This window comes from Chlorocebus sabaeus, chromosome 24 (assembly GCF_047675955.1).
Source record: "Chlorocebus sabaeus isolate Y175 chromosome 24, mChlSab1.0.hap1, whole genome shotgun sequence".
In the NCBI taxonomy this organism is placed as follows: Eukaryota; Metazoa; Chordata; class Mammalia; order Primates; family Cercopithecidae; genus Chlorocebus; species Chlorocebus sabaeus.
Window position 1 is genome coordinate 28,450,545 of NC_132927.1, and position 144,179 is coordinate 28,594,723.

The window sequence follows — 144,179 nt, forward strand, 5'->3', positions numbered from 1 at the left end:
GGCTGTATTTTCCTCTGTGTTGTTTTCACTGTTCGGCAAGCGTTTCCTCTGCAGTATTAGATGTGGAAGGTGAATGCTTTATGCTGTTTGTATGACTACATAAATTCCTATTCATTCCTATTCCTTTTCTACCAATAAAATTGAGTTCTACTGCCCTGCCATTTTGCTTTTAATGCTAAATCATGAAATTCCAGAGCCTGACCTTAAAAAGAAGCAAGTTTTCATATTTAACATAAAGAGTCTTAGAAAGAGATGAAGGACATGTTCTCTCATCGGGAGGCTCCCCCAGGGAGAGAGCCCTTTCTGCATTATACAACTTGTTTCAAAAATTCTGGTTTCATGGGGTGTTCAATTGATAACATTCATTAGAATATAAAACCCGTTTTTCTGTGCACTGTAGAGACTTTTGTGGCTATTCCTGATTATTACCAACTTGTTCTGTTCACTGTTTTTGGAAGACCAATTTGAACAAAGGCTTCTAGTAAAACTGCTAAGACTTTAAAAGATGTTACAAGTTGTGAAACTGTCCTTCAAAGAGCAACTTGTACCTCTGACTGGTTGCCTTTCTTGATAATGTGTTGCCCTGGCAATACCATTGAAATGGCCACCTCTACATTTCTGAAACCATATATTTCCTTGCAAATATTTTAGGTTTTCTGATTCATGTGGTCTATGTTGCATTTATTCAACTCTGCCTTGTAGCACCAAAGCAGTCAGTTAGCAAATGGGCATGGCTGTGTTCCAATACAACTTTATTTATGGACACTGAAATCTGAATTTTATGTAGCTTTCACATGTCATAAAATATTATTCTTCTTTTGATGTTTCAACCATTTAAAAATATAAAAACCATTCTTATCTTGCTTTTTTTTTTTGAGTACTCTATCTAGAAATCTCTTTCCCCATATATTTGTGTGGCTAATTTCCTTACCTCCTTTTAGCACTTCCTTATACTTTGCTGTCTCAATGAGGCCCAACCTGACCATCTTGTCTAAAACTGCAACACCTATTATATCCTACTTTCTCCACTATCCTTACCCCTATTTCTTACCCCCCTTACCTTGTTGTAATTTTCCTACAGTACTTAGAACCTTCTGAATAGTAAATAATGTATTTATTTATTATTGTACTGTTTGTCTTCCTTTGCCCAATGATAAGCTCCCTGAGGTCAAGGATTGGTGTGTTTAAGTTCTCAGATGCCTCCAAAATCCCTACAAGATTGCCTGGCATATAACTGACACTCTAAACACTTTATTGAACAATTCAACAGATGAATTAATGGCCTATCAAACCTATGATCAACTATTAGATTGGAGTTCAGGTCATTTGATAATAAAAGTTGGTTTCCAAATCCTTCTACCAAAAAGACGCATGCATTCTCATGTTCATCGAGACATGGAGTCAACCTAGATGCCCATCAAAGGCTGACTGGATAAAGAAAATATGGTACATATACCCCACGGAATACTATGCAGCCATAAAAAGAACAAATATTATGTCCAAATTTGCAGCAATATGGATGCAGCTGGAGGCCATTATCCTAAGCAAATTAACACAGGAACAGACTACCAAATACCACAAGTTCTCACTTATAAGTAGGAGCTAAACACTGGGTACTCATGAAAACACACACACACAAAAGTTGCTTTCCTTTTCTTGAAGTATACAGAGGGCTTTGTCTTCAGAAATGGAATTATGTAAGATTCACTTACTGTTGGACACTCCATTCAGCATAGGCCAAAGAACTCCTTCAAATTCAGGGGAAAAAAAAGATAACTGGGTTTTAACATAAAAAATGGATTAATATTTGTAATATGTTATACTTCTTTTCCAAAATTTGCTTTATTCTCTGTTCAAGTCTGATGGGTCCCTTTGGCATTCTGCATTGTCAGAATCTTCCTCTGACCTCCCCATTCCTCGTGATGGCCAGGGCTGATGACCAGGGACAGTCTTAAGTTGCTGACAATGGGGACCCTGAAGTAGAAAGACTAGGCCAGGAGTAAACAACTTCATTTTTTGCATTGAAAGGTCAATTTCAGAAAACAAATGGTAAGAGACTTTTTCCTTATTTTTTTTTAAAGAAATTCATTGTCTGCAATTGTGTTTTTCCCCCTTTTTAATTTATTATTTGTATGTAAGTACTTATTATTTTCCCTTCCTTGATTGGTTCATTTTTTTTGATTTTTTGGTTAGTATTTCATTAATTATACAATTAGCATGCACCACAATATGAGACCTGCATCGTTGATCAAATTTTGTTGGAACTGAGACACTCTTGAACTGGTTTTCTTGATTCACTCTGTAAGTATCTTAATTGAAAAATATAGACTATCTTACAGTGCCCCCTTAAAACTAAAGCTGTATTCTGGCCTCTGTACTTCTTTTTATTACTATTATTTTTGAGATGGGGTCTTGCATGTTGCCCAGGTTGGCACCATCATGCCTCAACCTTGCAGGCTCAAGTGATCCTCCCACCTCAGCCTCCCAAGTAGCCGGGTCCACAGCACGCACTAGCATGCCCAGCTAATTTTTCCTTTTTTCTTTCTTTCTTTCTTTCTTTTTTTTTTTTTTTTTTTTTTTAAGTTTTAGTTTTAGTAGAGACAAAGTCTCACTATGTTGCCTAGGCTGGTCTCAAACTCTTGGGCTTGAACTATCCTCCCACCTCAGCCTCCCAAAATGCTGGGACTATAGGCATGAGCCTCTGCACCCGGCCTGCACTTCTTTGTAGTACATTTTATACTTCTTGTAATTCACTTACCCTTTCTAACTCTAGATTATAAGTATTTATTTACACATCTATGTTTGTCATTATACTTAAATTTCCTGAAAATAGAGACTGTAGTTTACTCATTTGTATACTCCACAGATCCTAAGTGTTTAATTAAAATCTGTTGAAATGAAATGAAACATACATAGTTGGCTTACCCTCAAGAATTTCAATAGCTTCCCTTAGCTTGCCATGAGAGGCTTGTCCTAATCAGACCCCTGCCTTTGTCTATAGTCTTATTAGCTGTCATTCCCTCTCACCCTCAGCCCCTACAAGCTCTAGTCCCTCTGGGCCATGCTGTTGCTCATTTCCTGCTTTATACATCCTCTTCCCTCAAACTAGGTTACCCTTTTGACTGCATGGTGAATGCCTCACCATCCTCAAGCCTTAGTTTATACTTATCTATTTATTGTTTCCCTCATTAGCCTTTTAAACTCCATGAAAGTAGGGGCCTGGTCTGTCTTGTTCACTGCCCTCTCTCCACTGTCTGAAAAGCAAGTAGAGACTGGATCAGGAAAGATCTTAAATACAATATAGAGTTTTGATTATTTCTAGGAGGTAACCAGGAATCACTAAAACATAAGCAGAGAAAGTTATGGACAGGTTTTTGCTTTAGAAAAATCTCTGTCATTGCTGTGTAGGGGAATGGTGTGGAGAAAGCAGGACTGGCCCTAAGAAATCAATCAGATAATTAGAGTAAGCAAAAGTGATGAGGGTCTGATTTGTGGCTGTATCAGTGGGGTCCGGAAGGAGGTGAGGGATTTGAGAGTTAGGAGAGAATGGCAGGAATTGGTGACCTAGTGGATGCTGTGACCGAGGGTGAAGGGGAGTGAGGGACGGGAGTGAGGGACGATCTCGGCTTCAGATTTCACTCTGGCTGAGGATATCTGGAACGATCGCATCGTATTAACAGTTGTATGTGTACCTGTGGATCACTCCCAACTAGTCTGAGAGCATCTTACTACAGGGACTTTGCTTTGTCGTCTTTGTATTAGAAGAGCACCTATTATGTAGGAGGAGTAATGAATGAATGCACTCAAAACACTAAACAGTAATTCTGTAATCCAACGGGAGGTACAGCGAATACTAAAAGCCTACATATACTATTCTCTGCATGCTATAGCAAGAAAGGAAGGAAAGTGGCTTCCCAGTGGTTTTCTGCCTAGTGTACAACCAGGAAGCTGACAATAAAGTTTATTTGAGCGTCGACGTGCGCCGACGTGGCCCCGCCTCCCCAGTCGGAGTCTCGATTGGTGGGCATTTGCCGGCGGCCACCGCTTTTAAGCTACGATTGGCGGAAGCCGCCGTCATTTCGGAGCGTCCAAGCGCCAGCCCGCCCTCTCGCCGCGTCGCCGGTGCCTGCGCCGCCCGCTCCACCTCGCTTCTTCTCTCCCGGCCGAGGCCCGGGGGACCAGAGCGAGAAGCGGGGACCATGTTCCGACGCAAGTTGACGGCTCTCGACTACCACAACCCCGCCGGCTTCAACTGCAAAGGTGAGGCGACGGCCGCGGGCCGGCCGGGTGTCCCTGACCTGGGCGGCGGTCCCAGCCTCAGTGCCCCTACCCCTCCTCCCCGTCGGGACCCTCGGCGGCCTGGTTTCCGCCGCCGGCCTTCGGGCCCCTCTCCTCTGGGTCGCCACGCACCTCGGCTCTTCGCCGCCCCTTCCCGGCTTCAAAGCCCTCTCACCTACTCCTGTCTCAGCATGTTACTTTCTGCACTTGCTTAACTCCAAACACTATGTAACTAGCTTCTCAGCACATAAAAGGAAGAGCATTCGTCTTTCTCACTCACTATTCAACTCCATGGTTCCCTGGGTAATTAGGCAATACCTTGAGCACCTGCTAATAATGGGCCAGCGCGGTGCTGGATGCTGAGGAAGGTGCTAACTTGAAGACTAGCTCACTGCCTGCCAGGAGCTAAAGGGTCGAGGGGTGGAAGCAGTCAGAACCCACTGAGCAGTTTGAGACAGTACACAATGAAGTCAGGACAGATCACAGTGGGAGGGTAAGCGCGTGTAGTAACAGGCTAGTTGTGTTGTGTGGTCTTGCAAAAAAAAGTTAACAGCAGATGAATGGGAAGGTTGAATTGTAAATACAAAGGTATTTGGGATTTTACAGCATTAGAATTTTAAAAAGTAATAACGTTGCTACTCACTGTACAAAACTACTGCCCACCACTACTCATTTGCTTTGTATAGTTCTGGCCTGTGATAGACTGGTAAGTTTGAAAGTGATCAAGTGTAACTTGTGATACTCAGACCATTGTATAATTCTCAAGACCTTATAATGGAAGCTTGAATTTGACTCACAAATTGAAAATAATATCTAAGCAGGATGTCAGTGTTTTGTTGATCTCTTGTAGAAGCATATCAAATTATAATCTGTTGTTTTTCTACTTTAACAAAGTAACGGTGAAAATAGAGCCTTGTTCTGAATTGGAATCTTTGAGTCTCAATGTTCTTTTCTGTAAAATGGGATATTACCTACCTCAAAAGAGGTATGGGGAGGATTAAACAAAACAATGTATGCATTTAATGTGCAGTTAACATTACATGACAACAGTAGTCACAGTTTTTTGTCATTTAATTTCTTTTACTTTTGTTGTTTATTTTACCTTATTACTTTGCTATAAATTTAACCTTGCCCTGTCTCCCCTTTCTGTCTGCAAAGGAACTGGAATATTAATATTTAACACTTAAATAGCAAAACTATGTGCCAGGCACTGTTTTTATCCGTATTTATTTTATTTAAGAAACTTCTTAAATAAAACAACTTCTTTTAATCTTCATAATTCTATAGGTAAGTTCTGTTAGCAGCCTCATTTTGTAGCTGAAGAATCTGAGGCACAGAAAATGTGGGTGATTATCCCAAGTTCACACAACCAGTAAGTATCTGGACCCAGAATTTGAATTCAGGCCAGGATTTGAACAGATCATTGTTAATCTGTACTTTCAACTCCAGAATCTGTACTTTCAACTCCCTCTTTTGGTTTAATTAATGTAGTATTTTGAGGTTAAGAAAATTCCACAAGAACATATATCTGAACATATACTTGAGAAGGAGGTATTTTATATAGTGCTTCTAGTTATTTTATGTGATGTTTTTTTATTGCAGATGAAACAGAATTTAGAAACTTCATTGTTTGGCTTGAAGACCAGAAAATCAGACACTACAAGATTGAAGACAGAGGTAATTTAAGAAACATCCACAGCAGTGACTGGCCCAAGTTCTTTGAAAAGGTAATGAATTAGGAAGTAAAGTAAAAGTACAGAGACCTTGTCTGAAAATCATATGAAGATGAGTGTCAAATTACTTTCTTCTTTTAAGATAAAAGTGATAATGATCAGTGTTAGGAAAGCTGGATTTCAGGGATTTCGCTTTTTTATTAGATGCATCTTTTGCTTTTAGAGCAAATCATTTTATGTCTTCCTACCAGGCTTTCATTATTAGATAGAAATAGTTTTCTCTAGAAACATGAAGTTTCTTAAATAAATAATGATGTAAATATTTCACTTTCCCTTTATGGCCCAAATCAGAATGTTTGTCAAACTGAAAACGTAGCAATAATACAGTGCTATTTCTTATATTAAAAGAAGACATTGGCCAGGTGTGGTGGCTAACACCTATAATTCCAGCACTTTGGGAGGCTGAGGTGGCAGATCATTGGAGCCCAGGAGTTCTGACACCAGCCTGGGCAACCTGAGGAAACCCTGTCTCTACAGGAAAGTAGAAAGTTAACTGGGTGTGCTGGCACACACTTGTAATGTTAGCTAATTGGGAGGCTGAGGCACTCCACCACTGTGCTCCAGCCTGGGCGACAGAGTGACACCTTGTCTCAAAAAAAGATACCATTGACATGCTTGAAAACTAAGACTGTCATGTTTATGCTTATATTTAATGTAAACAGATATCCCTTGTTGTATACTAGAGAAATAGTCCTTAAAAGATCTCTGGTATATCATATTTTTGTTCCTCAAATCATTTTCCCATTGATTTCGTTTTAGTAACACTTTTGCATAAAAAAGAATTATCAGAATAAAAATCGGTTTACAGTGTCATTACTTACATTAAACATTTTTATCAGTTATATTTGATGAGTGAGATATTTTTCTTGAAAAAGGCTGTTTTTCATTTGCTAGAGCAGTGTGATTAGGTACTTTCTTCGTGGAATCAGTGATTTTATAAATTAGGGATTGTATAAATTACATCAGTGTTGTTAACCTTTCCATGTCTCAATTTTCTCACCAATAAGTGAGGGTAACAGTGGTACCTATCTCACAAGTGTGGCTTTGTTTTTAATGAGTAACTGTTCACAGAAGTCCCTGGCGCATAGCAAGTGTCATAAACTTATTACTACCAAGCCTCTATACTGCTACTATTAATACTACTGTATTCCTTTGCTCTTAGGAAATATTTTTAAATTTTTCAGTGAACTTAAAACTTCGAAATATATTTTTAGGATTTTATGTTTGTTTATATTACATTTTATAGTCTATTCATGTGTACAAGACAATACAGAATTCTACATGTAGAAAGGTATTTAGAGAATATAAAAAATTTTCCAGGCTGGGCATGGTGGCTCATGCCTATAATCCCAGCAGTTTGGGAAGCCAAGACGGGTGGATCACCTGAGGTCAGAAGTTCGAGACCAGGCTGGCCAACATGGCGAAACCCCGTCTCTACTAAAAACACAAAATTACCCAGGCGTGGTGGCTCATGTGTGTAATCCCAGCTGCTCAGGAGGCTGAGCCAGGAGAATCATTTGAACCCGCGAGGCAGAGGTTGCAGTGAGCCAAGATTGTGCCATTGCAATGTTGTATTACATATAATTAATGTTGCCTATAATACTATTATATGCAACATTTATTTGAATATACAGCTTCTGACATTTATTTAAATTACTTGGTTACAAAACCCTACATGTATGTTACATGGCTACTCTTTTGAGTGGCATTTCCATAATATGAAAGTTAAGATTTAGATAATGATTTATTGCATATCCTTTTTAAAGTTATCTTTTTTAGTTAATTGCTGTATGTATATTGAGACTAGGAATCAGAAAGCTTTGATTCTAGTCCCGGTTATAAGTTCTGTAACCCTTGGCAAGTGTCAATCTCTAGGCCTCAGCTTTCTCATCTATAAATGAGGAAGTTCTCATATTCTATTTTTTTTCTTTTTAAGATGGTACACTTAAATGTTCCCTTCTGTTGGGTTATATAATTGCATCAAAAGTGTAGTAATATAAATGTTATTTAAAAATTGTTAGGGATCCAAACTAAAGGTCTCTTTCAACTCTCCCATTCTTTTTTCTATGACTTTATGGTAATAATGAAACTGGTGATTTTTTTTTTCTTCTCCCTCACAGTATCTCAGAGATGTTAACTGTCCTTTCAAGATTCAAGATCGACAAGAAGCTATTGACTGGCTTCTTGGTTTAGCTGTTAGACTTGAATATGGAGATAATGGTACGTTTTGTGGGGAATGTGTCTTTTAAAGAGAGAGGAAAGATGGGAAAGGGAGTGTGAAAATGTAGGGAATTTAGCAGTTTGTTTTGTCTGATACTATTTTACCTTTGGATCATTCTTGTCACAAGTTAAAAGCACTTTTATTGTCTTTCATTGGTGTTTATATATTTCTTTTAGAATCTGGAAATGGTGCCCTCTGGAGAAGGCTAATTGTCTTCTCACAGAGTAACACTACTTTGATAATATGGTCTGCACCGTAGCCTTTCAAATTAAATTGTTAGTGTCCCCGAATTGATGGGACTTTGAAGCATTGTTGCAGCAGGTAATTTCTCAAAAGTCTGAAACATGTCTAATGCCAATATACGTTAATACTCTATAGGCCAGAATATGTTACTTATGTCTACTGTCTTATCATAGATACTCCTATGGTTGGAAGCTTCTGAATATTAGTACCTGTAGTAAAAACAATTTTTCTTTACACTTGCCTTTTCTCTTATTAGACCATTTCATTTTAGACCATTTCATTTTGAAAGGCCTGCCAGCATCTGAATGCAAGATTTGATTATCTTATCTGCATCCTCTGCATTTTGTGTTTTTTGGTTAGTTATAGTCCTCTTAATTATTTACTTTGGAAGCCTTTTTATATCTTGGCTTATCCCTTTCATCCTGCCTACACTGACCTTTTCTTATGTTTGTTGTATCTTCATTTCCATTGGCATAATCCTAATTCTGACTCTTGTCACTTTCTGCCAGGAGTATTGTAATATCTCCCATTAGTGTCACCTTCTGTTCTTAACTGCATAGCCAAGCAAGCTAACTTTCTGAAACGTAAATCTATTTTAGGATGCCACTTGCTCCTTGTTTCCAAAGAACAGTTCTAGTTACTTATTCATATTAATAAACATCATACATATTCATAAACACTAATTTCCCATTTTCTATAAAAAGAATTTTAAGCTCCTTAGCCTGGTAGTTATTGATGACTGATATCCAGCCAGTATTCACATCTTGATATCCCAGCTAAATTAGAATACTGTTTCCTGTTTATATCCCTTTTCCCCTTCCGTTTCTTTGTTCAAACTTATCACTTGGCTAATATACTGTTTCATTCTATCTCTACACATCTAAATCCTACCCATCTTTTTAAGATCCCTCTCATATGCTGTCGTATGTCTTAGCAGCAGTATAATTGCCCTCTGAACTTCCATAGCTTTTAACTCTATACCTTTTAAGTCATTAACCACTTTCCATTTTGCTTCTATGTCTTATTCGTCCCAGTAATTTGTAAGCTGATATTCAGCTTTGATTCCTGCATAGTACCTCTGTTAGCTTCCAATTGATGCTGTAGCAAATTACTACAAATTCAGTGACTAAAAACACAATTTATTATTTTAGAATGAGAAGGCTAACATTAGTCCCACTTGGTTCATGTCAAGTTGTCAGCAAGGTGGGTTCCTTTTGGAGGCTCTTAGGGGAATCAGTTTCTTTGCTTTTTTACCTTCTAGAGGCTGCCTGAATTCCTTGACTCTGGCCTCCTCTTCCGTCTTCAAGTCTAGCAGCATAGCATTTTCCAGTCTGACTCTGCTTCCATTTTCATAACTTTGTCTCTGACTCTGATCCTCCTGAGCCTACCTGGATAATCCAGGATAATCCCCCATCTCAAGATTCTTAATTTTATCATATTTGCAAATCTTGCCATGTAAGGTAACACATACACAGGTTCCGGATAGGGACATGGACATCTTGGGGGGTACAGGTCAATATTGTGTCTGTCACAGTACCTGATGTAGTTTCTTGCACACAACAAGTGCTTATCAATTTCAGTAATTATGTGGCAAATGCAATATATGTGAGTGTTTACATACACTGATTTGGAGCGTCAGCTAGTTTTTTGCTGGTGCCTCATACTTAAATTTCAGAAGCCTTATGGCAAAAATCTTAAGGAAAGCTCAATTTGAGACTTCATTTACTTTTCCATTTAGTAACAAGTTTTCCATTAAAAAAAACTTGTTTTTCTTATTTTGGAAAATATATGTATTCATAAGCCTTGTGGCTTTAGTGTAGTATACATTTTAGGGCGTTTAACAAGGTCTTTTTATCTACCCTGCTCTGGATTGGTAGGAACTGTATATGAGCCGATTTGTAGCTTATCAAAAGTGTTTTTCAGTTATTCCCAAATTCTTACATCTGAGATTATGTTCTATTTGTTCCATTTTTATAAACTGTTAACCTTCAATGGTAGATGCATATGGTCATGTATACCTACAGTTGACTTAAGTACATGTATTTCTCAGTAATAGCATGTTCTTTTAGTGAATAAAAGAAGCTTGTGTGTGAAATGTAAATTTTTCAATATTGAAAAAGGCAGTCAACATATAGTTGAAGGTGAATGGTATCAAAGTGTATTAAAAGTCTAAGCTAGAAAACAAGTTTCATTTATTAAAATTCAGAATTGCAAAAACAGACTTGAAAATTTGTCATATAATACTGTCTCCAATCAGTAGGAGGTGCTGATGTTCTTTTGTGGTTTTACATTGATATGTTGCCTCCTTGACTTTCAAGTTACTTATTTTAAAATTTGCTGAAACCATTGTGAGTTTTTATTGTTTGTGCTCTACTACTTTTTGAAGCCTTCTGGTAGCTTGTCAACATGATTAATAACTGAAATTTTTTAAATATATAATTTCAGATGTATAGAAAAATTACAAAATAGTACAAAGATTTTCATATACCTCAAGTCCACAAATGTAACATTTTACCTCATTTGCTTCATCTTTCTGTCTACACAGAGACACACACATCATTTTTTTCTAAACCATTTGATAGTAAGTTGTAGATGATTCCTTTTTACTCTTAAACACTTTAAAACACATTTCCTAAAAACAACTTTGTCTTATATAACCACAGTACAGTGATCAAAATCAGGAAGCTATCTTTGATACACTACTATTATTTATTCACGTTTTACCAAACCCCCACTTCTCTCAACAGAAAAAAACAACCCAGAACAATCCTGGATTATGCACTGCATTTAGTTTTTACATCTCTCTTAGTATATTAAAATCTGGAACAGTTCCTGTCTTTATTTGTGCTTCATGACCCTGACATTTATTTTGTAGAGTGTCCCTCATTTGGATTTATATGATGTTTCCTCATTAGATCTGGGGTTTATACTTTTGTTAGGAATAATACAGAAGTGATGTGTTCTTTTTAGTGCATCATATTAGGAGATATGTGGTAGTGATATGTGCCTTTACTAGTTATGTTACTTTGATCACTGGGTTACGGTTTCTCCAGTGTAAAGTTACTGTTTTCCTCTTTGTAATAAATATATCTTGTGGGGAGGTACTTTGAGACTATATCAATTATGTTTTTGCTCCTCAAATTTCCCCTAGTTTTAGCAACCATATGATGATTCTTGCCTGCATCATTTATTATGTTGATCATCGACAAAGAGGTGTTTTTCTAATTTCATCATTTTTTTCTACATTTATTTGTTGGCTTTCTCCTGTAAGTTTTCCCATCTCTAATTTACTTGTTTGTTTAAATCAGTGTAGATACATAGATTCTTATTTTACTCAATGGATTATAATCCTTTCTGTCATCATGTACTTTGCTGTTTATATACTGCTCCAGATTTGGCCAGTGGAAGCCTTTTTAACTCTCACTTAAATTGTATACTTTTATTTTTTCCTCATTTCATTAACAGATCACGTAAGCACTCTATAGCCTAAGATGCCATTTTGAACATTAAGTTTAGTGAATTATTAATAAGTGTTATTTTTGAATTCCTTTTAAGTATTTTTCAAATGAAAATAATAAAATCTACCTTTGGAATTCTGAATATCAAGTTTCCATGAAATAAGTTGGAGGTTTGTATATGATGGTGTATTTGATGTATTTGTTTTTGGAAAGCAAGGTTTTTGGATTTTATATACAGCATTCAAAAGAAGATGGGGGGAAGCATACTTTTTAATGAGTTTCTATTTAATCTTACATAACCTATACTTAACCCTTCTCCCATTCTTCTACCCCAGATTTCAGAGGAAGCTGTAAAAGCAGATTTTTACCTTCCTAAAATTTACATGTTTGAAATGATTGCCTTTAGGAATGTGAATGAAAAGATATTTGTGTCACATAGTCCAGTAATTGCTTTAGCTTAATCACAAAGATAGTTACATTGTCTTTTTACATTTTCTATAGCAAAAATTAAGTTTGAATGAGTTGTTTTATACTTATACAGGTTAAGCATCCCTAATCCGAAAATCTGAAATCCTAAATGCTCCAAAATCTAAAACTTTTTGAGCACCGACGTGAGGACACAAGTAGAAATTTCCACACATAAGCACTTAACACAAACTTTGTTTCATGCACAAAATTATTAAAAATATTGTATGAAATTACCTTCAGGCTATGTGTATAGGTTGCACATTGAACATAAAAATGAATTTTGTGTTTAGACTTCGGTCCTATCCCCAGGAAAACCCATTTTATGTATGCAGATAATCCAAAGTCTGAAAAAATTAAAAATTGGAAATTATTGGCATTTCCAATAAGGGATACTCAAATCCAAAGTCTGAAAAAATTAAAAATTGGAAATTACTCAACCTGTAATCAGTTTGGCTCAGTTAAATTTGGTAAATAGCAGTAGTCATTTTACCTTGAGTTGCAGTTCTACAAGTTATATTTTTGCCTTTTTTATAGCTGAAAAATACAAGGATTTAGTACCTGATAATTCAAAAACTGCTGACAATGCAACTAAAAATGCAGAACCATTGATCAATTTGGATGGTGAGTATATAAATGCATAACATTGAACATCAACATTTTTGATTTCTTAAATGTTTTTTACTTTGAAGAATGAAGTCCACGTTTACCTGGTTTTAGTAAATTAGGAAGGATCCATGCAGACAGCATTTATGTTGACATTTTATTCTCTATAATGTTTTTATAATGTGCTTTCTCCTTTCCCTTGCATTTGAATATCTGAATGTTAATTTGATTTGCTTCTAGTAATTTGGAGTTTTGATTTGTATAATCATGGGGGTCATTGTTTGCCTTTTTGAATGTATAAATTTCTTTTAATCCAATGACTATGAGACAAGTGGTAAAATTTTCCATTGTTTTAAGTCCCGGATGTCTTTTAGTAATTTCCCTTTTTAAAAGTATGAAGAATCTAATTACCTAAATTAGGATATGTAAAATATTCGTTCACTGCCTTATTCATTGTGACCTATAATTTAAGAGTTAACCCTTTCGAATGAGTGAGCCTCTTAGACACTCCAGAGCCGCTGCTTAGAGAGAAGGTTTTGGGAAAACTATCCATTGAAGGGATCTATGTACTAAAATTAATGGCCTTGGGAATAAATGTTAATTAAAAATGCTGCATAATTTAGCCTTGCAGAAAAAGTTACAGGACAAATATAATGTGAGTTAAATTACTCATTTATTGGATTATTCAGTTTGGCTGATGCAATACAGATACTTCTTGACTTAGGATGAGATCATGTCGCAAAGTCGAAAATACCGTAAGTCAAAAATGCATTTAATACCCCAAAAGACCCATTGTAAAGTTGAAAAATTGTAGCTGGAACCACTGTAAGTTCAGATTTTCCTCATCTTGCACTAGGGTTACATCCCATCCCACTGAACTCATTGTAAGGTCAAAAAATTACAAGTCTAACCATCCTAAGTTGGGGACCATCTCATATAGTAATAGGAAAACCGTTTTATCCTACCAATTTAATTGTTGATAGTCTACAGGGCTTTGTTTTTTCTCTTGTGAGTAGCAGTTTTAAAAACTAAGAGATTTGTTGTTACCGAAAAGTTAAAACTGTTTTTGTATGTTCACAAATACGTCTTTAATTATACGTTTGCAGAGTTGTAAGTTTTTGTTTGTTTTTAATCTTTTATAGTAAATAATCCTGACTTTAAGGCTGGTGTGATGGCTTTGGCTAACCTGCTTCAGATTCAGCGTCATGATGATTACCTGGTAATGCTTAAGGTCAGCTTCATGTTCTTGATTCTTGACAGAAACTGTGCACAGAGAAAAATATATTTTCTAAATATTAACTCGATATTAAAATTATGGTTGAAAGACTAAAATACACAGAAGAATATGAGACATAAAGCAGATTTCATGGTTTTATCTGATTTGGATTGTCTGTTTTCTGCCTGCACTATGCTAAATCCTTTGCAAAGATGTTCTCATTCAATCCTGTCAGCAATCCTAGAGACAGCTGCGAATATCTTTTTAAAAATGTGTATCATATGAAGAAACTGAGACTCAATGTCTAAGATGACACAAAAAATGACAGAGCCAGGATTTTAAGCACTGTAACCCTGTGGTCCATTGTTTTTCCCACATTATCCTACTTCCATTTAGTTAGTCTTTTTAATGATTCATGGTCCGCATTTGTTAAGATGGTAGAAAATGCCAAATGAGTAATGGTGAATTTGGTCAAAAATATATAACCCCAAAATCTCTTTGAGAAATGAATCTTTCTGTCCCCAGTGCTAGATAGGCCACTCAGTTCATAACTATACTTCAGGGATCCCAGTAATCTGAAAGAGGTCTCTTGTTTCTGAGAGAAATCATAAACTTCAGAAGATTTATTCCTAGTAATCGTGAAAGTACAGTGGTGTGGATCAAGGGAGTGGTACTTAAGATGCCAGACCTGGAAATTATTTTAGAAATTATTATTGATTTTACAAGAGATTAAAAGCTTTTAGACGTTGTGCATGTAAACTACTTTGTGATAAGTTGAATAATTACATTTCACTCTACCCAAGAGATTAAGCCATAACTTACCATGCTTTTTAGATTTTTATGTATTAAATGTCAGTTTTAACAAGACTATTTTATTCCTAAGTTATTAAAATTTTCTATACTGAATCTGAATGTTAATTTGGATTTTCTCAATCCAGATTGCATGTCAAAAGACAAAAATGTTTTTAGTGAAATTTAGCTATTTCAAAGGCTTGTTCTTTATTCTGACAATTATGTAAATTGCCTTGGAACTGTTCTATAGTGATCATGTCAGTTTTAATCATAAAGTGAGAGGAGAGTCAGACAATGCATAGCTTATTTGGGGTGCTTTTGTTAGACTTCAAAACCCAAGGGGATAAAGTATAAATCAACTACAATAAAATGCTATAAAATTCTAGTCCTAGCTGCACATTTGTCCCTTTTGAGTTACTTTAAGAGGCACTGAAACAGTAACATAATATAGAAAACATCTTAGTACATTTGCCAAGTACAAGAATCAGTATATTAACTGGCCCCAGACTATTTAATAACGTCTGCAGTCACTGTTAAACATTGTTTGAGTTCTCTTTTTCAAAGATAACATTTGGTTTTTTATTTAAAAATTATAGTTTGTTTTCACACTGATTTTTGAGTTGTAATTGTCATCTCCCTAATTAAGATTCCATTTTTTTTAAATTTGATTTTTAAGTGTGTATGGATGCTTGCATGCATGCCTACCATAATGAAGTGCCTTGGTGATGAAAACCACCAATGGTGTCCTTTGAAAGGTATGAAAATATTTTACTAGAGTGAAGTGATAAAAGCAAAGTGTAAGACAGTATGTATGATTTGCTACCCTTTGTGCCAAAAATGTGTATTCGTGCTAAGCATGCTTGTCATTTCACACTTTTGGCGAGGGTAAGGAATGTGTAGGGGATCGCAAGGCTCAGGAGTAGGAAGGAGACCTACTTTTTACCATGTATCTTGCTGTATTTAAAGTTGTTTTTTACCAGGCATGTGAATTACCTATTCAAAAAATGGTTTTAATTGTTGCAGGCACCACTCAACATTATTAAAATACTAGAAGCGTGAAAGGTTACATTATATTAGTGGTTGATTTTTTTTTTTTTATTTTTAATTTATTGGAGAGTTTATTAATGAACTTAGGTAATTCTAACTTCATGAAACTTAGCATCCTTATTCTCTGGGCTCATAGAAGTAAAGGATGACAGGCACACAGCCTATAAAAAGTAAAAATATTTTTGGGTTTCTTAGGCAATTCGAATTTTGGTTCAGGAGCGCCTGACACAGGATGCAGTTGCTAAGGCAAATCAAACAAAAGAGGTATGTTTCTATAAATCCTAAATAAGTTGTTAATGAACATTTCTTCTGGTATTGCCATGATTTAAACTTTGCATGTATCTGTTTAAGATATCCATTCTACATTGGAACAACTTAAAGGATAGCTTACTTCAGTGCTTCCTAAAGCAAATGGAATGTATTCAGTGCCTAGGGGGTCATTTTTGAGTGAAAAATCAAACTTCGCTGAAGTTCCTCTCACTTTGTATCTTAAAAAAGCTACAAGTAGCTCATTCACAGTCCACAAATTATGTCTGTGGCCTGTTGAAGTTAAATTAAAAGGATTTACCCGTATGAAACTTACTGGATTATTTTGACTCATGCTGGAGAAGAAGGAACACACCTCACTACAAATTACTTTTCTTTTTCCATATAAATTCTATCCTTGCTTTTATTTCTTCAGAGTAAATTGTTTTATTCAATTTCCTGGCATAAAACATGATAAAGTAATTTGGCTAAGGTCACCTAGTTGGTAAGTGATTGAGCTCAGGCAGTCTGATGTGAGAGCCTGTGCTCTTATGGTAGGTGGGGAGAAGGGTCCATGTGTGGATGTCTGCATGAGCTTGTCAGTCTGCCCAAGTGAAGGGACAGGGGGTTCTGTTGGAGTATAAGGTTCAAGGTACAGGAGACTGAAATAGTATCTTTCAGTCCTACCTTGTAGGCTGAGAAAGCTATATCCCATGACTACCTTCCCGTTCAAGAGAAAATATGGAATGTTTTTATATTATATCAGAAATCCATGTATGCCTAAAGTTTCACTGGCTGTGCAGCGGTAGAGAGACTGTCCTCAGGTCAGCAGCAGCATCTGATAACACCTCCCTCCTGCAGCAGTGATTGTAGTTGTAGTGAATGCCTTGGGCACAACTATGTTGTTTGTCTTCCCTGCACCCCTCCCCCATCTCCCAATGTCTTTTGTCCTCCAGCCCCTTTAGGCAGGCCCAGCAGTGTTAAAAGGTTACTAATGCCAGGGCAGCATCTCTGAAAGACACAATTTTCTTTTAAAAGTTCTTATTAGCTCGTTATATATGAATCGGGCCACTGGAAGTTGGATTAAAGATCAGCTCATTTCACCACATTATAGAACAGACAGTAAATTGTTCTGGCGTAATAAAGTCATTCATTCATTCATTCAACAAAACTATGTCTGCTTTGGAAGGCAGCATAAGGCTTAGCCAAATCTCTTTGCTCTTGTTTGTAAAGTAAAATTTAGTTTTATTTTTAATGCTCCACATTTTAATTTTGGTGTCATCTCAAAAGATACCAACCTATAACAATTTAGTGGAGTTCCTATAGTTTAGTGTACTTGTAACCATTTATAACTAGTATTTGAGGCATCTGGTAGTTTTCAGGGGTAGCGTGGTGGCCTGTTGGCAGACAAAGGAGAAAAAATGGAGCCTCTGGTACTAGATGAACATATAAAGCCATTCAGTACAATTCTGCTCTTTAATTTTGTTCACTTGTGCTTTCATACCCATTGGTTTCTTCACAATCTGTTAGCTGTTTTAAAGCAGATAGAGCCTAGGTAGATTTACATTACTAGATAAGGCAAGAATTGAGCAGCAACTAAAGCATTTGAATAGTAACAGGTTGTAACATTGAAAGTATAGGTAGTGTGTGTGTTTCTTGGCAATGATTTTATATAATCAGCAGGAAGTACAGACTGCCTGTCCTCATTTTAGAGATTTGTTTCTGTGAAGTTTGGCAGCACAGAATGGCATCATCATAGTCACCATCTTTAGTATGTCCATAGGTGCTGAGTGGTTTAGTTTTTCATTTTCCTAGACTGTTTCAAAGTAACTTTCAAGTCAACTCTTGAAAGTTAAATTATACCTAAATCTTGGTAAACACCATGCTGGCTGAAAAAATACATATTTTAGATATGTTTGTACAATTTGTAAAGACAAATTAATGTGCTCAGAAATGGAATATAAGGTACTATTTTTGCCCTTCATACTGTTGCTTACAGTTACCAAAATAAGACAGTAACAGCCCTGCTCAACTCACCTTCCACAGCAGTAATGACAAGGCACTGCTGCAATAAGGATATATTATTTTGTATGCCTGGTCTAAAGGATTGGATGAGCTATAGAGCTTCCTGGTACATTTAAAGCTAATTTTTATCCCCTAACCGGTTGAAATAGGGAAAACTCGCTAATCACAAGGCAAATATAAACAAAATTCTTAGTTCCCTTACCCATGCAGCTAAAAGAGTTAAGACACCAGAATAGCTAGGTGGTTTTCAGTTTCAGATGAGAAAAGGATGCTGTTCTTAACCATAAATACTCTCATTTTGTCTTTTTTTTTAAAAGGGCTTGCCTGTTGCTTTAGACAAACATATTCTTGGTTTTGATACAGGAGGTAAGTGATTTTAAATTCAAACTATATTTTAGAGACCTAATACTTGGGGGGGAAGTAAATGGCCTTAAATACAAAAATTAAGTATTGAAGCAGTGTTCTTTTCTCATAAAACAGATGCAGTTCTTAATGAAGCTGCTCAAATTCTGCGATTGCTGCACATAGAAGAGCTCAGAGAGCTACAGACAAAAATCAATGAAGCCATAGTAGCTGTTCAGGCAATTATTGCTGATCCAAAGACAGACCACAGACTGGGAAAAGTTGGAAGATGAACACTTTAGGACTTCAGCTTCTCACCAACTTAGTACAATTGGGAACCATACACTTCTGGCATGTTTGGAAATCAAAATGTCACATTCTCGGGGGAGGAAGCCCAGAAAATTGGGTATGTTCTAGAGATTTACCACCATTGCTTTTTTTCTTTAATAAAGTTTAGGAAAGTAGAATTTTTATTATGTGCTGTATGTTTGCATAAATCACCTTTCTCCTTTGTGGTTAAGGGCATATATGTCAACCCCCAACTTTGTCCTAGAGACAATATAGATCCTTAAGTCATAGGAAAACTTAAAACACTTTATTGGAGTAATCTAGAAAATTTTAAAACTGTTACATCTTTGGTATTTATAAATGTGATACTTTCTGTGGGTACTTCTATAGAGGCACTACAGGATCAGAAAATGCAAACTGAATCATTTTAGCACCTTTTGATATAAATAGAAATGCACTGATGCAGAGGTAAAAAATTTTAGAACTTTTGTTGGGAAACTATAAATAATTGGTCCTTTCCCATCAGTTCTGCATTGGCTTCTCCAACTGTCAAGGTTTAGGATTGATTTTTATATTGATCACATGTGCTTTAATTTCTTGGCCAGAAGGAATCCATAGCAAAAATCACATTTAGAGTCTTAAACTCTTAGTTGAATGAATTTGACCTTTTAAATATTAATGATGTGTTTACAAGAAGTTGCTTTAAAGCAACAGTTAAAATTCTATTACCTTTTTAAACTTGCAATAACCTTCGTTTTTAAAAATACAGTAGTAAAGATTGAGGTATCAACTTTTCACAAAAGTCTTTTTGCACTAAATAATGTTCATCTTGTATGTTCAGGAACATCTAATGGCCAATTCCTTTTTTACTTTCTTTGCCTTTGCAGTCACTGTTCTTCAGGGTCCAGGTTCTGATTGTAAACTCCAAGTCTTCCTTTACATTACTGTATTTACTTTCTTCCTGTGAGAGAAGAGCGGGGGTGGGAGAGGGTGGTGGGTGAGTATATTGTAGCCAAGTTGCAACAGCAAGTCTTTGCATTTTGTGTATAAACTAGGTAGATTTAAGGTAGTAAAGACTGGCCCTCAGGGCAGGAAGAAGGCAATGGTGGCAGTGTCACAGGCAGCAGGGGTAATCAAATACCATATATATCCCCCTTCTCTACCCTGCTAATTTAAAGGAGCATCCTAAAGCATATTTTTTACCTGTTGGGCAGTAGGGGTAGACTGCAGTTATCCCGTAGAGGTGAGATCGTTGTTCTGGGAGATACTCATCAGTAAACTGGCCACTATGTTTATTTACTGATACAACACCATCCCTGGTGACAGAAAGGAAGAGTGAATTCAGGGAGAGTCATTTACAAGATTAAGAAGTTAGCTACAAAAAGTGAGTTGCAATAGAGGAAAATTTCTGGCAGTTTTCTCTGTCCAAGGGCTGATGCTAAAGCCACACTGAAGTTTGAGGGACCATTGCTCTAAATCCGTTGGTCATCTCTAGCTGCATGTTAGAATCACATGATGAGCTATCAAATCAGATTTGTAGGGCATGGGGTAAAGGGCCTAGACTTTAATGTTCCACAGTTCCTCATTTGAGAGCTCGTCTAAATAGTATTTTTTTGCTCTCTCAGGCAATATGTCCACAGTGTTAGTCAAAAACCAACTTAAGCCCTATATTCAATATAGTTCATGGTATCAAGGGTAGTCTTACTCTCTAAAGAACATATTTAGATTAATATGCTTCCTTTTGAGATAGTTCATTATCAAATAGCTTTGCTAGTTTTTAAGCTATATGTGATCAATACCATTCAATTTCTGGGTGAAGTAAAAGGATGATTTCAAAAACATGAAAGGATGAAAAGAAACATCCTTGAAGGATCTTATCTGCCAATGAGGAGGTGACAAAACAAAAGCCTCAGAGGTCTTACTGAGTAAAGTCACGTACTGACTTTTCGTAAAACAAGTGGCGTGTCCTCTGGAACAGTTGGCCTTTTCAGGCTTGTCCAGAATGTGTGGGGCTCACCTCCTCCAGTCTGTGTGGTAGAAGTGATCTGCATAGCTTACGATGCTGAAGGGGTACTTGAGGTTGTTGTGAATGACACGCCGTCCAGTTCCATCAGGTAGTGTGCACTCCAGTTTTTTGGTTCCTTTTAAAACAAAGGGGGAAAATGAGGTCCTTTTACACCACGGAGTAATAAGTTGCTTTGCCAAAAATGAATGACAGATTCCTTCTCCAAGAAAACAATGGAAGAACGGGGAAATAAGATATTTTACTTCCATTGCAGTCATAGATTAACAACTGTAATATTACCTGTCCTATTACTCGTCTCCAGTTTGTTGGATAGCATTCCAGTTTTTAGTAGAGATTCAAACTTTCAATCCTTTTTTGGAAGACAGGATTGCATTTACTGAAATCTGGTAAGTTTCTGCCTAAGTAGGGCATTAGACGTAATTATTTTTATAATTTGTGTGATTTCAAGCCTTAGCTTATAAATTATAATATCTGGATAAATACTTGTCCTTTGTAAGCTATGTGTATAATTACGGAGGCAGCCTTTTAACCAAAATCCTTAGTATTTTTAAAATATTTTCTAGGTAGGAAAAAAGTGACTAAAATGGTAACATATTTCAGTGTAAAGGAATCAGTCTTAAAAATTTTTATAATAACTAAACCAAGAATTTCCAAGTTTCACATTTCTCATGGAGCCCTGATTTAAATTTCAAATACTTTTAAGAAATGTAACTTGTTTTAAACAACTGGGTTATAAAAGTGACCTATGTGCATTATAGGCCCTTTTATTAGATTACAAATTCAAGAACAGTCTTTTTCATATTCTTTAGTATAGAACTAGACACAGTATTTTTTCAGTTGTGCTGATGAAAGCAAACAAATTTGGGTTGCTAATACCCATGCTATTACTGAAGGAAGCCACCCTGCTACAACACTTTTCAAAGAATGTCTTTAGCATTATAACAGATGTTTACAGGTAAGTTATAGTGACCCACTCTCCCTGCACCAGAATAACTTCAATTCAGTTTGTCAGTTCAACAGTGGCTAATATTTCTTTTAACCGTTAAAAATATGCCAAGCACTCATGGTCAGGCAAGCAGTACAAACTTATGCTTGATATAGCCTTCCCTCCACCCAAACCCCAGAAAGTTCATTTTAAGACTCATTTAATAGTATTTAAAAGTTTACAGAAGAAAGGAGATTATGTGCTGTACTGTTAGAAATGTGTTTAAACCAAAAGAGCTAAGTGATGGGATTTGATTTTGTAGTACAATCTATTAGTGCTCACACTCACTCTAATGAGGGGTTATCTGTTTGCATTCCATCAGTAGTATTACCTGCATCTGCCCAGCAGAGCAGTTTAGAGAAAGGGTCAAAGGTTAAGCCATTGGGCAATCCAATGTCTGTATTGATCAGAATTCTTCTGTTTTCTCCATCTAAAGATGATGTTTCAATTTTAGGAGCTTCTCTATTCCAGTCTGTCCAGTACAAGTTGCTGTAAGTTAAAAATCAAGATTGTAAAAGAATAGCTATGTAGCCTGTGGTAGGCAGCATCTAAGCAGCCCGCAGTGATCTCCATCTCCTCGTGTATTATAGTCTTAAGCAATCCCTTTGAGTTTGGGCTGCATTATTTAGTATCTTGCTTCTTCTAGTGAGTAGAGTATAGCAGAAGTGATAGGCCAATATTAGGTCTCAAAAACTGGTTTCTGCCTTAGGTGCTGTCTCTCGCTCCCTTTGAGGGAAGTTGGATGCCATGTTGCAACCTACCCTATAAAGAGGAACATGTGCCAAGGAACTGATGTTCTTGAGGGCTGTTGGCCAGAGACATTAGTCCTGCCTACAACCCATGTGAGCATGCTTGGACTGTATCTTCCCCAAGCTGAGCCTTGAGATCACTGCAGTTTGGCCATTACCTGATTGTAGCCTTGTGAGAGACTCCATGCCTGAGGAGCTCAGTGAAGACACACTTGGATTCCTGACTCACAGAAACTGTGAGACTAAATGTTGTCTTAAACTGCTGAGGGTTTGGGCAATTTGTTACACAGCTCTAGAGGTAACACAGCCATATTCCACTTTTACCTGTGTCACACGGTTTTCTGATTATTGTAACTATGCGGAAGAAGTCATTACTAAACTACTATCAGAATCCCTGCCTCCAAGATACCCCCGTTGACTCAACTGCCCCAAAACCCTCTGTTTGTTGAAATCTTGAATTGAATCTTGGGTTTTGAATAGAAACAAAGGCAGCTGTTAGGAATGGCTTCGATATAAACTGTGGAACTTGAAGAGACGTGGACCAGGGATTTTAGAGGGAAACTGTTCTTTTTCTGCCAAAAATACAATTTGGTACTTGAAGGGGAATCTCGATTGTCCTGTACCTGGCACCCAGGGATGGAAGCCTTTTAAGTTAAGCACTTTACCTTTTAAATGCCACGTTAAAAATGAAAGATATTCATAACAGATACTAACTAGGAAATAATATGGTCCTATTAAGTGGAAATAGATTATTATAAGGAAACAGGTTTATAGAGCAGAAATAATGTTGAAAGCACTTTTTATAAAATACTGTTTTATAAAACCTATAGAAGCTTTGAATAAATCAGTTGAGCTATAGAGAACCTCAGAGAGAGAAGAAACCATAGGTTACCCACCCCGGTTGTGAATTTCATCCCTTATGCCTAGATGAAGCAGAGAGAAGCTGAGAGCAAAAGCCAGAAAGCAGTTTCCACTTTGTGCTAAGGTGGAGGTGGCCAGAAGGTAAAGCATGCATATCACTCCTTCATCCCTTCTGATCAGTCTCCTCCCCAAAATGATTTAATATCATCAAAAACGTCTGAAATAAGCTCACACAGGTATCTGGTATAGATGATTTGGGGATTGCCAGAGGAAGAACGTTGTCAAGGTGAAATCTATAGAAAGCAAATGAGAAATATGCAGGAAGGCTTGGCAGCCATTCTGTTAAGCAGTTCAGGGAGATGTCATACATGTGTTTTATTGAAACCTGGTTCAAGGTGGGTTTTCTTTTCATCAAAAATTAAGTCCTTTAGCATTTCTATTTGCTGTCTGGATAAGAAAATTCTACTTTCATCTTGGCTGTGTTGTGGATTGCAGCTTAAAAGTATGCTTTTTACCCAGACTCCAGAGACATGGCCAAGGTATCACTGCTTACAAGATGGCAGCTCTCCCCAGTTTTCAGGTCAAGTACCAAGAAGGAATGAGGGGCCAGACACAGTGTCTCATGCCTGTAATCCCAGCCACTTTGGGAACCCAAGGCGGGTGGATCACCCAGGGTCAGGAGTTGGAGACCAAAATGGCAAAACCCTGTCTCGACTAAAAATACAAAAATTAGCTGGACATGGTGGCACATGCCTGTAATCCCAGTTACTCAGGAGGCAGAGTTTGCAGTTAGCCAAGATTGTGCCACTGCACTCCAGCCTCGGCAACAAAGCAAGACCTTGTTTCAAAACAAAACAAACAAAAAAAAACACCTTCCAAATGTCAGAAAGGCAAGCCTATGGAAAGAGTTTTTAAGAGGGCTATTAATTCATGTTGTTAAGTCAACTGGAATAGGAGACACCTTTTCCTGTGTGTAGAACCCAAAGTTTGAAACCACCTTTGAGGCTCTGCACTAAGTATTTCATAGTCAAAAAGCACTTACCACCTGAAAATTAAAGCTGAAGGTTTTCTTTACTGATTCGAAGGGCATCAGGGAATTTCATTTCACAGAAACTCCACTTAAACATGGCAAGAGTTTCTCAAGATATAAAAATTCACCCTGGTTCTAACAAGTACTGAGACACTGAACAAATCCTGTATGTCACATTTGATGACCTTAGCAATTATCACAGACAGGGAAAATGTTTATCTTGATTTCTGCTACAGCAACACTGAGGCCAGAGGTGCTGCCTGAGCTTTGGTTAATGTCACTTGATGTAGGTCAGCCCTACCATGGGCTTCAACCCTGGTTTCTAAATGTGCTGCTGGAGGAGTCCCACTTCACTTCCAGTTTAAGTGTCCTCTGACACCTTGCCTGATCATTTGATTCAGAGTAGCCCTAATTCTCACAACACGATCTGAATTTTCTACATATCACATCACAGACTAATACTGTTTATACAGTCTTGTTTCCTCCTCATAGAATATGTGCCATGAAAGAACAGACCTTGTCTTTTCCTAGAGCAAGTCCTGACACCTAGTAGATCCTCAGTAAATCTTTGTTACAGGAATGCATTTGAGCTTTCACACACTCTTGTGTTCTGACCTTCCTCACACCATTTAAAACCCAAGGGCTTCACATTAGGATCTACAGGTAAGAGGAGAATTAGGGAAGCCCAGCTGACCCTCGGATTGGATCCACAGCGATGGCGCGGGGATTCACCAGATCTGTGTGGAAGAGGACCTTGCGCTCAGAGCCATCCAGCAGGGCGCTCTCTATCTTATCCATGACACTGTCCGTCCAGTACATTGTTCTGCGGATGTGGTCGATGGCAAGTCCTTCAGGGCTTATCAGACCTGGAAATAAAGCAAAGTCAGGACTGGAATGTTCGCAGGATATGGAGGGCAAACCTGAAGCCCTCCAGGAGTGGGGTGGGGCAGGGGGTCAGCAGGGGAAAACAAAGCCCAAGTGGCTCTAAGTCCCCAAGAACCAGGTTAATAGAGAAACGAGTACTTTTGTTACATATTCTACTACCTCTAGCTTCTAGACCAGCAGACCTACCAGTTTGATGACAGCCGGCATCCACAGTGCCAGAGCCAGACTGAATAACCGAGGCCTCACCCTGAATTCTTACCATGAGAGTTCTGTTCTTTTGAGAAGCGCTCACAGTAGGAATCACCTATTTCATTCCTTATGTAATGAAGGTGTTTGCTTACAGAGGGGCTAGTCTTATACAGCTCAATAAAATGACTTGCCTAGAACTTAACCTCCCCTAGTAGAGAAAAATCGACGGGAGACTTCAGCGTAAAGTAGACAAGTGACTTTGTAGAATCAAATGAAATGCAGACTCTGCTGAGTGAAGCTGCTGACCTGAATTCACGATTGTCTCAGGCTCTGCTCCCAGTTCCAGACTGGCACGGCTGATTGTCCGTCCAGCGACATCTGTCCAGTACACCATCCTCTCCCGGCAGTCGTAATCAATCCCCACGATTATGGAGCCCTTTGTACACCAAATCATAGAAGAATTAGGTTACATTTCCCCTTTGTTCACACTCAGCTGCCTTGCTCATGTACGGCTGCAGTGAGCAACACTGCACTGTGATCCTGCAGGCAGCAGAGCAGAGTAGCTGGACATGTGGGCACTCTGGGGTGATATCCAGGCTCAGCCACTTACTAGCCGTGTGGCTTTGGGCATTTAACCTCTCTCTGCCTTTGTCTCATTTGCAAAATGAGGCCAATAGTGTACCTGCTTCATATGGTTTCTATAAAAATACTGTAAATGCTTGTAAAGTCTCCTAATTAGTAATTGTTATACAGTAAGCCCTTCAATAAGTGCTATTATGACTGATTAAAAAAAAAGCTCCTTCAGTAATTAGAGGACATGGCCTTAAGCAAAATAAGTTTTTAATATTTTACTGGGTAAAAACTGAATCCTTTCCCAATGTCATCAGCACTTTTCCAAGAGCCTTAATAAAATTTGCCACTATATGCCAACAAAATCTACTCTCCCCTCCTCTGTGAATATGAGATCTTTCCTCTACCTGAAGTGCAATCACCTATACTCTTGCCCCTGACTCTTAGAAGGAGACACGACATTGGTTATATCCTGTATTAAAGTACAGCCAGGCACAGTGACACGCCTGTAATTCCTGTCCGTTGGGAGGCCAAAGCAGGAGGATTGCTTGAGCCCAGGAGTTTGAGACAGCAACATAGTGAGACCCCCCTCTAAAAAAAAGAAAAAAATTGACTGGGCATGGTGGCACGCACCTGTAGTCCCAGCTACTCAGGAGGCTGAGGTGGGAGGATCGCTTGAGCCCAGGAGATCAAGGCTGCAGCAAGCTGAGATGGTGCCACTGAACTCCAGCCTGGGCAACAGAGCTACACCCTGTCTCAAAAGAAGGAAAAAGTCTATAATTTGTTGGGTTAAGGAACTAGGGAGTAGTGGTCATCCAACCTTTGGCTAGTGAGGTCTCTCCTCATTGCTAAATAAATGAGTCTTTAAAAAAAAAATGCTGAGTCTGACATTTTTCTACAACTCCATGCAGAACTTGCTTCGTTCAGTGTTCAATCCAGGCTCCTGCTCTGAGAAGCCAACATTCAGGGATTATCTGGCTGTCCCTGAGGTCATACAAGTTCCTGCCTTGCCTAACAGCCTCCTGAGGCTTGGCTTCACTTACGCCCCCTGGGAGCATAGTCAGCACAAGAAAGATTGTACAAAACGGGATTTGGCTCCAGTGGGGGGTTGGGAGGGGAGGGCTAAGGTCAACTACACTTTTATTTGAAAATTAAAAGGTCATTTGTCCCAGGCAAGAGTACACATTGAAATGAGCTTCCATTAACCCAGGGAATCATGGGATTCATAAACCCATGTCGTAACCTCAGGTTAGAGAAAACGTCCCAGTTTTTTCCTTTAAGTAAATTTCCTTAAAATGTGCAAATAACCCATGTCCCATATCTTTCATTTCCACTACCACTACCATCACCACCCTGTCCTGCTCAGGGACATGTTCAGAAAGGCAATCAAGCTCTGTGACTTGACTAGAATAAAAGAGGGTTAGCTTAAAGTGATGTCAACTTCTTAGTCTCTACCTCTTCCAGAGAAAGTTTTACAAAACAATGTGAAAGTTTTCTTGGGGGAGGGGATAGGACCCAAAAACTCGAATCCTAAAAAGAACACATCTCTTCCTAAACACTGGCTGTTTCTAAGCTTTTCTGGAACCAAATAAGTCATTCATTTACAGAAGTAAATGTAAACATGAATGCCGTACTGTTCTTTCTTACAGATGAGCAAGTGCCTGGAGTGTGAAGTTCAACAATGGAATTAGATGATTTTCCACTGTGTCGATGCCGTTCTAGAGAGCTACCCTTGTTTTTCCCCCATTTTAGAGAAAACCCTCTCCCCAGAATGGGGTGCCTTGCATTAGGGAGGCTGCTGGCTCAGGAAGCATCAAGCATCCCCTGGGGAAGGCGCCATCCACTCCTCTCCCAGCGTCACACACCCCTCAAGTTTTTATCTAGAGTCAGGGAAGCTTAGGAAAGAAGTGGGTCAAAGGGACAGAACCAAAGTGAAAGGGAAGGGCTGCAATGGCAAGACAGTCATTAACTGACTTCCACTTGGGAGTCCCCAACAAATCGCAGACACCACACCTTGTGGCTAGTCCTTCTGTCACTTTGATTTCCAGGATTTCTATGGAGATGGTATGACATACAGAGAACCCTGAGGACTTAGGGTAAGAGTCTGTCCGTTTTCCCTTGGATCACCATACAGCCTCCATATGCTGACAACTCTACAGTTCCCTTTCCATATATCTGAAACCCCATGAACAAACCAGAGAGTACAGCCTTGGTCAGTGACAGGTGACCCCCAGCAACAGAGAGCCCTGGTTCTGTGGTGGTGGCATCAGGCCCATGCGAATGGGCTGCAGCTCAGAAACCCTCCAGGACTTCCCTGCCCCAGTCCACTGCACCGCAACAGGGCCTGTGAGGTGGCTCCCACTGGGAAAGCCACGCAGCCCCCGCCCCCCACAGCAGAAATCCACTTTACATGCAGAGACAGCAGGGTCTTGGCTGCATCCTTCTGAAGCCTGGTGCCATTGAGGGGCAAGTAGCCAATCTGCTGGCCCTGGGTATAGAGCAGGAAGGTGCCCACAGATGGAGGGGTCACATCTGGCCGGGGCGTGGGCCGGACCATGGGTGGAGCGACGGTGGGTATACCTGTGGGAGAGGGTGGGAGAGGAGGAAGGGGAACAAGGGCAGGCAGGGAGATGGGAAGAAAAGTTACTTTACCACATACCAGAGCCTCCAAAAATATCAAAAGTTCTTTGCCCAACGCAGATGTGCTCCAGATGTTCTTCAAAAGAAATTTTAATTTCTAGGGTTTTTTTAAGGATCAATTATGTAAATCTGCCATTTACTAGGGAAGAAGGCAGCAAAACACTTCCTTCAGAACAAAGCAGAACAGGTTTTTTGTTTTTCAAGAAAGAAAAAAAAACAGAGCCAGCACTGTGTCAGCTTCCTTTTAGGACTCCAGAGTGACATGTGTCCCCTGTCGCCCTGGGCTTGGGAGGGGGAGTAACTGCCTGCTGAACTGAGTTGCAGATGTTCCAATTATGGAAACTGTTAATGACAAAAACCAGACACCAAAAGCAAATTGGGATCTTGCGTGGACCAGATTATAAATCAACATAGCACGTAGTGACTTCTTTCATTAGACCTGGTGACCCCAACACGTCCCCCTACTTCACCACAGCAGACAGCATCCCTAGCAAAGGCCTTAAGTTCAGCTGAGGGGAGCGGGGGCGGCCCGGTGCTTACACGCAGGGGTGGTGCCTGGCTGGGAGCGGGTGCCCTGCACCTCTCTGCCATCTTTGTCCACACACCAGCAGAAGTCGCTCTTTCCATGGCACTGCAGGGGGGTGAAGTGGCCCAGGTCATCGCACTGGGGCACGTACTGGTCATCCCGGGGGGTACCGCCGTAGTGCTCCAGCAGGTTTTCCCTCCAGCGCTCACAGATGGTCGGGGGCCTCTGGGTGGGCTCTGAGCAGATGGGGAAGAGGGAAGAAGAAAAGCCTTTGATTGTGAGCCAAAGACAGAATGCAAAATGTAGCTCGAGACCCCATGCCTGGCCTCCTGGCCTTCCTTCTCCTACTGTCCAGGTCTCAGCCAAGCCCGTAGACACCAAACTTGGGAAGCAAATGTGTTCTAAGTACTCTACCATGGGAATCAGAAAGAGATCATCTGATGCTTCTTTCTTGCCAGGAGGGTCTGTCATCAAGGCCCAGCCACATCAAGAATAAGAGGAGGTAAGGTCAGCAGTGCAGCTCACTCAGCCTGGGAAGGGGCATGATCTCCCTCTGGCCAGGAGAGGCCCACAAGGCCCATCCTGCCTGCACCTTGGGCACCTCTGCTGATGGAGCATTTGTGCAGGTGATCCTTGGGGACTCAGTGGCCGAGGTGATGCTTAAAGCCAATTTGTATTCATTCCCCACTTGCTTCAAGCTTCAAGCTCCAGGACCTGCTGAGGAGAGGGCCATCTTGCACCTGGCCAGTGTGCGCCTTAGAAAGTATTACCAAAAGCCCAACTATGCCACGGCGCCCTCTGTCTACCCACTGGAAAACTACATGGAATAAAGGTAAAACTGAGTGGAATTAGTAGTGAAGTATAGCAGAGGTGGTGGCAAACAGCTTAAAAATGGTTCTTACAGAGCCCAGTTTCCAGAAGTGCTTTACCCACCCTGCGCCTGGGATTATCTCAAAGCTGAATCTTTTCCTGCAGGCTCTAGCTTCCTGCCATGTTGCCCTTTCTCCCCCTTTCTCCAGCATCCTCCTCTTATCCCCTCCCCTCACAGCTCTCTCTGTGGTTAAAGTCCTTCTGGCTTCGGCTGCAAAGCAGTTTCCTCCCAGGCTGCTTCCACAGTGCCATTGAGGCTTTGTTCAAAATACAGGTGGTTCTGAGCAGACTCTGCTGCGGCAGGTTATTGAGATAACTTATTCATTTATGTTAGGACTACCCAAAGGAACTTAAACAAGAGGAGGTACTTCTCCTTCCTTTTTAATTCCTGCAACTTAAAGCGTACAGTCTGCAGAATCACATAGCCAATAATCCTACTTGCTGCCACCATTTAGATGTATAATAGAAATCAGAAACTGATAGAAACTGAGCCCCTGCCTTCACCATCAAACCAGATGCTCCCCTAGTCTTTCCCATAGGAGTAAATGGCACCTCCATTTTTCCACTGCTCAGACCTGATTATCCTTGACCCTCCTTTCTTCCACCATCCACATCTGATTCATCAAAAACTCTTTTTAGTGGTACCTTCAGAATCCACTTAGAATATCTTTACTTCTCACTACTGTACCCCCCCCTTCACCCTGGTCAAAAAGCCTCATCCTCTCCCTGGGATTTCTGCAACAGCCTTCCCACTGGTTTTCCCGCTTCCACCCTTCTATGCCCTCACTCTCTGCAAAACCAATGTAAACTCAATTAGCAGCAGCCAGAATGGTCCATTTAAAATATAAAGGCATTTCATGTCACTCTGCTCAAAACCCTCCAATGACTCCAACGAACAAAGTTGGGAACATTATGATCAGGCTCCAGCACCTACAGTTCCTCTTGGAACACAAAAGGCTGCGAATGAAGTTGTCAGAGCTCAAACCCAACTAGCTCAACTGCACGACTCACCAGAGTTGGGGGAAGCGAATGCCATTTAGTTGTCACTGTAGCTTATGACCCATGGGAGGCAAAGCTCTTTTTAAGACCCTGTGGAGAAGGTTAAGACTCTGACTTCTTCACCCAAATGTGTCTCAATGGAACACAGAGAGGGAAATGCTACTTCCTCAAACACTGCAGGATTCCCTGGAGAAGTTCCCAACTCCACCCCTGCTCCACATTCAGACCTCCAAGGATCCTTTTTTGCTTTAAGGGACCACCCTGTGCTGTGTGTCTGCCTTCCAAACAAAGAGACGCACCTAACCCCTGGGAAATGGGTGTCTCAAATCACTCATACATGGGCATCCCTTTCATTCGTTACTATTTGCTACTTTTCAACCCAACCATGAATGTCTTTCTCTTGTGCTTCTGGTTGGCAGGGGTTTAAGTATTTTGAAATCAGAGGCACAGAGCATCCTTACCCTCCCTGAAGCTGACCCCATCAAAGATGAGACCAGTCAGAGAGAGCAGCCGGGTCCAAACCAGTGCCGAGAGAGTGTGTGGGCAGCAGAAAGTCCGCACAAGGGAACACGGCCCTATTTTCGTCCTTCACTTCTCAGTCTCTTGGTTCCCCCTTAAAATCATTGTCCTGAACACATGCTTGTCTTAATAAATTTAATTGAATTCTGAACCATTCCCCAAAGGCACCTCCCAACCATCTGATTTCTTCAAATCCCAGACAGAGTTAGAACGACATTTTCAAAGAGAAGGCATGAGGGAAATAGAATTTCTCTGTACCTTTTTTGGACCTTTAAAATCTTTTCCTAAAAATAGAAACAAAGAGGGACTATGGATCAAGCCATTACCAATTTTTACCTATATGAATCTGGGAACCACCAAGACCTGGCTTAAAAAATTTTTTTTTTATTTTTAAGCAGCCTTACTCTGTCACCAGGCTGGAGTGCAGTGGCACGATCTCAGCCTACTGCAACCTCCGCCTCCTGGGTTCAAGTGATTCTCCTGCCTCAGCCTCCTGAGTAGCTGGGACTACAGGTGCATGTCACCGCGCCCAGCTAATTTTTGTATTTTTAGTAGAGACAGGGTTTCACCATGTTGGCCAGGATGGTCTCAATCTCTTGACCTCATGATCCATCCGCCTCAGCCTCCCAAAGTGCTGGGATTACAGGCATGATCCACCATACCCGGGCAACAATTAACACCATTAAAAGGGGAAAAAACTATTGGGGTAATTCTCCAGTTCTTCTTACTTTCACACATTAAAAGCCAAGACTAGTATTTATGGAACCCTTCTCGATAGTAAAAATGGATCTTTGGATAGCAAGCTGTATAGGAATCATTTTGGCTAAAACTGTATCAAACCAATCCTATGTTCTTCATTAAATAAAGTTTTTCTGTAATGATTAAGGAAAAAAGTTTTACCCATCCCTGAATAATGCAGCAAGGAACAGAAAGTTGCCTTATCCGCCTGCTGTTGTAATCGACTGTGAACACTTGATCACCGTGCCCCACACAGATGCAGCATGCTCAGATGGTAGCAGGCATGTTCTCAGATTGTATATGGGCTAACCGAAACCAGATGCCTGTGCCTCCTCTGAGATGTTGGGCTACGTTACAGAGGGCTGGGATTATCAGTTTAGAGAAAACTAGCTGGATCCACCAGCAGGTGTCATTTTTCTTATTTTTCCTATTGATATTAACACAGCCTTCATACTGTTTCCTGTCATTCAGAAGGCAGAGGTAAGTGAGATAGTTACATAGGAAGGCAGTTTTCCTTCTCGTCAAAACGCCAGTCTGGCCATATCTTCTAACTGTCAGATCTCTCTAAGATGGTGTAACAGGTCTAAGGTAGTGGGTCTCAGTCTGACCTACATACACAATCTCAACTTCCAGTTTGTACTGGACAAGGGTCTAAGAGGCCAATGTGTAACAGATCATGTGTCATGTATTTTATATCTCTATGTCCTTATGACACAAACATGAATATATGTACGCACTATTATTCAAGTCTTCTCAGGAGGAAAGGGGCTATGAAGGATGGTGACTGGCCCTGTGCCTGCATGGTCTGGGCAGGAATTATGATCTACCCGCCACCAGTGCCATTCTGCTTCTTTAGCCCCAGGCCTAAGCTCACCTGGTGGTGGTCCACAGTGAGGCGGTGTGGAGCCAGGTGGAGTCTGGGTACCAGGAACTTCATGACCATCAGGGTCTACGCACCAGCAGAAGCCAGTGCTGCCGTGACACTGTAGGGGCAGGAAGTTGCCCTGTTCGTCGCATTGGGGGATGTGGAACCGGGCCCCAGGGTGGGCATACTGGGCCTGGGCATGGCGCTGCTGTTGTTCACAATGCGTCAGGCTTGAGGTGGAGTCTCCCAGGATCAAGGCAGAGGAAGACACAGAAGAGAAATAGAAGGCATTGCAACCCATCCAATTCACCAGCCCACAGCATGGCATGGAAAGGCACTGGGATTTTGGAGCCCTAGATTCTTACGTTATAATACCTTGCCACTATTTATCTCGTCTCTCCCGGGTTCTTCCAGTTCATCCTGTAGGTCCCTAGCTGGCTCTAAGTGTAAAGCAGCCCAGCCCCTCCCTATTGTCATCTGGGGAAAATGAGGGGCAGCCGTGGCATCTGCCCAACATCCCAAGAGACTCTGGAGAAAACAAGCCAAAGCTCATTCATCCTGAGGCCCAGAGGTTAAGTCTGAGAAGCTGCAGGCCAACGGCAGTCACCAGACTGCACCAAGCTGGCCAAGCTCCTCTAACACTGTCGCCATGGGCTTAACCCTGGCTACCGGTGCATATGGCTCCTGTTTAATAAGCTTGATCTCAACACTTCATCCAAATTGCACTCATCAAGGTCAAGCGGATCACTAGGGCAGTTAACCAGAGCTGCTATGAGATGGGACAATGGATGGGTCATCTCCTGCAGGCCTCCAGGAATGTCACGAATCAGTGAACTATCAGTAAACTAGGCAGCAGGAGGTAACTGAGGAAAAAAAATCCACAGCCTGGAAAATCCAGCAAGGCTTCAGATCAGGCTAAATCAAGAGTGGGCTGTCATAGAAAAATACCCTTGAAGGAGCTAAGAGATTCACGTGCCTAATCTGGCCCTCTAAAACTTACCAGGTATGCACTGAAATCCATCCCCATAATATCCAGGTTGACAACGGCAGGAGAAGGAACCAGGAGTATTGTAGCAGGTAGCTGCGGGGTGACATCTGTTTTCTGAGCATTCGTCTATATCTGCAGAGGTGAGAAACAGAAGAGAGAAGCAAAGAACACTATGACTTCACTCACACAATCTGTGCAACTGCATGGGCTTTGGACACGTGGATCATCATCCAGTGAGGTGTCAGCTTCAGAAGACCTTTGAGTATGAGCAGAAAAATGCTGACACCTAAAGGTAGGCTTAATAGAAAGGAAAAAAAAAATCAAGGAGCATGTGAGTTAACACATCAGACTAAACATGTTCAGTGTAGAAATCAAATGGGTAGTCACTCACAGAAAAGAAAAAAAAATACATCCTACAGCATGTTTCATTGACAGTGAATTCAAGGAAGTTAATTACCTTTGAACTAACCTTTAGACTACAAGTCATTAACTTCCTTTCAGCAATGCTGCAACAAAGACAAATACATCCAACAATGGTTTTTTTTTTTCTTTCGTTGTTGGCACCATCTCCATGTAACTAACATTCGTCTATAGATGCAAAGGAGCCAGATGAGGCCCCAAATATTTTTCAGCTAAGAAGCACATTCCATCTTGCCTAATCAGAATCTTACTATCTAGAACCACACCCCCATTAGCCAGGTATTTTCTTTACTTTCCACTTTTAGAAGAAATAAGAATATTATCTAGGGTTTTAAAATAATACTTAGAAAATGGAAATCTAATTTTGCTGGGCATATCAGTACAAACAATTCAGGCCCCTACACTCTCCACATGGCACCACGAGGATTAATTTTCACCATCATATTTCTCAAAACTACAAAATCCTGACACTTCAAAGAAAAGCCAACTTACATTCCTTTTATTTAATGAAATCCACATATGCCAACAATGTCGATGTGACAAAGTCACCCCCCCACCCCCCATCCCCAGCAGAAAAAAAGCAGCTCTGAGAATTGAATGGTTAAAGGGATGAGATAAGCTATCTTAAGAGACAGGAAGTCTTTCAGAGTAAAAGGAGGATAAACAAAGGGTGTAGGTCCAATTAAGGCTTGGCTGAAAATAAAACAAAGCAGTGGTTCCATCCATCGCAATAACCAAGTTTCTTTAAAATGTGTGAATAGAAAAAAAAAAATGTGGGATGGTGTGATCAGTGTGAAACCTAGAAAATGAGTGTGTGTTGCATCAGTATGGTGCAGCCCACGGTAGAGACACATAGGCCTGGGAAGACAGAGATTTGAAGCCCTAGATTTGATGTGAGTGGGTTGGGAACAGGGCTAGCTCCTCACCCAGCCTCCCATGACCCACATGGAACCTCTTTCTAGGGTTACCTGCACCACCCTTTGTCCAGACCACACTGTCACTGGCTTATCCTCTAGTAACTCATGTTCTTTCTCGAGTACCACTAAGTACACACACTGGGCATTAAGCATAAGGTGTTCTGTTCACTGGAGAGGAATCTTTTATGCTATAATTAGAAAGTAAGCATTCTGCTTCTCTTCTGTCTCTGGGGAGTTTAGTCAGCATATATCAGTTCCTTGGAGTCCTCCCCACAAAAAGTTCTGAATACTCAATGCAACCCACAGAGTCTCCACCCAGGTGAGTGACTGGCCTCCTTGGATACCATCATTTCACCTACAAAGGCAAGAAAGCGGATATTAATTCATCTGCAAGGGTAGAAATAAACCAAGTGTTCTGGTTGGCTCCTCAGTTGCCCAAAAATCAACCAATGTTGTCATAATTATCCTTGAGCTTGGCTCTGTCTCTTCAACAGGGCAACTCAAATGCCCAGCTGGGCAAAACCGATGACCTGACCGTCCAACACCTTGGACCTGGAAGAGGCTGTAAAACTGGCTGTAAAACTAAAGCTGTAAAAATTAACATCCAGCCAAATGCAGGAAATTAAAGCTATTCACAATACACATGCTAAAAGGACTTCTAATGGTAACAGGAACCCCAAGAAATGACAGGAAGCAGGAATTCCTGAGACACAGGGCCTATTTCTGGAGCCCATGGAGCAGTTTCTTATTGTTATTTTTGAACTAAAGAGAGAGGGGATTCCCCAGAGCTACCAAATAAATCACTGATGTGCTTAGAACCTTCAGCCTAAGAATTCTGACTAAATCTGAAAAACCAGCCTTCCTCCCCAAAGATACTGTTGGCATCATCAAAGATACTAAAGTTTTGGGTAGATAGAAGCTATTAGAAATGACCAACAAGGAGGAGAAAGTCCCCAAAGAGACTGAAGATATCACAAGTGAGAAATTCCTGCCCCAAAGATCAAGACTCCCTGACCTGCAGTCCTGACTCCTCCTCGGAGGGCCTCTCACACCATGATAGGGACGAGAGTCCAGCTAGTCCCTCCAGGCCCTAAGCATGCATGCACACGACTTCAGACATCAACAAAGAAAACATGGAAAGACTTTCAGCCCCCTGGCAAGAGAGGAACTTTATTGCACTATTGGAGAAGGAGGCCACTACTTATGCTTAGTCATTACTATCAGAGGTCTATAGGGACTGCTATAAAGACAAAAACATTCAAGAAGTAGTAGAGCCCCTTTCTCAGGTAATGAAAGGTAGCTTAATCTCAATGCAATCCTCCACTCTATCATCTGTTAAGCTGGTAAAGAAACTGTTTGGAAGATGTGTTAAAAATCCTTTGAGTTCATGCTTTTGTGCTTCAACACCCTTCTCACCGCCCCAATACTGAGCAAAACCACTAGGAACTGCTTGATGATAAACCTAACCACTGGCCTCGAGTTCCCCCAGGCTCCCGCTCCTTCACCACCGCCCACTTGCCTTTGAGCCCAGTGAAATTTCCTGGCATCAATTAACCTCAAACCCACCCCAGATCCCAATAAAGGCTTCAGCCCACAGGTCCCACTCTCTTTCTACTCCATAATCTGTTCAGTTGGGCACCCTGCTGATTGCACCCCTGCGTGGCATGTGGTGAACCCACTGCAGACCTGTGAGTGTAATAAACTACTTCCTTTCAAGTTTCATCCTTGCCTCCTCCTGTAACCACACTGATTTTACCATACTATACCCAACATCTACCTACATTCTTGGAACAGGAAACCTGGCCAGGCACACAATGGAGATAACGCTTTTGTTATCAAAAAAGAGAGAAGCTAGGCCGGGTGTGGTGGCTCACGCCTGTAATCCCAGCACTTTGGGAGGCTGAGGGGAGTAGATGGATTGAGCTCAGGAGTTTGAGACCAGCCTGGGCAACATGATGAAACCCCCTCTCTACAAGAGATACCAAAATTAGCTGGGCATGGTGGTATGCACCTGTAGTCCCAGCTACTTGGGGGGCTGAGGTGAGAGGATCACTTGAGCCTGGAAGGTTGAGGCTGCAGTGAGCTATAATCACACCATTGCCCTCCAGCCTGGGTGATAAAGTAAGACCCTGCCTCAAAAAAAATAAAAATAAAAAAAAAAGAAAGAAAAGAAAAGAAAAAGAAAAACACCAGGAAACCCAAGAAAGAATAATGTCAGTATCTACCCTTAGGCTCCTCCTGAGTAATGATGACTCTGGGTAATGGGCCATTTGTAACCCAGCTTCCTCCACTCACACTTGCTCCTCCTGGGAAGGTCCCAACTCAAGACAATCTGCTTTTGCACCTGGCCAAGTCACAACAATCCAAAAGGACAAACATGTCTGAGAAATATCCAGCTCACACCAACACAAGTTTGAAATCACTCCAGATTGAGGGAAGCTGCAGAGGATTTAACTCTACTTGGATAAAAGCCTCCTGGCTAGTGACTCAGACCAGACTTGAGAACCCAAATCCAAGTGCAGCCTCTCCAGGGAGCCGGGTTTTTAACAAACTGTGGCTGGAGAAAAACTCCCACACCCCCTTATTGTTAGTTTGATGGAGTAAAAGAGCACATGTGCTTTAACAATGCATAGCTCCCACAAAATACAGCCTCTATTCTTTGTCACTGAGACACATGTGTACTATGGAATGCCTTTAAATATGCACACATACACATATATTTCTATATTTATTCTTCAAGTTCCTTTCATGATTAGCCTAGCCTGATTTATGCACGGGTCTTTAGGAAAATGACCATTCATTCTCTACTACTCCACAATCTGGAAGTTTAGAAGGCAGCCACATGGTAAGTGGCTGTGGTAGGCAGCCTCTAAGATGGCCCCCAGCAATCCCTACCTAGTGGGATTCATGGTCTTGTGTAATCCCTGCCCTTTTAGTAACTTGCTTTTAATCAATAAAGCAACATTGAAGGGATGTTATTTTTGTGATTATGACTTCCATCTTGCTAGCAGACTTTCTCTGGCATTAATAAAGTAAGCTGTCATGTTAGAGAGGCCCAAGTGACAAAAAACTGAAGGCAACCAACAACCAGCAAGGAACCAAGGCTTTCAATCCAATGGTCCTCAAAGAACCGAATCCTGCCCATAACCATGAGTGGATCTTTCCCCAGTTAAGCCTGCAGATGAGACCACAGACCCACCAGACACTTTGACTGTGGCCTTGTGAGAGATCCTAAAGCACAGGACCCAGCTGGGCCATTCCCAGGTCCCTGGACCACTGATATTAAATGTCTATTGTTTGAAGCTGCTACACTTTAGGGTAATTTGTTACACAGCAATAGATAACCAATACACTGGGGAAGCATCTGATGGGTTTGGCATATTTTTAGTTTGTAGGCTTTGGAAAGAATCCTAAAAGCAGAGAGCCAGAAATAAAATAGGGACAATTGAAAATGGCAAAAATAGAGAGGGCAAATAAAAGACAATACTTAAATTCCCAATATGAAAAAGTAGCCAATTTCAGAGCCCTAACATGACCCCAGAAGGTAACCAAAGTCTTGCAGGACAAATAGAAGAAAAAAGGAGGGAGAGAATAATCATTTTAGAAGTGATCAAAGCATGCAGCATCTAAATTAATATTCTGATTAACACTCATCACATCTAGGCTGAAATTAATTTCAACTTCTTTGCTTTAAACCAGAGCACTAAGGAATTAAATATTTTAAAAGCACCATCTCTGCTGATCTGAGCAGCCAGATGTTTAAATAAGAAATTCTACAGACAAGATTTTTCTCAATGGATTCACATTTCTTAGAGCTGGTACTAGGGTTAAACCAAACCAAATGATGTGTTCCACAAGAAGGAAAAGCATCATTCCCACTGTCAGGCTTTGGCATCTCACCCTGAACTCCATACCTGTAGAGGGTATCTGTAAAGAGTATACCTATTACAGATATACTCAATGTTTTCTCGCCAGTTTATCTATGACAGATGGAGCTCCTGGCTGGTTAAGTGGGACAAACATCTGTGAATTACAAATCTACCTCATTCTAATTGGGAAATACTCTTTATCTAGAGCTAGGGGTGTTTATTCAAGAGGTCCATAGTCTTCTTACATGACTGGGCCTAATACCAAGACACACAGGAATCCCAACTGAGGGTTAGCATCTGCATTAGTCAATTTCCTGTTGTTTATAACAGAATATCTGAAACTGAGTAATTTCTAAAGGAAAGGAATTTATTTCTTATAGTTCTAGAGGCTGAGAAGTCTAAGGTCAAGAGGCGAAATCTGGTGGCAGCCTTCCTGCTGGTGGGGACTCTCAGCAGAGGCCCGAGGTGGTGCAGGACATCACATGGTGAGGGGGCTGAGTGTGCTAACATGTTATTTTAGGCAGGTCTCTCTTATCAAGCCTCTAGTTCCCTTCCCACGATAACCCAATTAATCCACTGATGGGGCAGAGCTCTCATGATCCAATCACTTCTTAAAGGCCCTACCTCTCAATACTGCCACATTGGAACGTAAGTTTCAACATGAGTTTTGGAGAAGCAAATATTCAAGCCATAGCCTCAACTTTCAATACCACCACCAAAAATATCTATTTAGGGAAAAAATAAATAAATAAAGGGTGGGGGGCTGAACTGAGTCATAGCTTTGGGTTAGTTCAGCATAAATTGTTCAAGAAAACCATGGAGCAGAGCTTCTGTACAGCACAAGTGGAAAGAGAATGAGGCTCAATAAACCACCATGTGTGCCTGCCCCATCCAGGGAGAAGTGGAGAGCTGAGCTGCTGTCACAGTGACCTTTGTTCTGTCAGTGACACATGCCCTCAGCCTGCTGTCCACTCAGCCCATCCTGCTGAAACCAAAGGGAAAAAGGAATAGCAGAAGGATGAGAATCAAACATCTGGTGGAGGAAGGAGGCCCGTGCTATTTGGATCTGGTATAAAGCTCCCAGGAACTGCAAAGCTGTTCTTAGCACATCAGCTCAGTGGGCCTGGGTGGATGGCAGCAGATGCAGACAGCAACACCAGGAGCAGGGGAAAGTCTGTCTTTTAAGGTTCATGTTCCCCAGCAGGCCCGTTCCCATTCCAAACACTTCTCCCACCATTCTCTCATCCCCAGTGTGTCGTTTTACCCTAACTGTGTGTGTGACTCACATGAAACCGAGTTTCAATCTCATCACATACCACAGGGTATGTTTGGAAAACCTTTTGTGATTTAAGTAGATTTATTGAATGATTTCTATTTTAAAGTACTCCTAAATCCTAGTTTCATGGACATTTTATACTCAGAGAGTTATGTCTAGCCTTTAAATAACAACCTCACACATTCTTTCCAAGTTAAATTGCAATGGCTAGCCTTGCAAATGATTTGGTGCTTTTATAAAATACTGCATTAAGTCTTAAAGATAGATTTCTGGGAGAAAAGTTTCGATATGTGTGTCTTTTTATATGTGTGGAGTTCTCTCTTTTGAAAGAGAAAAATTAGAAATTATATATGTGTTTAGAGATAGATTAAAATATCACTTAAAGCAGGAGAATGGCACAATCATAAGTGTTGAATTAAGCCATTAACCAAAGAGATTGAAAGGTGGAGACTGCCTAACAGGAAGGTATGCAACTTTCCCTAAATTCCTCCAGTCTGCACTGGCTCCAAGGAACCAACGTTAGAAGCTCCTGAGTGCTACAGGAATATCTCCGCCAAGGAAGCCATATATGCTCGTCCATCTAGTCCACAGGAAATCACCCTTGGCTCCCCTTTCTAATTCAAAGGACGCTTTTTTCCTCGCTATTTTGGCAGCCACAAGGCTGTTAGAATCAAAGGAAGTCCTTTGTCTTTTCTGGGAGATCTCCATCTATGTGAGGATGTGCATCCAAGGCGACTTTCCACTCACTGAAGCTGACCCGCAGTTACTCACCAGTGCACTGGTGCCCGTCACCAGCATAACCAGGCAGGCAGGCACAGCTGAACGCACTGCCTCCGTGGTGAACACACCGGGCCTGTCCAGCAGGAGCACAGGTATGACTGCCGTCCTCACAGGGGTTGGGAGGTGGGGTGATCACTGAAAAGAGAAGAAGGCAAGGGCATCCAAGAGTTTAGGCCTGCAAAGGGTGAGCCTTGCTCCTCATGGCATGATCCACAGACCAACAACAACAGACCAGGGAATGCAGGTTCTCAGACCCTACTCCAGGGGCAGTGATTCAGAATCTGGATTTTAACAAGATTCCTAGATGGTTCGTATGCTATTAAAGTTCAAGTACTGGTATGAATTTGTGGTTAAAATATTAAGCACAAAAACCCATCACCTAAGTAGTCTTCAATTAAAGTTTATAACACTCCAGAGCAATTGCTACACACACACACACACACACGGTTTCTCTTATCACTTCTACCCCTCCTTATCCCAGTGAATTAAAGAGTGCATTTTCTTTTCTTTTTTCTTTTTTTTTTTTTTTTGAGGTGGAGTCTCACTGCATCACCCAGACTGGAGTACAGTGGTGCAATCTCGGCTCACTGCAAACTCCAGCTGCCAGGTTCAAGTGATTCTCCTGCCTCAGCCTCGTGAGTAGCTGGGATTACAGGCGTAAGCCACCACGCCCAGCTAATTTTTCTATTTTTAATAGAGATAGGGTTTCACCATGTTGGTCAGGCTGGTCTCGAACTCCTGACCTCATGATCCGCCCACCTCAGCCTCCCAAAGTGCTGGGATTACAGGCGTGAGCCACCATGCCTGGCTAAAGAGTACATTTTCTTTACTCTCATCCAGCTTTATCAATGGGATGAATTGGGATAGTTCTTTTGATTCATTCTTAGGTCTGTAGTATTTTTTGGAAATATAGAAGGGGTAATTTGTTACAGAAGGAGCTCTTTAGCCAGTCAAGCAGGACACGCATCACTGAATGATGAATCCATCTCTTCTAATTTGAAAAATACTTTAGGCTCTATCTAAAGAGCTGGAGGTGTTTACTAGAGAGGTTCATCATCTTATTACATGATTGGGCCAGAAATCCCAACTGAGGTGGGCATCCTTCAGTAACTCAACATCAAAAATATCAATTCAGGGAAAAACAGTGAAAATAAACAGGGCTGAAACTGAGTGATAGCTTTGAGAGATTTTGTTTTGTGTTTGTTTGAGACAGTCTCACTCTATTACCTAGGGTGGAGTGTACTGGCATGCTCTCAGTTCACTGCAACCTCTGCCTCCTGCGCTCAAGCAATCCTCCTGTCTCAGCCTCCTGAGTAGCTGGGACTACAGGCTTGTGCCACCACACCTGGCTAATGTTCTGTATTGTTTGTAGAGATGGGGTTCTGCCATGCTGCCCAGGGTGGTCTTGAACTTCTGAACTCAAGTGATCCACCTGCCTCAGCCTTCCAAAGTGCTGGTATTACAGGCATGAGCCACTACGTCCAGCCAGCTTTGGGTTATTTTAATGTAAACTGTCTTCTAAAGAAAACCATATAGCAGAGCCTCTGAATAGCAGAAGTCAACACATTGATAAAGGGCAAGATTAAAGAGCACCATTTTGGCCACACAAGAAAATGATTTTGGAACTCACAGATGCAAGTATGCCGGTCATCTGCAAACTCATAACCACTCCGGCACTCACACCTGTAGGTTCCAGGCAAGTTAATACACACGGAGTTGGGGCCACAGCGATGAAAGCCAGTTGCACATTCATTTTCATCTAAGAAGAAATGAGAACAGAAAAATTCTGCTTAATTCAAGGGTCCCGGAAGTGGAGGGTCTAAAAACTCAATGTTTTCTGACCAGTATGATGCTTCAATGGGACAAATGGTTGGCAGATGTAGAATTCTTAAAAATCAGATATGAATGCATGTTGCAGATAACCAGAAATAGTAAAAATTTCATGCCATTCAAGTAAACACCACAGGAAGATACATTTTTAAGTGAATATTCTAAGACTTCTTTAACTGTTTTAAAAATAATGGATACTTGGAAGAAAACCAACAATTTTTTTTTAATATCAAAAAATTTCTACCGTTGCCTTTTGGGGATATAAGAAACACAATGTCTGTCTAAAATTTAAAGAAAACCAGAAAATGAGATTTTTAGTAAGTCTAAGAACTACTTATTACAGGCTCAAAATTACAAAACTTAACTCAAAACATCCAGGAATTGCAACAGATGTTTTCTTTTCACAGCCCCAGTGCAAAATCCACTCCACTCCAAACCATCTTTTCAAACCTAAACAGCTATGCTTTAATTTTTAAATAACTATATTCAGATTAACAACTGCTAAAATCATTGGCAATGGAGGTTGTAAAGGTGACAGATACTTGTCTTCTACAGATATAATGCTGGGAGGGCAGAGGAAGAACAAGGGCTACAAGAAGGAGACACAAGAACATAGCTCTTACCCACACAGTTCTGTCCATCTCCCTGGTACCCAGAGGCGCACTCACAGGTGTAATCTACACCTGTCCCCGGATGGCACCGTGCTGTTGTGTCACACATGTGGCTCCCATCATAGCAAGGATTCACCGGAGTGGGGTCTGAATCCTCTGCTTGAGTAGAGGGGACATAAAAGTACAATCTGGCGATTGGTAAGAGAATGTCACAGAGAGAGATAGAAGAGTCCTCGGAACTGACTGCATGTCTGTTTTGTGACACACCTGGAGACCTTACTCAATTATCCATATCCGAAGCTAGGGATTTTCTGCACTACAGTTTTAAACTCCAGCATGCCTTCCTATTGCCTACCCTACAGACAACTTGTACCTTTACTTGCTTTCAGTAGGTTTGCATCCAGGGAATAAAAACGCCCAACACATCTGTTTTAAAAGTGCTTTTGCTCTATTATTTCCTGTGATTCTTGGGATAATTCTGTGTGGTGAGCTGTTATCCCCATTATGGGTCATTTTCACAGATAAGGAAATTGAGACATGGGAAAAATTGCCCAAGCTCACAAAGTCAGGAAGTGGCACAGCAAGGACTCAGACTCCAACTTCCTGGTTCTAAATCTCTCGATCTCTTACTAAAATTCCCAATTTTTATGGGCAAATCCAATTAATTAAAAAAATCTTGCTGTTTAAAGATTCCTAAGACTAAACGGGAATGACTTACCCAGTATTTACTCTTCAGGAGTAGCCTTACCAAGGATCCATCTACTCACTAGGTAGAGATTACTTAACAACTGAAACCTTCCCTAGAGAAGTCTATTTTGGCTGAGCATGGTGGCTCATGCCTGTAATCCCAGAACTTTGGGAGGCTGAGGTAGGAGGATCATTTGAGGCCGGGAGTTCAAGACCAGCCTGGGCAATATGCCAAGACCTTATCTCTACTAAAAAAAGAAAGAAAGAAAATTAGCGGAGCATGGTGGCCCATGCTTGCAGTCTCAGCTACTCCAGAGGGTGAGGCAGGAGGATGACTTGAGCCCAGGAGCTTAAGCTTGCAGTGAGCCATGATTGTGACACTGCACTCGAGCCTAGATGACAGAACAAGACCACGTCTTAAAAAGATATATTTATTTCTACATAATCGTCAATGCTCATTGAGCATTTATGTGTGAGGCACTGTTCTAAACAGACAGAAGAATGCCTGATTACATCCTCCTAACTACATGGTGAGGAAAATATTATCTCCACTTCTGCATCACAGAGAGGCCAAATAACCTGCCCAGAGTAACACCGTCAGAAGAGGTGGATGGAGCTGGAATAAAAGTCTAGCAATCTGGCTCCATAGCCCATGCTTTCCACCGCTTTGCTGCAACCCTTGCTGAAGGAACTTCATGAAGTTATCTCGTCTACCAATGGCATAGAGGTATTGGAAGGAGTGTCAGATGCTCAGGTAGAATGAATCTATCAACTCGAGCACTTCTGTGTACTTCCAATTCTGCCATGTAAAATGGAAATAAGAATATGTACATTTGCCAATCCTGCTAAAGAAAATTAAGAAAACCTAACAGAATATATTTGAAAGGCAGTTCCCCGTTGGCAGGTCTACCCAGTCTCTACTGACTGCATTCCTTCTGCCTTCTCAGTGGGGCCACTGTTCATCATTATTTGAGGTTCTAGCTCAATCTCAGTCCCTAGAATTAACTCTAATCTTAGACTCAAAAAATTTCCAGAGCCCCAGCTAAGCCTGTCAGGTTCTACATTGAGCCATCTCTGCTACGAAGGGGGCTCCATCTAAGTTGTAATAACTCAGGCTTCTGCCTCATACTTCTGTGCCTGGGGCCCTGGTCTTGATAGCCAGCTTAGCATCCTCTGAGTCCCGTGCTGCTTGCCAGTTCTCACTACCCCCAGACACCAGCATCATGGCATCTGTAGGCAGACTCTGTCAGTACCACACCCGTTTTTACCACCTCCTCCTGGATTCTCTATCACTTCACTCTGTCTGACCCATGTCCCCCACCCTGCTTTGTACAGAATCTTCTATTAAAATGGAGAAACAACAACAGGAGAGAATCAGGTTCTTGTCTTATACTGAGCCTTCAGTGAGGACATGACCCTGTTGTTCTCCATTGTAACAGATGCTGACTCAGGAACCTGGTCTATGCTCTCAACTCGGCAACCACAACCCTACTGCTATCGGGGGAGACTTGCCCAAAGTGACTCCTAGTCTAGATCCCAAGTGCTGACTGCTGCAGCCATCCTCTTAGACTGGACTCACTCCCAGTCCTTCAGAGTGTCTGGCATTCTTCCCAGTGCCTGCCCTACTGCCCATGCTATGGCTCTTCCAAGTGCCCTCTCATAGCCTGCTGTGAGCTGCGATGCCTTGGCTGAGACAACCTTGTTTTCTGGCAAACCCTTTCCAACCCACTTTATAAGAAACACCACAGTGCATTCTTGGAGTGGAATATTCCCATATTATTGATTCCCGTATTATTGGCTGAAAATAAGGAGGGCTATGGGGTTTATCCTCAGTTCACCATAATATTGTTGGCCGGAGTAACAGAATCTTTGCCAAAACAAAGGACCAACAAAAAATTCTAGCACTTTTTAAACCTGATGAACTATGTAAGCATAAGCCTAGCTCCCTGAAGCATGCAGACATCCTTGGAAGTCTGTTCCTCTGGATCTCTTGGCTAACAGGAAGGAGGCACTACGCTGGGGTTGTGGTTGCCAGGTTAACTTGAGCCTAGACCAGGTTCCTGAGTCAGTCCCTCAACAGGTTATAACTGAGGACAAGGTCATGTCCTCATCCATGAGGACCCAATGTAAGACAAGAATATGATTCTCCCCCATCATTGTTTTTCCATTTTAGGCAGATTCTGTACAAAATGCCTGGCATACCCCACCAAAGCAGGAAGTAATCATCAACATGTTTTAATTTATAGATACTAATGCTTAGCCTTCTTATTCAGTACTTTCCAGCATCAAAATTTCACCATGGCACATTCCAGCAAAGATTAGTGAGTTCACATGGACATCAAGAGCTTACCACCCTGTTAGGCATTACAAGAAAAAAACAAAAACAAAAACTCAGCTCAGAAGTTGACTTGCAAACTTGGATGGGCTATATTATCCTATCTAAAATTGAGAAGGAAGTGTCCCTAATTACTCAATACTGATTTAAAACGTATGTCACTTACAGGATTAGTTCCATAATTTGCAATCCCCAGTGCAGAATGAAAATGTGGAGCCCATGGTTCAAAGTAAAGCATGAAACCAAGCATGGCGCTCTTCTGAGCACTGGGCCCCATTCGCTGAACTTGACTTCCCAAAACATTTTTAAAATACATTTCTAAAACCATTTCACGACTCCTTCTCTATGACTTGTAAGCTTTTCTCCTATTATAGTAAGTAAAGAACAGCAGTATCCTTCTTAAGATATTTTCTATTTCACCCTCTTAAACTGCTCAACTCTCCAGCAGAGGATCTGGAACTAATTTACTCATTTAATCAAGGGGAAGAGCGGTTTTCCTTAAAGAAACAGTCCGTTCAGCTTCACTGCACGGCCCTCTGCCCAGAGCCTCCTCAACTTGCCAAAACGACCATTGAAGTGGAAGGACAGGAAGGATTTTTGGATCCTGTTTTATGACCCCACAAAACGACGAGAAAAAAAAAAAACAAAAACGGCTAGCTCACACTTAAAACTTAAAGCTCAAACAATTGGTGGGGGGTGGCACTGCTGGTTGGGAAGTCAACGAGGGACAGAGGCGTCGATTACTCACTGGGAAAGACACCCCAGTTCTGCAGCCTTGCCCTGGGAAATCGTGCCACACCCACATCAGGTGTGGACAGCTGTGCTGTTTCCCATGAATTTCAACCAGATGATAGCTCCCTCTGGAAAAAGTGAGCAGTTCTTAGGAAGATACTGCTATGCACCAAGAGGGGAAAGAAAAAACTTGTCTGTTGGTGTTTCTTTTTTGTTGTTTTTCTTTTTTTTCCTTCTATTCAGGTAGAATGAACAGTACTGCTGTGGGTAGATGAAGTAGGGTTCAAACACAAAGGGTTTAAAAGACACGCATTGCCTCTTTTAAAGTTTGGTCTAAATTATGAGGCAGTCATGAGGCCAGTGTGGAATATCAGAGCCATGAGGGCTAAGGGTGTGTATACTGGAGCCAGTGCCCTTGAGTCCCAGCTCACCACTTACTATGACCAGGCAAATTACTTCATTTCTATACCTCAGTCTCATTATCTGTAAAATGGGATAACAACCCCACCCCTACCCCACCATTGGGTAGAGGTCGCTGTGGGGATTAAATGAGTTAATTCATGTAAGGTGCTTAGAACAGTACTTGGCACCAAGTAAATCATCCTTTGATATTATTTGACTGGGGTGATAGGGAAAATCATAAAATTCTAAAGAAAACAAGCAACTTGGTACCTGCCAGTTTGCTTTCTGATCCTTTCTTACTCTCATTTGGTATGTCTTCTAGGAAAAATACACCCAGAGATACATCTTTTTCCTAAATGGTTCCAGAATCTGAATGGGACTCCGTAGCCTGGGAGATTATTTCATGAACGGTTGCTTTTACAGATCAGATGCCTACACCCAACACAGGGCTGACCCGGACATTTAAAGGTAAAGACCATTCTCCCCAGTAGTTTTGTTTAAATCTCTCATTGAGAAATCTAGTACAGCAATCTTTCCCTTTCTAATTTACATGTTCCCCTAAAATCAACTCACATTTTCATGTGTTCATTTGCTACCTTACAATCCCATCTCTGGGCAACCAGTGCCTACATTCCCAACCAAGTTTCTTAAAACCAATCAACCAAACCACCTCGAGATTCTCATTACAAGTCACTTCCACATCCTAGAAAACAGTCCCGTCTTGATACCTTAATCTTGTCCTATTGCTGAAGCAACACTTCTTTATTGAGCCTGCTGAGGCTTAAGGAGCCCTCAGCTCCAATAACAAAGCACAGAACTGTGTATCACTTACAGATTTCACCTCGCTGAGGAGCTAACTCTGGGCTCAACAGTTTCAATACAGTGGCTGTGAATGAAGATGTTTTTTTTCTCCTTGTGTGGCTCTCACATTCCAGGGGAAAACATGACCTGGTTTTCAGAACTAAATGTCCCCTTGATCTGACAAAGCCACTCCCCATCTGTAGAGTTCCCTGACTTCACAAGCTCATCCTCTGGCTTGCTTGAAACATTTTTTAATAATTAAGACCTTGCTCTTTAGGATGGTTTTACATTTAGAGAAAAATGGAGCAGGAAGTACAGAGCTCCCATATCCCCCCGCTCGCAATGTGCAGTTTCCCCTATTAACATTGTGCATTAGTGTGGTGCATTTGTTATCCCCGATCAATATTGATACATTATTAACTAATGCCCATAGTCTGCAGTAGGGCTCTCTTGGTGTTGGACAGTTCTACAGACTGACAAACACATAATGGCCTATATCCAACATTACAGTATCGTACAGAATAGTTTCACTGCCCTAAAAATCCCGTGTTCCACCCATGCATCCTTCTCCTCCTTCCTCCCGAACCACTGGCAAGCACTGATCTTTTTACTGTCTCTAGAGTGTAACCTTTTCCAGAATGTCACAGTTAGAATGATTCTGTATGTAGCCTTTTCAGACTAGCTGCTTTCACAGAGCAACATGCTTTTAAGTTTCCTGCATGTCTTTCTGTGGTAATGATATGCTTAGAACATTTTAAAATCAGTCTTCACAGGTGAGGCTAATGGTCATTGAAATTTGAGAACCACTGCTTATTTTGAGACGGGTCTTGTTATGTGGCCAACACTGGTCTCAAACTCCTGGGCTCAGGTGATCCTCCCACCTCAGCCTCCAGAGTAGCTGAGAATACAGGTGCAAGCCACTGTGCCCGATGAGAATGGTTTTAGGGTTTTGTTTCTAATACTGTTTGCTTCTATTTTTATTTTTTGAAGCGGAGTCTCACTCTCTCGCACAGGCTGGAATGCAGTGGTGCGATCCCGGCTCACTGCAACCTCCGCCTCCTGGGTTCAAGCAATTCTGTTTCAGCCTCCTGAGTAGCTGGGACTACAGGCATATGCCACCACACCTGGCTAATTTTTTTGTGTGTATATATTTATATATTTTTTATTTTCTTTTGTAGAGACAGGGTTTCACCATGTTGGCCAGGCTGGTCTTGAACGCCTGACCTCAGGTGATCCACCCACCTCAGTCTCCCAAAGTGCTGGGATTACAGGCATAAGCCACCATGCCCGGCCTTCAATTGAGATGTAATTCATATACCATACAATTCATCCATTTAAAGTACATAATTAAACAATTTAGTATATTCAGTGTTATACAACCATCACCACAATCAATTTCAAAACATTTTCATCACCCCCAAAATTAACCCTGTACCCTTTAGCTATTAACTCCCTATTCCCTCATTATCTCTTAGCCCTGGGCAACCACAAATATGCTTTCTATATATATGGATTTGCCTATTTTGGATATTTTACATAAATGTAACCATTTAGTGTGCTGTCCTTTGTCACTGGCTACCTTCACTTAAGGTTTTCAGAGTTCATCCATGTTGTTGCACATATCCATACTTCATTCCTTTTTATGGTTGAATAATATTCCAGTATATGAATATATTTTTTGGTGTCCATTCATCAACTGATGGACATGTGTGTTGCTTCTACCTTTTGGCTATTATGAATAATGCCACTATGAATATACACAAATCAGTTTTTGTAGGGACCTACGTTATTATTTCTTTTAGGTATATAGGGAGGAGTAGAATTGCTCCATTAAATGGCAACATCGTGTTTCACTTTGAGAAACTGCTATTTTCTGTTTTTCACAGTAGCCACGTCATTTTATAATCACATCAGCAACGTATGAGGGTTCCGAGTTTTCCACGTTCTAGCCAACACTTATTACCCGTTTTTTGATTATACTCAACCACATGAGGTAAAGTAGTATTTCACTGTGGTTTTGATTTGCATTTCCCTGATGACTAATGATGCTGAGCATCTTCACACATGCCCATTGGGTGGGTATCTGTATATCTTTCTGGAGAAAGGTTATTGCAGATCCTTTGCCCATCTTTTAGTTAGCTTGTTTCTGAGTTGTAAGAATGCTTCATATACTCCAGAACAAGTCTTATTAAATATATGATTTTAAATACTGTCTTCCCATTCTATGGGTTGTGTTTTCACTTTCTTAATAATGTCCTTTGAAGCACAATTTTTTTTTTTTTTTTTTTGAGACGGAGTCTCGCTCTGTCTCCCAGGCTAGAGTGCAGTGGTGCGATCTCCACTCATTGCAAGCTCCGCCTCCCAGGTTCACCCCATTCTGCTGCCTCAGCCTCCAGAGTAGCTGGGACTACAGACACCCACCACCATGCCCAGCTAATTTTTTGTATTTTTAGTAGAGATGAGGTTTCACTGTGTTAGCTGGGATGGTCCCCCATCTCCTGACCTTGTGATCCGCCCACCTCGGCCTCCCAAAGTGCTGGGATTACAGGCATGAGCCACCAAACCTGGCCTGAAGCATAAACTTTTAAAATGTTGATGACACCCAGTTTATTTTGCTGTTGCTTGTGCTTTCAGTGTCGTACCTAAGAAACCATTACCGAATTCAAAGTCACAAAAATTTACCCCCAATTTTTTTTCTAAAAGTTTTAGCTCTTACACTTAGGTCTGTTGGTCCATTTTGAGTTGATTTTTGGATATGCTGTGAGGTAAAGGGTTCAACTTCATTCTTTTGTATGTGGTCACTCAGTGGTCCCAGCACCATAGTTAACAGTTTAAAAGACTATTCTTTCTCCATTGAATTGTTTTGGCACTGTTGTTGAAAAAGCAATCGACTTTTAATGTGAGTGTCTATTTCTGGGTTCCCACTTCTATTCCCTTGATCTGTACGTGTATTCTTATACCAGGACCACATTGTCTTAATTACTCTACATTTCGACTTTGAGAAATGAGAGTCTGACTTTATGCTTCTTTTCCGAGATTGTTTTGGCTATTCTGGGTTCTTTGAATTTCCATATAAATTCTAGAATCAGCTTGCCAATTTCTGCAAAGAGCCAGCTGAGATTCTCATAGGGTTTATGTTGAACTAATAAATCAATTCAGGAAGTATTCACATCTTAACCATATTAAGTCTTCCAATCCATGAATATGGAACGGTCTTCCCATTTAACTCGGTCTTAACTTTTTTCCAAAAAATGTTTTGTGGGATGCAATGTACAAGTACTGCACTTCTTTTTAAAAATTTATCTCTTTCTGAAACAATTTCTTAATCTTCAGTTTGCTTATTGCTACTATAAATACAATTAATTGGGTGTACTGATCTTGCATATCCTGTAACATTGCTGAACTTGTTCTTTAGTTCTAATAGTTTTTTAGTGAATTCCTGAGATTTTCTACAAAAAATGTCATCTGAAACTAATTTTACTTTGTCCTTTCCAATTTAGATGGCTTTTATTTCGTGTTCTTGCCTAATCACCCTGGCTAGAACTTTAAGTACTGAATTGAATAAAAATGGCAAGAGCAGACATCCTTCTCTTGTTCCTAAGCTTCAGGGAAAATCATTCAGTCTTTCACCATTAACCATAATGTTCTGGGGATCGTGGAGGGGGAGGTTATACATCAAGTTCCATGATATTTTGTTTTTCCAGGTACTAGCTCTTTGCCCCACCTTGGTTTTGGATGAAATTCTCCTCATCTGTTTTAGCTACAATGTCACTTTCATGGTGATATCTCTCCTCAATCTTCAAACTAGACTCATAGTGCCCTGCACTTATCACACTTGTAACAAATACTTGTCAGCATTGCTCTCCCTAATTCCAGTCCACCTTGTTCACAGGTATATTCCTGATTGGCACACACAGTTGGGTATTGCTCTAAACCAGTCTCACATACCATGCTCTATTTCCTGACTTTGGCAGGGACACTGTTCCCTGCCCTAAAACTCTTTTCTGCCTGTTTCCAACTCAAGGGCAAGGATCTGTTCTATTCATCCTTATACCTAGCACCTAACACAGCCTGGCACTAGGTAACCCTTAGTAACCTCTGTGAATCATTTTAACTCTACTTAAAAGGATGTCATTTTTACCCAACAACAAAAAAAGGAAACCTTACCTTCAACCGGGCCAATCTGATTGGTCACAGCAAATCTAAGCACTCTTTCTTCATCATTATACAAGGCAAAGACCCGGTCCACGCTTAGCTGCTGGGTGGTAGGGAAGGCCGGGCGTCTGGGGGCGTGCCTGCACACCTGGTAAGTGATGTTCTGGTGGATGCGGTAGGACCATGTTTGGTTGATTGCACCAAAAGTCAGAGAGTAGTCTCTGGAACTTGTAGAGGTCACAGCTGCAATAAACACATTGGTAGTTTTTTTTTAAATATTAAATAAAGAGATTTTCATGTGGGGTGGATTTTTCTGCAGAGTTTTTCATCTAATTCTTGGAGTGTGTTCCCTTGGGAACTTCCTGAGTTTATATGAAAAAATTTGCAAGGAAATCCCAAAAACCTGAGTGGATGCAAAGCCACAGTGCTGAGGGGGAGAAGACACTACAGTTGTCTGTGTTATTATATGCAAAGAATAAGTGTTACTGAGTGCCAGTCACGCCAAGGGTGCTCTACACATACTGCCTCGTTTCTTCCTCACAACAGCCTGGTGAGGTGGGCACTGAATTGTGCAATCAGAGGCTCACAGAGGTTAAGTAGCCTAAGATGCAACGCTGCTTCATGGTAGAACTGAAAATGAAACTCACACTGGTTTGACTCTACACCCTAAATTTTAAACCAATCCATCCTCTACATTGCACAGAAGTGATGACTTCCAACACCTTGCACTTCAGTAAATCTGAAGGATTCCAGAGAAAGGAAAGGGTTGTCTCTCACAATCTGAGTCTAGGAGTCAAGCCCAGGTCAGTGATCCGGACACTGACCATTTTGTTCACAGCCCAGGTCGCTGCTTCCCATTGTCTTCCCTACATCTCCTGCCAGGCTGCCAGCTCTCGGCATAGGAGCAGCAGGGGTTAGAGGAAAGGCACAACTCAGTCCGGATTGCTGTGCTGCACAACAGCAACTGTGATAGAGGCCACATCCTGTATGCAGGTAGTATTTTCACAGAACACATCACGCTTCACACACATTATTGACCATGTAACATAGAAAAAACATTTTTAGTTCTATGGTAAAGATGAGAAAAATACATTCTCAGATATTAAGAGGCCTTTCCCTACAGATATTAAATGGCAAATCCAGGATATAAGTTATCTTTTGACTCCAAATCTAGCATTAGTTTTATAATAAAATACAGCATCTCTGTGTTTTTGGTTTTGTTTTTGAGATGGAGTCTCGCTCTGTCACCCAGGCTGGAGTACAGTGGTGTAAGCTTGGCTTATTGCAACCTCAACTTCCTGGGTTCAGGCAATTCTTCTGACCCAGCCTCCCAAGTAGCTGGGATCACAGGAGCACGCCACCACACCCGGCTAATTTTTGTATTTTTAGTAGAGACAGGTTTTCACCATGTTGGCCAGGCTGGTCTCAAACTCCTGACCTCAGGTGATCAACCTGCCTCAGCCTCCCAAAGTGCTGGGATTACAGGCGTGAGCCACTGCACCGGGCCTCTGATTTTTAAAGCAACCTGAACTCATCAGCTGAAACAAGCCGAGACAAATTCCAATAATCAATATTTTTCCATGTTGCAGAAAGTAGGATGGTTAAAAACTGTATATAATTATACCATCCCTACCTACCCCATGGACAATGTTGCTATTGATTTTATTATTTGAAAGTACTAGGTAGGGATACAGATATTGTGTATAGCAGCCAGCATTCTGTTCACTTACACATTTTCTTATAACAATAAGAGTAATAACAGAGCTCATTTTATGTTCCATGCACTGTTCTAGGACATGGCATATAAGTCATTTAAGCCTTGTATCTATCTTGTAAGATGGGCATAATCCCCATTTTACAGATGTGAAGACTGAGTTATACATACTGGAGTCTGAGTAGTGGTACAGCTCCTTGTAGGGAGAGATGTGGGCTGTGAAATTTGCTGGGATGTAAGGCACCTGGCCTTGAATGTTGGTCTTAATGCTCAGATAGTTCTCTGGGTCAAGTCCCTCAGCAGTTTGAGTGATATGAACCCTCTCCTCTCCCGGGTAGAATGTAACTTCCATGTCATGGGTAAAGGCAGCACCTGGAGATGAAAAACATTCAGCATAGGGATGAAAAGAGGTCGCGCTTAAACAGTTACCAATACATACCGCCCCCTCCCAATTTCTACTGCTGTTGGAGATAGTGCCTAAGGAGATTATGTGATACTGAGAGTAAACACTATCAGCTGTTGATTCCATAAGTTCCCAAACTTTTCCATTGAAGAATATAGTTTCATCCTGCCGTACCTCACCCAGCTTCTCTTTAAACAAGCTTGTATTCTGTGAGAAATACTCTTGGGAACGCCCTTGACTTTTCTCTAAGGTTGCTAGACTTAGCAAAAAACATATAAGCCTAACAACAACAACAACAACAAAAAAACCACCCAAGACATTCAAGGGTTTTTTTGTTTGAATTTCAGATAAGTATGTCTCATGCAATATGTGGGGGATACTTATACTAGAAAATTGTTTATCTGAAATAGAAATTTAACAAGGTGTGCCCTATTTTATCTACTTTTGACACAAGGGCTTTATTCAAATTTTGATTAAAGGCAAGAACCTATAAACAGCTACTGAGCTCTGCAGTTAAAGATGGGGAAGAACTTCTCACAAAACTATTTTTCATGCAATAAAGATAAAACCACTAGGAAACAAGTTTTCAAGTGGGAAGGTGAGAATCCAAAAAGTATCTTCTAAATCCTTGTTGTCAATGGGTGGCCTTTCCAGCAGCACTGGTACCTCCTAGGAGCTTGGTAGAAAAGCAAAATCACAGACCCCCTACCCCAGGCCTGCTGAACCATAATTCACATTTTGACAAGACCTCCAGGTGATGTGTGCAGGTGCAAGTCTGGGGCGCACCCCCCTATACTATTATAGGTTGCAGAGCTGGGAGAAGGGCACCCCTTCACCATGAAGTAAAATCATCCCCAGGTGCCCTAAGTACCATTTTTGCATTTGATAGATCTGTGCATAATTTAAAAAGCCTGACAAATATGCTTCAATGAATTGGAGTAAGAGGACACAAATGTTCTGAATGGAATCATCCTGTTTCTCAGAACAGCTGGGAGAACATTTAGAAGAAATCACTGCCTTTCAAAAATCAGTGATGTGAGGTCAAACAATTCCCAACAACCTCTGGCCAGAGAACTACACACATGTGGCTCTAGAACGTTAAACAAGTGATTCCTCTTTCACTGTGTAAAGGCCTAAAGACATTGCCCCAAGAAGCACCACTGCCAAATCAACACTGACTACCGACTTTCTCAGAGGCCCTACTCACCTGCGAGGCTGAAGCCATTCTCAGAGCCAGGTTTTTCTAAAGCAAAGAGCCAGCCAAACAGGCCTCCAATTGGTGTGAGTGGGAGGAGGGCCTGGGCTGCTGGCTGTGGGATGTGGCTGATGGCTGTGTAGGCTCTGCCGTCATTGCCCACAACATACGCATGCAGGTCCACGTCAGTGAAGTGCACAGGTGTATGGCCCACGCGGAGGTGGCCACTCACTTTCCCATTCACTTGGTGAGGTGCCCCTAAAAGACAGCAAATCCAGTTAAGCTTGGGCATCATCCTGGCTAGAGATGGGTGTACACAGGTATAATTATTCCATTGACAACTTCCAAAACTCACTCTTTAGCAAGTCGCTTTAATGATTTCCTAACCAACCAATTATCCATATATGAAACAGTCCTGCCTCCAGTCTGTTTTCTCCCCTCCTCCTTCTCTCCACTACAACTTTGGCTCTAATGAGCTGGTAGAAGGAAGCATTTCTGGATAATCCTCAAATTGAGAATCAGCCCAAACCAGTTCATTCCTCAAACATTTATTGAGCACCTCCAAGTTGATAGCACTCTGATTTAAGTAGTGGAGATGTTTGGTCCATAAAGCAGAGCTCACAGTGGTAGCTGGAAACAGGTAAGCAGCAGGAATAGACACACAGGAGTTCCCAGTCCCAGTAATTACCTTCGGGCAGACAGTGCTTCCCATTTCCATAAAACTTGGATTGGCAGTGGCAGCAGAAGCCAGTGGCATAGTCCGTGCAGAAGGCATGCCGGGAGCATTGTCTGTGGTTGTGTTCACAGGTTTCCTTGTTGGCAGCATTATATGTGAAGACTGAAAAATAAAACAAACTTGCCTTAAAAGGACTAAATGATTCCAATGTCATTGCTGCATCAGGGACACAGCATCCGCTCCACAGAAGCAGTTTAGATCATAGCAAACAGTTTTTGATGTTTGAGAGACTGGGGTAACATTCAACACAAGGGAATTAACCTGCTTTGTCTGCTGGCAAGAAGAATTGCTTACTGCTCCCAGCTGGGTCTCATTGCAGAGTTGGTGAACTAAGATGAGGCTGCACCTGTGCGTTTGAGCGCAGTAAAATGAAAGCGAACCAGTAAGTACGCGTTAGGTTAAACTTCATGAAACCACTATTTTTGCAGGTCATAAAGGGCTAAATATCAGCACTTTTATATGGTTCAACCTAAAGACATCCTGAGAGGAAGACATAATGGAGAACTAACAAATGTCTTATGTCTAACCATCCTTCTTTCAGGTAACACTGAACTTAATAGCTGGTCTCACTACCAAGATTGTTTTGAGGGAAGAGTCTTAAAGAACACATGCACCTACCTCAAAGAAAGGGCAAGAGGAGAAGGGGATGGAGGAGGGCAAAGCAACAGGGATTCAAGCTATTAAAATGCCCTACGTCCTCGGCAGGGTTTAACTATGATGGGTATGGTACAAGCATGATTTCCATGCAATAGCAGACAGCTTGGGCCCCACTCGCAGATCTTCCAGAAATTACGGGGGACCAAGATAAGCTCAGTGCTCCAGCAGCTGTTGCTTCCGTTTCCTACTTATTGTACCCATTAAAAGAAGAGGGCCATCTGTGCTGCAAAGAAATGGGGAGACTGGAACAAACGCCATGGTTCATAAAGGAAATGGCCAAGAGGGTAGGGTGTGGCGGGGGTTGTGGATGGACAGGGGGGTGCTTTCTCGAGGACACTGGGGAATATGCCAATCCCAAGCATAGCCACCAGGAGGCCCAGTGGCTGCACACACCTCTGCCTCTGCATCTCCAGGAGGTGGAGTTGGCTGGAGACTCCAGGAGCTGTTTAAGCAGGGATGGCATGGAATTCTAGCTTGAGACACTGATGCTAGTGTGAAGGAGGACACCCTACTCTTAGGGAAAACCAAGTGGTAGTTGTGTTCCAGGTCTATCTGGAAAGGAGACAGAAGTGGAAGGAAGAAATCCAAAGATCAATCTTTACCCAGTATTCCCAGGGAGAACAGAAAGCAAAGGAACTAATGAGACATAGCATCATATAGGTAACAATGTCACCAGGATAAAGACTTCCATCAGCAAATTAAAATGTAACAAAGTTAACACTGAAATAGCGCTTAACATTTACAAGCTTTACGTTTATTAACTCTTAATTTACACAACAACCCTAGGTAGCAGGGACTCTGTTGTTGTTGAGACAGGGTTTTGCTCTGTCACCCAGGCTGGAGAGCAGTGGTGCAATCTCGGCTCACTGCAACCTCAACTTTCCAGGCTCAAGCGATCATCCTACCTCAGCTTTTTGAGTAGCTGCAGCCACAAGCGTGCACCACACCTGCCTACTTTGTTTTTCAGTAGGTGTGGGTTGGTTGGGGGGAGGGGTCTCCCTGCATTGCCCAGGCTAGTCTCCGTCTCGAACTCCTGGGCTCAAGTGATCTTCCCACCTAGGCCCCCCAAAGTGTTGGGATTACAGGTGTGATTACACCACTCTGGTCAGGGACAATTTTTTAACTTGTTTGGCAGTTAAAGCTGAGGCACAGTGGACTAAAGTGCCTGAAGTCACAAAGGCAGTGCGTAGCAAAGGTGGGATCTGAACCTAGGACATCTAGCTTGAGAATCTTAACTGCTGCTCTCCACCACCGCTTCACTGGGAGCCAAGTACGGAGATCATGAGCACTAGGTTAGGGATGCCCACTAGATTAGGGATGACCACGTGTCTGGGGTTGATCAGCACAGACTTCAAGTATAATTCGAGTCATACTTTATAAACCGGGTTTAATGATAGAAGCAAGCAGGGAGGATTATCTAGATGAATATTACAGCATGCTGAAAAACAGCACAGGTAAGAAATGAGAGTAGCAGCAGCGGCATTAACTTTTGGACAGTACTGGAGAGCTGCCTGCAGATCCTTGGGAAAGCAGCAAGCTGAGGGTTGGCAGAACAGACAGTGTCGGTTCAAGTGGAAAATCTGATTGGAACATAGTAGGAATGAAGTTATGACTCAAGATTTAGTATAGGGCCTTGATGACTTGGCTAAGAAATTCCAGTTTGATAAAAATAGAAAATTAGGCATGACTCAACTTTATTTAAACAAGAAAATGACAAGCTTAACTTAAACAGAAAATGATATAAAACTCAAGGCAGAACAACAACAAAAAAAACCCAGGATGGATTATGGTAAAATAGATGGCTGTGAAGAAAACTATCACTATTAAGAAAGGGAAAAAAAAATTTGGAGCGAAAAGAAATGAATGTAACTTGGATGTGTCAAAATCTCAGGTTTCTAGAGCTCAGAAATTCACAACTAAGTGTAAGGAAGCAGCTCCTGGAGGGACTCGCACACTCACACTCACCAGTGTGCTCATGGCTTAAGGGCCATCAGGACTTCCTCCCAGAGCGCAAGGAATGGGGACTGCAGAAAGCGCCCAGCTCTAGGACTCAACCTCAGCCCTCCCTCAGGGGCTCTGTGGAGACTGCAAACTCTGTCTTTCAGCTTCCTCATCTCTAAAATAAGTAGAACACCTCTTCCTCACACCTGCATTGCCAGAAGTCGCATTTCTTCTTAATGCACTTCTGAACGCCAAGTAAAAAGGCAATCTGCTACAGGTCTGAAGAGCAGCCATTTGGTCGGGCGCGGTGGCTCACGCCTGTAATCCCAGCACTTTGGGAGGCCGAGGGGGGCGGATCACGAGGTCAGGAAATCAGGACCATCCTGCCTAACACGGTGAAACCCCGTCTCTACTAAAAATACAAAAAATTAGCCGGGCGTGGTGGCAGGCGCCTGTACTCAGGAGGCTGAGGCAGGAGAATGGCGTGAACCTGGGAGGCGGAGCTTGCAGGGAGCCAAGATCACGCCACTGCACTCCAGCCTGGGCGAGAGTGCGAGACTCCGTCTCAAAAAAAAAAAAAAAAAAAAAAAAAAAGCAACCATTTTCAGAAAATTCAGATAGAAATCAATCCAAACTCTACACTCTGTTCCACCCACAAATTAAGGAAACAACAGGCACGGATTGTATCCTATTTCAGTTATTTTGTGAAGCCTTATTCTGCAACCCAATTCTTATTCTAAGGCTGAATTATGAAACAGCGAGAGTGAAGATGGAGGACAGACAGTATAGATATGGAGAGTTAAACTAGGTGGAGTCATAGCTTTTATCTAAGTAAAAAGAGACAGGGCGATGCAGCCAGCAACCTACAAGTGCAACTGTGCAAAGGTTTATAAGTAGATTGGAAACTGGACTACATTTTTCTATCATAGAAAAAGAAATTATAACAATGAGTAGGCTCCCATGACAGGCTATTATGAGACTTAAACTGTAATTACAATGGGTTAACTAGTTGCTGGTAAGCTAACCTGAGAGTCTTTTTGAACAGTTTTTTGTGGGATATTGTATTTTTAGGATGATACTTACTGAGCCAAGAACACACACTCTCTCTTTCAGCTTCCTAACGGCCACAGGAAGGAAAGAAGATGGATCAGCCCCTAATCTGGGGGCAGGCAAGGCTCCATTTATAATCCCTCTGCCACGCCTGCCTTCATGCCCACGTGCACACACAGGTTTGCACACTTAGCATTTACAATGGCAGCTTGTTAGGTGAAAGGTAAATGCTTCTCACAATTTTTGTTCATTCATTCACTAATTCAACAAATATTTACTGGGTATTCACTATAGACCTGGCCTTAGTCTAGAAACTGGGGACATGGCAGGTAGCAAAAGAGACAAAATTCACATCCCAGCAGTAGTCAATAAACAGGTAAATTACTTAGTGGGGTGGATGTGTAAGAGCTGTGCAAAGAAATACAGCAGAGAAAGACAAGAGGGTGGGAGGGGGCAGGTGTACATGGCTCTTTTAAATAGCATGGTCAGGGAAGACCCCGGGAGAAGGTGACTGAGCAGAGGCCAGGAGGTGTGGGAGAGAACCCCACAGATGAGGGGAGGCGGGGTGCTGTGTCAGGCAGGAGGGGTGTGTGGGCATGTGGGAGGAATGGTGAGAGGAGAGGTGGCCTGGGTCATTCATGCAGGGTCTCAGAGGTCACAGGAAGGGTCTGGGCTTTCATCTGAGTGAGATGGGAAGCACTAGATGTTCTGAAGGTGGAACCAAGAAGGTTTGCTGGTGGATTGGATGTGGGATGATAGTCCTGAGATGGGAAACCAAAAGGGTGGGGCTGCCAGTTACTGAGACAGGGAGACTGAGGAGGAGCAGGTTTGTGGGGTTCAGTTCTGACAACAGCATGAGGCATCAAGGAAATTCACCAAGGGGTGAATAACAACTCACACCCTCAGCACAGCACCACGCAGTCCTTCACATGGAGAGCTGCATTTCTCCCGGTGGATTCCAGGGACCACGGCATCAGGATCACCTGAGGTTTCTGTTAAAAATGCAAATTCTGAGGGCCCACCTTAGACCTACCAATTCCACTCTCTGGGTGCATCCTAGCAATCTACACTTTAGCCACCCCACAAGTGATTCTCACACCAATTGATGTTGATAGAAGGCTTGGGATACTCACAAGCCTTGGATTTCTGAGCTAGGTGTTGCTCATTAATGTCGTTAACAAATTTAATCTAAGCAATTAGCAGCGCCTGGGGTGGGTAGAATGTTAGGAAATGCTCTCGTGCTCATTCCTGGCCATCTGAGAAGCAGAGCTCAGCCCACTTGGGCATCCATCCACAAGAATACCACGTGAAGATTCTTTAGTGAAGGTAACAGATGCACAGCAGCCAGATAGCCCTTCCCTGAAGAAGGGGGAGACCTGGAGCTAGAACAGTGCTTGAGCCCATGTGCAGCTATTTATCCAGGGCAAGAAAAGCCAGACCTCCAGCCAACGTGACTGCTCAAATTTCTATGGGAATTGCAGTGAAACTCAAAGAGGCTGAACTTCTTGAAGGCTGGGAATCAAGGTCTGGATCCCAGCTAGATGAGATGTGCAATGAACACATCCAAGGAAAAGTGGCACTTTTTCTTTTCGGTGGTCATTTGTATGTCCCTTCCTATCGTGGCTTTGAGTGTATTTTCATGCACTTCTTCCTATTCTAGTAAGATATTATCTCCATTTTATCAATGAGAAAATTGAGGCCCACAGAGATTAATCTTCTGGCTCTAAATCCCATCAGATTGAGGGGGCATCAGAAACACTGAAGTGCAGAGGAATATGGCAGGATCGGACAATAGGGTGAGAGAGGGCAGGTGCACTTGGCTCTTTTAAATAGTATGATCAGGGAAGACTTTGGGAGAAGGAGACATTTGGGCAGAGGCCTGGAGGAGTTGAAGGAGTGAGCTGACTTAAAAATGTAGATTCTGGTTCAGAAGGTAGAGGAGGGGCTTGGAAATCAGTGTTTTTAACCATGTTCCCAGCTGAGTGAGAGGAGGGTAGATGAGACCCCACACTTTAAGAAATACAGTTTCTAATCCATGGCCTCCTGTGGGACCCACACTCTTCCAGGAAGCTCCTGCCATGGAGAGTCAGACCATAAAGAGGTCTGCTGGCACCTCAGGGCACAGCAGGAAGGTGGAGGCTGGCCAGGTTTGAATGAGCTCATTTTGTCACGGATTTGTTAACTGAGGTTTGATAGTTGCTAAAGGATTCTTAACGTGAAGACTTTTTAAATCTCACTTTTTTTTTCCATTTAATGCTTTTTTTTTTTTTTTTTTTTTAACTTTTCTCATGTCCTTAATAGAAAGAAAAATGGGGTGGGGATACATCAGAGGAAAGAAAGAAATGCCCTGCCAAAGGACTTCAGACTTGTCCTAACTGGGAGTTTGTAAAAAAATTCTCCTCTGCACTTGTTCTGAGCCACCTTTCAATCTTCATTTTCCCAGAAACACTTAAGCACTTGTCTGCAGCCCTTGGCCGGCCTGCCCTTCTTCACGGAGGGCCCTGGCCCAGCCACAGGGGAGGTTCCATGGTGTGGACCGGGTTCACTGGGCCAACACAGAGGGACACGGGAGGCTTCGTGCACAGGGCTGCCTCAGGACAGCTGGAGCGACTATTAACAATTTTTACCGCTACCTCAAACAAAAAGAATGGGCATTTTCACTGCAGGACAAATTCTTCTAAGTTTTTCCATCCCCCAGAATGACAGACTAGTTAGGAAAACCATATCCAACTTTATAATGAAAAAACAATGGAAAGCTTTTGCGTCCAGTTTTCATGTTTGTTTAATTTTGATGTATGTGTGTGGCATGTAATGACGCTGTTGGCAAACAGTGATCAGGACCCTGGGGGTGGCCTTTTACAACTGCTGGCATGACACTAACAGGCTCTCTTCACTTCTGGTGAAGGGAGAGGGGCCCTACCAGGGAATCTCCTCATACAGGTGTCTTCACAGGTATTGGGGGGCGGTGGGGACTCCTGGTCGCAGACCCTCTGCAACCTGGAGGTGCACCCAGCAGATGGTCTTTGGCACCTGGAGGGTTGCACTGGCAGCAGAACCTGCTTGAATTCTTCTCAGGGTGGAAGTCAAGCTTGCAACATGCTCCTGCAGCCTTTCCCAAGGCCAAAAGTGGAGTGGGACTACATGAGGTTTCTGAAGGCCAGGTGTCCTTCCTCCTAACTCATCATGCAGACTGAGATTAAATTAAGCTGCATATAGCACCACCTCAGCAGGCTTAAGAATAACTAAGACCCCTATTGGTAAACCTCATTCCTTTCTACTCACAACACAGGCAGTCCCATGGTCCCAGGCAACTGAAGCTCTCACTGCCAACTCTCTCACCTCACTGCCTTCATCAACCTTTGTCTCTGTCTCTCTCACTCCGTTCCTCCCTCCTCATTCCCACCTCTGCACCTCCGCTCTTGTCACTTCTCTGTTCATGTTTTCACAAATTCTCCCTCTCATACTCTGACCCCAGGCCTGGCTCAAGCCCCTCTTTCCTCACAATGACTTCCCCAACAGCAGTGACACTCCTGGACAGTGCCTTTGACTCTGTGTCACCCTACAGCTTTCTCTAATTTTTTCATGGCTTTGTTGCAGTCTTTGCCCTTGCTAGAAAAGTCGCTAAGTATTCCCAAGCTCAGTTTCCATCTCTGTAAAATGGGAAGGATGATAGCACCTATCTTACAGGACAATTTTTTTTTCAGACAGTATCTCTCTCTGTTGCCCAGGGTATGCAGTGGCACAATCATGGCTCACTGTAGCCTGGAACTCTTGGGCTCAAGTGATCCTCCCACTTCAGCCTCCTCAGTAGCTAGGACCACAGGTGAGCACCACCACACCTGGCTAATTTTTAAAATTTTTTATAGAGATGAGGTCTCCCTATGTTGCCCAGGCTGGTCTCAAACTCCCTACAAGACAATTCTGAGGACTAACCATAATAATGCAATCTAATGCCAAGTTCCCACTTTAGAGCAGCAGGCTGCACTCAGCAAATGCCAGCCAAAACTTCCACTAGCACCGAGTCAGAGACAGGTACATGGCAGGTGCTTGGGTAACTTTTTGACTTCACAACAAAACTACCAGAGCTCCCCAGAAACAAGACTCCTCAGACGAAGCATGCTTGCACATGCACCTACTGCTGTTCTGTGGCCTAGGAAGACAGAGCTTGAGTGTGGCTGGGACATTCCTGCCTGGTGTAGACATGATCTAAAAATCTAAATTTCTGAACAAAAAGAAAGGTCTGTAAAATGAGTCCCTAAGGGGAAAAAAAATGTAAAAAGGAGTGATATTTTCTGGGCCTTTAACTAAATCTTGATTTCTTGGTTTAGCAAGATGACTACCCTGAAGCTTCAACGGGAAACTAAAATGTATTGGGCAGGTGGTTCCCAGGCTCAATTTCAATTCTCGCAAGTACATGATGAGGTCTTCATTAACTCTGTTTTAGGGCTGAGGAGAGCCAAGGGTCCTCTATGTCTTGCCCCAAACCGCATAGCAGAGCTGGGAGTCAAGGTCAAGTCCACCCAGCACCAAAACCATGTGCTTTCTATTCCATCAGTAGAAAAAGCCAGGTGGATGCCACATGGCTGGGTACTTACTACCGTGCAATGTTCTATGTCTCTGCCACTCCCACCCCACAGCTTCCTAGAGGAAATCCACACTTACCAGACAGACCTCTGAGCCTCCAATGTTTTATGTGAAAAAAATGGTCACTGCATCCCCTCAAAAGTATTTAACAATTGCATGCTTCTATACTTCACACATCCCCCTACATTCCTTTAATAAAAAAAAAAAACTGGATTTTTTTGTCTAAGTTTCAACTTCTAGTTAGATTTCTTCCCCCCAAATGTGTATCAATGAGCTTTTTCACAAGTGTTTTTTGCCATTACCAAGATGTCTACAGTGGACTGCATCCGGCAGGTGATAAAATATCATAGTTTATGGCCCACAGCGGATATAGCTGTGCCTCTGTTCTACTCTATGGCTGGTTCCTGAAGCCTCCTGCCCTTTACTCCAGTGCTCTCGAGCTCTCAGAGCCCAAACCAGGGTGTGCAGTCCGTTCTTAACCCTTTAATACATGACTCCATAGATCTGCTTTTTAATATTCCCACGCTCTTCCCAGGGAAGGAAATCACAACCCACAGATGAGAAGGCCATTCAGGAATGCATCTTTACCTCAAATCCCTTTGTGAAAATCTTGGATACTTGGCTTTAAAATGTACTTACAAGAAACTCATACTTTAAATTCTGGAGATTCTCAGAAGGATCTGAAGGTTCTAAAGACTTCCAATAAAATTTACATCTTCAACTTCATGGAAATGTGGCCCCTTAGGCACAAATTAACGCGAAACTCTTTAATACGCACATTCTTCATTCTCTACCCATCCTCCACCCCATTCCCACTGTTTTAAATCTTCTAAAATTAGTAACAGCAGCCACTATTTATTAAGAACCAGTGAGTGCAGACATGAAGCCAAGAACTTCACATACCCTGTCTCACTGAATCCTCCCAAGAAAGTCATGAGAAATCAGAGGCTTACGGGTTACATAAGTTACTTCATCACCCAGCCAGCTTGGTAGCCCGGATTCAAACCCGAGGCTGACACCAATGTACTCCCTCGAATCCTTATACAATGCCACATTAGTCAGAAAATATTTTCTTCCCTCCTGAAGTTAGTACTTCTTCATGCAATATCCTGCAGATAATACCAGAGCAGAACCCAGAAGGCTCTCTCTGCTAGGTCAGCCATGTTTTTGCCACAACAGTGACAGGAAACAGAAAAGGTGGAAAAACATGGAGATTCAGAACAAAGCAGTCACCTCTGACCTCTTTCTTCCTATCAGAGGTCAGATGAGCAGTCCCTGGAACAAATGGGAGTGAATCTGGGTCAGTTTCCCATTCACATCTTTCCATGCCTGATGGGGAAGAAACAGCTGGCATGACAAGTCTCGACGAGGACTAGAAGACTGACATAGGCCCCGTGTCCATGATAATTAACCACCGCCTGCTCTCAGCATCTCCCTCCTCGCCTCTCAGTCCGATCAGTGAGTCATGAAATGAGGACAGGGCTCCAGGGAGGTGCATGCCACAGCTGCATAGCCATGAACCAGAAATGACAACAGACACAGGTGTTTAGTCATTTTCTTTCCCTGCGGGCTCTCCTCTCCCACACATCACAAGCATATCTCCCCAACCAAGGGAAGTGCTAGGCTTGTCCCACAACAGAGTATGAATCTGGCCTGTTCATCTGAGCCAGCACAACTCACCACTTTAAAAAGCACAAACCCATCCCTCACTGGAATGTGTATGAAGCCACAGAATGTTTTACCTTTGCTGAACTTTCAAACTGAAATAGTTCTTTACACTTGAGAGCGTAGCTGGCATAACAAACCCAGTTTTCCCCCACTCACTTCATGAGGCCCATATTTTAAAAAAAACATTATTAATGATCAAGAGATTCCAAACAGAATCTGCCTGCCAAGATTTATTTGGCAAAGGAAATTTACTCTATCTCTTGAAACACAGGGATTAAAAATTAGATCCAATCTTCTTTTTGCTCAACTTTTCACCTCCCACTTAAGAGAAAAATCACAACTCTATGCAAAACCAGCAAGGTTAAGATGAAACCTCAGCACCCAGTTTTCTAATGCACTCACCCTCAGTGTTGGAACCTATGTTGTCTTCCAGTCCCACCTCATACGTCCCTCGACTTAGGGGTGTAGTGTGACCTGAAGCGGGGTAATTTCGAAGAACAATTTCTTCTTCGGGATGAGCTGGGGGAACATCCATTTCTGAAGGCACTGGCCCTCCATCTGGGTAGGGCTGGATGCTTCTGTTTTCAGGGTATGGTGGTGGAGTTTCCCAGGAAGGAGCCAGTGAATCTCTGTCTACCTCGGGTGGAGCTGGGCTTCTGGTGCCTCTCTCGTCCCAGGGCTCAACTTGGCCTTTTAAATCTGGGCCCTCTATCTCTACCAGAGATGTTCCTTCTTTGGTGTGAGGGTCCAAGGTAGCAGATTCTGTTTCAGGATAGAATGGCCAATAAGTAGGTGTTAGATGCAAGGGGGAGGACAGATCAGAATCTGGAGGGGACATCCTACCCTCTAAAGGCTTTGTATCTACTTTGGACTGGAAGGAAACATCAATGCTGCTGTGGCCATTCAATGCCTCCTCTGGTTCACCCGGAAGGTATTCAGCTTCCTCCTCATTCACATCATAGTAATCCAAATTGTCCTCATTATAGTCACTTTCCAGGGCTGTAGCATGGCTGAAGGAACGTCCCAGGGGAACAGAAGAGTGGGCAGCGGAAAGGTCTCCTCCAACTGCGGCTGGCCTGACATTGTCCAACAGGGAAGTGCTGCCGATATGGAAAGCCCACACTCCAGGGATCCCCAGGTTGCTTAGTCTAAATAAAAAGGAAACAGTTGTTGTAACAAATGTAACAAAAGTGTCCATTCACCCACCTTCCTAGAAGGTGAACAACTAACTGAAAGACAGCTGGGCATGGTGGCTCACACTTATAATCCCAGCACTTTGCAAGGCCAAAGTAGGAGGATGACTTAAGCCCAGGCGTTTGAGACCAGTCTAGGCAACATAGTGAGACCCTGCCTCTACAAAACACTTCTCTAAAAAAAAATTAGCCAGGTATGTGCCACACGCCTGTGCTTCCAGCTACTCAGGAGGCTGAGGTGGGAGGGGCACCTGAGCCCAGCAGTTCCAGGTTACAGTGGGCTTTGGCTGCAACCACCGCACCCCAGCCTGTGTGGCAGAGTGAGACCCTGTCTCAAAAAAACAAAAAGCAAACAACCTGAAAGGCTATTAAGATCAGGTTCAGTTTTCACTGGTATATAAAACCAAATAAAAGCAGACTTACATGGTAACTAAAAGGATCATACTGGACTTTTGATGTGAACTACCTTTTAATTAACATTATGTTTCAAAGCTGTATGCCACAGAATGCCAGACCATCAAATTATCAATCTGCTCTACAATCCAAATGGTTTATCTAAAATCTGGCTATCTGAAAATAAACAAGGAATGTAGGAATGTTTCATCCTTCCTCCACTTGTCTGGAAACTGATAACACATTTTAAAAACGTATGCTTAAAACTCTACCAAATACTGACACTGGAATGACTACTATATACTTTCAAGAGTTGGTGATGCCCCTTCCCTGTGCCAAGTGTTTCACATTCTTCAATACAGTCTGCAAGTTACAGGTGATCATGTTCAACTTTATAGAGGGGAAAATAGGTTTTAAAAGGCTAACTGATCTTCTGAAAGTCACGTAACAAACAACTGGATCCGAATTCAGTTAACACCAAAGCCCATGCTCTACACATCTACGTTATATTATGACAGAAAACCATACCACACACTGCAGTCAATAAGCATCTGAATTATCATTACTCTACAGAATATTAAAGACATTTCATTGTTTATTCACTTGAACTGACCAATTCGCTAATCCACAAAGAACGGTGAGTCAACGTAAAAAAATTCAAAGAAATACAAATGCCAAAACCTAAAAAAAATGTTTTTGCATGGAAAAAGTTAAGGAGCAAATAAGAAAGTAGCTTAGAGGTCTTTTAAAGACTTCTGGAAACAGCTCTCTCGTTTCCTCCATGAGAAAAGAACATGGACTCCATTCAGTTTCCAAATATCCCAATATTTAGTTATTTTAGTCAATGATATACCCTAAAGAGAACAACTACATAGGAGTTCCGAAAATATGGGAAAACTTGAGTGAACAAGGGTCTGGCTATGTTGAAAATGCCAGTTTGTATACTCCTCTGATATTTATACAAAACACTAGGCTCAAATTCTCCCAAGCAATGGAATTACCTCAAAAGTCAGTCAGGGAGGAGTAAGAGTCAATGACTAACAAGATAATAAAAAAATTCACTGAATTGTATAAGAACAAAATATCTTTCTTCATTTGGGTGGGTACTCATCATGTTCATGTGGATTTCTATAGTAACAATATTTTTTAGTACAATTTGATAATGTCTTTCTCTTGTGTGTATGTGTGTGTGTACGCGTGTATGTATATGTATATGCTGTGGTCACTATTGTGATAAATTTAGGGAAAGAGAAGCATAGAAAGAAAAACTGATTTTGTGTGCAATATGCTATACATATTTGTTAAGTTCATAAGAATTAATGTTGGTGTTTATTGGTAAGCAAATAAGGAAAACTAAAGACAGCAAGAGAAAATTCTGAAGTTCTGAGGATATTGAGTTTATTATCACATTAGAGGTGTTGCAACTAGGAAATTTCCTCTTGAAGTTAGAAACAAACTATAAAATCTTCAAAAAGTGGAAAAATACAGATTATGGCCAATAAAAGCTAAATTAAAAAACCTTCTAATTATATATAAATCACTATCCTGGGTTTTGTCACTATGCATAATGGAAAAGTAACCAATTTGAGTGTATTTTAAAAATTGAAGGTCATCTGGAAGCTTAGTAATAGGACGAGTTTTATTTATTAATTTATTTCTAGAAAGGAAAATTGGGTTACAAAATGGGATGACAATGCCTTCCTCCCTGGGTTGTTAGGAGAAGTAAGTGAGAAAACCACATTAAAATGCCTAGCACTGACCAGGCGTGGTGGCTCACGCCTGTAATCCCAGCACTTTGGGAAGTCAAAGTGGGCGGATCACGTGAGGTTAGGAGTTCAAGACCAGCCTGGCCAACATGGTGAAACCCCATCTCTACTAGAAATACAAAAAAAATTAGCCATGTGTGATGTTGTGTGCCTGTAATCCCAGCTACTTGGGAGGCTAAGGCTGCAGAAAAGCTTGAACCCAGGAGGCAGAGGTTGCAGTGAGCCAAGGTCATGCCACTGCACTCCAGCCTGGATGACAGAACAAGACTCCATCTCAAAAAAGTAAATAAATAAAATGCCTATCACTGGCCCTACACATCATAAATACTTATTAACGACTGTCTTGTCTTCCAGAATATAGAAAAGTATGATTTCAAAATATACACGTGTGAATTCATATTTAAATTTGCAGAGGAAGAGTATGACAAACATTATGAACTATATAATTTATGATCTTTGAGCTCACAGTTGTGAGACAAATTCGAGGAAGAAAATAATTGACTAGGAAAATAACTTTACTCTTAATTACTTATTTATTTAGAGGTAGGGTCTCACTCTGTCACCCAGGCAGGAGCATAGTGGTATGATCATGGCTCACTGTAGCCTCAACCGCCTGGGCTCAAGTGATCCTCCCACTTCAGCCTCCCAAGTAGCTGGGTCTACAGGTGGACACAACCACACCCAGCTAATTTTGTTAATTTTTAGTAGAGATTAGGTCTCGCTATGCCGCCCAAGCTGGCCTTAAATGCCTGAGCTCAAGCAATCCTCCCACCTTGGCCTCCCAAAGCGCTGGGATTAAAACCGCCTTGCCCAGCCTAACTTTACTCTTGAGAGATGCATACTAAGGCATGTAGCAATGAACTGGCATGATGTTTGTGACTCACTTTAAAACACTTAAGCCGGGTGTGGTGGCTCACTCCTGTAATCCTGCACTTTGGGAGGCTGAGGCAGGTGGATCACCTGAGGTCAGGAGTTTGAGACCAGCCTGGCCAACATGATGAAATACTGTCTCTACTAAAAATACAAAAATTAGCCGGGTGTGGTGGTGGGTGCCTGTAATCCCAGCTACTGGGAGGCTGAGTCAGAAGAATCGCTTGAACCCAGGAGGCGGAGGTTGCAGTGAGCACAAGATCACGCCACTGCACTCCAGCCTGGGTAACAAGAGTGAAACTCTTCTGGGAAAAAAAAAAAAAAAAAAAGGAAAGAAAAGAAAAGAAAAAAAATTAAACAAACAAAGAAATGAATATGGCAAAATGTTTACAATGTGTAAATCTAGGTGATGGGCATTTGGGTGTTCATTTAGTTATTCTCTCCACTTTTCTGTATATTTTTGAAAATTTAACTAATGAAAAGTAGAATAGAAGATTATATGGAAGGACATTTCTAAAATTTTGATGTACAGAAGTTCTTCTTAAGAATAACTCCAAGATCCAAAATCAGAAAGGAAAAGAGACCAGTAACTTTGACAATCTGCAATGTACAACTTCTAAATCATATACCCTTTCTCAGCAATTCCACTTTTAAGAATTTATTTTAGGGAGAAATGAGAATGTGAGCAATGTTTACTATGCTGTTTACTACAATGATATTTATAACAAGAAAAATCAGAAATATGTGAAATGTTCATTAATAAGCTGTCTTTATACATGTATGACACAACGTTTTATAACCTTAAAATGGTAATACAGACAGACATCTGACGGAAAGACCCTACAAGAAGATATTCATGTGAGAACACCACTTATATAGCAAAAGAATCATTTTGGTTTTAAAAGTTTTGTCTATACCTGAATTCTATAGAAGGACCGTTAACACTCGTTATCACTTGAAGCAGTGATTATGGGTAACTTTTTCTTTTATTTCACATTATTCTGCATTGCTTGTGCTTTACTGTTTGTATTAAGCATGGATTACACTAAAGAAAAATATGTGAGTCATTTGGCTCCATATCTTACTCTGCTTTCGCCAAGCAATTCAGAGATTTCTGGGAAGTATCAAAGATAACAATGAAGGAAGGCATGAAAGGGGTTAGATGTAAATGCTGTCTGTGTGTTTGTGTGTCACACATGATTGTGGGTGTTAGTTCCAAGAGACCTTTACAGCTCTGCTCAGGGAACACAATTGCTTTTTCCCACAGGTCTTTTGGCCCCACTGTCTCCTGTCTCCTGTGTAGACGCCAGCACTTACCCAGGGCTCTGTAATTGTTGATCTATTTGTCTATCAACCCTAATAGGGTACAAGCTGCTGGTGTGCAGGACCAGTGTCTTAGAAATCTTTGTATTCCATGTGCTTGGCCATTGTCACCTCTCTATAATGCCTGAGGAATAATAAATCTATGAGCTCCCAAGTAGAAGAGGAGGGTGGAACCAGAGGAGGAAAAGTAAGGAACTGAATTTGCTCCAGAGTCCAGACTAAGTGGCAGCCTAGATGGAGCCCTAAAGATGCCCACTGTGGATCATAAGGATGGGAAAGGAAACAAGGACTCAGCATAAGAGAAAATAAGTAGTTCAGCACTCCAGACTTGAGCTTGGATTTTGGCTTTATCACTTAACCTTGAGATCATAGGCAATTTACTTAACTTCCCTAAGCTCCTCTGTAAAATTGGGAAAATAGTAGTACTAACCTACAATTCTTGTGAGTTTTAATTAAGATAACATCTGGAAAGTATTTAGCACAATGCTTGGCAAATAGTAAGTTTTCAATAAATGTCAGCTCTGAGTAACCAAATCTGGCTATAGTGGTCTCTTTCTGGTAGCCGAGCAGAGCAGATGGCATGCAAAAGTATAAGGTGTTTCTATACCTACCCAGAACGGATTAAATGAAGCCGAGAAGCAGTTAATAGAGGCCAGGAAGTAACCAATGTATTCTGTCTGGCTTCTGTATTCAAGAAATGAATAAAAGCAAGGGCACCCCTATCCCCCTCATACGCCCCCCCAAAAAACCTGAAGTCAATAAATGTCCTACTGGCACTATCTGCACTGGCAAAATGCAGAAGAGCTTATTATGACACTAGCTAAGTAAGCCCTCTGGATCATTCATTCATTCATCCATCTATTTATTAAATGCCCATTATGGGCAGACACTGATGAATCTAAAGAATGGGTTCAATTCACTTTAGGTAATGAAGCCAGAGAGACATCCTCAGACTTCCGGAAACCTATAAATCTTAGTTATTTTTTTTGCAAATTACATTACTCAATTTAATGTTTAACAGTATCTGTCCACAAGACTAAATCACAGTGTTTCCTCCTGTGAAATGATTAATCTGGAAAACCTCAAACAGGGCGGTTTATGACTGGGTATTTTTATGTGGTTCCAAGAGCAATGTTTTTCATATCAAGCCTCAGTGGCTCTACAAATATACACACATACTGTTCTGTTTCCAGTATCTATACCCAATAGAGCAGGAAAAATAAAGGACCTTTTATGTTTTGGTGAACTTGATCCTTCCAGGGTTTAATCTAGTTTCTCGGTTTTGACTTGATGCCTTGCTTAGAAGCCGCCAAGATATTATTTAACGGTCTTATGGTCACTTGTGTTCAGGTACCTCCTAAAAGTCCTTCTATTCAAATAGGAAAGGGCTTCAGCTCAATGTTACTTACTGATAGAGATTTTTCACAGACTGTTCAGTGCTAGTCAAGCTGAAATACGGTCCTTCTGACTTCAGATCATCAGCCTCCCCTCGGCAGAAGCCCACCCGAGCTGGAAGCTGAAGCTGGACATTGTAAGACTCTTTGGGGCGGGTTCCAAGGAACTGCAGGCCGTTGGCAGGATAAAGAAAGAGGGCGTAGCTATCAGACCCATCAGATGCCAACACTGCCTGGAAAGTGTTCAGCTGTGAGAAAAAAAAAAAAGAGAGAGAGAGAGAAATGTCCTGTAAAAAAACAAATAAACGAAGAAAGAAACAGAATGCAAGCAAAGCACCATAAAGTGCAAAGAATTTTCCCCTTTCTCAGGATTCCTCCAAACTGTTTTTAAATGTCATCTTCTTTAAAATTTCCTCTTCAAGTTACTAATATAATTTCATAAGTGATATTATTTATTATTGCAAATACCATTTGTCAATTTAGATTAATAGTTGAAATATGCATAGGTAAAACGTAGGTTAAAAATATATACACTTTTAAGGTTTCAAACTTCTCTCATCCAAACCTCTTTCAGCGCTAAGAGCAATCAGCAAAATTAACTTGTCCATCCTGCAGTCACTGCCCTAGTTTATAATCCCAGGCACTCGGCGTCTCTCATTGGTGTCATTCATTCATTCATTCATTTATCCATTCATCCATTTATGCCCACTATGGGCAGGCACTGTGTTAGGCCTAGTTGGTCAAAAGGCCTCCTTACTGTCTCACAGCCTCACTTTCTTTCCTCTTCCATCTACCCTTTCATACGAGCATCAGGGTTATCCTCATTTCACAGATGAGAAAAAGACACAGGGGCTAACAGGTCTTCCTCAGGTCAGGTGGCAAGTATGTGGTGGTGGGCCAGCTAGCTCTACAGCCCACACCCTAGGACACCCTAACCCCTCCTCAACATGTCATTGAAGGTGAGTTGTGACCTGGCTGCATACGTCCCTCCCAGGCTCAGTTCCACTGCATCTTTGTCAGACTATTTAATAGTCCCCATTTGCACCATGTCCTTGGATGCTTCTACACTTTGCTCATGGTTCCCTGTGCCTAGAAACCCACCTAACCTGGAAATGCTGCCACTTGGAGGTGTTTGTGATTATAGAATAGTTTCTGTTCTCTGAACCTCTGTAACGCCTTTATGAGCATCTCCAGTGAGCATTCACCTCATTATGCTTGGTTAGTTGTTTATATGTTTGTAAACACCATTCATTTATTCATTTGTACACTAATTCAAACAGCCAAGTGTTTACTTAAGCACCAGACATTATGCTTGATGCTGAGGATGCGAAGGAGCAAAGGACAGACTCTGCCCAGGAGAGTCTCACGGTGTAGAACAGGGAAACAGGCATGGTTGAAATTGCAGGAGAGTCACTGGAGAAGGTGGTAGAGGCCACAGAAGGGGGTGTGTGTGTCCAGGACCTCAGGGTGGGGGTTGGGAGGTGTCACAGAGGCAGCCAGTGAATGTTATAAATACTGCAGGAGCCAACACAGACCAGAGAGAGACCAGAAGCCTGAATCCGCTGCCAATTCAACACCCAGGTCCTTATAGGATCACTCCTTAGCATTCCGTCTACCCTCATGTTTTCAACAAGATGAGGTTTTTGCCTTTACCTTCATTCAGCGACCACTCCTCCTAAAGATCTGTTAACAGTGCTTGATTCTCTAAAAAGGTGTTATGTTTAGGCCTCTGAAACTCTCTCTCTCTCACTAAATCACACTACTTTTACAATTTAGTAAGGAACTGGAAAGGTATTTTTAAAACACAACTTACTTCATAAATAATGTGACTCTTAGAAATATTGTTTACTGGTAAGTATCATTACCTCTCCATTCTGCTAGACAGACAAACTCGGGCACAGAGAAGAACATCACATTTCACTGAAGGAAACAGCAAGGTAGGAATGGGCTCTTCCCTTTGTTCTAAGTCTACTCCCACAGTTGTGCTAGCTCTTTTCTAATGTTAATTTTTCCTTTCAACGTTTAATTTCAAGGTAGGGTTTTGAGGTTTTGCTAATAGGACAAAGAAACATAGATGTAACACACTCTTCAAGAGCAAATAAAATACAATCAGCCATTCTTTTAGTTCTCTAACCCAGAAAAAACAACATCTTGCTTTGCTTCTTTCATTCATTCAATTTACAAAGTAACAGGGTGCCTAGTATATTTGTTATTGTTCCAGTTGTTCATTGTTCATCAGCAAAGTTTGACTTTTCCAGAAACAAAAAGCAAGAAATGTTTTTAGAGCTTCTCAATGCTAGGAAGCCACAACTACTGCCAAATATAAACAAAGGCTGTTCTGCCTCATGTCTATCCACAAGAGAGTCTACATCATCAACTAATGTGGACTCAATAACTTCAGAGTTGTACATTAGTCAGAATAAAGAAAAATCAACTAGGGAAAGAAAAGTACTTGAGAAAGGAGGAAAAAAAAAACCCATTGTAAAAAGCTAAGCTTTCAAAGCTCCTGGCACCGATCTCCCATAACAAATGTGAAACAGGGGAGAATCCTGTTCTAAATTTAGAGAAATTCTCTAAGATAAGGAGGTTGTAGAGACTGTGAAGAATTGAAGGGGATGGGGAAGGGGGGATGAGAGAAGTAAACAGAGCTGTGAAGAGGAGAGTCTGGCTTTTTGCTGTGCACTCTGGGCATTTAGCACTTTATTTTATTCATTCATTCAGCCAACCAGCCAACAAATTCATTTCAATTAAAATTTACTCAACATCTTCTATATACTATCCTTGAGATGAGCACTCATTATGGGTGGCAAGTATTTAATTGCTTTGTCTCCACCAAAATAGGCAAATATCAGAGGAAGGAAATAACTTCCTTTTAAGTAGAATTTATGATCCCAAAGTACACGCCAAAGGAGTTTGGCTGTTTAAAAGCCACCCACACACTAAATGATCACTTGTAAAGTTCTCAGTTGGTTCTACAAAATTCTACATCTAATTGCTAAAGAGCCCACTTCATGAAGTCTTGAAGGGCTCCCCCTCTCAAAAAACTCCTTGACTGGCTTCCAAACAGGAAAGGTCCTCGCATTCCTAGATACAAGCCTCTGCAAGAGCCGCACAGGCTCTGTCTCCAAAGAGAAGCCCTCAGATGGGCTGCCAAACCCGACATACAAGTCACTGGTTCCCAGCTCCCCCAGGATCCCAGAGAGGAGAGAGGGGCCTCCATGGGGAGAGGAGCAGCACAGAGAGGATCAGGGTGAGTGGCTGCAGGCCCTGTTATCAGAAAGAGAGAAAAGCCAGAGCCCTCTGCAGAAACCAGAGCCTGACTCTTCCTCCCAGGTACAGGACATCCCAATCAATGTTGAAGTGACACTCATCAGAGTCAGGCTGATGCATACAACACACACCCCTCTAAGAATTTCTAACTTTTGCCATTCATTTAATTAACTGCAGCTATCTGGCCAAAAATCAGAATAGTGACATCCTTTTCTTCAAGGGGCTTGCCTATAGAGGCTTATCAAAATGAAAATGAAAATGAAGCATTAGGGTGACTCTTATAGGGGTCACAAAGTTCTCTTTGTCATCTTCCTCAGGAACACATGTCCTCTAGAGCTGTAGGATCATTGGGTCTGGCCTCCAGTGTTTGCTGTGAACACTAACCTCCATTCCTTAGTGTAGTTCTTCATCTCCCACTGCCTGTAGGACACTGACACATGCAGGACTGTCTCTCATTTATTTTACTGCACTAAATCCTATACATCCTGCCAAAAATTCAAAGACAAATGCTGAGTACTATCACATCCCTAATACTATATCCTTCCTGATACTCTTCAGCAAAATGTCAGCATTTCTAATTTCCATATATGGTTCAGCATTAACCAATTTCCATGTATATCTCTATTCTCTTCATCTTCACAGTGATATCTCAGACTCAGGCTGAACTCTCTTGCATAGGCTGTAGACCTCCCCTCTTCTAAACCTTGTCTCCAGAAGTCAAAAAGCTACAAAAAGTCCTGCTTTTACCTCTCATTTTCTCTGTGAAATCCAACCACCTCCATCAATGACTATCAACCTTTGAATCAAGTCAACATATCTCAGTCCCCAACCACGTGGAGGCCTCCATTGGGCAATGTCTTAATTTGTGTTCTGTTGCTTACAACAAAATATTTGAAATTGGGTAATCTACAAAGAAAAGGAATTTATTTCTTACAGTTATGGAGGCTGAGAAGTCCAAAGTTGAGAGGTCACATCTGGTGAGGGCCTTCTGGTCAGTGGTGACTGCAGAGTGCCAGGCACTTAGGGCATCACGTGGCGACAAAGCTGAGTGTGCTAATGTGCTAGCTCAGGTCTCAATTCCTCTTCTTATAAAGCAACCAGTCCCACTCCATGATAATCCAGTAATCCATGAATGAATAAATTAATCCATTCATGAGGGCAAAGCCCTTATGACCCAGTCACCTTTCAAAGGCTCTACCTCTCAATACTGCCACATTGAGGATTAAGTTTCAACATGGTTTTCAGAGGGGATAGATATTCAACCATAGCAGGCAACCTTCCACTCATCTGTCTTATGTTATGGCCTGTGACTCCTTCATCCACTTCTCTGGGCCCAGCTCTCTCAATCTTCTCCCAGGTCATGTTCTAGCTCAGAACAATCTCTCTTGCTACCTCATTCTCAATATCCATTCTTTTTATCCCTTTCAACCCAGCTGAAATTCCAGATAAACAAAACATTCCCCACACCACAGAGATCTATACAACTCAGTTGTCTCTAACCCCATCCCTAAAATGACAAAAACAAAACACTCCTCTTTCCCCCAAAAAAGCACACTAAAGTAAACACTAGTCCTCCACGTCTCCCATTGGTAAGTATTTCAAAGGTCTACACCATAACATTTTTGCTCTGTGAACTACCTATGACAGTTTAAGAAATCTCAGATTTACTGAGTTAACAAACACTATTTGTTCACATTTTTTTTCAGATACAATTACACCTTGATATTCCTGCAATATCAGGTGCAACATCTGGTCACACCTGACAGGAATATCTACGGAGAAAACGGGCACCAACTGCGATTGTTTTTAATGGCAAAGATGCCATTGCTTTGAATCTTCCAGTTTCCAGTAACTTTGCAATATAAGGTTAGTAAGCCAAAATTTAAGAAGGCCAAGTAGAACTCAGTCCTTCAAGCAAATTACATCATTGTTTGCCAAAATCTATCTCCAAAGAACTATTAAAACAAGAACTCAAGTTCCAGAGCTCTTTAAAATACCAGACGAACCTTCAACACGCGTAACTGAAAGAACATCCCCTATCCAAACAGAATCCTCCTTTCTTTATGAAACATTCTGAAGCCAACCAGCACATGGCAATGTCTGCAAGCGGATTTTAATTAGAAAAGTAAAAGAGAGTTGGAATTTACAAATCTTTTCTACCTTAAACCTCCCCCACCCCCAAAAAAGGACCAGACAAAAGTTTTAATTCCAAAAACCTTGCATTTAAAGGGTCCTTATGCAACAAAGAGAGTAAAGCAGATGGTTACCAGAGGCTGGGAAGGGTAGCAGGGGTCAGGGGAAGGTGGGGACAGTTAACGGGTACCAAAAAAAAAAAAAAATAGAGAGAGAATGAATGAGACCTACCATTTGATAGCACAACAGGATGACTATAACCTGTGATAACAGGTTATTATAGTCAATAATAACTTAATTGTACATTTTTAAATAACTAAGAGTGTAATTAGATTGTGTGTAATACAAAGGATAAATGTTTGGGGGGATGGATACCCCATTCTCCAAAATGTGATTATTACATATTGCATGCCTGTACCAAAACATTCCATGTACCCCATAAATATATACACCTACTATGTACCCTCAAAAATAAAAAAAAAAAAAGGAGTCCTCATACAAAAGATATATATCACAGCATCCTTACAAGATAGAGATCAGTGACATGGGCACGTAACCTCACTTCTTACAGTGGGCATGTACCATCCTTCTGTAGTGAAGAAATATTTCCGTAAGTTAAAATTGAGATGAATCATATGGTTTCAGCCCTTGGAGTATGGCATTTTAGATTCAGGTCTAATTTCATAGAAGCAAGCCCTTACTTTCTTCAGGAATGAGGCAGTTCGCCATTTACCAAGCTGCCCTGGCCCCACTCATATCCATTTGGAGGATTTCAAATGTTGATGACAAGACTAAAGACCGGGAGCCTGGGATTTTTTACTTTCCGCAGCTAGAGACTGTAAAGCACATTGAGGGCAGACTCCTATAAACTAAGGAACATGTGAACTGGTACCTGGAAGGCAATTAGGCAGAAGTTATCAAGAACTTCACCAAAAGTGCATCCTCTCTGACTTACCAATTGCACTTCCTGGAATGTCAACTAAGAACATGTGCAAAGATTTAGCTTTTTAAAAAGTAATTCATGCTATTATTTATAATAATGAAAAATCAGAAAAAGCCTTAATGGCCCCTGGGAACACTGGTTGAGTAAACTGTGGTAAACCTTCTATATTATACAGGATAATAGCAGGATACAGTAGTATGCATCATCATAAATGATGTTGTACAAATTTTACATTTATTGACATTGAAACATATTCACAATACACTATTCTGTGAAAAAAGCAAGTTATAAAACAATACGTGTAGTGTAAACTCATCATTGTTAATGGACAGCAATAAAGATATACAGAAGAAAAAACTCTGAAAATGTACACAGAAAAATGTTTATCAATGGTAGGAAAATGAGTGGTTGTTTTCTTTTTAAAAATTCTCTGTATTTTCTGATTTTTTTCCCTTCAATGAACATATAATTAGAAATACTTGTTGTATACTTAGAGATGGTTCTAAAAATAAGCAACCAAACAGTAAATTGCCTTATGTTCAAAGGGGCTCCCACATCCGCACTCCCGCTCTCATATCCGCTAAGCAATTTTTTTCGCAATGGAGTGACCACCTGCCAGGGTCTCAGAAGATGCTTAGAGACAGCATCTTTCCTCACTTCCAAGCCACTCCAGCCCTGCTACCTCCAACGTCAGGTTCAGTGCAAGAGTAGGCTCAGAAACAACTCCAAGCCAGTCCCTGGGTTGCAGCCCCAGAATTCAAGCCCATCCTTCAATTTCCTCAGCAGTCAAATATCCCTGGTCACTTACCTCTCCCGAGGGCAACGCTCCGCGCTTGACCTCCTCATAAGCGCCCACCTGCTCCCAGGTGGCCAGGAAGGCGTGGGTGGGGGTAAAGCGCGCAGAGCGCGGGAAGCCAGCGCGCACATAGCGGGCGGCCAGGCCCAGCACTGCCGGGGAGGTGTCCTCTCGGTACAGGACTCGGCCCCTGCCGTGGCTCGTGTCGATGTCGGCCAGGAAAGGGGCGATGGCCGGGAAGTCGGTGGGGAAATCATAGTCCACATACTGCGTTTCCCTGGGGAAGTCCTGAGTGGAGATGATGCCATTGGTGCCCACCTGGGAGAGGACAGGGACAAAAAGGTGACGGTCGCTCAAGCCCAAGGACGCTACCCTGTCGCGCAGGGAGGGAAGGGAACTGACTTAGGCAAAAAGCCTCCCCTTCCCCACCGACTGGCGGGAGTCTGGATTCAGAGAAACAAGCGCAACTTTTGCAACTGTCCCAGCTCCCCTTACCCCAACCGCGGTGCAGTAGGTCCAGGCGCCCTACAACTCGTTTACCTATCTGCTCACTCCTCTCAAAACCCCGGAGCCCCATGTCCCCGGAGAGGAAGCCTCCAGGTCTAAGGAGGGAACACCCCAGCTCCGCAGACGGGCACAGCCTTTTCGCGGTCCTAACTGCAAAGCCCGCTGGCCGCCCTTAGCAACGCCACCTTTTCTGCCTGGGGCGCGTACGTGGCTGCGAACAATTCTTGCTCTCCCCTGCAGGTCATTCTTGTTCCCCTTCAGCACCGGGGCAGGCAGCGGCATCGCTCTGGCCGGGTCCCATCGCAAGGGTGCTGGGGGGCTCCGGGCGTGGGGGATGTTTCCTCCCCTCTGGAGGCAGGGTTTCCGTGAGAGCGACCCCTGGGAAGAAGCTGCGGGAAAAGTGCCAGGAGGGGGCTGAACTTACGTAGAGATTGCTGAATTGGGCTTCGTAGAAGTGCAGGGGATTCGCCAGCTTCACCACGGCTGAGCTTTCGTCGTCGCCTTCCTGCAGAAGCTGGTCTCCCCACGACTCCCCGAATGGGAAGAGCTCGTCTGGGTGCAGCGCCGCGGCCCGCGACAGCAGCAACGGCAGCAGCAGCAGCACTGGTAACGACAACAGCACCGGCCGCCCGGCCACCCGGTCTCCCTCCATGCTCGCTCGGCCGTGCGCTTCCCCGCTACACAGCGCGTCCCGCCCCGGCCTCCAGCCCACTCTCCGCGCCGCGCCAGCCTCGAACCTGGATCTACGCGGGCGACTGGGCGGGGCGGGACTCCAGGCCCACCCAGCACGCTAATTGGCTGAGGCCCTCGGCTGGGGACCAATCACCGGCTCTGAGAAAGTTCGGCAGTGGCCACCACATCTGGTTCTCGTTAAGTTTTCTAAGGCAGCGACAGCCGCAGCAGCGCGGCTGGCGGGGTAAAAGCTCCTGGCCAGGATTGCCCGGAGCTGCTCCTTCCACTTCTCCCCTAGGGAGCTCCCGGGTCATCCTCTCATCCGGGCTGCCCTGCGGCCCCGACGAGCCCCAGTCCCGGGACCAAATGGCCCGCAAGGTCTGGGGCAGCGGCGTTGCAGGAGATGAGCTCAGCGCAAAGGGGACCCCGCGGGGGCGAGCGTGGCTGCTGGCCTGCGAGCTCTGGCCCCAACAGGCTGGCAGGGCGCGGGCGGGTGGCGGGGTTGCGGTATGAACTTTGCGCCCTGCCCTGGGGTCCCGGGTGCCCCTGGCCCTGGAGGCCCGGCCATCGGTCCGAGAAGCAAAGGAACATTGTCGTGGTCCCCTCGGCCGCTTCGCTCCACCCAGATACGCACTGAGGAGAAGCGAGTCTTTGTACGAAGTCAGAGGGCTGACTCCTAAGTTCTGTCCCCTTGCCGAAGGCCGGCCGCTGGAAATACCTGCCCCCGGGAAAACCGCAGCAGGAAAGACCGTGAAACGCGACTATGTGTGATCCGCTCCGTTTGGGGAGTAGGATGAGGCATCCCGTTTGGGCACCAGGCAGAAGCGGGCGAGGCGCGGGGATGGGAAGAGCCTGATCTCTTGCCCATTGCTGCGGCCGTCGGAGCTGCCCTCCCCCGCCGTGGCCACGGAGGCGGTAACCTGAGCTGCTCCGCAGGACTGGAAACCGCACAACCTCGAAACCAGCTGCGCAGGAGAAGGGGAACCCCATCCACCATAAACATCCCCTCTGCGAAGCCACAGGAGCCGGAGGAGATTTTATTACCATTTTTATTATCAAGAGCTTGAAATTTCCCAGATAGTCTGTTTTCTCTCCCAGGCCCCCCATGGGGTCCTTAAAAGCAAAAAATATTTAAAAAGAAAGAAAGAAAGAAACCAAAAAGCAAATCCTTGGAAATGCCTTAAAGGACTCTCCAAAGACACACTACTCTTCGTAGGTGTTTATTCCTATGGACCCACTGGACCAAACGCTAAAACCGTGAAGACATCAGACTGTGAGACCCATAGAGCAGAAACAAAATGGAAAACTGGCCCAAAGCAGTTTGCTTCCTCAGAGTGGAGAATTGTATATTTGATGTTCCAAAAATATATTTATGCTTGCACATATATTTTCTCATTCTTTCTGGGGTCAGAAATTAAAAAACAATTTTTATTTTACTGAGGATGAAATGAAGGTTCAAAGACATTACATGACTTGACTTGCCCAACATCATCTGAAGTTACTCCCTGATATAAAACTACTGACCCTCTGTAGTTTTACTTTATCTCTCAGTTCAGCATAATAATAATAACTAACATTTATTTAGTGGTACTAAGCTATACGCTTTGGAACAAGCAGACTCTGAGATGGTCTCCAATGATCCCCATTTCCTAGTGTTCATTCCCCTGTATAAATCCTGCCCCAGGAGTGTGGACTGGCCTTGTGACTTCTAACAAACATAGTGTGGCAACAGTGATGAGAAGAAAGCTAAATAAGATTGTGGCTTCTCCCTTGTTAGCTGACTCTCTCTCTCTCTCATTGATTTTGATGAAGCAAGCTGTTATGTCAGGGAGGTCCACATAGCAAGGAACTGAGGAGGGCAGCCTCTGGCCAACAGTCAGCAAGGAACTGAATTCTGCCAACAACCATGTCAGTGAGCTTGGAAATGGATCCTTCCCCAGTTGGGTCTTGAGATGATACCTCAGCACTGGCTGACATTTGATTGTAGCCTTGCCAGAGACCCTGAAGCAGAAGACCCAGCTAAGCCAGGTGCAGATTCCAGGCCCATCAAAACTGAGAATTATAGTTTTGGTTAGATTATAATTATAGTTTTGGTGGGATTGCAGACCCACCAAAACAGAATTATAGCTTCAGCTTCAGAAGCTGAAGAAGCTGTGTGTTGCTTTAAGCTATTATGTTTTGGGATAATTTGTTATGCAGCAATAGACAACTGATAACAGGTAGTCATTGTACTAAGGAAACTAAAGCTTAGATGGGATTTTAAAAAATAAATTATTATCACATGGCTGGTAAGTACCAGAGCTGAGATTTGAACCCAGTTCTGTCTGATCTCTAAACCTGCACTCCTAACCACTAAATTATATTGTAGCAAGGCCCTTTGGAAAGTAGCTCTAGTCTATGTCTCTAAATTTATCTCCCATCGCAGCCAATCTGAAGTCTCACCTGAAGCTGAGACTTTAATTCTCAAATACAACATCCTCACAGGTAAGTCCTTTTACCTACAGTGAGATTTCTTGGTCAATTTCAAGCCAACACCTTCTCATCTCTAAGACTTGAATCAAAACCCTCCTCCTTCAGGAATCTGGGAAAAGAAAATAACTCCCCACATCTTTTGCAAAAATCTCATTAATAATCCACCCCTATTTAGCATATAATCAATAAATAACCATAAGTATAATCAGTCAAGCAGCCCATGCCACTGCTATGCCTATGGAGGAGCCATTCTTTTGTTTCTTTACTTATCTAATACAGTCACTTTCACTTTACTTTGTAGACTCACCCCAAATTCTTTCTTGCAACAGATCCAAGAACCCTCTCTTAGGGTCTGGATCAGGAACCCTTTCCAGTAACTCTACTGCCCCCTTTTGAGCTATATATTCATCCTTGAAACTGCTTGCTATTGCCACATACATTAACCTAATAATGTCACACTGGACACTATAACTCATAGCCTATAGCTTAACAGTGCATAGCCAATCAGTGAGCAATGTTATTTCTGTAAACCAATGTGAATTCCTGTCAAACAATTTTGTATCAGCCTACTTCCTGTCCCCCTTTTCTGCCTGTAAAAAAACCTGCTTGTAATAAAGGCAGCGTGAAGCTCATATCCAAGGTTACTTGGGTCTAAGTCTTCCAGGCAACTGTCCTCACTTTGACTCAAGTAAACATTTTGTTATATTTTGTGCCTCTGTCTTTTCCTTTCAGGTTCACGAGGCTTTCCTGGAATCCACAGTCTGATTTAGAAGCCCTTTCTCCTGGCTTCCATGTGCCCTGTGCTTGCCGTGATCATACCCCCTATCACACGTCTCCCATAATCCTGATCTCCACATGCTTCCGTCACCACCACCACTACCACACCTGGAGGGCAGGGATTCTGTCTTCTTCAGTGTCTGCCGCAATGCCTGCCTGGCTCATCAGAAGTGTAAGAAATGTTTGTTCAATTAGTGAAAACAAGCAAGCCAGGCTGGGACGAGGACCCATGTCTGCTGGCTCAAAACACAACATTCTTTCCCCTACACCACCTTTCCTGCTAATCTGACCTGACTCTTGTAATCCTCTTTACCAGGCTGCCTAGCAACTCACCTACCACTGCTCTCCTGTTTTTGTCATTCTTTCATTCATTCATCCATTCAACAACAATTTCCTGAAAGTTTACCATGACAAACACAACTCTGCAAGAAATAAAGGAGTACAAAATGTGACCCCTGACCTTAGAGAGCTCATGATCTGGTTGGGGAAACAGAGCATAAGAGGATGTCACTAGTTTTGAATCTGATGCGATCTGAGTACAGAGAAATAGTTCCAATAGAGAAGACGCTAAAACGAACAGTCTTGTTTTCCTGTCTGCATAAAGTGGCTGAATTCTCCCTGAAATAGGAGGCTTTGGACAGCTGTGCTTAAGAGGACATGCCTTTGAGCTTTTATTCTGATATTATTTTTAAAAGATGCTATGGCACCAAGGGTGGTTTCTCCTTTAAAATGTCATCTTGGGGGAAAAGAAAAAATCTGCCGTGGCTCTTTCACCAGTCAAAGTAAATACTGGAGAAATACTTTGCTTGTATCCACAGCTCTCTTTGCAAGAGTAGAATTTCCATGACTTGCCAGACTGGCTGAAGAGGCAGAGGCCCCTTTCAGACTGGAGGTTATAGAGGACTTCTGTAGCCTTCTTGGATTGGATCCTCAGGGTACATCAGAGCATTGCTTGAGAAGTAAGATTATTTAGAGGTACAGCTTTTCATCAAGCCAAGGATGCTACCAGATGCCTTGCCAATAGACCTCAGCAAGAGTCTCCACAGTTATATGTTTTTTGTGGTTGTATTTTTGTTATAAATACCAAGACTTCAAGAATGATGATACTTCCTGTTATTTTAATCATTAGAATGGAAACACATTTGCTCCACAGTGTGGCAAATGGATCTTGGTATTTAAGAGCAAGTTCTATGTATAGCACCGATGGATGTGTGTACATGTTTGTATTGGAGGTGGGCTTGGCAGAAAATGTCCCAGTTCTTGTTGCACACAATGATTCTTTGCATAATTTTACTATCCATTAAATTCCAGGGTGTGTGTGCTAGCATGTAGAGAAAATGGACTTGAACAAATTAGTATGTCTTCACAGACTCAGGTTTAATTGAAAGTAGGTTAGGCATAAGGAGAACCATGAAGTGAGAAAATATTTAAATTAAAATGTGCAATATGAAAAGACTCTGTTCAAGCTTTTGATACGAATCACTGCAGATGCAGTTCTGCTGTAACATTTTTAAGCAGAGAGAGGGTTGGTGTGGCAGACACTATTGGAAGCTCTCCCAACAGCCGTCCCCTCTTTTTTTTTTTTTTTTTGGTTTTAGAAACCCCATATTGTTCAGGTAAAGAGTGCAATAAGCCTGGGAATGATGGGTTGCTTCCTCAGCCCTGGCAGATGCCCTAAGATTGGTGGAAGCCAATCATGATAATGCCTTTCACCCTTATAGTGATACAGTCTCTTGTAACTTCAACCCTTCCCTCCCTGTTGGCCTTTTCCCCCCTGCCTCTAAATCCCCTCTGCCCAGTCTTACCCATAAAAGTAAAAAACAAATTTCCCTACTTATTGGTTGCCTTAGTTTTATTTCTCTTACTTTCAAAAACTCTACTGGAAAGGAATTTATACTTCCTGCCTCCTCCTTTCCATGGCAAAAATAATCTTCCCAACCCCATCACTGAACTGCTCAGGCAAAGACCAACAGTGAAATCATATTACCAAATGCTATAGGTAGTTTTTAGTTTTTATCTTACTGGGTCTTTTTGTTTCTGATCCTACTGACCACTCATTTCTAGAAATTCTCTACTTCCTTGACTTTTCCAGCCATTTTGTGGTAATATCTCCTGTGAGTTTCTCATTCTCTGCTTCCAATGTCTAAATATATGGCATGACCATGGCCTACTGCTCTTCTCATGTCATGCTATCCTTGAGTGTCTTGACTCCTCTGATGGCCCAGCTTCCCACCTATGCTCTAATGACTCTCAAATATATCCCCAGGCCTGAGCCTTCACTTAAGTTTAGAAACTAACATCCAACTCCCTGCTGAACATCTCCCCGGAACAATACCTAAGCCTTCATCTAGCATAACTAGATTCAATTCTCAGTATTTCTGAGTTTTCCATTTCAGTCCATGGCAACAATATTCACCCTTTCTCGATTACCACTGGCCTGTCTCAGGTCCTCACCAACTCTCACCTGCTAGCTTTTGTGGCAGAAATGATAGGTTCACTTCTTCAACCCTTACTTCCAACCTCCTTCTCCCTGGCCCCATCACTATAGAAGCAAGATTATTACTTTCTCAGCCTTTCTTGCAGCCAAAGGTGGCTGTTTGTTATAGTCCTGATCTAACTTCCAGACATCCCTTGAAAGTCTGGGAATTTCTGGAAAGGTTTTGTGTTGGTGATTAAAGGAAATAGTTGTATCTTTCCCCATTCTTGCTACCTTAAACACAAAGGTGATGTTTTGAGCTTGGCCAGCCATTTTCTGACTGTGAGGTACAACGGTGAGAACAAAAGCATAGCCAAGCAAAAACACAGAGGGGAGCTGAATATCTGAGTCAGTCCGCATCTGCCATCACCAGACTCCTTGGCATGTGAGCAAACAGACCCCTATATGCTGAGTCCACTGATGCATGCAATAGCACCCACTCCTCACGATCGAGTCTTTCCCTCAATTCTTCCTCTACATATGTATGTCTAAAACCACATCTGACCACCACATGTTCCTTTCATGGATCTCTCTCACCTTTGGGGAAAACTAAAGCTGTGCAGCAGGGAAAGCCCTTTGTGACTTGACTTCTGTCTGTCACCTTCCGCCCTTGCCTGCCTTACATCTTAGCAATGATGAGCTACTTCTAGGTCACCACCCACAAAAGCGGCTGGACCCTGGTGGGCCTCTGCATAGACTGTTCCTTGCCTGGAACACCCTTCCCATCTTCTGATGATCTCTCATTGCCTTCAGTACTCAGTTCAGACATCACATCACATTGGCAGCCTTTCTCAGTTCCAGCTTCCGCAGAGAACCTCTCCCCCAGCGCGTGCACAACACCCGGGCACACCCCTGTCCGAGCTCCTCACTTATGTGGCTGAAATGGTCTATTTATGTCTGTCCCCTCCACTCTCTTCAAGGGTAGTTTTCATGGAATGATACATTATTTACTGCTTTTTTTCCTTATGCCCTCTTACCTCCTCAGTTTCTCGATTTCAGACTGTTTTTACCATGAGCACAGGAAAAGAAAAGGGCCTTAGAAATGTCCTGAGACCCGACAGTCCCACATAGTCACTGGAATATGAGCCAGCCCTTGAGGATAGGACTGTATCTTCCTCATTCTCCATCTCATGGGTCTAGCACAGTGCCTATCTGTTACAGAAGGGCTGTTCAGTAAACTCTTGGTGATTTGAATTAGGAAAAACGTACTCTAAAAAAATCTTTCATAACTCCTATACTTATTTCCTGAATAATCCACTCCCTGATTCTTCACATATTTGTTACATTTTGCATTGTTGCTGAAAAGTGGAGATTAAATGGTTTGGCTTTTATGTTAGCAAAGAGATACCTTCCCTGATAATTATGTTTGAAAATGTTATTGCTAATGGCATCATTATCCTCCAGAAAGAATAATGCAGAAAGGCCAGTATTGCTGTCTCCTCTCTTGTAACTCCTACTGAAAGAACAGGCTGAACCACACAATTTAGCACTTAATAATATAACATGAATATCCATCTTCTTCATGAAGACTTCTCTTCCCACCCAGACTGTAGTTCCTCAAAGGTACTGCTTTTCACTTCCTTCAAGACTCTAATAGCTACCTTACACAATGTTGAATAAATAAGGGCTGGTCAACTTCTAATGAGTTGGGTGACTGCCCAAGAGTGACACCAGTATGTGCTGTCTCCATTTGGTAGTGACCACCGCTGAGTTTCCAGAGACTGTTGTCCTTGGCTTCTTCTGTGCTTCTTTCCTAGACATGCTTTGCTTCTTATGAAATGGTGACACCTCATTTCTATTGCATGTGACCTGCTGGCCACGGTTACCTCCTCTGGAAATTGATGCATGAGTCAGAACAATGTGAATGAAGCCAATAATAATAATAGCAAGCCTTAATTGAAATTTTATAATGTAGTATACTCTGGTTAAGCACTGTGCATGCAATGTGTGCAATATTTCATTCATCCAAGGAACATGCCCAGTTTGCAGATAAGGAAACTAAGCTTAGAGGGATTAAGTAACTTGATCAAGAACCCAGCCAGTGAGAATGGAAGGCAGAATTTAAACCCAGGAGGTCAGCCAAGCATGGTGGCTCACTCCTATAAACCCAGCACTTGGGGAGGCCAATGCAGGAGGATTGCTTGAGCCTAGGAGTTCAAGGCCAGCTTGGGCAACACAGTGAGACCCCGTCTCTATTCCATACACAAAAAAGCAAACCCACAAGGTTTGATTCTAGAACCCAGGCTCTTAACCACTTAAAACTATAGAGCTGAGGTTCTGATTGGCCAATTACCTTACTTAGTAACATGGTCCTAGACTATACGTCTAAATCTGCCAATCTGATGAAAGAATTCTGTCTAGTATTCTCTATCATTTATAAAGCTGGAATTGTATTATCTGTATTGAATACCATCTCATAAATGCCTAGAAAATTATAAATATCTAAAATTTGTATAGGAAACATGACCTCATACCCTTAAGAGCTTGCAATCTAGATTTGGAGATAATAATAGCTATAATTTACTGAGTATTTATTATGCAGTAGACTCTATAACATATTATTTGTAATCCTTATAACAACCTACAGGATAAGGAAAATGAGATTCTGAGAATTTGAGTGTCTTGCTCAGGCATTAACAACTAGTACTAGCTGAAGTAAGATATCAATGGCCCCAACAGTTCACTCGCACATAAACATAGTCATGCTTCAGTGATCTGGTAGAGAAACCTGGTTCATTAGCCATTCAGAATGATTGTGATCCCCAAAATGAATCAGAAATACTCCAAGTATGAACATTAGAAATTACAACGATAACAAATAAATGAAGAGAAATGTGAAGACTACAAAATCACCCCAGTCTTTGATTCCACTGACGTAAGTAGACCCCCAAAAAGTAGAATGTTCATATCAGACACAAATATTAATAGACAAAGATACTCCAGGAGTTGCATAGGGTGCATTTCCACTGCCAAAGTAAGGTGGATAAAGAGCCCTTTCCTCTGTGCTGATGCCATGGTTTACTACCAAGAAGCCTGAGCAGACCTCAGAAACAGCTGTAGTTCTCAACCATAGCTGCAGATCAGAATCACCTGGGGAAGATTTTAAACTCTCAAAGCCCAGACAATGCCACAGACCAATTAAATCAGAATTCCAGGGGTGAGACTCAGGCATCAGTAGATTTTAAAGTTCCCCAGGTGATTCAAAGTGTAGCCAAGGTTGGGATCAACTGTTCTCTAGACACCTTAAAAATGGGTTTTTCTTTGGTACTGATTGGTTGAACCTACTTTCAATATTTTTTCAAGATAAAATGATCTTTATAGTTTATGTGGCAAAGCAGTGACATTTAAACAAGTTCCTTAAGAGTCAGAATGATTCAGTACCTTTGTAGGGGGAAAAATATGATCTCACCATCTCTGTGGTCCACATCTGTGAGGAAGTAGAATGATCCCTGGCTTGGCCCTACTTCCAGGGAAGTAGAAGGAAAAAGCAAGGCTCCTAAGTTTTCCCAATAATATGTCGACTCTGTTATTGCACATCTGTGGCCTACGGTGCTTCCTGTGAACCACACTAAATATTGCTATATCAGGCACCAGCCAGATAATTTGGCCAGGAATTAACCACAACCCAGCCCTTAACAATGGTTTCCTGGACACACCTGATAGTTGAGACACAACCTAAGGGACATACCATTTCTCTACATTCCTGTATTAAGTGAAATCACAAGAAAATAATTTACTTGGATTGTGTTATTTTACCACTCCCAAAAATACCTTGACTGAGTTAGAATTTTACAGTTTCAACTTTTTCTTTTAGGAGATGGGGTCTCGCTATGTTGTCCAGCCTGTTCTGAACTCCTGGACTCAAGTAAATCTCCTACCTCAGCCTCCTGAGTAGTGCTTTCAACTTTTATAGAAGGTCTTTATGAGAAAAATCAACTTGCTATACATTTCAGCACATTTTTGTACAGCTATACTCAAAGACATTGTCTACTATTTAAATAAATTTTCTCATGTAAGATTTGCAAGAAAAATGCCTCCTAAAATATGGGACCAGGACTAAGTGGATTTGCAGTCAAACTAGGTGCTGCTTTAATTAGACTTTGAGTCACTATATAACACCATGTAGGTCACTTGGTGCCAGCCACAAAACCTGAGTTTAATCCAGCACTCATTTCATTTTGGAAAAGTATTTTGATATTAGTTCTTCAACTTTATTGTGCTGAACAGCAAATATGTCAGTCTTCCCACAAACCCAGTCTTCCTCCCGCCTTCCAGTGCAGCCCAATGCACCACTATTTCCCCTGAGAGCTAAGCTGGAATTAGCCATTTGACTTCCCGCTTTCCCTCTCATTGACATCCAGTTACTTGACATCCACAGATCATAAATTCACAGAGATCAAGATTTTGTCTGTTTTACCTCCTCCCCGCCAAATATATTTCCAGCCCTAGCACAATACCTGACTCCCGGTAAATGTTCAATAAACATTTGTGGAAGAAATGAAGTTCATAGATTTACTTCCTGCAAAGTGTCTTGCCTGCTTCTCACTCTCGCTGCCAAAATACAGGCCGAGGTCTCACCACCTTTGCTCTCATGATATGACACTCCCTCACCACTGCATTTGAATCATCCCTGCTTAGTCCACACACTCTAGTCTCTTTGAGGTCAGCTGCTGCTCATTAAGCCTTCTAAAATTCCTGAATATGCCCCTTCCTTGCTCAAAGGCACCCTTTGACCTAGAATTCAAGATAAGTGTTTGATATTATTCTTATGTCTGTTTCCAATAATCACTACTTGGAAAGAAAAATGGGAGCAGAGGCCAGATCATGGCAGCTATGAAGGAAGAACTGGGAGAGGATCAGGATGGGGACAAATCCCCTGTGCACCTTTCAGGTCATGGGAATGAAAGGGGGTCATGTAGATGAAAGCAAGTTAAAACAGCAGACCACGATGAATAGGGACGTTCTATTTGTTAGTAATCGATGTCCATGAACATAACCCCCAGTCATTCCAAAAAAAAAAAAAAATGCGAAGTATTTCAGCCTGTCAGACAAACAGCAGTCTCATTTTAGAAAGACTGCTGTTACAGGTTTTGGTTCGTAATCTTCCTAGATTAGAGCAATCTTTACATTTGTAGAGGAGTTCACGGTTTACAATGCAGGACTCACAGACATTATCTCATGTAACTCATTCCACCGCCCTTAAGAGATAGGCATTAATATCTTTGTGGGGCAGTACCTTATATAATTTTCATGATGGAATTTTGATTGTGAACACATTCTTTACTTCTGTGTTATCTTTACCTAAATCCTTGGACTTTGGATGTGAAGTTAGGTGCTTTGGTCTCTCCACCACAACTGTCTCTTCTCTTCGGCACCATCCCTTGCTGTAAATACTTCTGGAGTAATCATTCACTGTGTACTATAAGTAGTAGTATTAGTAGTAATAGTAGTAGTAGTAGTGGTGGTAACATATAACATTTATCAAATGTTTCATGGCCCAGGCATGCATCCATTATTTCATTTAATCCTCCTAGCAACTCCTTGGGGAGAATAGTATTATCCCACTTTATATGTATGAGCTCAGAGAAAGAAACTGGGCTGGATCACACAGCTACTAAGTAGTGAGACTGAGATTTGAACCTGAGTAGGCTGACTCAAAACCTGAGTACTTAACATCATTATGCCATATGCTCTAGAACCTTAGGAACATCTCCACCTTTCTAAATTGTCCTTTAAAGGTGTCATTTGCAAAAAAATTAGCTGAGCATGGTGCTGCGCTTCTGTAGTCCCAGCTACTTGGGAGCTGGAGAAGGGAGGATTGCTTGAGCCCAGGAGTTTTAGGCTACAGTTAGCTTTGATTGCACCACTGCATTCCAGCCCAGGCCACAGAGTGAGACCTTGTCTCAATAAAAGAAAAAAAAAGTGTTATTTGTCTCCCCTAGCCATTTCTTTAATTTTTATTCTGTATATTGAATAAACAGGTACATTTATCAGTTGACTTAGAAAGAATCCTGAGCATTAGGTATCCTTGGGCATCATTATGGATTCGGTCTACATGTGTTTCTTACATTTTCTCCCTTATTTCACAGACTCATAGCTTTGTAGTACTGGAAGGAGCCTGAGAAATCCTGTAATCTAATCTCCACATTTTTGTGTGACAAAACTCTGACTCAGTGAGATTCAGTCACTCATTCAAGCGTCACAGCACCAATAGGAAGAAAACCAGGTATCTGGTGTCACAGGCTAGTGGCCAGTGAGCCAGAGTTCCAGCCCTTTCTGGTGCACTTCAAGCCAGGAATGAACAGAGGAGAGGAAAGAAGAACACCTACTGTCAGATCTGCGCAAAGCACTTGTGATGCACTCTTTCGGAGCTCTCTGGCTATTATCTCCTCAAACATAAAGTATACAGGAAGGGCTTAATAGACCCTTGTTCCATTGACTTAGATGTGGGAGCACTAACTTGATAGCTGGGATTGGAAATACCTTCTTTTAGCTCTTACTTGAAGCATCTGGTAGCCACAGTAAACAGAGTAACAGGTAGATTCATACAAGCAGAAAGCCAGTTTCTCACTGTTCTTTCCTGGCAGGAGGGAAAAGGTGGTCTATTACAAGAAGAAGAATAAAACAATAAAAAAGCACTTGAGGGAGGGCCCTCCCATCAGCTTAGACTCTGAGGGTGCTGATCTGTGAAGTGGTCACTTCATTAAAAACATCTGGTGTACCACAGCCGTTACTTACGGTGCAATTTTAAAGACTTATTTACACAGGACAGTCTGATTCAGCCTCTCCTATTTACAAACCCAGATTTGTCAGACCTAAATCATTAATAAGCCACATAAATAGAGTCACTCTCTTTTTTAGGCTCAGCAGGAAAACAGACTCGACAAAGCAAAGCTCAGCTTTCCAGCCCCGGGCTTGGGAGATTCTGTTGTGTTGTTGTGTGTGTGTGTGTGTTTTCTTTCTCCTCCTCTTTTGTTTTGTTTTGTTTTTACTGCTACAAGGTAAAATATAATTGGGAACAATGCTGCTATTTTGCCAAATCCGATGCTAACTGCTAAAGAGGCGATTCTCATGCTGTCCATGAGCATTGCAGTTTACCTTGTGGAGCCTAAGCATTAGGGATGCTAAACTGGAAGAGGAGTGAGCCCCTGGTTCTGCCCTTCAAGTGCCTTTTTAATTCGTAGTTTCGATAGAAGGAAGAGGAACTTGAGGAATTTAAGAGAAACATGATCAATCCATCCTTTGGGTAGGGAAAGATAGCCCTCACGTGTGAAGGGGGAGCTGTCTGGTGTTCGAGCCTTGATGGACACTACCCACAACCCCTGTCATGCATGGTGAGTAACTGAGCCTGACCTCCACTCCACACAGTTTGCATTTATATAGAGAGCTTCCAAGCTATGGTTCCGAACTCCCAGTCTTTCTTCAAATAGCAAGAATATCAAAGTTAATTTACACTGGGCAACCACCCCTGTCAATTTAAAAGCAGTTTCTCCCAACTCTATCCAGAAAACTTACAGGATGAATCAAGACTTGTGGAGACATTTAAAAAAAATAAAACATTAATTAAATTTTTCTTCCAATGGCATGTTTTTTAAAGTTGTTTTTAGATTTATATACAGTAAAATTCAATTTTTTGGTGTACAATTCTATGAGTCTTTACAAATACTTAGAGATGCATAACCAACCCCACAATCAAGATATAGAATGGCTCTGTGACCCCAAAACATTCACCAGTTCTTCCACTTTCCTCACTCCAGCCTAATCCCTGGCTGCCACTAACCTATGTGGTCTCCAACCCTATAGTGGTGTATTTTTCAGAATGTCAAATACACAGAATCAAAAAGCTTTTTGAATTCCTTTTTTTTTTTTTTTTTTTTTTGTTGTTGTTGTTCTTCACTCTGACACCCACACTGGAGTGTAGTGGAGTGATCATGAGCTCAAGTGATCCTCCTGCCTCAGCCTCCCATACAGCTGGGACCACAGGTGTGTGCCACCACGCCCAGCTAGTTTTTATATTTTTTGTAGAGACAGGGCCTCCCTGTGTTGCCCAGATTGGTCTCGAACTCCTGGGCTCACGCTAGTCTCCTGCCTCAGCCACCCCAAATGTTGGGATTACAGGAGTGAGCCATGGTGCCTGGACACTTGTTCCTTTTTAGTGTTGAGCAGTATTCCATTTTACAGGTGTACCACAGTTTGTTTATCCATTCACTGGTTGAAGGACATTGAACCGTTTTCCAGATGTTAGTTCTTATGAATAAATCAGCTATAAACATTCATGTACAGATTTTCATGTGAAGATAAGTTTTTCTTTCACTTTTCCTAGGATTGGGATTGTGGGGTCATATGCTAAGTGTATGTTTAACTTTTCAGGAAACTGCCAAGCTGTTTTCCAGGGTGGCTGTGCAATTTTACATTCCCATCAGCAATGTATAAATGATCTAGTTTCGCCACATCCTCTCCAGCATTTGGTTGTCACTATGTTTTACTTTCAGACATTATGATCCATGTGTAGTGGTATCTCATTGTGGTTTTAATTTGCATTCCTCTAATTATTAATGATTTTGAGCATCTTTTCATATGATTATTTGCTGTTTGTGTATTCAAAGTTTTTAAGTAGTCTTCAAACATGATATATGCTTATTAAAAATTGAAATATTACAGAAATACGTTATATAGAACACAAAAGTTTCCTATATTAGTTTCTAGATATAGCCACTGTTAACAACTACTTCATGTATATTCCTCCATATTTTTCCATGTATATGCTAATATTTATTATTTATAAAAGTATTTGTTTTTGCAAAAATGGTGGTATTTTATATGTACTGCATAAGAACGTGCTTTTATTGCTTAACAATAATCGTGTATAGCTTTCCATATCAGTATATTTAGATTAACACCCATTTTTTCTGATGACTTTATAGTATAAGCTATCTTGGAGATATTGTGGGTTTGGTTCCAGACCGCTGCAATAGAGTGAATACTGCAATAAAGCAAGTTACACAATTTTTTTGGTTTCCTAGCACATACAAAAGTTATGTTTACACTATAATGCAGTGTATTAAGTGTGCAATAACATTATGTCTAAAAAACAATGTACATACTTTAACTTAAAAAGACTTTATTGCTAAAAAATACTAATAGCCATTAGAGACTTCAGTGAGTTGTATCTTTTTGCTGGGGGGGCGGGTCTTACCTCCATGGGCTGCTGACTAATCAGGGTGATGGCTCCTGAGGTTAAGAGTGGGTGTGGCAATTTCTTAAAATAAGACAACAATGAAGTTTGCCGCATTGATTGACTCTTCCTTTCACAAAAGGAAGCATACAATGCTGTTTGATAGCACTTTACCCACAGTAGAATGTCTTTCAAAATTGGAATCAGTCCTCTCAAACCCTGCTGCTGATTTATCAACTAAGTTAATAGACTATTATAACTCCTTTTTCAATGACATTCACAGCACTTTTACCAGGATTAGATTCTATCTCAAGAAACTACTTTCTTTGCTCATTCATAAGAAGTAACTCCTCATTCATTGAAGTTTTATCATGAGGTTGCAGCAATTCAGTCACATCTTCAGGAACCCCTTCTAATTCTAGTTCTCTTACTATTTCCACCACATCTGCAGTTCCTTCCTCCACTGAAGTCTTGAGCTCTTTAAAGTCATCCATGAGGGTTGGAATCAATTTCTTTCAAACCCCTGTTAATGTTGATATTTTGACCTTCTTCCATGAATCATGAACATTCTTAATGGCATCTGAAATGGTGAATACTTTCCAGAAGGTTTTAAATTTACTTTTCCAGATCCATCAGAGGAATCACTATATATAGCAGCTATAGCCTTAGGAAATATATTTCTTAAATAATAAGGTTTGAAAGTCAAAATTTCTCCTTGATCTATGGGCTGTAGAATGGCTATTGTGTTAGCAGGCATGAAAACAACATTCACTTCCTTGTACATCTTCATCAGAGCTCTTGAGTGACTAGGTTTCTTGTCAATGAGCAGTAATATTTTGAAACAAATCTTTTTTTCTGAGCAGTAGGTCTCAACGGTGGGCTTAAAATATTCAGTAAACCATGTTGTAAACAGATGTGCTGTCACCTAGGCTTTGTTCTTCCACTTATAGAGCACAGGCAGAGTACATTTAGCATAGCTCTTAAGAGCTCTAGGATTTGGAGAATGCTAAAGGAGCATTGGCTTCAACATAAAGTCACCAGCTGCACTGGCACTAACAAGAGAATCAGCCTTCCCTTTGAAGCTTTGAAGTCAGGCATTGACTTCTCCTCACTAGCTAGAAAAGTCCTAGATGACATCTTCTTCCAATAGAAGGTTGTTTTGTCTACACTTAAAATGTATTGTTCAGTGTAGCCACCATCATCAATGATCTTAGCTAAATCTTTTGGATAACTTGCTACAGCTTCCACATCAGTATTTGCTGCTTCACCTTGCACTTTTATGTTACGGGAACAGTTTTTTTCTTTAAACATCATAAACTAATCTCTGCTAGCTTCCACCTTTTCTTTTGCAGCTTCCTCACCTCTCTCAGACTTCACAGAATTGAAGAGAGTTAGCATCTTGCTCTGGATTAGGTTTTGGCATAGGGGAATGTTGTAGCTGATTTGACCTTATATTCAGATCACTATAACTTTCTCCATGTGGACAATAAAGTTGTTTTGCATCCTTATCATTCATGTGTTCACTGGGGTAGCCCTTTCAATTTCTTTCAAGAACAATTCTTTGCATTGACAATGTGGCTGTTTGGCACAAAACACCTGACATTCAGCCTATCTTGGCTTTTGACATGCCTTCCTTACTACACCATTTCTATCTTTTGATTTAAAGGGAGAGATACTTCCTTTCACCTGAACAATTAGAGGCCATTGTAGGGTTATTAATTGGCCTAATTACAATACACCTGTGCCGCAGGGAATAGGGAGGCCCGAGGAGAGGGAAACAGAGAAATGGCCTGTTGGTGGAGCAGTCAAAACATACACACATTTATCAATTAAGTTCGCTGTCTTATATGTATGCAGTTTGTGGAATCCCAAAACAATTATAGTAGTAACATCAAAGCTCACTGATCATAGACCACTATAACAGATATAACAAAAATGAAAACGTTTGAAATATTGATTGTTACCAAAATGTGACACAGAGACACAAAATGAACATATACTGTTGGAAAAAATGGCACCAATAGACTTGCCCGATGCAGGGTTGCCACAAACCTTCAACTTGTAAAAAACATAATATCTGCAGAGCTCAATGGAAGTGAAATGTAATAGAATGAGTTATGCCTATATTCAGTTGTATGCTTTATTCAATAGTCTATTGTATTGTATTTTCTAGTAGAACATAAATTTGCTGTTTTTTAGGTCAAACGTCACATTTTGACAATTCCATATGTTTCAGTGTAATAACAATTGTGTTTCAAATATATTCCAGTAACATGTGAAGTTGTACAAACTTCATGATGAAATTATGCCTTGTACCTATCCCAGGTCTGAGCTGAAAATTGTGTTGCAGCAATAAGGACTATTTTAGAAGTGTGATCACTTGAATTAAGTGGAATTATGTGGAATTTACTGGAAGTAAGTTCCAGTTAATTTTATGTGAATATCCTAAGAAACTTGGAATATGAGTAGCTGCTTTATCATGAGAAATAGCAAGAATACCCAAAATTTATGACACTGTATTTTTGTTCCACCGGGTTTTCCATATTAAACAAATTGATTCTGGTATATTTCATTTCAAGGCAATTTCTTTTTGCATCAATCACTCCTATTGACTCTCATAATATTCTCATGGGGGTCAAAGTACTATCAGTGTCCTCTTTTTTATTTATTTTATGCCTTTCTAGTGACTTAACCTTAGGTCCCTATGCTTACTTAAATTCAGAGATAAAGGGAAAATACTGACAATGTTCATTCTTAAGTAGAAGATTCTTTTGGTCTTTTTAGCCATAGATAAGCATATTTAATCCTAGAAGGTTATACAGAGTTAGAAAAGAAAAAGGAAATATCAGAGACCTTAGTGGGTATTTCCTCTCTCTCTTTTTTCTTAAGAGTATTTAATCTTTTGGCTTTCTAAGCAAATCTTTTGCAGCTGCTTAGTTCTCTGTTCATGTCAAGGACCCTTTGTTTATACTAACTGCACCCAAAGAATTCTTCTCACACAAGTTGTACTACTTAAGCTCTTTTGCAAGTCTCAAACTTTATCACATCTATGCAGAAACAGAACCATACTTTTCTTTCTCAACATTCCTTCTGGTCAAAGGAGAATGTAGAGGATTTAATTCCTTAAATGTCAAGTCTTAACCCAATAGTGCCTGTGATTTGCATGTGTCGATGTATGAGAAAACTTTCATAAGCCTGCAGCGAGATGCGCTTACCGTTTCCATGCAGAGTAAATTTTAGATGACAGTGCTAAGAAGGGACTTGGGGCAATACTTTAGTTCATCTGGATTATTCAGGTAGTTATCCATCTTAACCTTAAAATCAGCAAGAACAAAAAAAATCTAAAAAACAATAAAACCACTGAAGCAAGTTCTCCTGGAGAAGACTGACTCCAGATACTTATCCACAAGTTCACAATTTCTCAGTTCTGTGAAAAACAATTATTTGGGACACATTTGAAAAGCCCTTGAAAATTTCAAAAATCAGGTATAATTTTTAAAATCATAAACCCAAATAGTACACAGTAAATTGAGCTAATTCTGAACTCGTAATATTTTTTCAAAACCTCAATGGCTGTGAAGAAAAGAAGTTCCTTTCATTCAGCTGTGTCTGTTCAATCCCAAAACCTAATATTATAAACATGTGGATCATAAACTCTATTCCCTTACATTGTCTCAGTTGGCACTTGTTCAACCAATTTTTTTTTTTTTTTTTTTTAAAGAAACAGAGTCTCATTCTATTACCCAGGCTAGAGTGCAGTGGTGTGATCACGGCTCACTGCAGCCTCGAACTCCTGAACTCAAGCAATCTTCCCCGTTTGGCCTTCCAAGTAGCTAGGACTACAAGTGTGCATCATCAGGCCCAGCTAATTTTTTTTTTTTTAGTAGAGATGGGGCTCACTATGTTGACTAGGCTGGTCTCAAACTCTGAGCTCAGGCAATCCTCCTGCCTCAGCCTCACACAGTGTTGGGATTACAGGCGTGAGCCACCATGCTCGGCCTGTTCAACCATTTTAGAGATGAGATAGTCAAAGCCAGGAGGGGTCAAGTGACACATCCAAGTGGCTGAGGATGCATATGCAGTGACTGAGGATGGGCGCAAATCGAGACCTTTGGAACCCTCCATATTCTTTCTACTGTACCATGATTGCTTTACCCAGAATATCCAGGTTAAAAAGTAAAAACACAGCTAATCCTCTGACATTTGCCATCTCCCAGGTACAGGCAACTGATGTATTATTTTTTGGCATTATGTAGATAAAATTTCATTCCTGTCCAGTCTTTCCAATCTTACTTGACTAACATTACTTCTTTCCAACTCCTATGCATTTCTCAGTCCCTCTGGAAAATTTCATCATCTACAGGGTTCATAGACTCAGGTCTAGCCTTAGTCTAGCCAGACCTTCCTCATTTGTGTGCTGTGTGACCTTCATCAAATCACTTATCCTCTCTGAGCCTGCGTTTCCTCATTTTTTGAAATCAGAAAAATATGAGCTGTCTCCCCAAAATGGCTGTAGGGAAAATCAAGCGAGGAAATGCCCGGGAAGCCTTTGAAGCTTTGCCTGACTGGATTAAGTGCTCAGCAGCAGTGTTCCAAAAAATACCCAGCAAGAAAGAGCGTATGGAGACACAAATAGTAGAGGGACTGTGGATTTTCCACCAAGCAGTAGGTGACACCAGGCTCCAAAGTGTATTTGATGACAATATGGAAGGTACAGTGTGGTTTGCTAGAAGCATCTGATACCAGCCAGAGTCAGTTTTGTGCATTTCTTTCCAATTCAGTGTTCAGTGAAGTCAAGTTGGTGGCTTGAATCAACCACGGTGGGAATATTTACACCATGGGAAACCAGCAAACACTGTAAAGCAGGTCTCCCCTTCCCTACCCAGAGAGCTGATTATTAAACATTTCCCAGAACACCACTGATAGAGATCAGGTTTAAAGTCAAACAAATCAAGCTTTGCATCTAAGCTCTGACACTTGTAGTACCCCCTAGAGAAGCTCCTCCAGTCTTCTGAGTCTCTTATAGTTCCCTCAACTTTAAGATAGGGCTTATGGTACTTAGTTTAAAGGCCTGTTGGAAAAATTAAGTGGTGTAAGGTATTTGAAACACTTAGACTGGGACCTAGCAAATAGTAATGTCAAATAGTGGATGACAGTGGTTACTATCATTGTTGTTAGACAGTCTGGAGTAGTTTAAGTCTTAGGTGCATCCTATATATTTCACTTCTTTTGCATGGTACTAATGCAGACCTGAATATGATTGTACAGTGAGCTTGACTGCCTACGTTGGGAAAGAATTTGTTTTGTGGGGAAAAAAAAAATTCTATTCGGGTTCTTTTATTGTTTCTGTTTGAGAAAATATTTAAACAAATTTGAACATCTAAACAAATACAGTTTTAAAGCCAAAATCCAAGTGCTCTGGGAATCTCCTCTGAGCATTTTTCAACAATGTTGGGCCCAAAGCCAGAACATGCTACAAACTTTTTGAACCCACCCCACCCTCCCTCAACAGCAGTCTTCCCCCTAGGGAAAAGAATCTGATACAGTGCCAACAAGAGAATCTTCCTCCTTTGAATATCTTAAAACCTTCATCCTTTTTTTTTCTTTTCTAATGTAGCTAAAACTACATTTCAAAATACCTTCAAAATACCCAAGGGCACAGAACACAGAGAAACAAATAATGCTCAAATATAAAAATTGGTGAATGAAGGACCTAGGCCTGAGGTCCCCCTCGCTGTATGGCAGAAATAGCCCAGACAACCACAGGGCTGAATTCTTTGTCCATTCCCAAGTTGCCCCTTCAGTTCCCTTGTCATTGAGGGAGTAGCTGGTCATCTCCTGTTGATGCCCTTGGCCCCTTGCAGTAGCTCAAGACAATCCAACTAGGCAGTTAGGGAAAGGGGCAGTCATTTATTTCTCAGTCTGTTGCCAGGCCATGCAAAATATAGAGCAGGAAAAAAAGAAAGCAGACATAATGGAGCCTGGAAGCCACACCCCATAGCTGATGAAGGAAGGATGTGGGAGGGATGGCCCCTGGAAGGTCCTCCAGTGTTGGGGAAATTCTACCACTTCCTCTTTATCCCCACCATCTGTCTCCTCTTTTTGCTGGAAGGACTGCCAAGAGCACATAATGTGTTTGATGTACCCTAGAGCAGGGTAAAATACAAGATTCTCTGTGGGCAGCTGCCCCTTCATTCATACATAGAATTTCCCTGGCGTACCATACCATGAGCTGCACTGCCACTGCCCCATTACTGTGGAAGCAGAAAGACAGACCGGATGTTAGAATTGTGATTTGTTCCACTGATAGAACCCCAAGAAGTGAAATCCTTTTTCTGAGGTTGCATAGCCTGTGTCTGCAGCTCAGATGTTTTTTTACTTCCTCCCAAATGCAATTTTCCCCAGTCCACACAATGACTGGAACCCTTCACTTCCAAGATCTTAAACCTGGAGTCTCCATCTCCGAACTGACTTTGCAATTCTACTTCTTTGGGCTAACTTGAACCAAATTCCCACATGGCAATACTGCTTCTCTCCTATTTTCCACCATCAACCTCATCTGGACTCACTTACCCCATGCAGAGGCTGGACCCCAGGGTCTGGCTCCAGGTCTAATCTGCCTTGCCTGGGCTTATATGTCTATTCTAAACTCTGTGTAAATTTTCTCTTTACACATGATGAACCTCAACTTCTTAAACATCTATTTTCTACAAGGATCCAGTAGATTTTAGGTCTAGCCACTCCACTATCTCAGCAGAGAAAGCAGAGACTGAAGTTGCGTTCTATCTCACTACTCTGTCGGGAAGTGTAATCACAGGAGTGAGGGATACGGGGAAGGAAGGAAAGTCAATGGTTGGGTTCTCTATAGAGTTTTCTGCCACTGATTTCAACTGATGCCTTAATCTTGTGTCATCAGACCTTTACAAAAGTCATTATATAAACTGTGTCTAAGATGAGGACAGAGGGTGAAGAATTTGTCTATCAGTTGTCATCTTCTATTGGCCAAGTATACACCACGGGGCATTACTGCCTTCTGCACTTCCAGGCTGAGGACAGAGTAGGGGTTTGTTCGTTCATCTGAAGCTGTGGTCAGGAAGCTGTGGGTCTGGGGTCAAGAGGGTATACCACATAGAGAGGTTAAGACCCTGTCAGGGTGTGCTTGGGCAAAGTCTGTCTGAGTCCACGCCAGTGCTGGTGCCTACAGTGGGACTTGAATAAGACCTGGCAAGACCAGCTGAAGGTGTCTGATAACACCTACCACTGCCACCTCCCCTGCCCTCCATTTCCTTCTGAAGACAGGAATGACAAAAGTTGTTTATAGCTGTTATTGGCCTTTCTTTCATGTGTGATTCTATGGTCATGAGTCAGAGAGGTCTTTTCTATGGTCATGAGTCAGAGAGGGCTTATTTGGATGAGCTCAATACTAACCCTTTCCTCACCCCATGCAGGTAATCATATTCATACAAAACTTACATCTCAGTAGATCTTTGAAGGTCAGGGTTAATAGGACTGATCTTCTAATTGATCAGATAACCAACCATTTGAAGCACTGCAAAAGAGAGATGTTTTAGATTTCCTTCTTTTAAACTCAAATTTTAATGATTGAATTAAATGAGCCTGCCATCAAGAATGGAAACATATTCTCTATGCAAAGGGTATGATTTTACTGCGGTATACTAGGAGTGGTCTTTATAGATTATTATAGATTATAGATTATTAGTTCTGCTAATAAATTTTTTACCAGAAAGAATGGTTTAAGAATGAATCTCAATGAAATTCATCATCTTTGGTACATGTTTTCTCTTTTATTTATTTATTTATTTATTTATTTATTTATTTATTATTATTATTATACTTTAAGTTCTAGGGTACATGTGCATAATGTGCAGGTTTGTTACATATGTATACTTGTGCCATGTTGCTGTGCTGCACCCATCAACTCGTCAGCACCCATCAACTCGTCATTTACATCAGGTATAACTCCCAATGCAATCCCTCCCCCCTCCCCCCTCCCCATGATAGGCCCCGGTGTGTGATGATCCCTCCCAGAGTGAGCGACACAGAAGACCGGTGATTTCTGCATTTTCAACTGAGGTACTGGGTTCATCTCACTAGGGATGTACATGTTTTCAATATTCAATCTGTAATTCTGCAAAAAACATTAGAGGGAATTTAGTATTATCTTCTTTAAAAATTTTTCAATTTAAATAATCTCTTCTGTGTCATAGAACTTTGGAATCCTAGAGTCTCGATTGCTCACATACCTATGCATTAGAGTAGACCCAGAAATGTTTTCTGAGGATGATTTTGGTTCTGCCATGCAGAGATAGGGTAGCCATTCATCCAGGCAACTATTCTGGTCAGCCTCCTTAATTTCAGTCAGAGAATCATAATCTTACCCTTGACTCTATTGATTGCTAAAGCATTTGGATCTGGCTTTTATTAGCAACTCCAAATTTTCGCTAAATATTACAGCTTTCAACTCTCTGTAGTCCAAGACTTATCCAAAGCTCAGTTGCAAGAATGGAGCTTGCCAAATGGCATATAATCCTTCACTCTATTGGAGATTAGCAACTTCGTCCTTGGCTCAAGCAACCTGTCTAGCAATCATGGCTGTAGAGTTATGCCTCCTTCTTCCTCCCAAGCCATCTCTCAACCACAAAATTACATTCTGAGGTTATATTTTCCACGGAAGAATGTTAAAGAAATAGCCATATAAATTCTGTATTAGAAGGTAACCCTACTGAAGCACTGCTCCAGAATCTGAGTGGAGTCCTAGTCAAAGAAACAAAGTTCAGCAACTAAAAAGTAATTTCAAAATAATGCAGACTTATAACTTGTGTTTCTTAAGCACAGTGAAGAAAATACACACTTCACAGCAATATTTCTTTTTCTCCTTTTCTTTTTTTAACAGGGTCTCACTGTGTCACCCAGGCATAATCATGGTTCACTGCAACCCTAACCTCCTGAGTTCAAGCACTTTTTCCACCTCAGGACCCTAGTAGCTGGGATTGCAGGCAAGCATCACCACACCCAGATAATTTTTTTTTAAAAAAATTATGTAGAGATGAGGGTCTCACTATATTGCCCAGGCTGGTCTTGAACTCGTGGGCTCACGCCATCCTCCTACCTTGGCTTCCCAAAGTGCTGGGATTAGAGGCATGAGTCACCACACCCAGCCACACAGTAATAGTTCTTAAAATATTATCTGTTGGCAACAATAAACATTGGAGACAACTAGAGAGGAAAGGGCGAGAAGGGCCAGGGGTTGAAAAACTTACTGATGGGTATGATAATACCTTGGTGAAGAGATCATTTGTACCCCTAAACCTCAGCATGTAATATGCCTAAGTAACAAACCTGCACATATGCCCTCTGAATCTAAAATAAAAGTTTAAAAAAAATCTCATCTGTAATTCATTATCTTGATTGTGGTGATAGCTTCATGAATCCGTACATATATAGAAGCTTATCAAATAATACACTTTAAATATGTGTGATTTATTGTATATCAATTATACCTCAATAACATTGTAAAAAGTAATAAATGAAACTACCAGAAAAAAATGTCACATGTGTTCAACCATCATACCCCACACTTCCTTCAGAGTCTCTCAACTCCCAAGTCTCTGGGATAATTCCTGACTTGCCCTAACCTGCTCACCCATTTTCTTTCACCACCTGTATGAGCCAGGGCTCTCCAGAGAAACAGAACTAATAGAATTGTAGAATTTCCATATTTTTAGGTAGATATAGATATAGATAATCTATTGGTTCTGTTTCTACAGAGAGAGACCAGAGAGAAAGAGAGCTAGAGAGAGAGAAAAAGAGAGAGAGAGATTATGAGAATTGACTCAAGCAACTATGGAGGCTGAGAAGTCCCACATCTATTGTCTATAAGCCAGAGAACCAGAAAAGCCAGTGGTGTAATTCAGTCCAAGTCTGAAGGCCTGAGAAACAGGAGTGCTGATGTCCGAGGGAAGCAGAAGATGGATGTCCCAGTTTAGGCAGAGAGAGCAAATTCATCCTTCCTCTGCCTTTTTCTTCTCATCAGTCCCTCAGTGGATTGGATGATGGCTACCTACATTGGTAAGGGGACCTTCTTTATCCAGTCTGCTGATTTCAATGCCAATCTCTTCCAGAAACACCCTCACAGACACATGCAGAAACTACTCTTTATCAGTTTTGCGGGCATCCCTTAGCTAGTCACGCTGACATGTAAAATTACCACCCCGCCTCCTTTTGTACCAATTCTTCACCATAAAACCCAGAAGTAGTAGTCTGCTAACCTCAGAATCCTGCTTAGAAAACAAGGGAAGAGGAAAACCTAAACAGCTAAAGCCAGAATCTCCTTTGAGGAGGAGTGAAGGCAGGGGAAGGAGAGAATGAGAGCACTTATGTTTTAAAGCCCTCACAAAGAAATGTCCTATACTCGAAAAAAACATCTTATCAATGAATGTGCTGCTGGGACAATACCAGCCATGCGGAGTGGGGATCTGGCCTGTGCCTCTTGCGGTTTTTTTGAGACAGTAGGCATTCATATATATTAACATGGAAACCAATTTCAAGTTAGCCATTTCTTGAGAGTTCTTATTTTGTTTTCTTTTCTTTCTAATGAAACAACCTCTATTTAGTGAACATGTGCCAGTGCATTATCCCTTAGCTTGCAACTCCAAGTGGATAAAGTCTTAAGTTTGACTGGCCCTTGTTCCAAAGTCTCAAGGCCAAATGTGCTCTTGGCCTAACCATTAGAGTGGTGCCGTCTGGTCGTATCTGCAGTGATGGTTTAAGTCTAATACACAGTTAGACTATGGCACCATAGGTCTACTATTCAACCTGGCTATTCAGGCCCCTCATATATTCATCATGAGTCTAGGACCCACACCCTCCTGTCTTAGAGTGGTGCTTGTGTCCCACAAAAAACTCAAGCAACCAGCTGAGATTTCAAAATAATGCAATCCCTGACTAGTATTTTCAAACACTGTGAGACAGACATATAGCCAATATTATAAATGTTTCTTAAAGTCATTTTATTCTCTTTGTACTTTTTTCATGCCTCCTGACTCTTCCAAACCAACTTCTTCTCCAAACACTCTTTAAAGGGCACCTCTCCCAGCCTTAGTTCAATCCCTTTCTCTTTCTTCCCAATTAGTCATCAACAAAATCCAGAAAAAAAAAAAAAAGGCCAAAAAGGCAGAACTTTCTTCAAATGGTGGAGGAGGAGAAGAAACTGAGTGAGCAAAGCCAAAATACTCTTGAGGAGTACAGGGGTGGGAAAGGTTGGTGACATTCATATATTAAATGTTATAAATTTACTCCATCACAAATCCCTGTAGGATTTGTTAGACAAGAGAGCATGTCATCTGTTACATCACTGTGTCCTCTTCCCGTGAGCAGAGGAAAATATATAGGCTTCAGGATCACAAAGAGCTATGCTCCTGCTTAACAGCAGATTCATTTTTATAGATACTGGCAATCCTCCACGGGTCGCGCTTCCGTGTCTGCACAGGTCATTAAGAAGTCTAAAGCCAAATTTACACCATAACTCCAGTAACATGCATAGAGAATCTACAGTGTGCAAAACTATGTGCTAATATCACATCTGGATTTGATATTTCCTATGTTTATCTTTCTCATCTACCAATTCCCTCATCTATTTATGTTCTACGTAATTTTATAAATGGTTTCAGATTTATTATGGAATGAGGTGGTATGGTGAATGAATGAATGAATGAATGAGTAAAAACACACATATCTATCCTATTTCCTCCTTTGTAAGGTTATATCTGACTTGTCTCCTTAATTTTCCTACTTTAGCTCTACCACACTATATCCCTATTTCTGCTCAGGATTCCCCTCTTCCTCCCAATGACCTGGGATTGAAAAAGCCAGAAGTCATCTTTGGCTTCTCCTTTGCCTTCTCTCTCAGGAAGTCACTAAATCTTCATTGGCCAGTCCTCACTTCATTTGCTGCTGCCAATTTGCCCCTTCCTTTCTATTCTCAATGCCAGATTCTTGTTGAGGCCCTCATCACCTCATGCCTAGACCATTGCAATATTTTCCTAACTTCCTTCCTTGGCTGTAGACTTTCCCCATTACAAATCATCCATATAGATGCTGTATCATTATTCCTAAAGCACCCAATGCATACAAACTCCCTTTTTTGGTCTTTCCTAAATTTAAGCCCAAAATGTAAGTGTTTTTTAAGATTCTTTTACATCTAAACTACCTTTGAGGCGTTCCAGATGGTCCCCAGGTAACCAATAAGATTTATCTCCTAACCTTGTGAAAGGAGTGATATGAAAATAATAAGGTATGTTTCATGACATTCATACTTCAGTTAGCTTTATCAACTCTGCAAATGACTGAAATAAGTATGTCAATGTCTGATTTGGGGATCCAGAAGCCAAGTCAGCATTTTTCTTTCTTAAGTGAAAACTAGACCAACCCCTTACTTTGGCTGTTTCTAACTATGCTAACCTCTTTTCACAACTTGTACATTAAAGACAATGTTAATTTTAAGGGCACTTATTAAAAACGAGGAACTTACCATGAACCCATCACCTACTTCACTGTTCCTCTTGAGCCCTCATCTGAGGCTTATTGACCTTGTTTATCTGCTGCAGGAATCCTAACAATGACAAGCACATACAGGCCAGTTGATTGTCACCTATAAAATTTTTGGTTGTCTGCTTCCTACACACTGATTAAATGCTGCTCCGATCTAAATCCAGAGACCCTAACTTCTCTTCCTAGTTTAGATGACTCTCACAATGTCCAACATCTGCTCTAATCATGCCCTGTTCTGTTTTGACTGACATTCAACCCTGATGACAACCCTAATACGAAACTATTTGGTGTTCGCTCATACCTTAAGAATAATCAATGTATACACTGTGCTGTCTGAATAATATACTCTAAATATTCTATTATCAATCGCTTTTTCTTTTCACATATCTCTGACATGAGCATGCTACAATTAAGACAGGTCTAAGTTAATGTTTAAGATTTTGACATATTAGTTTAAAAAAAAAAACAAAGGATTTTTCTAACTTCTGCGGGCACCTCAATAAAAAATTTTTAAAGGAAATTGTTGACTTATTGGAAGCAATCTACCATCTAAAGAAAATCTCAATACTTAAGACTAAAGCTTATTCTAAAAGAAAATACACCAGCCAACTACAGTTGACCCTTGAATGACATGGTTTGAACTGCGTGGGTCCACTTATACATAGTTTCGTCTGCATCTGCCACCCCTGAGACATCAAAACCAACCTTTCTTCTTCCTTCTCTTAATCTGCATGCTCAACACGAAAATGATGAGGATAAAGACTTTTGTGATGGTCTACTTCCACTTAATAAATAGTAAATATGTTTTTTCTTTTGATTTTCTTAATAATATTTTCTTTAAATTATTATAAGAATATGGTATATAATACGTGTAACATACAAATTATATTTATATTATCGGTGGGTCTTCAGTCAACAATAGACTATTAGTAGTTAAGTTTTGGGGAAGTCCAAGGTTATACACAGACTTTCAACTGCACGGAGGGTCAGCACCCCTGCAACCCTACTGTTGTTCAAGGGTCAACTGCATTATACCAAATGTACAGTTGTTAATGGTGTTACTGCCATTAAAAGATAGTTGTTCAATGTGATTTCATAATAAAATAGATTTACTCAAGTAAAACTATGTGTATATTTACATTATATAAATATAATGACAATCGCAAAATTTTCTCAAACCATTTGATGTTTTTCCAAGCCCTGTCTCTAGGGCTTATGTTTTATACCTATATGCCAAAAAAGTGACAAAATCAGGGTGAATTGGTTCAGACTTTATAAAACTATGGGTGGAAAAAAAATTAGCTGAGAGATTCAATAGGTGACCAAATCTTGCCTTATCTCTAATAATCATAAAACAGAAAAAAATGTATTTTTTTAAAAAAACTCACTTTACAGTTAAAATATTTCAAGAAATGTCGTTGATATATTATTCCTGAAGCTCTAAAAATATAAAATGAGCTAATAGTATTTTATAATCAAAACTGTCCCCGTTTTCCGTTTTAATGAGATCTATCAAAATCTCTATAAATTCTCACTGTATAAAATGGTTACAAAAAGCCCCATGAGATACACTTGACTCTCCCTCTGACAGATATCAGATATCATTTGGAGCATTCTGGTCTTGTCAGATACGATAAGGAGGATATGTAGTCATAAATCCAACAGATGTGAGCTGCACCTCTAAAAGGTACCTTGCTGGATTCACTACATGATATAAATTTAGAAGATCAAATATATTCAAGCAGACCCCAGTCGTGAAATGCAATGACCCCAATGAAAATCACCCTTAAAACTACACTGAAAAGGGCCATTTCAGGTGCTGTTAACCACAAATACTACTCTGAAGTTCCAGAACACACACTGTAGACACAAGCTTCGCAGTAAACATGCTTAAGATCCTCAGTTCATATCTGACAATCAGCACCATGGTACATCTGACCCCAAGGTTCACTGAAAACCCTCTAGAAGCAGACAACTTCTAGAAATCCTCAGCTTCCTTCCCAATCCTCTAGAGATGAAAAAGATGACATTAGGTATAGACTGTTTCCTTTCAATACCTTTAGATCAACATCTATGTTTGTATCAAAGGACTTATAATTGGACTTAGGTTGTATTGTTTGTCTCTTTGTTCTTTAGCTCTTTCCTTTTGTGTTAATCCTTCTGCTCTCATTTTAACTGCTTCTTTTCCTATAAAATTCTCTGAACTAAATTTGTCTTTCTCAAGGCATTTCAGTGACTGACAATCTTGCTAAGTATTAAATTTGATATACATTCTCAAAACTCACTAAAATATGTATTTTAACTTAGACACATCCACATACTTTAATGGGATTATAGGTCCCCATCAATTAACTGCTGTTACTGACATTTCTCAGAGCCCCAAAGGAATCCAAGGACATCAGAAAATAAGAGGATAAGACTTATTATGCAAACCGTGCAAAGATTAATTATGCAAACTGTGGTCCAATTATTTTCCCATAAAGCTATGCAGGAATCACTGCATGATTTTTAAAACTCTCCCAGGGATTCTGTCACTCAAAATTAGACCTATTAAGATCAGACTGTTATTAGTACCTATCTCATTAAACAGTACCTCAGTGGATATTACCTGAGTCTATTCCTCTTGAATAATGACAGAGTTCTTGTCCTTACCATGCCAAAATGTGATCTATCATTTAGACAGGGTAATCTAGTTTTCCCAAGTATTCAAAGCCTTTTCTTTCATGTGTTTACATTTTATTGAGAATTTGACATGGTACCCTATCAAGAGTGGTTCAATACAGTGTATTTCATTGTTTTACATTAGGATTCTTGAATGTATAACATATAATCCACAATTTATCTCTGACAATAGAAAAATCAAAAAAGGAACATATTTAAAAAAAAAAAAAAAAAACTCCACCTTGAGTCCAAGAGGCTAGTATAAATTTGGTGGCTAAAATTGTCCTTAGTAATAAAATTTCCCAAGACTATTTACTGGCTAGTGAAAATGGAGTCTATAATATTTAATGCATTCTATTGTTCCTAAGTAAATACATCAAAAACAATCAATCAATAAAGGGGATAAAAATCATTTGCTCAATTAAAACTGATCAAATCGATCCTTGAGCATATTCTTCTGATTAGGGCTAGGCTAAAATTAATTTGCATTTAATTTTTAGTTAGCCTAGGCCTAATCAGCACATCTATTATTCCAGTACATCTATTATTATGTATCCATAAAAATTAAAAATAGATAAATAAAAGAGCCATAGAGAAAAAAATTGGTTCCAATGTTCTTTTGGTGTTTGTAATTATTGTCATACATGTTTGTATTTCTCTGCTTTTTACTGATGACACTGCACAAAAAGAGACTGAGGCGCTCATGGTAAATCTTGCTTAAGATTTTTTTTTTTTTTTCTTTTTTGAGACAGGGTCTCAGTCGGTCACCCAGGCTGGAGTGCAATGACATGACTCAACCTCCTGGGCTCAAGCAATCTTCCCAGCTCAGTATCCCAAGTAACTGGAACTACAGGCACACGCCACCATGCCCAGCTACTTTTTAAAAAAAATTTTGTAGAGACAGGGTTGCGCTATGTTGCCCAGGCTGGTCTCAAGCTTCTGGGCTCAAGCAGTCCTCCCACCTCTGCCTCCCAAAGGGTTGGGATTACAGGTGTGAGCCACCACACCTTGCCAAGATTTTGTTTTCACAGACTTCTGTGCTTGTGTCTTGACTCTCTCCCCCATTAGAAATGTAAGTTTCATGAGAAGAGAAACTTTGCCTTGTTTGCCATTAAAACTTCAGTCTGCCTAGATGTATTATAATGGTGCCTGGCAGATAATAAATGTTCAATAAGAATTTGTTGAATAAATAGGTTTCCCTCACTTGCACAGATAAAGGACAACATAGAAGTATTCTCAGCAATTGAACAGAACAACTCAGCTGGCCTCTTGGTAGTGGCCACATGTGTGACTGTGGCAGTGGCCATGCAGGGCAAGCAGTGCCTCACAGTCCAAGCAGACACCTTTGTAGGGTGGTCAGAACCAAGAGCTCAGAACCCTGGCTTTGTCACTCACTGTTGCTTCAATAACCAAGACTGGATCTTGGACACAAGTGTGCATCTCTGGGAATTTCAAGATCTATTTAAGGAGAGAGGCTTTGGAAGAGATTGGACATCTTGCAGTCAATTGCCATCAAGACTAGATATGTGCATGAAGGGACCATAGTCGTATTTACCAGTTTTAGACACTGGCATTGCATTTGTATTTTCCATTTTGAATATGTAAAATCAGTCTTCCTGACTTAATTGTAAATTTCTCAATAGCAGACACTCAGTATGTTTGTGGGGGGCTATTTGGCCAATAATGGAATGAAAATAACCTTTAGAGGTCTAAATCCAGGGAAACAAAGGATAATTAAAAGGAAGTCAAGATCTTCCTATCTTATCCTATGCTGTACTTATGAGGACCCTGAAAATAATTTTTAAACCATGTGATATTAGGAAATGCAGCAGCAAGGAGATTGGCAGAATTGATATAATTGAACATCTAATGTGATCTGATGGTGATATCCGCTTGTTTATCTTTCAGAATAGCCAAAAATAAGCCACTTTTTTCTGTTATTCAGAGTAAGTAGCCCAAAAAGAACCTGACCAAGAGTAATGGGTCAAACCTAATTTAGTTACTGACTTATTGTGTGATCCTGAATTCATTATTTCACTTATTTTCAACTGTATTCCTTTATCTGTTAAACAGGGATCACATTTGTCTGTGTCTCTCAGAGTTATTACAAAGGTTAATAAAAATTATATAATATAGAAATGTACTTATAATGTAAACTATTCTATATTAAAAGTGTTTGATATCTCCATTAGACCTCACATGGATTTTAAGCAGTATTTAGTTTGTAGGCCATTTGCTTTTACTGAAAAACCAGACAGTCCTCTATGGTGCAAAGTCAGACAGAAAACAAGGTCGTTGCTTTGCAAAAACGTGTTGAAAGCACAGTCCTCTGCATAAAGTATTCATGAGGGAAGCCATTATTTCAGCCCAGAAATATTCAGCTACAATTTTCACAGCCTTTCTGAAAGTGGAGGGGAAATTAACATGCCGGATCACTGAAAGTTACATCTGACTCAAGCCAATAGCTCACCTGTTTGCTTTTATTTCAACTCCTAGTTCAGAGCAGGCAGCATTATCACTACTGATGCCTGCAGATTATATCACTCAGCCTCTTGCTAATGCAGGAAGCACTTCTTACGGACTAAGCTCAAAAGCTGAATAGATTAATCAATAAACATTAGGAAAATTTTGTAAACAGGATATAGGCACAGGACACAAAACATTTAAAAAGACTCCAAAAAGTTTAAAATATTCCCTATCTATTTTTCTTCTTACTTATCTTTACCATCCCATAGATAACACAATGCAGTTTGATATTTGGATAAATACAAATTTAAGAAAAAGGAACTTTTATTTCCTTGTGAGTGAAGCACAGGGAAGCCATTTAGAAGGCTATGTGTCTTTTAATCTAGGGATAAATGTCAGAATCAGAGAACCAGGAGTATCAGGTAGACATTTAACTGGCAGACACTAAGGGAGTTTTCCATTTTGTCTTAAAAGATTTTGCAAAAGTGGACATTCTATTATCACTTTAAGTAGTCTAATGTTTGATTACCATTGAGATATATAACACTGCTGTATATTTATATATAAATGTGTAAAACCAATCCAGCACCTTTATAAGGATGAATGAAGAAAGATACCTCCTCTAGGTGGGTACATGTTTTTACAAGCAGATGATGCCTTAGTAGGAGAAGAAAGTGCTCCCCTTCCTGAGGAATCCAGCCTGAGCCAGAGCCGTTTTGCAAGGCCCCATTGACCTTCCCGGCTGCAAACCCTTGTGCAGTGCACCAACTCCACAACTGAATGGGATAATTCTTCAGTACTCCAGGTATTCATTGTCACAGCGTGGCTTTCCAACAACAGTATCTCACATTTGCACAGTGCTTGAGAGTTTACAAAGCTCTTTTCATATTATCTCATTTAATTCCTTCAAGAATCATTTACAGAGATGTTATCTGTTTCATAGATAAGGAAGCCTAGAGAGGTTAAAGTGCATGGTTGGAAGATGGCAAGGCCAGGCATTAGAAAACAAGTCTTTTCACATCCAGTCCTTGTTCCACAACAGCTTTGATGTTTAAATACACCAGCACATTTGGCCGTTTTTCATACATCTGTTTCTCCTCATTTACACCTTTGTAGGACCCTCAGCTTCATGTTTCTTTAGAGCATGGAGCTTCAAAATGCAAACACCAATGTGGAGATCAACTGATGAGTCAACACAAACCAAGAAGTGCAGCCCTGATGTTGAGCCAAGCCCTACAGCTTGCCCATGTTTCCTTCTCTTGAGGATGTGACATTGCTATTTAACACAATTTGACGACATTCATCAGAATATTAACGCCACACTTCTCTCAGGCTTTCCTCATTTTGTATCTGTAGCGTTTCATTTTAGATCCTAAATGCCCACTTAAACTTAATCATTTCTCATCTTCATTTTTAATTCCTTTTCTGACACTCCATTAACAACTCCCTCTTCATCCTGCTTGATTTAACAGCATCTACAAATTTAACAAACATAAGCTCAATACTTGATTTCAAGTCACGTGGATGTCTTTCTCTTGTGTCTTCCCGTCATGATAGAGCCCCTGGCAAGGGTGTTAAATTACATAAGGCTATGACTCTAAATGTATTAGAGCAGGGGTCAGCAAATTTTTTCTGTGAAGTACCAGAGAATAAATATTTTTGTTTTTTGTGGGCTGTATGGTCTCTTTTGCAACAATTCAACTCTACCATGGTAGCACAGAAGCAGCCACAGAGAATCCATACGCAAAAAGTCATGGCTGGGTTCCAATACAGCTTGACTTGGGGACATTAAAATTTAAACTTCATATCATTTTAAATGTAAAAAAATATTGTTTCCTTTTGATTTTTTTTCAACCTTCCAAGCATCTAACAACTATTCTTAGTTCACAGACTGTACTAACACAGACTAGGACTTGGCTAGATTTGCTAACCCTGATGTAGAGCTCAATACCTATATTAACACATTGCAAGCAAGAGACAGCTATCGCTTTCATCCTCCCCTCCTATTTACCAGGCAATAAAAACACTACTATCAAATCCAAAAACCCAGAGGTAGAAAGGAATAAAAATGCCTCTAATGAAAAAGATTTCATATTCTATCCAGAAACGATCATTCTCTTCAAGTCTGATTACAGATTGCTGTAGCTACATATACTCATTTATTCATATGAGGTTTCAGATACTCATACTTCTTTTGTCATTTCAAACACTTCATGAAGTGTTCACAAAAAAATATGAAGAGATTTTTCACTCCGTGTTGATAACGAATAGCTCCAGGCCGTGAGCGCTGGCCACTCTTTATGTTGCCCTTGGTGCCAATCGAATGGGCCACCTGGGCTTCTCCTTCCTGTCTTGGGTGGTTTTAATACAGGCCGGCAGTCCAGGTCTGTGATACTTGGTTTCTAGGTTGGTTATGTGCTTCTGTGAGTTGAATAAATGATTCCGATTCAAGACATTCAGTTCTGGACAAATCCTTTTTCAAGAGGAATTTCAAGCTGATGGAATGAACTGCGGAGAAACAGCTGATAGCAAAATAAAGAAATTGCCTGTGGCAGAAATTTTAAAGTGACCTCCCAGACTGTGGGCCTCATTAGGACTATAAGACCTGAAAACATTGTACATTAGAAGATGAAAAATCTGGATCCTGTGGATTTAGCTATTTTGGGTTTAGCGGTGAGGTCTGGATCCTAGACTGTGGTGTGAACTTTCCTGGTTTTCACAGGACTGACTTTTGTGGCCCCGAATTCTTTGCCTCATCCTGTCCTCTGGTGTCTCTGCTCCTAGCCTCTTCCTCCAGTTCTGCCTAATGTGGGGAATTCTGGGTTTCTGCCTCAACACTTGCCTCTACCTGCATTGCTGAGGCCATCCTTTTGAATTAGTGAGTTCCATCCTTGCTGTTCTGGTCCTTTCAAAGGGCAAAGTTGGGTTTTTGGAGAGGAAAAGACTGCAAGTTAAACCCAGAAGGTACCATATTCTGTATCAAATCAGTAACACATATATACATATAGGTTTTCATTATATACAATTATAACTATATATGTGTTTGTGTGTGTGTGTGTATATATATAGTTTATTCTGTCAATGTGTCCTGAAAGATACTCTCGCACATTGCGGGTAGGCATTCAAATCAGAACACTGGGTAACCTTTTAGGATACAATTTGACAACACACATCAAAAGCCTTAAAACTGTTTGTATTCTTCAATTGCATAGCCCATTTTTTGGAATATATATCCTAGGACAAGAATCTTTAATATAGAAAGAAAATCCTGCAGCACAGAAATATTCATCATAGCATAATTATGATACAAAAAGGATAATCTAGGCCGGGAGCAGTGACTCACACTTGTAATCCTAGCACTTTGGGAGGCTGAGGCGAACAGATCACTTGAGGTCAGGAGTTCGAGACCAGCATGGCCAACATGGTGAAACCCTGTCTCTACTAAAAATAACAAAAAAAAAATAAAAATTAGCCAGGAGTGGGTGCATACCTATAATCCCAGCTACTCGGGAGGCCAAGGCAGGAGAATCACTCAAACCCAGCAGGTGGAGGCTGCAGTCTATCCAACCATAGGAAAAAGACTTAGATACATTGTATATATTTGATGAGTAGCATGTTTATAATACAACAAAAAGTGAAAAAAGCTGGATACAGGATTGTGTGCTGTATGATTTCCACCATTTAAAAAGATACTTGCATAGAAAAAATTGGAAGAAAATATTCCAAATAATAGTTACTTTCCTGTTTATACTTTTAAGCACTTGATATGTACTACTAGATACACTGGTATAATCAGGGGGCAACATATGGCAAGATTAATAATATATTGCTCAGAGAAAGCATCTGAATATAAAGTTGCATATATAAAATGAGTGCAAAGATTAAAAAAAAACTCTACAGGTGCATCAAACATAAGTACCTACAAGAGCCAAACAATGAGACAATGGCAAATTGGCAAGCATGTTCCTCTCTGAGAGTGGCTACCTTTCCTCAACTCCAGCCATTTAGGAATGCAGGTTCAATTTTTCAAGAAAAACCCTGTATCTAAACTTAATGTGACATCTCTTAATTTTTGCATGTTAAGATCTAATTTAAGTTAAAAATATATCGCCTAAGCCAAATAAAACACATCAAACTGTTTTTTCCCCCAAAGGCTGTTCGTTTATACCTTCTGCTATATTTGAATAAAGATATGCATGCATAAATAGTTACAAGACAGAATCAGATTAAAATGGAGACAGCCATTATGACTGGATAATGGGATTCTGGTGATTTCTATTCTTTTTTTAATGCTTCTGTATATTCTAAATTTTCTTTAATATGCATGGATACTTTTATAATGGAACCTTTAAAGCATTGCTTTTCACCAAAGTACAATTTCTTTTTTAAAAAATATCTTGCCCAAAACCTGGTGCTTCTTTTTCTTGTTTCTCCCTACATATGGTAGCCATTAAATTAAATATTTAAATGTTCTTTTTGAAAAACAATTTCGACTTTTATTTGCGATTCAGGAGGTACATGTTCAGGTTTGTTACCTGAGGATATTGTGTGACGCTGAGGTTCAGGGTGTGATTAATCCCCTCACCCAGGTACTGAGCATAGTACCCAACAGTTAGTTTTTCAACCCTTCCCCTCTTCCTCCCTTCAATTGTTCTTAAAAGTAGATGTTAAACAGATACCACTGACAGAGTCATACAGAGATACAAGATTTACAGACACCAGCATAAAACATGAGAACCATGTCAAGTGGACAGTAAAACAGGGTGTTATTTATTGATTTATTTTGAGACGGAGTCTCACACTGTCGCCAGGCTGGAGAGCAGTGGTGTGAACTGTTATTTTACTGTAGCTGCCTACTCACTCTCTCTGCCCCCACCCTCTTTCCCTCTTCCTACCAAAACTCAATCAGAAGAAGGAATCATGGCCAGGCGCGGCGGCTCAAGCCTGTAATCCCAGCACTTTGGGAGGCCGAGACGGGCGGATCACGAGGTCAGGAAATCGAGACCATCCTGGCTAACACGGTGAAACCCCGTCTCTACTAAAACAATACAAAAAAAAAAAAACTAGCCGGGCGAGGTGGGGGGCGCCTGTAGTTCCAGCTACTCGGGAGGCTGAGGCAGGAGAATGGCGTAAACCCGGGAGGCGGAGCTTGCAGTGAGCAGAGATCCGGCCACCGCACTCTAGCCTGGGTGACAGAGCGAGACTCCGTCTCAAAAAAAAAAAAAAAAAAAAAAAAAAAAAAAGAAGGAATCATTTGAACCTACTTTATAACAAGACTGCAGTCAAGACAGTGAGAGAAGTAGGTCAAGTTATAGAATTTATGGTAATACAGGAAGAGTTGATGTCTTGGAAAAAGTGAAAGATTCTACACTCTAACTGGAATTATTTTAGTAATTCTACTTTGAAAGCTGAGCTGTTTTTCCAGATATTCAAAAGAAAAAAAAAAAGCAACAAGAGAACATCTGCAATTCTACTCAAGATAGAGCTACTAATGTTAGAGAAAAAATATAAAGGAAGTTAGATGTACTCTTCTACAAGTGCAAGTGCCATTAGGGGCATTTTAAATTCCCTTTATATTTTCCTTATAAGTTCAAAGAGATGGAGAGTTCAAGTTTCATTTTGTGCTGAGAGGTGGCGTGGTCCGTGCATGGAGGAAGTCATTTTTTATTCATTTGTTTGCTTCTCCTTGAGAACATACCCTATTTTCAGGCCTGACTCAGATCCCCTGAGGAGCTTCCACTGGGGCATAAAGAGCAGGGTTTGGGGAGGTGGGCTTTGTGGGAGTCCTGGGGCGCTGTGGTGGGCAGGGGTTAGTGAGGAGAAGCCGTTGGGGAAGGTGTTTGCGTAACTTTGAATTTTTGCCAGGATTCTGATGGTTCCTGGATTTTTCCCTGGAAGGTTATATGGTTTGTCTCAGGTAAATGTTTAACAGCCAATTCTCCAGGGAAAAGAGAGCCCTGATTTGTAGCATTTGCTGATTTTTATGGTGTCAGTACTCCCATGGTAGCTGATTTTAAGCTACTAGCCTGATGTCACTGAATACAAAACCAGCAAGAGATCCAGAGCCTTTCCAACACTCCACTCGTTTATGTGTTCTGATCTGCAACCGTCAAGCCTACTTAAGGGATTGTTGCTTTCCAGAGTGACGCAGCCCTGTTAGGAAGTTCCCGCTATGAAGAAGTCCAGCTCTCTTCTCTACTGTGGCCTTAACCACCTTCGTTTAGTAAACAGCACAGTCTTACTCTGTGATCTTTTAAAAGTCAGATTGTTTAACCATTTTATCTCAAGTTATTTACACTATTACAGTTATTTTCCTATATTTTAGCTGTCCGTTTTACTGGTTTTCTTTCTTTTCTTTCTTTTTTTTTTTTTGAGACTGAGTCTTGCTCTGTCACCCAGGCTAGAATAACAGTGGTGCAATCACAGCTCACTGCAACCTCTGCCTTCTGGGCTCAAGCAATCCTCCCACCTCAGCCCTCCAGAGTAGCTGGGACCACAGGCACATGCTACCATGCCCAGCTAAGTTCTTCTCTTTTTTGTAGGGATGAGGTTTCACCACGTTGCCCAGGCTGGTCTCAAATTCCTGAGCTCAGGTGGTCAATCCTCCCGCCTGAGCCTCCCCAAGTGCTAGGGTTACAGGTGAGAGGCGCGGAGCCTGGCCTGATTTTATTTCCTTACTGTTGCTTATTTCAGATGGGGAACACTGGATTTGAAAAGATTTCTTCTCTAAAAAAGTAGACAGCTTCATAATAAGAAGGCCTCTTTACTCATCTAAAACAGTTGTGAGGGGCAAAAATAACAATACATTTTACTGTTTACTTTTTATTACACAGGTTAAACATGTGTGGCATTTAGAAAATATGATTTTAAAAGAAGAAAAAAACATAAGCAAAATGAAATAAATAAAAATTACCCATAATTCTAACAACCAGATATAACAACTGTACATAATCAACATATATCCTTCTAAATATATAAATATACACTTTTTTATTCACAAAATGAATTTATACTGTGCATTGCTCTTGATAACCCTCTCCTTTCTGTGTCAAGGAAAAACACATTTTTACTGTATCCCTCATAATGATGTAGTGTGAGTATTCCATTACACTTTAATTTATTTAATCAATTGCCTATAGTTGGACATGTAGATTGTTTCCTATATTTTGTATCCTCAGGCTAAATTTCTGAAAGTGTAACTGCTTGGTTAAAGAATCCTCCAGATATTTTTAGACTTTTGATTGGGTTGTCAAACTGAAGCTAAAGAGTAGAGCGTTTATGAGGCAAAGTGTAGTGGTCTGTACCTGGAAGGAGATGAACTGCAGTGACAAAAATGCGATTATAGAGAGTGGAAACCATGAACTCACACTTATAATTATGGCTGAAGGAGGGAGGGAAAGGAGACAGCACCTTTTCCCAGACACAGTTTTCCTTGTAAGGTGGAAGCAGGCTAAAGCGGGAACCTGGAAAGCTGCTGTATTGTGAGCTGCTGTCAGATATCTTGGAAGTTTGAGCTTTGGGTCCAAGTTTAGCTGCCTCCTGGAAGGTAAGTGATATTAGCTCTGTCGTTCAGGTTAGGAATGTATAACTGTAGTAGTCAGCTCCTGCTACAATTCTGCTGGGTTTAAGACAACCCCCAGGTCTTGGTGGCTCAGAATAACAAATAATTATTTCTTACTCAAGGTCTGCAGGCCAGCAGCAGTGTCTCCTCTTTATGCTGAATATTGGATTCAAGATCTAGGTCTTTCCTGTGTATTTTCTTCCTGGACTCATAATAAAGGACCACCAGCTACTGGAGCATGAGTTCCCAATAGGGTAGACAAGGGAAGACCCTGATGAGTGCTCAAAACTGTCACCATGTCTTCTCTGTCTAGTTTCCACCGGCCAAAGCGAGACACATGGCCAAGCCCAATGTCAGAAGGATGAGGAAGTAGTCTGTACTCTGAAGGAAAGGGGAGTAGAGAGAGGGAGCTTTTGCGAACAATATTCAACCAACCATAGCAATGCTGCAAGTACTGCACATTTAATGAAGGTGTTGCATGAGCTGGTTTCTCCTGAAAGTGCTCCAAGCTGAGAAAGAAAATGGTTTACAATAAAAGGATGAAATGAGTAGCTTGCCATGTAATTCCCAAAGAGGAAGTCCCTCACACAGTATCTAAGTTCCTCTGACCACAAGGAAAGTGGGTTCAAACTGTTACCTGAAAGGAAGGTGGATCCTGGTTTTGAGGGGCTCTTATATACATGATTTGGGGGGAATTCTTAAAGAAAAGTAATGCAAAATTACAAATATAAGTTAGATTAAGATTAGGAAGATAGGGCCGGGCGCGGTGGCTCATGCCTGTAATCCCAGCACTTTGGGAGGCCAAGGCAGGTGGGTCACGAGATCAGGAGATGGAGACCATCCTGGCTAACACGGTGAAACCCTGTCTCTACTAAAAATACAAAACAATTAGCCAGGCATAGTGGCGGGCACCTGTAGTCCCAGCTACTTGGGAGGCTGAGGCAGGAGAATAGTGTGAACCCGGGAGGCAGAGCTCGCAGTGAGCAGAGATCACGCCGCTGCACGCCAGCCTGGACAACAGAGCGAGACTCCATCTCCATCTCCAAAAATAATAATAATAATAATTAATAAATAAAGGAAGATAAACCGTAAGTTACACGTTTTGAAAAACCTGATAATTACCAAAAATATACCAAAACCCAGAGAAACAAGATATCTTAACTATCTGACACCTCTATGTTTTTCTACATTTGGGAACTGTAAATATTTTGATAATCTCTTCACTTAACAACAATTTTGCAATTTCATTTTCTATAGAGAGAAAAGATAGATTTAGTCATTCCTCCATCATGGCAGCTTCTGACTCCGGGTGTTTCAAACTTGTTGTTTTTCCACACCCCTCACACTTCTGACATCAGGCACCCTGGACCTTGTTCATAGTATGATACTCCCTCTGGCCCTAGACCTTCTCATTGGGTTAGTTAACACGTTGATCAGAGAGAATATTTCTGGAAACAACCCAAGTGTCCATCAACTGATGAATGGAGAAATGAAATGGAATATTATTCAACCATAAAAAGGAATAAAGTATTGACTCATGGTATAACATAAATGAATCTTGAAAATATGCTAAGAGAAAGAAGCCAGACACAGAAGGTCTTGCTCTGTCACGTAGGCTGGAGTGCAATGGCACAATCTAGGTTCACTACAACCTCCACCTCCTGGGTTCAAGCAATTCTCATGCCTCAGCCTCCCGAGTAGCTGGGATTACAGACGTGCACCACCCACACCTGGCTAATTTTTGCATTTTTAGTGGAGATGGGGTTTCACCATATTGCCCAAGGTGGTCTCGAACTCCTGGCCTCGTGTGATCTGCCTGTCTCAGTCTCCCAAAGTGCTGGGATTACAGGCATGAGCCACCACACCTGGTTGGTTCTATTTATATGAAAAGTCCAGGATGGGCACATATATAGAGACAAAAAATAGGAAGAGATTAAGAGATAGAAGCTGGCAGTGGAGGAAGGAAGAAAGGGAAGTGACTACTAACGGAATTCTTTGTAGGGGGTAATGACAATGTTCTAGAATTAGCTGTGATAGTTGCACAACCTTGTGAATATAGTAAAACCACTGGATTGTATACTTTAAAAGTCAATTTTACAGTCTGTGAGTTATCTCTCATTTTCTTAAAAAAGTGAGAGGCATTCTTGGAAGCATTTCCTGCATTCAAATAGCTAGAAATAGCTATACCCAGAAATGCCTGAAAACTATGTAAATATTATAAAGATGGAAAAAAATGAAGTGTGTTTCCTACTTTCACATACCGCTCAATACAATACTTCTAAAACCAGATTCCACACACCAAGCAGTTCTCCAGCAGACATCAGTGGGTTGTCCTCTCTCAGTTCCACTCCGATGCTATCTACCTGGAGACAGTATCAGGTCCCACATGCCAAGCACTAAGTTCCACAAGGCTTCCCCTCACCTCAGATGCCAGTTGCAAGCCCCCAGTTGTTTTACCTGTGCTTCTGACAGACCAGCTGTAAATCAGGGATTCCCAAGACCCCAAGACTAATTTGCCAGAACAGCTCACAGAACTCAGGGAAACACTTACACTTACTTGTTTATTATAAAGAATGTTACAAAGCATACAGACAAAAGAAAAGTGGAAGAGATGTATAGGTTGAGGTATAGAAGAAGGGGCTATCTACAGGCCCCAACCTTCAGTCATCTCATTCACCTACAAAAGACACTGTTTTCACTCCGGAGATTCCAATGGTATTAGGAGCTATGTGCCAGAAACCAGGAGCTGAAAGCAGATATATCTCAGTCTAGAAAGGACTGCATTCACAACAGTGGTTCCATAAGATTGTAATGAAGCTGGCTGGGTGCAGTGTCTCATGCCTGCAATCCCAGCACTTTGGGAGGCTGAGGCAGGCAGATCACCTGAGGTCAGGAATTTGAGACCAGCCTGACCAACCACGGCCAACATGGTGAAAATACAAAAATTAGTTGGGTGTGGTGGCACATGCCTGCAATTCCAGCTACTTGGGAGGCTGAGGCTGAGGAGAATTGCTTGAACCCGGGAGGTGGAGTTTGCAGGGAGCCCAGATCATATCACTGAACACCAGACTGGGCAGCAGAGCAAGACTCTCAGGGAAAAAAAAAAAAAAGATTGTAATGAAGCTGGAAAATTCCTATTGACGTCATAGCCATCATAATGTCATAGAACAACGCATTACTCAGATGAGTGTGGTGAGCCTGGTGTAAACAAACCTACTGCATTGCCAGTCGTGCCAAAGTATAGCACATGCAATCACATATAGTACGTAATACTTGATAATGATAATAAATGACTATATTACCATATTCTGTACTTGCTATACAATACTCTTTATCATAACTTTACAGTGTACTCCTTCTATTTGTTTAAAAACAAGTTAACTGTAAAACAGGCAGGTCCTTCTGAGGTATTCCAGAGAAAGTATTATTACCAGAGGAAATGACAGCTTCAAGTATGTATTGACCCTAAAGATTGTCCAGTTGGACAAGATGTGGAGGCAAAAAACAGTGGTTTTGATGCTTCTGACCATGCGTAGGCCTAGGCTAACGTGTTTGTGTCTTCGTTTTTAACAAAAAAGTTTAAAAAGTAAAAAAAAAAAAAAAAAAAAAGTACAAAAAAGCAAATAGAATAAGGATACAAAGAAAGAAAATATTTTCATACAACTATACAATGTGTCTTTTAAGCTAAGTGTTATTACAAAGACTCAAAAAATTTTTAAAATTAAAAGAATTATAATGTAGAAAAGTTACAGTAAGCAAAGGTTAATTTATTATTGAAGAAAGAAAAGTGTGATTTTATAAATTGAGTGTAGCCTATGTGTACAGTGTTTAGAAAGCCTACAGTGGTGTACAGTAATGCCCTAGGCCTTCACACTCACTCACCACTCGCTGACTTCTAGTCCTGCACGCCCCATTCATGGTAAGTGCCCTGTGAAGATATATCATTGTTTATCTGTTATACCACATTTTCACTGTACCTTTTCTGTTTGGATATGTTTACCTACACAAATACCATTTTGTTACAGTCACCTGGAGTATTCAGTACAGTAACATGCTGTACAGGTTTGTAGTCTAGGAGCAACAGACTCTACCATCTAGGTTTGTATAAGTACACCCTGTATAATGTTCATACAATGAAGAAATTGCCTACTGATGCATTTCTCAGAACATCATATCCTCATTAATCAATTCATGACTGTATTTTTTATTATATCATAAATATACTAAACCCAAACTAAATATATCCTTAATTTAAAATCCCTTTAGCCACATACCAAAATTCCCTGGGCCACTAAATGCCATAAGATATGGATGGATGCTGATGGAGGGGAAGTCAGTATAGAAAGGGATCCTGGTTTTACTTTTACAAATTTTACAAAAACATATGACAAGGTGAATACATTGTTTAAGCACCATAATTAATCTCTTCATGCCAATTACCCACCCTTGTGTAGACCACACACATTTAAAAATGACTAAGTGGTCCTGCATCTTTTTATACAGCTTCTTGAAGGGAAACAAAGCAACAATTTCTTAAATTATTAATCCCTATTTAAAATGAACCTGAGTAGATTGACACATTTATCCAAAAGAAAAAGAAATAAAGAAGAAAAGAAAGAAAGAGCAGGGCATGGTGGCTCACGCCTGTAATCCCAGCACTTTGGGAGGCCGAGGCAGGTGGATCACCTGAGGTCGGGAGTTCGAGACCAGCCTGACCAACATGGAGAAACCCCATCTCTACTAAAAATACAAAATTAGCCGGGCGTGGTGGCTCGCACCTGCAGTCCCAGCTACTCGGGAGGCTGAGGCAGGAGAATTGCTTGAACCTGGAGCGGGTAGAGGTTGCAGTGAGCCAAGATTGTGCTATTGCACTCCAGCCTGGGCAACGAGAGCAAAACTCCGTGAGAGAGAGAGAGAGAGAGAGAGAGAGAGGAAGAAAGGAAGAAAGAGAAGGGGAGGGGAGGGGAGGGGAGGAGAGGAGAGGAGAGGAGAGAAGAGGGGAAAAAAAGAGTTCTTAATTGGTCAGGACTAACCTTTTTTCCCCTCTCTAGATTCTCTCATTGGAATCTCTCTCAACAGAGCCTACCCCTCCCCAAAGGATCAAAGTCCACATTCCATTTCACCACCAAAGCCTAAGGAGAATCCCAGAGCCCTCCAAATTCTCTCTGCACTGATGACAGCCCCTCAGGCTGGGGCTTGCCCTGGAGGACTGCCCTCTGCCCAGCTGTGGCCTTAAATCGTGCCATGCACCTGGCTACCTCCTTCTCAAGCTTTTCTCCTCCTCACTTGGATTGAACTCAGGTGCCCTTCAGTCCTCCAGATGCCTGGAACCAAACTGCTTCCTACCCCAGAGAAGCAGCCCTGCCAAACCCAGGAGTCTGAAATGTAGTCATTTGGGGGATTATATAATTCCAAACTCCAAAATGCAACTAGAGATACTTTTTTGACATTAAGTGTGTTTTATTGACCCATTTCCCAATAACCAAAACTGTATTCATTTGGATGTAAACTTCTTACTTCCCACTCAGGCATTAACAAGAAATCAGCTTTAAGGAAATAAATTGTCCTTTCTTCCCTTTGCACACCTTCTTTTTATGTTGCTTAGAGCAAAGATGTTGAATAAACACCAATCCCAATGGCCATCTAAGGGTTGGTTTCTGAGATATCTGGCTAGTCTAGCCAGAACTGAGACTTTTGTTTCAAAATGGTAGACCATGTACAGGCTGTAGTTTCCTCCAAATTTCTAGAAATAGTTTTGCTTAAAAGCTAGATTAAGAATTTGGCTACAAATAATTTAAGGAGTAAAAGTTAAAGAGGTTGTTGTTTTGTTTTTTGTTTTTTGTTTTTTTTTTTTTTTTTTTTTGAGACGGAGTCTCACTCTGTCGCCCAGGCTGGAGTGCAGTGATATGATCTCAGTTCACTGCACTGCAACCTCCACCTCCCAGGTTCAAGTGATTCTCCTGCCTCAGCCTCCCAGGCAGCTGGGACTACAGGCATGTGCCACCACACCCAGCTAATTTTTGTATTTTCAGTGGAGACGGGGTTTTACCATGTTGGCCAGGCTGGTCTTGAATTCCTGACCTCAATTGATCTGCCCGCCTCGGCTTCCCAAAGTGCTGGGATTACAAGCATAAGCCACAGCACCCAGACTTTTTCTTTCTTTCTTTCTCTTTCTTTCTTTCTTTCTTTCTTTCTTTCTTTCTTTCTTTCTTTCTTTCTTTCTTTCTTTCTTTCTTTCTTTCTTTCTTTCTTTCTTTCTTTCTTTCTTTCTTTCTCTTTCTTTCTTTCTTTCTTTCTTTTCTTTCTTTCTCTTTCTTTCTTTCTCTTTCTTCTTTCTCCCTTTCTCTCTTTATTCTGTCTTCTCTTTCTCTCTCTCTCTCTTTCTTTCTTTTTTCTTTCTTTCTTTCTTTCCTTTTTTTGTGACAGAGTCTTGCTCTGTCACCCAGTCTGCAGTGTAGTAGTGCTGTCATAGCTCATTGCAGCCTCAACCTCCCTGGGCTCAGATGATCCTCCCACCTCAGCCTCCCAAGTAACTGGGACCACAGGCGAGTGCTACTATGCCCAGCTAATTTTTTGTAGAGATGGGGTTTTACCATGTTGCCCAGGCTGGTCTCAAACTCCTGGCTCAAGTGACAGCCTGCCTTAGCCTCCCAAAGTGTTGGGATTACAGGCATGAGCCACTGCACCCAAGAAGGTTGGCCTGAAAAGGAAATCTATAGTCCAAACTTATAGAAGGCCAATGAGAAAGGTAGGCTATGCCTGGAGGCTGTATACACTTGGAGCAGAAAGGGACCTAAGGCAACAGACAGGGTGTAGATGTGAAAGCAGTAGCCACCAGGCAGCAATGATGGGGAGTCTGCCTCCAGGCCACACTAGATCAGAGACAGGGTAACAGGTGGCCAGTGACCTTAGGAAGGAGTGGGCAGTACCAACACCCAACAGAGCAACCACTAAATGGCCTTGCCAGATGATACATCCTGTCCTCCCTCTTCCTGAAAGCAAGTCAGAATGCAAATCACAAGGGCATTCTTGTCTTTCCCAAAAAGACCATGAAAACAGGTGGGAAGAGTCTTAACAGGAAATATCAACCACAAAGATGAGCCCATAATCAAGAAACACAAAGTATTAGAGAAAATCAACCTCCATGAATGGAGACAATGAACTAAAGACATGGAAGAACTTATGGATAATAATACAAAGTCAGTGGAGCTATCAGAACAGCACTTCAAGGCTGGATCCTGGTTTCCTCATTCTCAGGCCACCATTCTTTTCCCTTCTCCACAAGCATCCTTCCCTAAGTCGGGCACTCCCTGTATAGTAGAAGGATTTTAAAGACATTTCTTTATTTTCCCAAATAAAAGCTATTTAGGAAAAATAACTTCAATTAGAGTAAGGCCCATACAAATAGATATCTATTTCATTTCTTCATTTCCTAATTTGAAAAAGGACCTTATTATCCATCTTAAAATTTCTGTATCCCATTCTATTCACAGGTCAATTTCCCCTCATCTCTCTAGAACCACTACAACTCTTCTTGCTGTCTCCAGGCTCGGCTCCTCTCACCCACCCATCTATTCTTCACATTTCAGCCAGAGAGATCTTTCTAAAATGCAAAGATCACTCCAGCTGCTCCAAAACTTTAAACATCCTCCTGCAGCTCTGTGAATAGAGTCACATTCCTTAAAATGGCCTACAGGACCCTGTAGCATCTGGCTCCTGCCTTTTTGTCTAATCTTATCTCTTTTTTTTTTTTTTTTTTTTTTGAGACGGAGTCTCGCTCTGTCACCCAGGCTGGAGTGCAGTGGCCAGATCTCAGCTCACTGCAAGCTCTGCCTCCCGGGTTCATGCCATTCTCCTGCCTCAGCCTCCTGAGTAGCTGGGACTACAGGCGCCGCCACCACGCCCGGCTAGATTTTTGTATTTTTTAGTAGAGACGGGGTTTCACCGTGTTAGCCAGGATGGTCTCGATCTCTTGACCTTGTGATCCGCCCGTCTCGGCCTCCCAAAGTGCTGGGATTACAGGCTTGAGCCACCGCGCCCGGCCTAATCTTATCTCTTGATGCTTCAACAACCACCCCACCCCGTCCCCTTTGTTCAATAACCCACCCATAGCAAACTTCTTCCATTTGTTCATCTCCAAGCTGTTTTCTCTGCTTGGAATGGATTTCTCTCCCCTTTTCACAATGCCAACAGGTTTCAGCTGTGCTTTCATAGTTGGGGAAGCCTCTTCTATACTCCCACTGCACTAAGTATCTCACCCTGCATTTACCTCTTGGACAATAGGCTTTAACAATGGGTTTTCTTGTCTGTATCTCCACCAGTGTATAAGCCCCAGAAGGCAGAGACTTCTTTGTTCTCTGCCTTATCCACCTGTAAAGCAAGGGATGCACACAGTGATGACCTTTGGAATTGATGAGCTGTCTAATGTCTTTATTGATACTTCTGTGGCACATTGAGCAAATTTAGAGCCCAGTAGAAACATGGTCATTTCCCTCTTCTCCCACAGAATGGATGTGCAAGCTATTCTCAGACCTGCCTTGATTTGTAGATTCATCTATTCACTCAATAAATACTATGGAAGGCCAGAAATATTCCATATGCTGGGTGCAGCAATAAACAGAATGAAGGCAAAGCTTCACCCTTGTGGAATCCATTTTGTAGGAAATTACTTGACCACCTCTTTCCCATCCCTCCTAAGACCAACTTGCCATTCTGCTGGGATCCTCCCCAGCTGCTGATGAGTCTGCTGGTATAGAGCATCAGGTTTCATAACCACACTCATAGCTTCTTTTCTTCATTAAAAAAACTTTTTATTATGGAAGAGTTCAAGCAAATACCAAAGTAGAGATAATAGGATAATGAGCCCCCATATATCTAACACATCAACACATCGCTGAGGTTGTCTCATTTATAGCTCTCATGCTCTTTTCCATTGCCCACCAGATTACTTTAAAGCAAAACCAGACATCTAAGTCGTTTCATCCATAAATCCCTTCTGGAGGAAGACAGCTTTCATATGGACTAGGAGAATGGAAAGGTCATAGATAGGGTGGGAAGAAGGCAGAGTGGCATCCTACCAGGGAATGAAAGAACAAGAAGTTTGGACAGGAAATGAAAATTATGTATACAGAGTCAGGAAGAAACTCTCCTGAATGGAGAGAAAGTTGGACAGATCAGGTGGAAGTGATTAAGAAAAGTTTCAACCCGCCAGCTCTGGAGCAGCCCACGAGCTCACACCCAGCCTCTCTCCAGCCTCAGCCTGCACGCCACCATCACCATCTTACTAGGCACAGCTCTCTGGCCCTCCAGGCCTTCCTCACCCAGCCATGACCCCCGCCTGGCTATGGCTATCCAGTCAGTTCACTGCTATTCCCATGGGTCACATGAGACAGATGAGGAATTTGATGCTGTCTGGGTAACATACTTCAACAAGCCAGATAGAGATGCCTGGGAATTGTGTAAAGGGGTGAACACACTTGTTGGCTATGATCTGGTTCCAGAGCCCAAATCACTCGCGCTGCTTTGTGGGCATTCAGACAGTTAAATGATGTTGCTAGTGCAGTTCACATCCTAGAGGCTGTTAAGGACAAAGCAGGACCTCACAGGGAAATCTACCCCTATTTCACCCAGGAACTCAGAACAACTTTAAATGAATTGGGCATCTTCACTCCAGAGAAACTGAGCCTTGACAATGTGTAAACCCCATGGAGGGGCTTTTCAAGGATTTTATTGATAATGCTACTTAAGTGTTAACAGTCACCTGGAAATACTGGTGATAATATATTACCTTGTTTGAACAAGTTTTCCTTTACTGAGTGCCAAACCATCTAATGATAACTTGGACTTTAATAAAAGGGAAATGAGTTTGAACTGAAAAAAAAAAAAGCAAAGAAAATTTCAAATGGCAGCCTAAGGATATGGGTTCCTGCAGAGGAGGTTTAGTTAAATATTCACAGGTTTTAAGTGTATCAAGGCAAGTTAAGCAGTGTTCAAGTGAGAATCATCCAGGCTGAACATGGGCCCAGGAGACCCAAGAGAAAAAAATGTATAGAGGGCAGAAGAATGAAGGGGTGCATTATTATAATTCACATGACAAGGGCCTAGACCACCGTGGTACTGGCAAAAATGGAGGGAGGAATGGGCTAGGATGGGTTTTAAACGTTGAAGGGACAGAATTCATTGCCTAGCTCAAAAAAGTGGTTAAGGAAAGAATAAGAGATGACTACGATGACTACATGGCTCCAAGTCTGGAGAATGGAAGTCATCTGCAAAGTCAAAGAAAAGGGAGGGAAATATTTTTGGGAGATAAGTTTTATTAGGTTGATGCAAATTAATTAAAGAAATTGATGTGTCTTTCAATGGCAGAAACTGCAATTGCTTTTGCAACAACCTAATACTTTGGATTTAATAATGGAATATATAAGTATAAATATTTCACAGTCCATGGAAGGTATAGAATTGGAACTGGAGTAAAGTGGCATAGGTTTAAATTTATCCCCTTAAAATTGATAGTTGAGGTCAGGTATCTCTATTGGTGTAATGTATGGAAAATGGAAAGGGAAAAGGGAGGAAGGCAGACTGACTACTGATGAGAGGAAGGAAAAGGGAGGGGAGAACAGGCGAGGGGAGGGGAAAGGAAAAGAGAGAAAGGGCAAGCAGAGGAGACAGCAGGAGAGAAGGAGAAAGAGGAGAGGAGAGAGAAAAAGGAGCAAGTCAGGATGAAGAAGAATCATGGCTAAGACAGAAAAGGAGGTAAGAGTACCAAGATAGTCAAATAATCTCAAAAGCCAAAGAAGGGTGCCTTTCTAAAAAGAAATTTTGATCATTAGTGAGACTGGCGGTTGGAAAAGCCCACTGAATATGCATGATGTCATGTACTGTACATTCACAACACACACAAGGCCACATTCAATCTGTTGACCTTGAGGGCAGAGCACAAGGCTCAGTTGTTCCCGCCCTGCCCCAACCCCCAGCGTTTGCCTCTGAGGAGAAGGAGAAGTCTGTACTAGGAGAGTTGGAATTCTTGAATCAGGCTAGTTGTTAGCTATGTTGTGAAATGGGCTCATTTTTAGAAACTAAAAAATTCATTTCTGTTTATAGTCACCGTAGTAAGTAGATGATGGGTCACTCTAATAAGTAATAGGCTTGAGTGAAAAGTGGGTCCCTAATTTGATGTCAGGGATGGAGTGACAAAGCCAGGATCCACCAACGGAGAGGAAATGGCCCAGCTTGGAAGGAATGAGTTGTACCCCAACCAACACTGTGATTCAAACACAATTTGGGTGTCTCCTTTAGTGACATCAGGAAAAAGAAATCTAATATGTAGCCATATTAAACAAACTGAAATCCACAAATCATGTTAATCACGGGGCAATTTCATAATGGCATGGATTAAGTGGTGATGACATTACAAATATAAACAGAAGGAACATTTTTAAAAAGTCCAAAAAAATTGGAATTTGTCTGTGTACTACCAGAGTCATATGGAAGAGAGGGTTCCTGGGTTCTAGATAATTGGCAGTGACAATATAAAGATAAATCATCCTATAGACAAGATGGTTACTTCATGAGATAATTTTTCTCATTTAATTTTTTTTGAATATTCAGTTTCCTTTTTTGCCATACCCTATGATTACTAAGATTTATTTTTTCCACTGTTTTAAAATTATTATTATTTAGAAATAATTTAGATTTTGAATTATTTACCAAGAATTTACTATTTTCTTTGTTTTTGAAAACCTTTATGTTTATTTCAAAAAAACAGACATTTTCAAACTTAGAAATAGAAAGAATAGTACAATGAACTCACATGCACCTATTACCCTATTTCAACAATTAATCAACAGTCTGCCATTAAAAAAAAAAAAAGCTATTCTCCTACCTTTTTTACCTCTTTTCTTCTTTTTTTTTTTTTTTTCCTGGAGTATTTTAAAGCAAATCCTGGACATCATATCAACTCACCAGTAAATACATCAATATGCATTCATCTTTTACCAATAAGAACTTTTTAAAAACTGGCAATCATGCCATTATGACAGTAATACAACTTAAAATAACTTTTTTGTATACTTGAATACTAAGTCTATGTGCAAATTTCTCTGATTATCTCAAAGATGTATTTTATAGTAGGTTTGTTTAAAGCAGGATCTAAACAAGGTCTACACATCAGTTATTTCATCTCTTAAGTATCTTTTATTGTCTAAAAATGTATCCCTCTTTTTTTAATGCAATTGTGTTTTGGAGAAACTGGATCATTTGGTTTGTAGAATATCTCATTCAGGATTTGGTTTATTGCATCTTCATAGTCTTGTTTAAATTGTTCTATTACTTTGTTTTCTGTAAACTGGTAGTTAAACCTACTGGCTTGATACAATTTTTAGGCAAGAATACTTCTAAGTGGTGGTATGTTTTTTCCACTGCACAACATCATTATGTGGTCCAGTTGTACTTTTAATGATACCAAGATTGGTGAGTGGGTTTTGATGAGAGAAGCCTAATATTTCCATTATGAAATTCTTCATCAATTTTTAATCTGTATTAGCAAACAGGTTAAAAGCAACTCATAATTGTTGCCTAGATTCATTTTATAGGGATTGCAAAATGATGATTTTCTAAGTCTATCATTTCTTCTGCATTTATTCATTGAAATTATCCTGTAAAGAGCTTTCCCTCATCAACAATGCGGTTACCCTGAAATACAGTACATATAAGAAAGGCAGAATAAATCCTTTATATTTCCCTTTTCAATACATTTTTGAGTAATGCATTTACTCAATACATTTCAATACATTTTAGCAGCCTCCAAAGATGACCAAGGAGGGATTTTAAAAGTCATTAAATACTCCTGAGTTTTTAGATGTCTGATGTGTTTTAATTCTTTCTCATACACAAATTATCCCATTTTTGGTCAGTGGGAGCCCCTTAATGGCGGTTCTTGTGTCTTTTTGATATGACCCTAAAACTGCCTTTACAAAGTGATGACAGTAAGAGAAAGCTGACTCCATCTTGCCTCTAACCTCCAAGCTGTCATTTCTGGGCATAGGCCAAGCTAACTTTGGGAGGATTTTAGTTTATAGTTTAACCCTAAAGCAAGGATGATAACAGCCACTCCCAAAACTAAATCACCTTTGTAAAAATAGCGGAAGACCACAAGGTTAGGATTACGAGAAGGGCCTGAATTCTGGTAAGATACAGGCATAGTTAAACAATGACCAGCCATTGTTCCAGAGGTCACAAGATTTTTAACTTCTCCAATTATTCCTGTAGATAACATCACTATTGTAGAACCTAAGATTGGCCTTTTGAGATATTTTTAGACTTTTACATTTATGGCAACTGATTGACTCTACCCAGACCACGACTTGTGACTGAAATGGTCCTGTGGCCCCCATTCAGAGGCTGACTCAGCAGATAAGGACCATTTTCCAGGCCCCTGTGACTGCATCCCCAACATTTCCCACTCCCTAGCCTCCTGCCCACCGAACTATCCTTGAAAAACTCTAACCTCCGAGCCTTCAGGAGACTGACTTGAATAATTCCAGTTCTTCTGCATGGTTGGCCTCGTATTCATTAACCTCCTTCTTTACTGAAACACTGTGGTCTCAGTGAATGGTTTTTGTCTCTGCAGTGGGCAGGAAGAACCCTTTGGATAACTACAGCCCTATTTGTTTTGAAAGGCTTTCTTGTTTCTTCTTTGACACAAAACAATGTCCCAGACTCACCTTTTAATTTTTGCCCTAGACTTGGAATGAAGCATTTTTCCAAAGAGCTCTAGTTCCTGTTAGTGGGGAATAGGATTTAGAAACCACAATCTGGATGCTTATTGTGTTAGTAACTGCTGAGTTGTCATTTCTTTTAGACTTTTTCAAGGGACAGAGCAATGAAATATGCATTTTAAAATTTATTTTAAAAGATAAAATTGAGTTTATAGTTATATTTCCAATTCAAATGTTAGAATATAATATTTTTACTTACCTTCTTTGATTTTATGTGCTTATTTCAGTAATCTTACTGTTACTAGTTATTCTGATGTTCTAGAATCATTTATATTTGAAGCAACAGCCAAGATTTATCAATGCTTGAAAAGTGAAAACAGAAACAATAAAGAAAATAAAGGAAAACATCAATGCAAAAAGGAACTATAGTAAATATCCTTAGGGATGTAAAAGAAGACATTGCCTCCATGGAATTATCGCAAAGAAATCTTAACCTATGTTCAGTAGTCCTGTAGTAAGTAATATGGGAACTATTATTTTTAAGCTATATATGTGTTATAAGCTAAAGTTGATAAGTAATATGTTAATATAGAAACTGAGCTTTTCAGCATAGGAACAACAAAATACAAATATAAAATCAAGTAAGTAAAAACCCTGTAATCATAAAAAACTGGGAAATGTTATTGAAAGACCACCATCTGGATACAAGTGCTCCTTGGGAAAACACCACAAGAATGCGATAAGCCAAAGCTCGATTATGAGAAATTCTACAGAACCTATTATCTGATTTCTTCTACAAATGAAAAGCTTGAAAAGAAGATAGGAACTAATATGCATTTTGTGTAGATCTTATCTGGTTTCCAACTCAAGCCAACTTCAGAAAAGACACATTTTAGACAACTAAAGAAAGTGGATCACTGGGTATATTACATGAGATGAAAAAATTACCAGTTTTGTTACATATAATAGTAGTACTGTTACTTGTTAAAACTCCTTATCTGCTAGCAATATATTTTGAAGACTGTACAGATGACATGATATTTGGGATGTGTTTTAACATATCTAGAAAAAAACTGGAAGGGACATAAGTGAAACAAACTTGGTCAGATATCGAAGTTAGGTGGTGTGGGTTCATCATACTATCCTCTAATTTTTGTATGTTTGAAAATATCCTTAATTTTTTAAGGTTAAAAGAAGACTTTATTTAGAAACACTAAAGAAGACAAAAATAAATGGAGAGATATAAGAATGCTTTAAAAAGGTAATTAATTAAATTATCTAAAAAGCACAAGAAGACAAGAAAGAATCAAGCTCAAATCCTATGTCCCAGGGTCCAGCAACTAGCAGGGTGTGCCTAAAATTCCCCCAAAGCTGCCATTGAGGACCTGAACTGGACTGCAGATGTCCCTCCACCCTCCTTCCTAGGGCAGCAATTAGCACTCCAGGCTTCTGGTTGGAGGCTCTTTGTGCAGCAGGCTGCACGTGCAGCCTCATAGTTCACAGAGCCCTTTTGGACTTGGAGTGAATAGTTGGTTACATTCTCCACATTTTTATGCAGATGACATTGCTTGTGGTGGATACTAGAGCTGGGGCAGCTGATGAAGAACTCACCAAGCATGGCAAAAAAAAGAAAAAAAGAAAAAAAAACCTCCCTAAGGGGACACTACAGGAAACCAGCCCCGAAGTGATTTCTTTTGAAATTCGGGGCAGCAGAAAGCTCATATTTCTTTTGGTTAGTTCCTTCACCATGGTTGCCAGCCTCAGTAAAGCTGAGTGTCCCTGTCTCTGCCTCTGTCTCCCCCACCAGCTATTGTTCTACCTCACCCACCCAAGGTACGGGAGGCCTCCGTTCCATTAAAGAGCTCCTGGTGCTTCCTGGTGGCTGGTGATGATTCATTTTTATTCCCTCGAATCTTCCCCATGGCCAGATCATTGTTGTCCATATCCTTCCCACCCTCCAGGAAAGAACAAAAGGCAATATTTGGTCTTTTGGCTGGAGTCTATGCCGGACCATCGCATCCCACACATGGCTTGAGCTAAGGGCTCCTCCAGCCCCCTGAGATTTCCCAAAGCATTTCGAGATAAACTCTTAACAGTAGGATACATTTGCTTTCCGGTTGAAGTGACGGGTTATATGATTCATCTGTTTCCTAAGATTTCCAGTTATAGTCATGAAATCTGGCCTCTGCCCCTGATGTAAAACCCTTGTGTTTATAAGAAGTAACCTAAGTAACCTACCACATGTTCAGAGTTGGAAACCTACTTCCTGTCCCCCGAGTTTGTAAACCCAGCAAGATAAATTTTCTCTTTTCAGCCATGCTTGAAAAGTTGGTATAACTGAAATAAGTTTTAAATAAGGCAAATTGGAATAAACTCCAACTCAATGATTTCGTCTTCCCAATCCTGCCCCAGATCATGGCCATATCAGTGGGATTTCCAATTGCAAACAGCAGCAAACAGCACCAAGTTCATGTTAGCAAATTTTAAGGATGAGAACGTGACCTCGGCCATCCAGAATTGGATTTGTAGCAGATGACAAATAAGATGCTCAGAATCACAGACCATCAGAGACGGCCGACTTTCCTCAGCATCGACCCTGTCCTTTCACAGGTGAGAAAACCAAGTCCAAGGACAGTCTTATTTTAAAGCCTAAATTATGGGGGTAGTGAGTGAAACCAGTTTCAAAATGAGGTTTACCACAGAGGAGCCCAAACCCACTCTCTCACTCATGTCATGTTCTGAAGTGTCCTTCTTACTGGTTTCCAACTCTTCACCTCTCTCTTCTTATCGCTTCCCCCTGCCCTGCACATTGCTCCCTGCTGCAGCCACTTTCTCTGCAGCACAGCCCTGATCATCTCTCTCCTGGCTCAAAACTATTCCATAGTTCTCGGCCTTGGCTGTTCCCAATGACATTCCAGTTGAACTTCATACTTCACTCGTGTGCCCTGTCCAGTCCATATGGAAAAGTAGCTGCTCGCAAGCAAGCTTTGTGCCTATCTCTTTCCCCATGTGATTTTCTCTGCCCAGAGGATTATTTCTCTTTAACAGGCAAGATCCACCTACCCTTTAGAGGCTTGGCTCAGATACCATTTCCTCCACAAATGCTTCATTCACTCTCCTAAGTGAAAGCCAGTTCTCACCTTTTTGTCTCTTTGCACCGCAGATCTCTATTTTGGCAGGTATCACATTCTATTTCATGTAATACTGTAGTTAATTACGAACATTCTGTGTCTTGCCACTTGACAATAAATTCCTGTAAGTCAAAAACTAGATCTTACTTGCAACCCTAGCACAGTTATTTGTTTAGAGTAAACATCATTTTTTAAAATTAAATTGGGTTGAAATCCACTATCTTTGGAAACCCAACAGCATTTAGGCATATAATTCTAAAGAGCTGAAATTTAATGTTTTATGTACTTTTATCCTGATAATCTCGGGTATGCGGAAGGACATTTTTATCTCCTATAATGTGTCATGGATAAAAATAGGGAGGATTCTTTTCTTCTTTGCTATTAGGTCATGCTCAGCAAAAGGTTCAACTTATTTTTTAGAGATGGGGTCTCACTATGTTGCCCAGGCTAGTCTCAAACCCCTGGTGTCAAGCAATCCTCCTGCCTCAGTCTCCCAAAGTGCTGGTATTACAAGTGTGAGCCACTGTGCTCAGCCAGCATGTATTTATTTAATACATCTAGAATGCAGGAAACTCTGTGTAAGTTGCTGTGGGGGTAGAGAGGTGAATAAAATCTGGGACCCGGACCATAAAATAATTGTGATTGGGGGCCAGGTGCGGTGGCTCATGCCTGTAATCCCAACACTTTGGGAGGCTGAGGCAGGCGGATCACGAGGTCAGGAGATCAAGACCAGCCTGGCCAACATGGTGAAACCCCATCTCTACTAAAAATTTAAAAAATCAGCTGGGCATAGTGGTATACACCTGTAGTCCCAGCTACTTGGGAGGCTGAGGGGGGAGGATTGCCTGAACCTGGGAGACGGAGGTTGCAGTGAGCCGAGATTGGGCCACTGCACTCCAGCCTGGGCCACAAAGTAAGACTCCATCTCAAACAAACAGGCAAACAAAAATAGTTGTAATGGGTTAACTTTCACAGTTATGAACTCAAGGGCCAACCCAGGCATGAACTCTTAGGCATTTCGCAAACAACAACTGCTAATCACCCCTGTCTGCTATTAAAGAAAGTTGTGAAAGACTGACAGCCTTAGGAACTACCCTTAGTTAGGAATCAGAAGATCATGGGTCTACTTTGGACGGACTCTACCAAATTTCTATCAATGTGACCTTAGACAAATTGCTTATTTCTATTCGTCTTCCTCATCAGCAAAACAGACTCTTCATGAAAGGGCTCTTCATGGATTCCTTCAAGGACATAGGTGTGTTAAAGCAAAATAAATATAGCCTGAGAAGGACTCCATTCTTCCATATTTGAGTCCTTGTGGATGAACTGTAACCTAGCTTAATAGACAAGATTGAAAACCTAATTTAGGAGTATGCACCTGTAACAATAGCTGAGTCTTGGCCAATCCCAGCAGCCATACTTCAACTACTCACACACTGCTGAGTGTTCAGACTGTGTTCAAATAAGGCAAATGCCAACCTGTAACCAATCCAGCTGTTCTGTACGTCACTTCCGGTTTCTGTACATCATTTCCCTTTTTTTGTCTATAAATCTTCTTCCACCACGTGGTTGTGCTGGAGTCTCTGTGAATCTGCTATGACTCTGGGGGCTGCCCCATTCGCAAATTGTTTGTTGCTCAATTAAACTTCTTTAAATTTAATTCAGATGAAATTTTTCTTTTATCAGGTGTCACCTAACATACAAGTTTGTGGACCAATTCTGCAAACATATGGTATAAATTAAAGCAGTGGTTCTCAAAGCGTAGTTCCCAGATCAGTAGCATCTTTTGGGAATGTGATAGAAATGCACATTCCCAGGCCTCACCCTTAACAAACTGAATCAGAAATCCTGGGGCTTTTTGTCTGGGGGAACGTTGGGTTCTGGTGTTTCCTCTTTTCCAAGTGGAGGGTGGTGCTGATGCTGTGGGCAGCTGAGTTGGGGTAGGCTCTCCCTACCCTACCAGCTCATCCTCCAGACTAGGCTAGAGTCAGCTCGTCTATCTCCTGAAAAACTTCTGCTTGCCAAGGCACCAGGAGCCAATAGCACCTACTCTGTGAGCTTTCCTCACAGAGGGAAGGCTCTGTCTGAGGCTTAATGAACAATGATTGCAAAATACTTTGAAAATTGATAGGGGCCATGCAAATGTAAATATTGTTAAAGTTGACAACTCTTTAGGAAAGAGATGTGTGAAACGGGAAAACAGAATACAAGGAAGACACTGGTGATAGATTCTATAAACTACTCCTAACTCCTGAAGAATCACCTTTTTCATTCTATACACAGCTTCCCTCCCTTTATTTTGTCCCACTTGTCTACAAATGTAACAAATGTGCCAGGTTCGGTGGCTCATGCCTGTAATCCCAGCACTCTGGGAAGCGGAGGCAGGTGGATCACTTGAGGCCAGGAATTCGAGACCAACCTGGCCAACATGGTGGAACCCCATCTCTACTACAGATACAAAAAAAAAAAAAAAAAAAAAAAATTAATTAATCTTACTCCAGCTGCTCAAGAGTCTGAGGCACGAGAATCCCTTCAACCTGGGAGGCAGAGGTTGGAGTGCATGCCACTGCACTCCAGCCTGGGCAATCAATTTGAGAGTTGGTCTCAAAACAAAAAAGAACCTGAATTGTTTGGCCAGGTGCAATTGCTGACCCCTGTAATCCTAACACTTCAGGAGACTGAGCCGGGTGGATCGCTTAGGTCCAGGAGTTCGAGACCAACCTGGGCAGCATGGTGAAACCCCATCTCTACAAAAATTGCAAAAATTTGCCGGGCATGGTGGTGCAGCGCCTGTTGTCCCAGCTACTCAGATACTGAGGTGGGAGGATCGCTTGAGCTTGGGAGGTGGAGGCTGCAGTGAATCCAGATTGTGCCACTGCACTCCAGCCTGTGTAACAGAGAGAGACCTTATCAAAAAAGAAAAGAATCTGAATTGTAGTTCAGACCCATAACCTACCACACACAAGAATCTCATCCTCTTCACTCCAGCCTAAGAGAGACAGATTTGTTCTTTACCAAACGCAAAGCTATTTGGCCTCTTTAATTTCTTCTCTCCATCTTCTGGCAAACTGCCTAGGCAAAGTCACTTTCCAGATCAAGCAGTGTCATGGGGCAGCAAATGACCTTAAGTCATAAAAACAGAGTTTCAGTGACACTGCTGCTGTTTACTACACAACCTTGGGCAAATCCCATCTTGACTTCAGAGTATTTGAGTGGAATATATGTACAGTATTTGTAAACTAAAAACATTTGCAATATAAATGATATGATCATATTGCTGATAGCAAAGCACAGGTCAGGTAGTAAAACCATCCTGGTCAAGATCTTTTGTTTCCAAAAGAAGAGCATTTGTAGACAAAGGAGGAAGTCATGTTTATTTGTAGTAATTAAATGACAGGGGAACAAACCAAGACACCTACTTTCCTGAATGTTTATTCAAAATATGGTAGAATTAGTGGTTAATGGCTAGCAGAGCCTCATATCTGCTCCTGTTCTCGGTTGGCTGTAATACAGTGTTTCTTTTTTCTGTTGTTTTTTTTCTGAGACAGAGTCTCACTCTGTCACCCAGGCTGGAGTGCAGTGGCTCGATCTCGGATCACTGCAACCTCTGCCGCCCAGGTTCAAGCAATTCTCCCGCCTCAGCCTCCCGAGTAGCTGAGATTACAGGCGCCTGCCACCATGCCCAGCTAATTTTTGTATTTTTCATGATTTCACCATGTTGGCCAGGCTGGTCTTGAACTGCTGACCTCATAATGCACCCGCCTCGGCCTCCCAAAGTGCTGGGATTACAGGCTTGAGCCACTGCGCCCAACCCTACGGTGTTTCGATAAGAAATCCAGCCATGAACAGATAAGAAAATCCAGCCATGAACAGATAAGTTGTTGGAAAAGGAAGGGGTATTTCGACAGCTTTTCAGATATTTTTGTGGCCAATTGAAAAAAAATCAAACTACCAAAATGTTAGTTTTTGAAAGATTAGTAGTAATATGGAATCTGAAACCATATCAATGAACTTTTTGTTATATTAAAATCCATTTATTGTCTTACACTTTGAATAGATCTTTTAATTTACCATGTGTAGGGTAAATAGTCGTTAAAATAGTCATTCAGTGAGTTATGCAAATCATCACCATTTTGACACATTTCATTATACAATATAAAAATATCAAATTTATTAATATCACCATCAGATCGATCAGAAAAGTCTTTAGATATGGAGAACTTGTGAAGCTCACTGTGGTAGATACAAGTTTTCTAGATTTCCAAGTTTTGCTTGAAAGCTCAAATTTTGTCATTGACACACATACTGTAGTTATTTGTTTTCCTTAAAGGGATAAGCTCACTTTATTTTTGAGGAAACATCTGCCAAATACTGAAGTCTGAAAAACCATAATTTCTCTGTCAGTCACTTTTTTAGTTTTTTTTTTTTTTTAAAGTAAAAATGATGTTCGGGGGAATCTTGTATATGTTGCAGGAGTGTTTTTGCTCAGAATAACTATCCTATTTCAGTATGCAGCAAAACTGTTCTGTGTGTACTCCCATTCTGTCGCATTGAATAGTAAAAGGAAATAAATCCAAGCAAGGGTCAAGATTTGATAAAATCAGTAACTTTTACCACTTGATCAAGGCCATTCCCAGGTGAAACTGGCTTTTTTTTTTTTTTTTAAACTGCGAGTATGTGATAGTGAAGAATACAATGACTGTTAGAAGGGTTTTGTGCCAGTACCTCAATTTGTGCTAAGCTACCAGTGGA

The 144,179-nt window shown here is 41.2% G+C and overlaps 2 protein-coding genes across 5 annotated transcripts; one reads left to right on the top strand and one right to left on the bottom strand.

Moving 5' to 3' along the window:
• The first annotated feature begins 4,082 nt into the window (after positions 1-4,082).
• Positions 4,083-19,139, top strand: RTRAF (RNA transcription, translation and transport factor). Its single transcript, XM_007986690.3, has 8 exons — positions 4,083-4,260; positions 5,881-6,005; positions 8,132-8,231; positions 12,936-13,022; positions 14,147-14,235; positions 16,255-16,323; positions 18,648-18,696; positions 18,811-19,139. The coding sequence occupies exons 1-8, from the start codon at positions 4,200-4,202 to the stop codon at positions 18,963-18,965; spliced, it is 735 nt and encodes a 244-aa protein (XP_007984881.1). The 5' UTR covers positions 4,083-4,199; the 3' UTR covers positions 18,966-19,139.
• A 113-nt stretch (positions 19,140-19,252) lies between these two features.
• On the bottom strand, positions 19,253-82,502 carry NID2 (nidogen 2). Of its 4 annotated transcripts, none has more exons than XM_037983982.2 (22): positions 82,176-82,501; positions 81,257-81,562; positions 74,118-74,350; positions 68,007-68,311; positions 67,566-67,925; positions 57,216-57,365; positions 56,540-56,785; positions 55,101-55,301; positions 53,228-53,458; positions 44,116-44,259; positions 43,293-43,421; positions 41,654-41,797; positions 34,413-34,532; positions 33,422-33,655; positions 29,436-29,657; positions 28,666-28,835; positions 25,992-26,121; positions 25,306-25,477; positions 22,303-22,460; positions 20,978-21,101; positions 20,164-20,276; positions 19,253-19,921 (listed from the first exon to the last, which is right to left on the bottom strand). In XM_037983982.2, exons 1-22 carry the CDS (start codon positions 82,401-82,403, stop codon positions 19,911-19,913), a joined length of 4,131 nt encoding a protein of 1,376 aa, XP_037839910.2. In that variant the 5' UTR covers positions 82,404-82,501; the 3' UTR covers positions 19,253-19,910. The 4 variants fall into 4 exon arrangements, with proteins under 4 accessions (XP_037839910.2, XP_037839909.2, XP_037839907.2 ...); XM_037983981.2 differs by having other exon boundaries at positions 19,487-19,921; positions 44,116-44,262; positions 82,176-82,502; XM_037983979.2 differs by having other exon boundaries at positions 19,487-19,921; positions 44,116-44,262; positions 67,566-68,311; positions 82,176-82,502.
• Between the last annotated feature and the right edge of the window lie 61,677 nt (positions 82,503-144,179).

Coding starts and splice junctions, on each gene's coding strand:
- RTRAF (XM_007986690.3), top strand. CDS start 4,200: ATGTTCCGACGCAAGTTGACGGCTCTCGACTACCACAACCCCGCCGGC. Junction 8,232..12,935: donor ACTTGAATATGGAGATAATG/GTACGTTTTGTG, acceptor CCTTTTTTATAG/CTGAAAAATACAAGGATTTA. Junction 14,236..16,254: donor ATTACCTGGTAATGCTTAAG/GTCAGCTTCATG, acceptor TGGGTTTCTTAG/GCAATTCGAATTTTGGTTCA.
- NID2 (XM_037983979.2), bottom strand. CDS start 82,403: ATGGAGGGAGACCGGGTGGCCGGGCGGCCGGTGCTGTTGTCGTTACCA. Junction 34,533..41,653: donor TGACGGGCACCAGTGCACTG/GTGAGTAACTGC, acceptor TCACCTCTGCAG/ATATAGACGAATGCTCAGAA. Junction 22,461..25,305: donor GCTGTGGATCCAATCCGAGG/GTCAGCTGGGCT, acceptor TTTAACTTACAG/CAACTTGTACTGGACAGACT.